Source organism: Lampetra fluviatilis, chromosome 33 (assembly GCF_964198595.1).
Source record: "Lampetra fluviatilis chromosome 33, kcLamFluv1.1, whole genome shotgun sequence".
In the NCBI taxonomy this organism is placed as follows: domain Eukaryota; kingdom Metazoa; phylum Chordata; class Hyperoartia; order Petromyzontiformes; family Petromyzontidae; genus Lampetra; species Lampetra fluviatilis.
The window spans coordinates 6,262,077-6,390,307 of record NC_136307.1 but is presented as its reverse complement, the minus strand read 5'-3'; the positions used below and the strand labels follow the sequence as shown (position 1 = coordinate 6,390,307).

The 128,231-nt window shown below is 50.2% G+C and overlaps 2 protein-coding genes across 3 annotated transcripts; one reads left to right on the top strand and one right to left on the bottom strand.

Annotated features, from left to right (window-relative positions):
- The first annotated feature begins 8,756 nt into the window (after positions 1 to 8,756).
- Positions 8,757 to 50,875, top strand: LOC144943992 (uncharacterized). The gene is made up of 7 exons (XM_078871940.1): positions 8,757 to 9,058; positions 10,167 to 10,297; positions 12,573 to 14,074; positions 39,596 to 39,715; positions 41,118 to 41,254; positions 41,824 to 41,891; positions 43,645 to 50,875. The coding sequence occupies exons 3-7, from the start codon at positions 12,629 to 12,631 to the stop codon at positions 43,698 to 43,700; spliced, it is 1,827 nt and encodes a 608-aa protein (XP_078728066.1). The 5' UTR covers positions 8,757 to 9,058; positions 10,167 to 10,297; positions 12,573 to 12,628; the 3' UTR covers positions 43,701 to 50,875.
- A 13,988-nt stretch (positions 50,876 to 64,863) lies between these two features.
- LOC144943990 (RNA-binding protein Nova-1-like) lies at positions 64,864 to 126,899 on the bottom strand. 2 transcript variants are annotated; one of them, XR_013639549.1, is made up of 6 exons: positions 125,655 to 126,899; positions 117,855 to 117,998; positions 95,907 to 96,163; positions 81,011 to 81,247; positions 78,369 to 79,599; positions 64,864 to 65,965 (listed from the first exon to the last, which is right to left on the bottom strand). XR_013639549.1 is itself a non-coding variant. In XM_078871937.1 (5 exons), exons 1-5 carry the CDS (start codon positions 125,887 to 125,889, stop codon positions 78,433 to 78,435), a joined length of 2,040 nt encoding a protein of 679 aa, XP_078728063.1. In that variant the 5' UTR covers positions 125,890 to 126,899; the 3' UTR covers positions 78,150 to 78,432. The 2 variants fall into 2 exon arrangements, 1 of the variants encoding a protein (XP_078728063.1); XM_078871937.1 differs by lacking the exon at positions 64,864 to 65,965 and having other exon boundaries at positions 78,150 to 79,599.
- Between the last annotated feature and the right edge of the window lie 1,332 nt (positions 126,900 to 128,231).

The following is a 128,231-nucleotide window of genomic DNA, read 5'->3' as shown; positions in this document are numbered from 1 at the left end:
TCCCAACAGCACAACCATGCTTGTTAAGTAAGTACCGGTTTTGACCTTCAGAATTTCATCAGCAGGGTCGGGCTTATTATTATATTTCACGTTACCAAATGATACCGCACGGCATCGCGCACACCGACTCGGCTGTACGGCGTTGACACATCTCCATTGGAAGCTGCGAGCTCTGTAAACATGGACGGTGACGTAGAATGGAAGTAATAAAATAATACAAATAAAACATAATAAATTAATTCTCACGACGTTTCGGCCACAACGCAAGCAGCCGTCCTCAGGTGAAGAGCAGGTCTGTCGAGAAGACAGAGTCTGTCTTCTCGACACCTGAGGACGGCTGCTTGCGTTGTGGCCGAAACGTCGTGAGAATTATTTTATTATGTTTTATTTTTATTATTTTATTATTTCCATTCTACGTGACATTACCGAAAGAACCAAGAAGATGAATCCCTGCAGTCACGAAAGCTTTAAATCAAAATTCATGGACGGTGACTTGAACTGAGCGGCATTGGAGCAGTGTGGCCGCCAGGTGGCGCTTTAAGCCGTGAAACCCAAATGGATTTAAACAAAGATTAGGACGATTCTTGCCATACCGATTGATTATGTCACGCTTTCCAACGTGCGGCTTTGTCTTTGCAAGTGTTTCATTGCTTAATTTTCAGGATGGAGGCCGAAGGATGTCTGGCAGGGTAACACGTGTGTTTGCATATTTGCAAATAGTCGTCGTCGCTGGTGTTGGTGATAGATTTGGCCGGTTTCCAATAGGGCACGCGTCCTTAAAAGCACCAAAATTTTACACTCGTGTTTAGTTACACATTAGCACATGTTTACGAGATGCAGAATTTCCTCCCGGTACATCGGAGGCAGACGGAGCTGATTCATAAACGCTTTCAGCTCGAGTGAATAAGCGTTGCCAATTCCCCGCGTTTGTTTATCTATGTTAGGGAGGTGTGTGGCTGATGTGTGTGCTGATAGCATTCATGCCTCATGGAATGGGCTCGGATTAAGATTTATTTTTACCTCGGAGATATGGTCCATTAAGTTAGATATGTCTGCACCGCACATTTACTGTTCGGCGTGGACAATTTAACACGGGCTGTTTTTGACTTCACGATGCATAAATATCATCACGGCGTGACCGGATCGAACCAATCTCGGAAATTGTTGCCGGGAGGTGGAATCTCCGCTGTTGCCCTCTCAAGCCTGGAACTCTTCCGCCACACAGATGTCCGTGCTGTCGACTTCCTGCCCCTGTTCCGTTGAAGACCTTCCTCGAGTCTGCCTATAAAATAATCATTGAGTGTTGTCGAGAAAATAATGGATAAACAAGTGAGACATGGTCAAGTTGTGTAACATATACGCAGGGTGATATATTTATAGATACCCCACTGATTTCGATTGAAAGCTTTCGTGACTGCAGGGATTCATGGTCTTGGTTTTTTTGATAAAGTCACGTAGAAGGGAAATAATAAAATAATAAAACTTTTTACATAAAAAAAATATTTTTTTAATTTTATTATTTCCCTTCTACGTGACTTTACCGAAAGAACAAAGAATATGAATAAAATAAAATATAAAAATAAAACAAAAAATATTTTTTTTTATTTTATGTTATTTCCCTTCTACGTGACTTTACCGAAAGAACCCCAAAAAAATGTATTATTTTATTATTTCCCTTCTACTGACTTTGCCGAAAGAACCAAGAATATGAATAAAATAAAAGAATAAAACATAATTTTTTTAAATTTCCCTTCGACGTGACTTTACCGAAAGAACCAAGAATATGTACCCCACTGATGTGTATTACATCTAGTCACCGTCGTCGGGCGATTGAGCAGGCAAGTGGGCCGTGGAAGAGAGTTCAAGCGTTACAGCCAGTGCATTGAGACCGGTGGGAGACGCCTTATCATCAAATGTTCGATTCCTCTGTGATTTATCCCGAACATTAAACGTAACTTCTCAGATAGTTTCGTGTAGCGTCTATTATAAAGGCCCGGCGTTCCGTTTGTTCGTCAACTAAATGATAGCCTTTTAGAAGGTCTCAATCTAAGTGGACCCCTACACACACACACAATCATGAGTAGTATCTACATATATACCTACATACAAAAGTAGTAGTATCTACATATATGCCTATATACAATAGTAGTAGTATCTACATATATGCCTACACATCCTACATACAATAGTCAGTAGTATCTACATATATGCCTACACACCCTACACACAATAGTAGTAGTATCTAGATATATGTGAACACACCCTAGTCATTATATTGCTCTTAAGGAACGTAAGTGGGCTTGGGTCAAGGTGTGGCGACGGCTTAAGGGAGGCCTTCATCCAGCAGTTGATTGACAGTGGCTGATGGCAATGTGATTATTATACCCCTTGTATTATACTCAAACGTGGCTATATATTCTGTGTTTTATTGAAAGTACAGTTTTTATATGTTTGAGTTCATCAGCCGTTTGGCCTTTCCAGGCCAATTGTATCATGGGTCACATCCACAAAGTCAGAGCTTGTCAAACATACTCCTTTGCTGGGAAGTATAATGATCAAACTCGTTGTGTTACGCAAGAGAGGGTTCGCGTGTTGATGTCTGGCCGTGATCTTTACACACACACAAACGGCGACAACAACAACAGACAAAAGATTTCACCCTACAGCCATCAACAAGAATTGTTGAGCAAGTGCTGTTAGCGAGCACCCATAAAGGCCGGCACGGCACACGCCCAGAGGCCTTTGTCTCCCCAGTGGCGATGTTCACACACCTTCAGTTTTCAGTTTCATTTATTTGGTATAGCCCTGTGAGCCATTCGGCTCTTCAATCGGGTGCAACAGCAACAAACAAAAACATGAACAAGTAAACCCGTAAAAACAAAGTTTTTCACTATAAATCCTTTATATGCGTGGCGGCTAGAGTCCTCTCGTCCTCTGGCTTGAGATGGCTGCCACCTATGGGTCAGATGATTGTCTGCCACCATTAAGCAATTGGTAATTAAATATTTAATTTGTTTTCCCTAAACAGTGTAAAATTTTGGAATTTTTTTTTCACGAAAATAAATTGTCACACACAACGAGTCTGTGTGGAAAATGTCAGCTCGATTGGATCACGGGAAGTGGGGTAAAACACGAGCGAAAGATTTGCACGGTCCTAAGCAAGCAAGCGAACTTAATATAAAGGATTTAAAAATATATTCGCCTGTGGAGGACGCGGGGATCGATCCCGCAACCTTTGGCATGGGAAGCGAGGGCGCTACCAACTGCGCTACTCCGCCACGGCCTGTGGAGGGGTTACGCTCTGGGCTCTTACACTGTGACGTTCAGCCAAAGCCATGAATGAGTTATATTTGAATATATGTAAAATAAAAAAATTTTGCCTAAAAAGTGTACAATTTTGGGAATTTTTTTTCACGAACATTAATTGTCTCGCACAACGAGACTGTGTGGAAAATGTCAGCTCGATTGGATCACGGGAAGTGGGTTAAAAAACGACCGAAAGATTTGCACGGTCGTAAGCAAGCAAGCAAGCACGCAAGCAAGCACGCAAGCAAGCAAGCACGCAAGCAAGCAAGCACGCAAGCAAGCAAGCAAGCGAACTTAATATAAAGGATTTAACAAGAAAACATCTTAAAGTGACTACGCGCAAACAGAAAAATCCAGGAAAAAACAGCAAAGACTTCCAGAAAAAGGACCGTATATCAACGCTGTGTGCAAAAATCCCAGTGGGATGCAAGTCAAACAATAACAACCATAAGACAATTTAGATTAAAGTTACCAGTCTAACTCTGTCATACAACAAACAAATATGGCTAAACCGAAACGTTTTCGAAATCACCAAAATTAAGCTATAAAAGCAATGTAACAGTGATCATAGGAACTGTGATTGAAATTTTACAATAAACAATATCCATAACATGTACTACCAAACGTTGCAGCCATATCTGGCTGCATGAGTCACTCCATAACAGCAGGAGTATCAGTAGGAGCATCAAAACCTAGGTAGGGGGGAGGTCCAGGACCGGTTCAAAGAATCGTCACTGGAATTGGCCACGAGCAGGAATCGAACTCGGGGTGCCAGGTTCGCAGTGCGATAAACACTACACTGCTAAACGTCTGTACCCGTGCAGCCTCAACAAACTGTTGGGGCAAGTGCTGTTAACGAGCACCTATGAAGGCCGGCACTGTGGCACACGAGGGGGTGGGTGGCCAGCGCCACGCCCGGCCGCCTTTGTCTCCCCGGTGGCGATGTTGACACACTGCACCGGGTACTCATTTAAGGCCGAGTCGACCTAGGGTAGGCCCAGAACCGGTTCAGACAATCGTCCGTGAGCGGGAATCGAACACGGGTCCCCCGGTTCGTAGCGCAGCGCGATAATCGCTAACACCACCGCTTCCCCTCCACACACACCACACGCACACTCACCACAAACACCACACTCGCCACAAACACTACACACACACACCACACGCACACTCACCACAAACACCACACTCGCCACAAACACTACACACACACACCACACGCACACTCACCACAAACACCACACGCACACACCACACGCATACTCACCACAAACACCACACTCGCCACAAACACTGCACACACACACCACACGCACACTCACCACAAACACCACACGCACACACCACACGCATACTCACCACAAACACCACACTCGCCACAAACACTACACACACACACCACACGCACACTCACCACAAACACCACACTCGCCACAAACACTACACACACACACCACACGCACACTCACCACAAACACCACACTCGCCACAAACACTACACACACACCACACGCACACTCACCACAAACACCACACGCACACACCACACGCATACTCACCACAAACACCACACTCGCCACAAACACTGCACACACACACCACACGCACACTCACCACAAACACCACACGCACACACCACACGCATACTCACCACAAACACCACACTCGCCACAAACACTACACACACACACCACACGCACACTCACCACAAACACCACACTCGCCACAAACACTACACACACACACCACACGCACACTCACCACAAACACCACACGCACACACCACACGCACACTCACCACAAACACCACACTCGCCACAAACACTACACACACACACCACACTCACCACAAACACCACACGCACACACCACACGCATACTCACCACAAACACCACACACACACCACACGCATACACCACACGCATACTCACCACAGACACCAAACACACACACCACACACCACACGCACACTCACCACAGACACCACACACACCACAGACACCACACACGCCACCGCTCCCCCCCACACACCACCGCTCCCCCTCCACAGACACCACACACACACTCACCACAAACACCACACCACACACACACCACACGCACACTCACCACAGACACCACCGCTCCCCACACGACCGTTCACCCCCCCACACACACCACACGCACACTCACCACACTCACCACAGACACCACACGCACACTCACCACACGCACCCTCACCACAAACACCACACACGCCACCGCTCCCCACCACACGCACACTCACCACACTCACCACAGACACCACACGCACACTCACCACAAACACCACACACGCCACCGCTTCCCACCACACACCACACGCACACTCACCACACGCAACACACGCACACTCACCACAGACACCACACGCACACTCACCACAAACACCACACGCACACACCACACACACACGATCGCACCCCCCCACACACACACCACACGCACACTCACAACCGCCCCCCACACACACCACACACACTCACCACACACACCACACCACACACACTCACCAGACACCACACCACACACACCACCGCCCCCCCCCCTCCCACACAGACACCACACACGCACACTCACCACAGACACCACACGCACACTCACCACAAACACCACACGCACACACCACACACACACGACCGCACCCCCCCCACACACACACCACACGCACACTCACAACCGCCCACCACACACACCACACACACTCACCACACACACCACACCACACACACTCACCACAGACACCACACCACACACACCACCGCCCCCCCCCCCCCCCCACACAGACACCACACACGCACACTGACCACAGACACCACACACGCACACTCACCACAGACACCACACACACCACACACACTCACCACACACACCACACACACTCACCACAGACACCACACCACACACACCACCGCCCCCCCCCCACCCACAGACACCACACACGCACACTCACCACAGACACAACACAGACACCACACACGGACACTCACCACAGACACCACACACACCACACACACCACCGTCCCCCCCCCCACACAGACACCACACACACACACTCACCACACACACCTCACACACTCACCACAGACACCACACACACACCACACGCACACACACCACCGCCCCCCCCCACACAGACACCACACACGCACACTCACCAGACACCATACACGCACACTCACCACAGACACCACACGCACACACACCACCGTCCCCCCCCCCCCCACACAGACACCACACACGCACACTCACCACACACCTCACACACACACTCACCACAGACACCACACGCACACACACCACCGCCCCCCCCACACACAGACACCACACACGCACACTCACCACAGACACAACACAGACACCACACACGCACACTCACCACAGACACCACACACACCACACACACCACCGCCCCCCCCCACACAGACACCACACACGGACTCACCACGCACACCTCACACACTCACCACAGACACCACACCCCCCCCCACACACAGACACCACACACCACACCCACACAGGTATGTGTGGGTGGTCTCACACCTGCATAACTCGGGTGTTCACACAGACACAGGCGGGGCGAGAGAGCCATTAGCACGGTGCTGAAGTCCACGTGCGCCCTCCCAGACGCACGTAGGCCATGGCATGACGCGGATGGTGATAATAGTAGCGACGATTTGCGTGTGCCCCCCCCCCACCTTTATTGTCGACACGCCTTTGTCTCTCTCTCTCTCTCGGTGTTGATGCTACACCACGTACACACAGGCACAGCGCGTTGTGTTTTCGACCGAGAATTAAGGGGATGGCCAAAGACGAAGTTCGATCATCACTAGAAACACCGATGTCATCCGTGGTCGGTGTTCGCAGCTTTTGTCTCTTTTTATGATCGATAAACAAGATAACGAGGCTTGTCACACAAACACACAACTTGCACACACACACGAGCGCACTGGCGTTGTTGTTATATCAGCATCGTCCTGGTGTGCATTCTGGGACGGTGATGATCCAGCATCGTTTGTTTAAAGCAGGCGATGCTGGAATGACAAATATCAAGGCAAAAGGGACCCCTCCCCACACCCCGGATTGTAGCCTTGAACAGACTGTAGAGGGGGCAATTGCACACACGAGGGGGCTGTGTGTGGCCAGCAACGCGCCCGGCCGCATTCGAAGACGAACCACGTGCACTGGCGCACAGTCGTTTTGTTAAATCCACTGCTGGATGAGTGCCCCTCCCGAGAGGGGGTCGCTATCTGACCGAACTTCAAGCCACGATGGACGGTGGTGCGAGTTGAAGGGCGGATAGGGGCCGTCCATAAATGACGTCACGCGATTTAGGACGATTTTTGACCCCCCCCCCACACCCCCTTCGTCACACGGCGTCACAAAAAGTCAGACCCCCCACTCTCTCTCAAATATGACGTCACAAAGCTCTGCCCCCCCCCCCCAAAATAAAACATGCTTCAAATCGCTTTGAACTATTGTCATTGTAGTGCGTGTTTAACGTGGCGCTGCACTCTGATGTTGTAGGAGAAAAATGTATTAGAAAGTCTATTTAATTAAGTATAACGTGCTGTCTATATTAATTTAAAGTTGCGCATTTTGATGTGACGTCATATTTATCAAACCCCCCTCCCCCTCGTCACACATCGTCACAAATGTCTGACCCCCCCCCCCCCCAGGTGCGTGGCGTCATATATGGACGGTCCCATAGTACGGCACGGCAATGGATGTTGTTGTTGTTGCAATGTGTAACCCTTGCTGACAACATAACCTATAACACCTGTTGGTGTGCGATGATCCCCAGCCATCCCGATCGTTGATCGACGAACAAAAATCCCTCGCTCAGCCGTCTTCGAACGCGATGACGTCACCGCGCAACGGACGCCGCGGCGTGCGTCGTGACGTCACCGCGCAACGGACTCCACGGCGTGCGTCGTGACGTTCCTCGCGCAACGGACGCCGCGACGTGCTTCGTGACGTCACCGCGCAACGGACTCTGCGGCGTGCGTCGTGACGTCCCCGCGCAACGGACTCCGCGGCGTGCGTCGTGACGTCATCGCGCAGCGGACTCCGCGGCGTGCGTCGTGACGTCACCGCGCAACGGACTCCGCGGCGTGCGTCGTGACGTCACCGCGCAGCGGACGCCGCGGCGTGCGTCGTGACGTCACCGCGCAGCGGACGCCGCGGCGTGCGTCGTGACGTCACCGCGCAACGGACTCCGCGGCGTGCGTCGTGACGTTCCCGCGCAGCGGACGCCGCGGCGTGCGTCGTGACGTCACCGCGCAGCGGACGCGCGGCGTGCGTCGTGACGTCGCCGCGCAACGGACGTCGCGGAGTGCGTCGTGACGTCACCGCGCAACGGGCGTCACACGGAAGCGCTCGGCGTTTCACCTCCCAGCGGGAGGAGGAGGAGGGGGGGGAGACGCGGGGAGGCTCGGGGAGACACGGGGTGGGGGGGGACACACGGAGACACGGGGACACGGACAGACACACACACAGGCAGGGAAGAGAGAGGGAGACGCATACGCACAAGGCAGAGCGAGAGTCGGGAGACGACAGAGAGACGCGTGGCGAGGCAGACGTTGAGACACGCGCAGACACGTGGAGACACGTGGACAGACGGAGACACTTTGGGAGACCCCCCGGGGGGGGGGGGTGAGACGCGGACAGTCGGGACGGATCACACAGCGGGCGGAGTGAGAGACGGGGCGACAGGGAGATCCTGCCCCGGAGGCAAGTGACACGTGGCGAGACACGGACTCGCGGGGACACACGTTACACTCGGAGATACTGGCAGGAGGCGGCTTGAGGGAGGGTGGTGGGGGAGGGTGGTGAGGGTGGTGGGGGAGGGTGGGGTGGGTGGTGAGGCTGGGGTGGGTGGTGTGGGTGGTGAGGGTGGTGTGGGTGGTGAGGGTGGTGAGGGTGGTGTGGGTGGAGAGGGTGGTGAGGGTGGTCAGGGTGTTGAGGGTGGTGTGGGTGGTGAGGGTGGTGTGGGTGGTGTGGGTGGTGAGGGTGGTGTGGGTGGTGAGGGTGGTGAGGGTGGTGTGGGTGGTGAGGGTGGTGTGGGTGGTGAGGGTGGTGAGGGTGGTGTGGGTGGTGAGGGTGGTGAGGGTGGTGTGGGTGGTGAGGGTGGTGAGGGTGGTGTGGGTGGTGAGGGTGGTGTGGGTGGCGAGGGTGGTGTGGGTGGCGAGGGTGGCGAGGGTGGCGTGGGTGGCGTGGGTGGCGAGGGTGGCGAGTGTGGTGTGGGTGGCGTGGGTGGTGAGGGTGGCGTGGGTGGCGTGGGTGGCGAGGGTGGCGTGGGTGGCGAGGGTGGCGTGGGTGGTGAGGGTGGCGTGGGTGGTGAGGGTGGTGAGGGTGGTGTGGGTGGTGAGGGTGGTGTGGGTGGTGAGGGTGGTGAGGGTGGTGTGGGTGGTGACGGACAGAGACGTGCGAGCACACGGGGTGGCGAGCAGGTCGGAGACCAGGCAGTGGGCAAGGCAGAGGGGCGGGTGGAAGGGCAGGTGGCAGGGCAGGAAGGGCAGGTGGAGGGGCAGACGAGCATAGCGGGTGACAGGAAGGGCTCGTTGGGCAATTTGGGGGGTTGGTATTTTTGCCCACTCACCCCCCCAAATTTTCGGCCCCTTCATTGCCGGCGGCCCAACGTCAATGGCAATCTCAAAGTAAACATCAGCGGTGTTTATCCCGAGTGGAGTAAGGCGTGGTGTGGGGGTGGTCAGGGCTGGCCACCACCACCACCTCCACCACCAACCAACCCAGCATCCCATTCCTCCCGTGTCGCGAGTTTATTTCGGTGTTTGGGGGTGGCTTGATTGCTGCTCTGTTTCGTCAACGGTGTTTTTAGAGTTCCATCGCCCCGGCATGGAATCGGATCGTCGGAGTGGGCCACCTCGGTGCGTGAAGAAGAAGACGATGACGACGATTGCTGGGCAAGAGAAGATGTGAACGTGCGGATAAAGCGTCTCAACGATTGTCGTGAGTTTCTGAACGTAATATGATGTGGATTAGAATAAGGTTGTTTTTTTTTGGGGTTAGATCGCGTACGTATAAATGTTGTGTTGTAACCCTCCACACCACCCGACACGGCCAGTAAGGTTTGTCACGTAAACGACACGTGCCAATTAGTTACACACTTCAGCGTTGGAGAGTTAAATCCGCAATATTTGTGATAATATGGTTATTGATAGCACGCAATGGTGTGCACATTGTTCATAATGACAAGTACAGTAAGTGTATACGTGTGTACATGATACCCGTGTGTGCCGCAGTTGCCACGCTCTAAATTTTGACTTAAAATAACACAACGCATTCGGCAATAACCTTTGCGTGCGGCCTTAAACGACGTTCCAGGCAGTCGCCCTTCTTCATAGCACACAAACGAGATGGTCCGTTGCGCGAAACGTCGCCCACCACGTATTGCCTTTCTCTTGATGCTAGTGTTACGGACGAATGTTTTGACGTTTTATGTTAATTGTGCACCACTGCCAACGCAGTTTCGCCAAATGATTTGTTTGATTTCTATTCGGTTGTGTTTTTTAAAACTCAAATTTCTATTTGCTTAGTTGTACTTTTGCGCAATTGATTTTTGTAATTTTTGTTGGCCTAGGTCACACTTGCAAATGAGACTATCCTCGTCGCTTTAATTTTTGAACCTGGTTATACAAAGTAAAATCGTGTACTACCATCCCGTTGCCTAGTAACATATCCTTGAAGCACAGAGTGTGTTCGGAGCGGGAGCTCAATTCCTGTGTGCTAGTTACACGTAAATACACGATGTCAATCATCATCATTGAGCCATTGCCTATCCGCTACTGGATGATAAAATTGCCACCGCCGTCGCCAGCCGTTAGGTCCTGCGATTCCACAATCCGCATTGCTCCTGCACGTGCGCTCATCTCATCGCTCCATCTCCGCGGCGGTCGTACTGCCAGGCGCGTTTTCTCCTCCGGCTGCCATTCTGTCAGCGGCCTCGTCCATATGTCATCTTCTTCCCTTGTCGCCGCGATGTGTTCGTTCATGCCCCAGGCCGTCTCCTTATTTAAGCTTGAACATTCAGTTTCTGACTTGTTCAAACCCAAAATAACAATACTAAGATGGTTAGACATTTTAGGTCATTGGTTTTTATTTTTAACTGGCTCAAATTGCATTGGTCCGCACGTAACTCATCGGGCGGTGCAACTGCGAGCTGGAGGGGACTTGTCCAGGAAACAAGTTTCACGATGTAAACTTTTGTATGGCCTTCCCTTTGAGTGACCACCGCGCCACCTTTAGAAGACGTTGTAAAGTGTGAGGCTAAGACTAACGCTGCCCTTCTCCCAAATGGTCTTATCAGCGGAGTAACTTAATCAGAACATCAACAATAGGCGCCACATCTCCTTCACGAATGGAAGATTAAAGACAACTTTAGTGCGATTGTGTCCATGCAACCCAAACTATGGTCCCAAATGGTATACCACTGGAGTCCGCGCTCCTTTAACTGGGGAGAGGAACAGCAAAACTGGACGAACCGCCCCTCCTGAAGCCCTCTCGTCGTAGCCAGCAGACTTCGACATTGCCAGTTAGTCCCCGAACGCATTTTTCTGCCTTTCGCAAAAAACACCATCGTGGAGTAGCGACCGAGTGTGCAGGCGGTGCAACTGCACCGGGGTTCACTAGGCCCAAGGTGGGGCCGGATGCTGGGCTACAAAGAGGGACACGGTGGGGGGGGTGAGGGGGGTGGAATGTGGGAAATTGTGCATGGGTGGGGGGGGAGGACCTTTTTTTCCTTGAGCCAGGGCCCATGTCAACCACATTTTTGCACAGTGGATTTATGAGTGAGCCCTTCTAGTCTCTGTGACCAACATTATTTACGTCACATGACTGGCAGACTTGACTCAGAGATGGGACAGGTGAAGTTTATTTATAATGCAGAGTGTGCGAGCCCAGGCTCAGAGTTGCAAACGCTGTATAATTCACAGCCCTTTGTCAATCCACTGCTGGATGGCTGGATGAGGGACTCCCCATGTCCTGTCTCTCGTGGGGGGTTGTGTTGACCATACTTCACCACACTGGTTAGTGTAGATTGGTGAAGGCTTGTGGGGTGAGGTAGCAGGACTGGTTCAGTTATCACCAATGTCAGCTGTGACTGGGAGTGGAACTCGTGCCACTGGGTTCGTAGAAAAGTTCGCTAACCGCTGCTCCCCATTACACACACACACATGTACGTACACACATGCCCACACACACATACACATGCATCCCGTACGCCCAGGGGGCGAGTGGCCTGGGCGAGTGGTGGAGCTGTCATCGTCAGCACCGGCGTGCTGAATGGAGGGCGGCCACCAGTGCGGGGCCGAGTTCCTGCACCTGGGCACCGCGCGGGACTTCTCGCTCGTCAGGAGGCCTCGTCCCAGGCAGATCCTCGTGGGGGCCTTGTGCCGGCGCGACGAGGCCATGCAGGGGCTGAGGAACATGGGGGTGGCCGATGAGGTGGTGGAGGAAGAGGCGGAGGAGATGGTGGAAGAGGAGGCGATGGAGGAGATGATGGCCAGCGGTGTTGGCAGTGGTGACGGTGCTACTCGTGAGGGTGATGATGATGGTGGCCGCGGTGACACCTCTTCCACTTCTACTGCTCCAGTCGTTGCCGGTACTGCTGCTGCTGCTGCAGCTACTACCGCTGCTACGGTGTCTCCTGCGGTTGCCGAGGATGCTGCCACTGCAGCTGCCTGCGCAATTCCACCGCCAGCCGTTGCTAGCGCAGGGGGGTGGTCGTGCGACGGCGGACTGTGCGACGGCGGACCGTGCGACGATGGATCGGCCGGAGGCGGCGGGAGGGTCGATCATTCGCAATTCGTCCCGCACGGCGCGAGCGGGATGACGAGAAACTTCTCCGACAACCGCCTGGACGGGGAGCTGTTCGCGGGCAACCTGGCCCTGCTTCACGCCAGCCGCCTAAAGCGCGTCGCCTCGGCCCCGCAGTGCGGCAGCCAGGGAATGATGCAGACGCTGGCCGGCATCGCGCCCAGCCTGCCTCCCTTCCCGGCCAGCCCCCAGCAACAACAACAACAACATCATCAGCAACAGCAGCAGGAACTCCTTGGCCAGAACCAACATCAGCAGCAGAAGCAGCAACAGTCGGTGTCTTCATGCGAACGTTCTGAATCTGACCTGGATTCAAACCTAGACCTTCATGGTCAGCCCCAAATTAGCAATCACCTCCTTCACACGCAGCAGCAGCAGAACACGGGGAGGAACGACACTGCAGACAATCAAGAGCCAGGTGTCGGAGTAGGAATTGGAGGTGGCAGATTGGGTGTAGGATTAGGAGGTGTAGGTATAGGAGTTGCAGTTGGACCTCCCAGAACCAACACCAGCACCAGCTGCAGCAGCAACAGCAACAACAGCAGCAACAGCAGCAACAGGCGCCAGCTGGGCCCCCTGCACCGGCGGCCGCCGCGCGAGCTGGCGCTGCATTACCTGTCACCCTGCATGGAGAAGCACGGCATCTGCGTGGTGGACCGCTTCCTGGGCGCCACGCTGGGCGACTCGGTGCTGGCGCAGGTGTGCTCCCTGCACGCCGGCGGGCGCTTCCGCGATGGCCAGCTGGTGAGCCCGCGCCGCGACTCGGCCGTCATCCGCGGGGACAAGATCGCGTGGGTGGAGGGCCGCGAGCCTGAATGCGACATGATCGGCGTGCTGCTGAGCCGCATGGACGAGCTCATCCTGCACTGCCAGGGCCGCCTGGGCCGCTACAACATCAACGGGCGCACCAAGGTAATGTGGCGGCGGCGGCGGTGGCGGTGGTGGCTCATGTCCGTGACTTGCTGCGCCGCCCACGATGTAGCGGGTTACGCGCGGAGAGAGCGGGGAGGGGAAGCGGAGAAAGGAAGCGATCTCAATATTGGACCACGGAGCTTGGGAAATTGTTGTTCGCGCCGGTTCCTGTCGCCTTCCCCGCTTGTCCGTGGTTTCCTATGCCTCTTAATCGATCTCTCTACTTCTCTCTACGTATGTTGAACTTCTTTTGCACCGTACGTAGCCAACCGCGCTAAAATATTCTAAAGGATAATTTTTTATTTATTGGTCGCTCTGGGTGGCACTGCCGACGTGTCGATTGGAATCGGTTTCTCGCGCTCGTGACGCATTCGCGCGTCGAATGCTGTGCACCGATTCGCCGGCTCGCAGCATTCGACGTATAGCTGTAGGCGTGGGGTACGCGTGAATCCTACAGCCACTCGGGGTGCAGCCGTTCACCACAACTTGAATCCCAATCACGATCTTGAATAGCGACATTTTATAGACACTCCTGGGGGGATGAGGTGGGGTCAATTATTACATCCCTAATAATCCCGCTGTACCAGGTAGCTTTTTATGGCTGAGTTTGACCTATGGGAGGCCCAGACTAGATTCAGAATCCACTTTACCCCTGATGTACATTATGGCCTGGGATCGAATCTGGGTCCTATAAAGAATGTAGCTCTTTGCCCAAACCGCCTATCACCAACGCTAGAAATACAAAGGTCGACAGGCATGCAAAGCGACCAGGCCCAGTTCCCCCTTGCTTGGCATGCCCTGCTTAAACCCGTGCCTTATCAAGACAGCTCAGTGGGAGGCAGGCCTTCATCCAGGAGGGGATTGACCATGGCTGGTAATGATGTAACGATCATGATGACGACGAGGACAATAATATCTTGAACTTGCGTCCTCGGGACAGCTCGGTGGAAGGCAGGACTGGCGGGCAAGTGGGCGAGCGTGCGCGGTATCTGCGCGTGCCATAGGGAGACCTTTGGCTGCCCGATATCACTATTACTCCTCTCCCACGCATGTAAAGGGCTCCATAAATACCCGGTAATGTGCATTCCGCAAGCGGTGAGGAGCGGCTCGTTGCGTCCGCGGGCGGAGAAATCCCCGCAACTGGTGCGGCGCACCCACCCTGACCCTGCCTCCTGAAAGCAGACAAAAAAAACCCGTAAGCCACGTCCCAGTGTGACACGGCCGATGATGCCGATGACATCACCGAGGCCTGTTGGTCACCTCCCGTCCAGCGGCACAAGTGCGAGACTTTTGCAGGGCCGAGCATTGTTAGCGAGCGCCTGTGAAAGCCAACGCCAGCACAACGTGCCCGGCCGCCTTTGTCTTCCCAGTGCTGATTGTCTGCACCCCGCACCAGGTGCTCGTGCAGGGAGGGGACCCATATATCACTCAGCCACCGATGTTAGCCATGACCAGGAATCGGAACGCGGGTGGCCAGGTTCGACAGCAGGCAGCGCGCTCGCCTCTGCGGTGACACTGCCACCCCCTTCCCCCATACGAAGACGAGCAGTGGCAATTTAATAATCGAAGCTACGTTTCTCGCACACACATACATACACACACATACACACACACGCATACACACGCTATTGACCTTGAGTCAGAAGCTCCACATGATGGCGTGTTGAAAAATGTCACATGGCAATTGATGGATAGGGAAACCCTTAACGTTTCAGAGCATGAGAATGGACAAAGTTAACCTCTTGGCTTATCGCAGTTCCACGATGGATGATTCGTTTAAGTTGATCTACAGTATGCGTCCACTTTGTTTACTTTTGTGTATTGGCAGCGATGGCAGAGTGCAGTGTACTAATTGCTGCGCCACCGCTCGATGCCCTTGTTATCCCGAATGTGATAAATATGCTGAAATGAAAGCACCAACTTTTTCGAATTTTGTGCCAATTTTTTTTTTACGAAAATGTTATCTCCAAACATCACCGCTGGTGAGACAAAGGGGGGTGGGGTGCTGGTCGCACCTTCCCCTCAAGCAGTCAAGTGCTGTTCCTAATAGGTGCTCGCTAATGGCGCTTGTCTCACTAGTCCGTATGGTTACATTGGGGATGATGTGTTTTGTGTGTGTGAGCGTGGTGTGTTTATACTGGGAGGGGGGGGGGCGGTGGTGCTGTGGTTAGTGTGCTGCGCTGTGAACCCGACGAACCGAGTTCGTTTTCGCTCGCGGCCCAAATCGGTGACGATTATCTGAACAGGTCCCTGGCCTATGCTAGGTCGACTCAGCCTTAAATGTGTACCGGGTGTGGTGCGTTAACTTCAGGACTGGGTGAAAAAGGGGATCGGGTGTGTTTGCCTGGCCATAACCACCACCTCGTGTCCCGTGCCGGCCTTCATCGGTGCTTGCTCACAGCACTCGCTCACAGCACTTGCCCCCACAGTCTATTGAAGGCCATATAGGGGGATCTTTGTTTTTGTGTGTGTATGGTGCGTACAAGTTTGAGGGATCTTTGGCAGTCTTGCATAAACGAGGCAGACATACTTTACCACCATCGTCGTTATTAATAACAAACATTGGTGCGTTAGAACTGAACAAATATATAAATATATGGCAGGGGTGCAGCGATTCATGTACCTACCCGTTTATGAATATCGATCTGATGATGCTGTTATGGGATCGTGTCACTCCTCCAGCTCGCCATCAGACAAAGACGGTCACCGCATCGCGCGTTTTCAGATGCGTTTCTGCGGCCGTCTGGAACGCTCTTCCCACCGATATTAGGAAGCCCCTGGATCTATGCTCTCTTAAATGCAGATTTAAAATTCATTTCTTTGGAACTGCTTTTTGTTTAGTTTGTTGTCCTACCCCCGCACCTCCGATTAGCACGGTTGCCTTCGTATGGTGCGAAAGAAGTTCAACATTCAGTACAGACGAACTACCGCTCCGGAACATCAAACCGGCAACCGCTGGATTCGCGGAGCATCTTAAATACGACCGCGTCTCCAGACACTGCACGACATGAATGTGCTTATTGAGATCGTTTTGACAAGTAATTTTCTTTAAAAAATATTATTGTTGTTACAAGTTAACGTTTCAGGCATTGTCCGATCATCCATCTGAACGGAGGATCGTTGTATAGAAGTTGGGGGGGGGGAGTGGGTGTGAATTTTCCTCCCCCCGCGTGCGCACGTGCGCGCGTACGTGTGTGCGCGCGTATTTTCCAAATTTGCAGCCGTGTTTGTTTAAAGCGTTTAACAAGGTAGTAATGGTGGGGGTCTGTGCGTAAGAGGACGGAAAGGGATGGGATGCAGAGCCAGCTTTGGGTGGCGGTGGGGGGGCCTGGCAGGGAGGAAAGAAGGAATGGGAGGAGGGGGAGGGAGCCCTGGTTTCTAGGGTCATTTGAGGATCCCCCAATATCTTCCGGCTTTCAAGTTGTTCCGTGTGTGTGGGACGTGGTGCGCGTGTTTTTTGTGCAGTTTTTTTTGTCGTCGCACAAGGCAAGCTACGAAGCAGACGGGAACGCGTTCGATCCCCTACCGTGACCAACATCATCGCCAAATATCAGAACTGAGCCTGGGGCCTCCCCTTAAATGAGTACCTGGCGCAGTGTGCAAAAACATCAGAGTGGGGGGGCGGGGGAGAAAAAGGTGGACGGGTGTGGCTCTGGCCACACTGCCCCCCTCGTGAGCCGTGCCAACCTTAATAGGTGCTGCTCACTCAACAGCGCTTGCACCAACAGTCTGCGTAGGCTACCCCGGGCTATGTTTGTGCTTTTCGTGTGCAGCTATGTTATGGAGCCACCTGTGTTGGTGTGTGTGTAGCTTCGCGGTGAGCGCGCTGCGCTACGAACGCGATTCCCGCTCACGGCCAAAACCAGTGACGATTTTCTGAACCGGTCCTGGGCCTCCCCTAGGTCGACTCAGCCTCAAATGAGTACCTGGTGCGGTGTGTAAACATCGCCACAAGGGAGCCAAAGGCGGTCGGGCGTGGTGCTGGCCACTCACCTCCTCGTGTACCGTTGCGGCCTTCATAGGTGCTCGCTAACAGCACTTGCCCCAAGAGTCTGTTGAGGCTATACTGGGGGGGGGATCTTTGTCTTTGTGTACAAATCGGATTGTCGCCATCTCTGGATTGTGACAAATCACGGGGGGGGAGGGGAATTGTTGCAAATTCGGAAGGTTTGGACGGCGCCCGTGTTGCGAGAGCGATGGGCGACGTCGATGCCTCCACTCACCCGGAAAGGTTTCACTTCATGCCCGGCACTCACGTTGACACGCTTGGCAAATTCCTTCCTCTGTTCTTTTCGCGAGGACGGCAACCGAAGTGTCCCAGAGAACACCCACGCGTTCGAGTGGCCGCCACTCAAGGATCCATGCGGACTGGCTCAAAGAGCTCAGTTGCTCCTCCGATTGGCACGGTTGGCTACGTACGGTGCAAACGAAGTTCAGCATGCGTTGCAGCTCTTCGCCGCAACTCCCCATCCCTGATACCAATTATTCGGAGCAAACACTCCGCGGCACGTTGATGAATTGCCGAAAATCTCTGTTCACGATTTGACTCGGGTTGATTTACGTTCTTTTATCGCATCGCGGTGAATTGTAGCGCCTCTAGTGGTGGCCAAAGGGTTGACATGAAACCGTTGCACGTAACGTGTGTGCGTGCAACGCTGCTGGATGAGGCCCTCTCCATGCCGTGTGGGTCATGGGAGTTGTTTGACCATACTTCACCACACCTGTCAGTGTGGGCTGGCGAAGAATAGGGGAGCATGGACGTTAGAGCAAGGTATGGTACAACATTGGATTTTGCTGCACTGCCCTAGGCAGCAGCAGCCTATAGCAACCTGTTTTATGCAAGGTAATCACCCATCCAAGTGCTTTCCAGGCTCAAGCCTGCTTAGCCTGTGAGAATTGACGAGACTGGGGTACGGGTGATTTCCCCTGGGGCACACATCGAAAAATATCACCTCTTTCACGCGCGGTTCGATGCATTTACCGTGAGCTTAGAAATCCATATCAATCGACGAATTCAATGCATCGTTTCGCTGCTGCCAGTGACTGGTTTAAGTCTGAGCTGATCTCAAGGTGGCCCAGGCCAATTGAGTTTTTTGTTTATTCAGAAGGCACTTGTGGCGGCTGGTGCCGTGTTTACGTCATGGCTAGCAATCGAACCCCGGTCGCCAGGTTCACTGTCGCGGTGCAATAACTGCTGTGACGCCAACAACTGCAACTCACTAACACACCCCTACCGCGGTAGACTGCCCTACTAAATACGGTGCCAGAGACCAGTAACCTGGCGACACCCAAGATCGATTCCCGGCCATGGCTAACGTCAGTCGTGAGTGGAATCTGAACGGGTCCCGTACACTTTTCCAGGTCACCAACCCGCACTGAATTGTGGTCAAACAACCTCCACAGCCAGCACTGCATGGGGAGGCCTTCATCCAGCAGTGGATTGACAAAGGGCTGTGAAACGTCACACCGTCATCCCATCATCCAGTTAACTCATCAACCAATGGCCCCATAATCCCATGGGCCCATCATTGCATCATCCCGTCACCCGATAAAACCCCACATCATCCCATAAACTGATCTCCACATGAAGCCATCATCCCCATTACTCCATCATCCCATCGTCTCATTATCCCATGATCCTATCAGCCCATCATCCGACCAACCAATCTCCTTCTGGGAAGGAGTTGGGGGTGGGTGGATTGTAAGGTCATGGGCGTACGGATGCTAACCTTTACCCTCGGGACTCCAGGGCGTAGGGCCCATCCTCCGCTATCTATTTATACCACAACAATGGGAAAACCTCGTGACAACAACACATGCATGCTCGCAAATCTGGGAGGGCACTGATGCGCATTCATCGTCAATACAGCCATTGGATTGTTGGCCGATTATGGGTGACTTTGTCCCTTGTCATAGAAATGTGTAATTTCAATAGCTATGTTTGGATCTGTCACAGTTAATCCACAGCACAGATTATATATCATTGTCTCTCGGATAAAGCGAGAGTTTACTGTATTGAGTCTGGAAAGTCTCCATCGATGTTCAAGACTCATTTTCAGCTGGCATTTGCTTTGGGATGTTTGGCCAGTTGAGTGTTTTTGTTGGAGATGAAACCAAAGTGCCCAAGAGAAAACCCACAGGTACAAGAGAAGCACGCTCAAGCGCAGCTACACACACAGCCTGTTGATATCCTACTTGCTGCGCTGTCCCCCATCTCATTGCACTGCAGGTATTCTTATCGGGGAGCGGTGGCGCAGTGGTTAGAGCACTTCGCTCTGAACCCGTATTTAATTACCGATCACCACCAATATATTGCAACCGGTCTTTGGCTTCCCCTAGGTCGACTTAAATGTGTACCTGGTGCAGTGTGTAAACAATATCAGCGCTCGGGAGGCAACGGCGGCCAGGCGTGGTGCTGGCCACCCACCCCCTTGTGTGCCTTGCCGGCCTTTAAAGGCGCTCGCTAACAGCACTTGCCCCCAAACGTATAGCCTCTGTTAAAGGCTATGTAGGGGGGTATTTGTCTTTGTCATTCTCATAAAGCATTTTCACCATGAGTTCAGCGCAAAACGATAGGTTGTTTACAAATGAAGGCCGATAAAGATTTCACGTTTCAGCGAACGTCGTGCGGATGCTATCGGTCGCCGTGGATTCAGACGCCGACATTCTGAAGCCAGACTCGGTCGCAGTTGAGCACGGTCATATAACGATCTGCCCCCCCCCCCGTGCGATTAAAGCGTCAATTCGTATTTGTTTGTCAACACGGTGGTGAATGTAGCGCTGTTATCCGTAATCTTTAGTCAGTTGGCTCCACGGCAATAGGTTCCGGCCTTTGTGGTGTAATGGTCAGCACGCTGAACTTGCAAGTCAGAGCCTCCGGTTGGATTCCATCTGCCCACTTTGCAGTTAAAATGATCATGAAAATTTCACAGATCCCTCGCTGCCTCTGTCCACCCAGCAGTATAAATGAGTAACAACCACAGTGGGGTTAAAGTATGGGTACTTCAACCTCTTGCAAGCTGTAATGGTTAAGGTTTAGTGGATTAAACATCGATTAATACCGTATTCTCTGGAAAATAAGCAAACATTCCAAGCAGAACCAGGGATGTAATTGCCGTGGGTGTAATGAGTATCACGCTGGGATTTCACAATCCACACAGAGGTCGCCTGGTTCGATTCCATCTCCAAGCGGCGCGGAATTTGAAACAACAGTGCACGTTTGTCAAGTCCCCTTTGCCCCCCCCCGTCTCTGTCCACCCAGTAGCAGTGGCAATGAGTTGGCTATGGTTAAGTCGAATACCACTCAAGTGCTCCCTCTAGTGGATGCCCTTCTGCCAGCAGTGGGGTGAGCGAGGCATTGCAGGGCTGCACCTTTACGTTTTACCACGGCTATTGCTTTGAACGCCGCAATAAAAGGCCGCAGTGCCCTGGAACCTCAAGCGCTGTGCATTTTTTCAGAAACTGGGCCTCGTCAAAGTTGTCACGTACATTTGAACATTTTCTTGTACGGCGGCCAGAATCGGCAGCTGTTCGCAAACGCTCTCAGCGGCCACGAGCACCGCGCATTAGTCATTCCGTGGCGAGAGCGGTGAGTAAGTGTTTCGCGAGTTTGAAGTCGGAAGGGACTTGAGGAAGTTGCGTGGGTGCTGTTTGCATGAAAGCATTCGTTGAACGTCGTCATTGTTGTCCTTGTCAGAAGCCGTGCTCAATCCACCGCTGGGTGAAGGCCCTCCCCAAACTGTTGCCATCGCTCACGGTCCCGCGATGTAGTAGTCTATCTAGCGGCTGCACTTCAAGATTATTTCATCGCTACCTCTCCACCCCACCCCCGACCCCGTGGACGCGTGACCTCAAGCGCATAACCTCTCAACTCTTGACCACCGTCCGTTGTCCTCTGGAGCGACGTGTCCACCCTAAGTCGTCATTCCATGGATATTACATGCGTGTGTCTTCTGATATCGGCGGGTATAGCAGCTTTACCCATGCTGAGTGATTGCTTGTTTAAGAGTTGATCCTTTTTAATTCATTATTTGTTGGCTTCGGGGAAAGACTTTTTGGCAATGGCTTGGGGAGGCCATCCAGTAGTCGATTGATCATATGACTGATAATGATATCTTATACGTTTTGGTTTCCCGTAACCGCTCCATGTACGTGTATGCGTGTACGGATAGATAATTGGACACGCAACTTTTTCTAATGGTTTCTGTTGAAAACATTTGCATATCTGAGTTCCACACAGACATAACATTTAAGGAAAAACAAGTAAATCGTTGTACTGCAGTTGTAAATGTTTGCAATTTTTTTTAATATCATCTAAATGCTATTCATAGCATCTTAAGATGCTGAACAGGCAGGGATTCACTTTAGCCGGGTTTGTCCGGGTCAGCGACCCAGAAAATAGCTCAACACCCAGTACAGCACATCCAGTAAGCCTGCAGCTATGGCCTGTGGCTACGACTACTACGAGTCCCGTGCCGTGAGGAATTAAACCCAGTGCACGGGGAAACCATAAAAACAAAGATAACGCTAACGGGCGTAAAACTGAAGCAATAAAACTAAAACACCAATCGAGACGCAGCTTCGTGACTCAAGCCTCTACCTCCGTCGCAACCCACGCAGATGCTTTTATAGTACTGTAATACAGTGAAAATAATGCCCCTGATTCAACGAGGAAAGCCTGGCTAAAGAGTCTACGGATCCTATTTTGACAATTATCTGTGCATTTTCCTGTTATCCGCACGAAGACCGTCGATAATAGGAACACGGCAATTATTTCGCCATTGGATCCATGGATAATAGATTCCTATAATTTATGTTTATTTCTCATACCCACAAAAAGCAGGGCTAATAGAAAGGTCCGAGGATCGATGTGGGGCATTACAGGAAGATCTATTTAGCTAAATAATAATCACAATAATACTGGCATTCCCTTTATTCACCCAGGATAAGCCTCACTGAGTCTCAACACATTTATGAGGGTCCTGCTACATTAGGATGTCCGGCCAATTCCATGTGTGAGACTTTGTCTTAATGTTGAAGGAAACCGGGAATCCTGGAGAAAACCCTCCACTCAAACGGCGAAGTGAGTTGACACGCGAATAGACGGGGCATGTCTCTGTAACGTACTTGATGTTATTGACAAGACTTGATGCAGTTGTGGTGAGAAGGTGCTGGTGAGGACAGGGCTTAGTTAGACCAGATGTGGGGTGATGCCCGGCAGCGGTGAGCAGGTATAGCAGAGGTCGCAACCGGGTACCCGATACCCGTACCCTACCCGATACCCGCCTACCCGTACCCGGCCGGGTACGGGTACGGGTAGCCGTTTGCGACCCTGGTGCGGCCGGGTACGGGTAGGACGTGAGTCACTGGTGAGTAACTGTTTGTCACTCATTTCGGGTAGGGTACGGGTAGGGAACGGCTACCCATTTGCGACCCTGGTGCGGCCGGGTACGGGTAAGGAATCAAAACCCGTTTGCGACCTCTGAGGTATAGTCATGAGAATGTCTGATGAGGATAATATGATGGTGAGGGATTAGGTTGCGAGGAGGTCTAACGAGGACATATTTTGTTGATGTAAAGAATGCTGGTGAGGTCTGGTGGTGAGGATTTGGAGCGCTGAGAACTTCTTGTGAGTCAGCAGAGCCTCGCGGTGAGGCCTCGTGCTGAAGGGATCTCGTGAGGACACATTGACCTCCCCAAGAGATGATTGCTTGGTGGTGTGGTGAGGAGGTACTGCTTTGTCAGAAGTTCTCGCCTCATGTTCACTCAAATAACACTGCCCTAAAACTGGAAATGTATATCAAAAATAGGTGATGTTTCAGGCGCTGGCCCGTTCTTCCTAGAAATGAAGTATTATTGACGAACGTATTTGACTTTTTCATATTAGTTGTCCTTCCCCCGCACCTCCGATGAGCACGGTTGGCTACGTACGGCTCGAAAGAAGTTCGGCGTACATACGCGCACGTACTGCCAACGCAGTACTATCACTACGATGGCGACTTAATGGGGGTCTGTTGGCGAGGGGGGTCTGGATCGTGCAGCCGAGCGGTCTGGTGATAAGAGCATCTCGACGGGCAGACGCATTTCACCAGAACCCCCCCCCCCCTCTTCGTAGCGCTTTCCTTCCCAAACCGGCAGACCGCCGATTTGACCGGGACGAGAGATAGATATGACCGGGGCGAAAAGAGACGCAAGCACACACACACGTGAAAAAAAAAACATTCTCCAGCCACGGGTGAGGAGGGATGCGAGGTCATTGATACGAGGGCGGGGGCAGAGGGGGCCCGGAGTTTGGGTGGTGAGGAGATTGGACGAGGGAGCTGGGTGGAGCGTGGGGGGGGGAGGTCATTGCCGGTGAACACGGAGAGTGCAGAAGCTCACGATCGTCACGTAGTCCCCTGTTATTGAAATAGCCGTGGGTTCCGGGTAAGGGCGTGCGGGTGTGCGTGGGGGGTTTGCTGCGTGTGTGGGGAGGGATGCGGTGGAAGGGGGGGGCGGTAGTGGTGTGGTAGAGGGGGGAGTGGTGGGGGGGGGAGTGGTGAGGGGGGGAGTGGTGTGGTAGGGGGAGGGAGTGGTGTGGCGGGGGGGGGAGTGGTGTGGCAGAGGGGGGAGTGGTGTGGTGGGGGGGGGGAGTGGTGGGGGGGGAGTGGTGGGGGGGGGAGTGGTGTGGTAGGGGGGGGAGTGGTGGGGGGGGGAGTGGTGGGGGGGGGAGTGGTGGGAGGGGGGGGAGTGGTGGGAGGGGGGGGAGTGGTGGGAGGGGGGGGAGTGGTGGGAGGGGGGGGAGTGGTGGGAGGGGGGGGGAGTGGTGGGAGGGGGGGGATTGGTGGGAGGGGGGGGAGTGGTGTGGGAGGGGGGGGAGTGGTGTGGGAGGGGGGGGAGTGGTGTGGCAGGGGGGGGAGTGGTGTGGCAGGGGGGGGAGTGGTGTGGCAGGGGGGGGAGTGGTGTGGCAGGGGGGGGAGTGGTGTGGCAGGGGGGGGAGTGGTGTGGCAGGGGGGGGAGTGGTGTGGCAGGGGGGGGAGTGGTGTGGCAGGGGGGGGAGTGGTGTGGCAGGGGGGGGAGTGGTGTGGCAGGGGGGGGAGTGGTGTGGCAGGGGGGGGAGTGGTGTGGCAGGGGGGGGAGTGGTGTGGCAGGGGGGGGAGTGGTGTGGCAGGGGGGGGAGTGGTGTGGCAGGGGGGGGGAGTGGTGTGGCAGGGGGGGGAGTGGTGTGGCAGGGGGGGGAGTGGTGTGGCAGGGGGGGGAGTGGTGTGGCAGGGGGGGGAGTGGTGTGGCAGGGGGGGGAGTGGTGTGGCAGGGGGGGGAGTGGTGTGGCAGGGGGGGGAGTGGTGTGGCAGGGGGGGGAGTGGTGTGGCAGGGGGGGGAGTGGTGTGGCAGGGGGGGGAGTGGTGTGGCAGGGGGGGGAGTGGTGTGGCAGGGGGGGGAGTGGTGTGGCAGGGGGGGGAGTGGTGTGGCAGGGGGGGGAGTGGTGTGGCAGGGGGGGGAGTGGTGTGGCAGGGGGGGGAGTGGTGTGGCAGGGGGGGGAGTGGTGTGGCAGGGGGGGGAGTGGTGTGGCAGGGGGGGGAGTGGTGTGGCAGGGGGGGGAGTGGTGTGGCAGGGGGGGGAGTGGTGTGGCAGGGGGGGGAGTGGTGTGGCAGGGGGGGGAGTGGTGTGGCAGGGGGGGGAGTGGTGTGGCAGGGGGGGGAGTGGTGTGGCAGGGGGGGGAGTGGTGTGGCAGGGGGGGGAGTGGTGTGGCAGGGGGGGGAGTGGTGTGGCAGGGGGGGGAGTGGTGTGGCAGGGGGGGGAGTGGTGTGGCAGGGGGGGGAGTGGTGTGGCAGGGGGGGGAGTGGTGTGGCAGGGGGGGGAGTGGTGTGGCAGGGGGGGGAGTGGTGTGGCAGGGGGGGGAGTGGTGTGGCAGGGGGGGGAGTGGTGTGGCAGGGGGGGGAGTGGTGTGGCAGGGGGGGGAGTGGTGTGGCAGGGGGGGGAGTGGTGTGGCAGGGGGGGGAGTGGTGTGGCAGGGGGGGGAGTGGTGTGGCAGGGGGGGGAGTGGTGTGGCAGGGGGGGGAGTGGTGTGGCAGGGGGGGGAGTGGTGTGGCAGGGGGGGGAGTGGTGTGGCAGGGGGGGGAGTGGTGTGGCAGGGGGGGGAGTGGTGTGGCAGGGGGGGGAGTGGTGTGGCAGGGGGGGGAGTGGTGTGGCAGGGGGGGGAGTGGTGTGGCAGGGGGGGGAGTGGTGTGGCAGGGGGGGGAGTGGTGTGGCAGGGGGGGGAGTGGTGTGGCAGGGGGGGGAGTGGTGTGGCAGGGGGGGGAGTGGTGTGGCAGGGGGGGGAGTGGTGTGGCAGGGGGGGGAGTGGTGTGGCAGGGGGGGGAGTGGTGTGGCAGGGGGGGGAGTGGTGTGGCAGGGGGGGGAGTGGTGTGGCAGGGGGGGGAGTGGTGTGGCAGGGGGGGGAGTGGTGTGGCAGGGGGGGGAGTGGTGTGGCAGGGGGGGGAGTGGTGTGGCAGGGGGGGGAGTGGTGTGGCAGGGGGGGGAGTGGTGTGGCAGGGGGGGGAGTGGTGTGGCAGGGGGGGGAGTGGTGTGGCAGGGGGGGGAGTGGTGTGGCAGGGGGGGGAGTGGTGTGGCAGGGGGGGGAGTGGTGTGGCAGGGGGGGGAGTGGTGTGGCAGGGGGGGGAGTGGTGTGGCAGGGGGGGGAGTGGTGTGGCAGGGGGGGGAGTGGTGTGGCAGGGGGGGGAGTGGTGTGGCAGGGGGGGGAGTGGTGTGGCAGGGGGGGGAGTGGTGTGGCAGGGGGGGGAGTGGTGTGGCAGGGGGGGGAGTGGTGTGGCAGGGGGGGGAGTGGTGTGGCAGGGGGGGGAGTGGTGTGGCAGGGGGGGGAGTGGTGTGGCAGGGGGGGGAGTGGTGTGGCAGGGGGGGGAGTGGTGTGGCAGGGGGGGGAGTGGTGTGGCAGGGGGGGGAGTGGTGTGGCAGGGGGGGGAGTGGTGTGGCAGGGGGGGGAGTGGTGTGGCAGGGGGGGGAGTGGTGTGGCAGGGGGGGGAGTGGTGTGGCAGGGGGGGGAGTGGTGTGGCAGGGGGGGGAGTGGTGTGGCAGGGGGGGGAGTGGTGTGGCAGGGGTGGGAGTGGTGTGGCAGGGGGGGGAGTGGTGTGGCAGGGGGGGGAGTGGTGTGGCAGGGGGGGGAGTGGTGTGGCAGGGGGGGGAGTGGTGTGGCAGGGGGGGGAGTGGTGTGGCAGGGGGGGGAGTGGTGTGGCAGGGGGGGGAGTGGTGTGGCAGGGGGGGGAGTGGTGTGGCAGGGGGGGGAGTGGTGTGGCAGGGGGGGGAGTGGTGTGGCAGGGGGGGGAGTGGTGTGGCAGGGGGGGGAGTGGTGTGGCAGGGGGGGGAGTGGTGTGGCAGGGGGGGGAGTGGTGTGGCAGGGGGGGGAGTGGTGTGGCAGGGGGGGGAGTGGTGTGGCAGGGGGGGGAGTGGTGTGGCAGGGGGGGGAGTGGTGTGGCAGGGGGGGGAGTGGTGTGGCAGGGGGGGGAGTGGTGTGGGAGGGGGGGGAGTGGTGTGGGAGGGGGGGGAGTAGTGTGGGGGGGGGGGGAGTGGTGTGGGAGGGGGGGGAGTGGTGTGGCAGGGGGGGGAGTGGTGTGGGAGGGGGGGGAGTGGTGTGGGAGGGGGGGAGTGGTGTGGGAGGGGGGGGAGTGGTGTGGAAGGGGGGGGAGTGGTGTGGAAGGGGGGGGAGTGGTGTGGCAGGGGGGGGAGTGGTGTGGCAGGGGGGGAGTGGTGTGGCAGGGGGGGGAGTGGTGTGGGAGGGGGGGGGAGTGGTGAGGGGGGGAGTGGTGTGGTGGGGGGGGGAGTGGTGTGGTAGGGGGGGGAGTGGTGGGGGGGGGGAGTGGTGTGGCAGGGGGGGAGTGGTGTGGCAGGGGGGGGAGTGGTGTGGGAGGGGGGGTGTGGCAGGGGGGGGGGGTGTGGCAGGGGGGGAGTGGTGTGGCAGGGGGGGGGGAGTGGTGTGGCAAGGGGGAGGGAGTGGTGTGGCAGGGGGGAGGGGTGGTGTGGCAGGGGGGGGAGTGGTGTGGCGGGGGAGGGGAATGGTGTGGCGGGGGGTAGCGGGGGGTGGCGGGGGGGCGGAGTGGTGTGGTAGGGGGGGAGTGGTGTGGCTGGGTGGGTGGGAGTGGTGTGGCGTGGCTGAGTGGGGGTGCAAATGGGACGCGCATTCCTGGTGTCCACGTACACGTACGGCATGTGTTAGTGGTGCGTGCGTGTACACACGCACGCACTACGACAATAACAGACTTTCAGGGCAAGTGTGGTGAGCGAGCACTTCTGTTAAAGCCGACGCGGCACACGAGAGGGGGTGGTGGGGTGGCCAACACCGCGCCTCGGGGGCCGCCTTTGTCTTCCCGGTGCTGATGCTGTTTACACATCGCACCAGGTACTCATTTAAGGCCGAGTCGACATAGGGGAGGCTAATATTCGCTGGCATTCGTCATTGGCCGTGAGCGGGAATCGAACTCGGCCCTTTGCTGAATTCGTAGGGCAGCTGCAGCGCTAACCACTGTGCCACCCACCGCTGGCCCCACGTGGTTAGCGCGTGTGCACGCGCACGAGCGCACTCATTTCCACGTCTCTAGTGTGTGCACGAGTACACGTGACCCCATGCACACAGACGCTGATCGTGCAGCTGTACACACTCATCCACGTATGTGCAGTGTATGTACACGCGTGTGCACTTGTACATAGACGCGCGCGCACGAGTGAATGACTGTACCGTGCACACACGTGCGTGCGTGTTTTCTATCGTTCCCCTATGGGGAGTAGTGGTGCAGTGGTTAGCGCACTGCGCTACGAACCCGGTGACCCGAGTTCGATTACCCGCTCGCGGCCAACATCGGTGACGAATATCTAAACCTGTGCTGTGCCTCCCCTAGGTCGACTCGGCCTTCAGTGAGTACCTGGTACAATGTGCAAACATCAGCACTGGGGAGACAAAGGCGGCCGGGCGTGGTGCTGGCCACCCACCCCCTCGCGTGCCATTCCGGCCTTCATAGATGACCCCCCAACAGTCTGTTATAGGCTATGCGGGAGATCTTTGTCTTGGTCTGTTTTCAATAGTTCACCTATTGAAACATTTCAAAATGCTTGTAATGTGGAATATTTGCGTAACTGCTGTCACAGGATATTGGATGTCAGGCAGTAAAACATAATGAGTCGTGTGTAGGGTCAAAAATTTATATCGGAAGGCGGTGAAGCATGTGTGAGTGTGTACGTGTATGCCTGCACGTGTTACTATGTGTGCACTTGTGTGTGTGTGGACGTCTGTGTAAACGTGTGTGTGTGTGCACGTGGGGAGCGGTAGTGTCGTGGTTAGCACGCTGCGCTACGAACCCGGCGACCCGGGTTCGATTCCCGATCACGGCCAACACCAGTGACGATTATTTGAACTGGTCATGGGACTCCCCTAGGTCGGCTCAGCCTCAAATGAGTATCTGGTGCGGTGTGTAAACATCGCTACTGGGGAGACAAAGGCAGTCGGAAGTGGTGCTGGCCACCCACCCCCTTGTGGACAGTTACGGCCTTCATAGGTGCTCGCTAACAGCACCTTACCCAACAGTCTGCTAAGGCTATACGGGGATCTTTGTCTTATACATGTGTACATCTGTGTAAGGGTATGTGTGTGTATTTTGTGTAGTGTATACATGTGTACGTATGTATGCACGTAAATACGTGTCCACATGTGTGGCCAAACATGTATGTGGATGCTGTGTATCGTTGTGTCTATATGTACTGTGTGTATGCTCACTGTCTTTGTGTAGGGGGGAAGATGGCACCGTGGTTAGTGCACTCACCCGATTTCGGTACAGAGAGAGACAACTGTGGAGCGGTTTCGCCATTTGTATAACTCATCAGCACTGTATCGTCACCAATGCCAACTGCTGTGTGAGCATTGCATCACTGCCGCTGTCAGTCGGTCACACAGGTCAAGAGGACCACAATTCAGTTCTTCAGGAAATGCTGATCATTTTTTACACGATATACAGAGGCTGTGTGCTCTTTACACATTTGTGTGTGTGTGTGCTTTATGTATTTGTGTACTATGTTTCCCAACCGTGTCAAACCACCTTTGCCAATTTCATAATTAAAATCTTACTCCACCATGCTGCAAGCCAGATATCTCATCAATCATGTATTGCCTTTTGTTTGTCTAATTACACACATACATCATTCGGCCTCTTCAAACCTTTGATGTGTGTCCCTGTGTGTGTGTGCGTGTGCTGTGGCAGCCTTCATAGGTGCTCGCGAACAGCACTTGCCCCAAAAGTCTGTTAAGGCTATACGGAGGATCGTTATATTTGTGTTGCAGTGGTCATCGCACTGCTCTACGAAAACCCGGTGACCCGAGATCGATTCCTGCTCATGGTCAACGTTAGTGGTGAATATTTGAATCGGTCCTGTGCCTCCCCTAAGTCAACTCAGTCTTAAATTAGTGCCTGGTGCAGTGTGTAGATTGTGTGTAAGTTGAGTATAATGAAGGATGTGCTGCATTGAAAGGGGGGGGGGGGGGGCGGGAAAGGGAAGAGAGAAGAGAACTAATAGAAGCGAGGAAACGGATGGGAAAGGAACAGAGAAATGGGATCAAATGGTCAGGACAGATGAGGATAGGGATGAAGAGGCTACATCAGGGCACTGATGCTGCTGCTGCACAGAGCAGAGTGTGTTTTCACAGGAGGTCGGGAGAGGGATTCAGAGTGGGAGTGGCCACACGGAAATCGCGGGGTTTACGGGAAGTTTGAGATGATATTCGGATATACTCCTAACCGTCCCCCCCTCTCCATGTGCACACTCCCGCTTATGCTCCCTTTCCCTACTTGCCCCCGTTCACTGGAACAAACTTCCCCTGCACATTCAGCAACAACCCTCCTTGTCTAGTTTCCACTGCTTCAACCAGGTAGGGTGTTGACTGTTATGTTATCCGACTCTGTTGTATTATATTCAATTTCTAAGTATACTAGATTTGTGTTTCTATTTCATTTATACCTGATGATGACGATTGCTTGTGTTGCAATCGAAACGTCGTATGCTAGTATTTAATTTATTATTTTCTCTTTATACGTGACTTTACCGAAAGAACCAAAGGGTAATTCCTGCAGTCACGAAAGCTCCAAATTAAGATTCCACTGCTTCCTCAAGACCCCCCACCTCTTCTCTCTGGCCTATCCTTCCCTCCATCCCGAGGCACCCCTGTAATTCCGGTACCCACTAACCGCCCTCCCTATTATACCCCAAACTTATTCACCACGTAAGTTTGTGTTACCCTAATTGTACCACGCGTAACCCTTGTACAGCACTTTGGATAAAAGCGCTCTATAAATATAAGATAAGATATTTACACGTGGTATCGTAATTTTCCTGCTTTATTTCATGACGGTACTGCAGCTCGTGTTTTTATTTCTTGTGTAACTGACAGCATTTGCGTTATAAGCGTTATACGTTGTAAAGTTACAATGATTGAAATGCTTATGGCAGGCTCATGTTGAGTGAACTGGAGTTCAGTAACTATTTAAGTAATCCCTATTCCCACTGGAATAATAGTACGGCGGTGTGGTGTATTCTGCAAATATGCCCGACTGTGAGGGCGGGCACAAGCCGGCGTGAGTAGGTTAAACGTTGAGTTTTATAAGGGCACCACGGGGTGACCAGCCCCTCCTCTCCCACCCCCCACCCAGCTCCACCCCTCCCACCCCCCACCCAGCCCCACCCTCTCCACCCAGCCCCTCCCCACCCCACCCTCCCCACCCAGCCCCACCCTCCCCACCCAGCCCCACCCTCCCCACCCAGCCCCTCCCCAACCTCCCCTCCCCACCCTCCCCTCCCTCCCCACCCAGCCCCACCCTCCCCACCCAGCCCCTCCCTCCCCACCCAGCCCCTCCCTGCACGACGGACGGACACAATAATCCCCTGTAGGCTGGTGTAACCAGGAGGTGTTCCTACCAGTATAAAATTGTGAAATACGATCGCAAAGTACGCTCATGTTCCCATTGTTCAGGTCTCATCAGCAGAATCGGGACTTGTTAAATGAATGCTGCCAGGTTACCACATTTTATTGGCAAGAGAAACGCCATTAAAACTCTTGGACTCTTCCATTCTATGCAAAAAAAACCCCTAAAATCCCAATAAACACGCAATCAAACGCTGGTTGACGTTGGCCCAAGGTTGGTTGACGTTTGGCCAAACGTTGGTTGACGTTTGGTCAAACGCTGGTTAATGTTGGCCCAAGGATGATTGACGTTTGGCCAAACGTTGCTTGACGTTTGGTCAAACGCTGGTTAATGTTGGCCCAAAGATGATTGACGTTTGGCCAAACGTTGGTTGACGTTTGGTCAAACGCTGGTTAACGTTGGCCAAAGGTTGGTTGACGTTTGGCCAAACGTTGGTTGACGTTTGGTCAAACGCTGGTTAACGTTGGCCAAAGGTTGGTTGACGTTTGGCCAAACGTTGGTTGACGTTTGGTCAAACGCTGGTTAATGTTGGCCCAAGGATGATTGACGTTTGGCCAAACGTTGGTTGACGTTTGGTCAAACGCTGGTTAACGTTGGCCCAAGGATGATTGACGTTTGGTCAAACGTTGCTTTACGTTGGCCCAACATTGGTTGAGGTTTGTCCCCAACGCTAACCAACGTTGACCCAACATGTTCACGTTTTACTGGGATCGTGCCTACAACACCGCATTCGCAAATATCCCGTGTCTCGTCTCCTCCACGTATATAGAGAAAGGTTCGTCGGCCGTGTGAGCTTTCCGGACAAATATTTATCTTGGGGGCAGCATGTTACCTGGTTAATAGACGACAACCAATGGCTGTGTGTGTACGTGCGTCCCGTGGCAGATTGTATCTGCCGCGCGCGTGCGCGTGTGCGCGTGCCCGTGCTGCGCTATGACCCGTCGGCTTTACATTCGTGTAAACAGAGAGCGGCAGCAGCAGAGGTGGCCCACGCACCCACACAGTTGTGCGGCGTGTACGTGTGGGGGCCAGGCGGGCCAATGGCGCTGGTTGATAGGCGTGTGTGTGTGTATGAGTGTGTGTGTGTATGAGTGTGTGTGTGTATGTGCGCGGATGAGTTGGTGCGTGTGTGTGTATGTGCAGATGAGTTTGTGTGTGTGTATGGATATGAGTTGGTGTGTGGATCTCAGTTGGTGTGTGTGTGTGTGGATATGAGTTGGTGTGTGTGTGCGCGCAGATGAGTTGGTGTGTGGATATGAGTTGGTGTGTGTGTATGTGCAGATGAGTTTCTGTGTGCGTGTGGATATGAGTTGGTGTGTGTGTATGCGCAGATGAGTTGATGTGTGCGTGTGGATATGAGTTGGTGTGTGTGTATGCGCAGATGAGTTGGTGTGTGGATATGAGTTAGTGCGTGTATGTGCAGATGAGTTGGTGTGTGGATATGAGTTGGTGTGTGTGTATGTGCAGATGAGTTGGTGTGTGGATATGAGTTGGTGTGTGTGTATGTGCAGATGAGTTGGTGTGTGGATATGAGTTGGTGTGTGTGTGTGTGCAGATGAGTTTGCGTGTGGATATGAGTTGGTGTGTGTGTGTGTGCAGATGAGTTTGCGTGTGGATATGAGTTGGTGTGTGTGTATGTGCAGATGAGTTGGTGTGTGGATATGAGTTGGTGTGTGTGTGTGTGCGCAGATGAGTTGGATGAGTCGATTCGTGTCTGTGTATGCACGGATGGGTTGGTGTGTGTGTGTGGATGAGGTGGTGTGTGTTTTTGTGTGCGTGATGAGTTGGTGTGTATCTTTGTCTCTGATGAGTTGGTGTGTGTGTTCTGATGAGTTGGTGTGTACGCGCGCGTGTGTGTACGTGCTGACTCACAGCACATGCCCCAACAATCTGCTAAGGCTATATATATGGGGGGTCTTTGTACGTATGTATGAGTTAGTGTGTGTGTGGATATGAGTTGGTGTCTGTGTACATAATGCGTGGTTCTGTGCAAGTGCGTGTGTGCAAATGAGTTGGTGTCTGTGTGATTTGGTGTGTTAGTGTGTGTGCATTATTTGGTGTGTACTCGTGTGTGTGTGTGTGCGAATGACTTTGTGTGTGTATATATATGTATGTGTACATGAGTTTGCGTGTGTATGTGTACACATGAGTTTGGTGCGGTAGTGCAGTGGTTAGTGCAGTGCTCTACGAACCCGGCACCTGAGTTTAATTCCTGCTGACGGCCACCACCAGTCACGATTATCTGAAGCAGTCGTGGGCCTCCCCTAGGTCGACTCAGCCTCAAATGCGTACCTGCTCCGGTGTGCAAACATCAGCACTGGGGAGACAAAGGCGGCCGGGTGTAGTGCAGGCCACCCATCCCCTGTGTGCATTGCCGACTTTCATAGGTGCTCGCTAACAGCACTTGCTGCAATAGTCTGTTAAACCCTCATGGAGGGTCTTTGTCTTTGCTTGTGTGTGCTGTGTGTGTGCGTATGGGTTGATCTGTATGTGCACAAGTTGGTGTGCGTGTGAGTTGGTGAGTAACATGGCGTGTTTGTGTTATGCTATGTTTGGTGAGCGGTAGTGCAGTGGCGAGCGATGGAATGCTGTACCGGAACTTCTCAGAACACTAAACATGTTTGCCGGTAATTTTCAGAAAGATTCCCATTCCTATACCGAGGAGGGGAAACGGCAGTGAACGTCGGATGCAGGTCAAATCTCCGTTCCGAAATGAGCTCATGCCCCCGTAAATCACGCGACCTCTGCGTGGCCACCCCTACTCGGAATCCATCTCGTCTTCTCGCCGCCCTCTGTGAAAACAAACACTGCTCCGTGCGGCAGCGTTCAGGCCCTCCTCCTGTCGCCTCTCCCTCCCCATCCTCATCTTTCCTGATCCTTTGCTCCCGTTTTTTCCGTTTCTTTAGCATCAGTTTCCTCGTATTTCTCATCATCTCTCTTCTCTTCCCTTTCCCGTTCATTTTCCAATTTCCATGCATTGTGTCCTTGACTCTACTCCCCTTTCCGTGATGTAGCCACAGGTAAAACGTTCCGTTCTGTGTTTTCTACTTTTCCATTTCAACCTCTGTGATTATACATTATGGTCTATGCATACCCTCTACTATGTGTCCTGTATGTATATATACAAAGACAAAGATCCCCCGTATAGCTTGTAACACACTGTTGGGGCAAGTGCTGTTTGCGAGCACCGATGAAGACCAGCACGGCACACAAAGGGGTGTGTGGCCAGCACCACACCCGATCGCCTTTATCTCCCCACTGCTGATGTTTACACACTGCACCAGGTACTCATTTGAGGCTGAGTTGACCTAGGGGAGGCCCAGGACAGGTTCAAATAATTGTCACCGGTGTTGGCCATGAGCGGGAATCGAACTCGGGTTGCCGGGTTCGTAAGCGCAGCGCGCTAACCGCTATCCTACCACTCTCCGCATATACACACACACCATACGCGTGTGTTTGCGTGTGTGTACACGTATGCGATACTGTATGTGTACGTGTGGCATTTAGGGCACTGCAATATGAACTGGGTGACCCGAGTTCGATCCCTTGCCGGGTTCAAGTGGCCACTCATGGGGATGAAACGTGAGCTGCCCAAACCATACCCCATTTAATTTCAGCTGCTTAGGATTCCAAATGCCATACTACACTGCAGTACGATATGATTTAGGTCCAGTCTAGGGTAAAAAAATAATGATGTCACTTTAAAGAAATTATCGGAAAAACCTCTCCATGCTTCAAGACTCTTTTTTTGTTTCAAGAGGCCCCTACAGCATGGTTATGTTTGGCCAATGTCGTCGTGAAAATAATGAAGGTTTTGCTTCGCGTGTGAGGTAATCGGAGTAGCTTGAAAAAAACCTACCATGGACACGTATGAGGGGATAGCCCTTGAATGTCCGTGCAGATGGGCTAGAACCACCTGCTGCATTGCCATCACTTGGCTGCTGAGAGCTGCACTGTCTCATCTTTGAAGTAATCCATTACGCTACTCATTAATCCATTTAATTACCCGACTAATCTGATCAGGACATTCAATGAAAAAAACTTGTGCAAATGAATCATATCCGTTCCCACGTGTGCCGCTAGATGGGAGGTGACGAGCGGGCCTTGGTTACGTCATCCAACGTCATCAGCTGCGTGATGCTGGGCGTGGCTTGTCAGGGAGGTTTCCAGCCTTCGCGAGGGAAAGATATTGTGGCGGCTGAAATTTTAAAGTGGCCTGAATATACGAACCACGAAAAAAGTCGTCGATTACAAATCTAAGCCAATTAATGGAGCAGTTTTCCCAGCTCGAATATCTTTTGTTTGGGAGTTTTGCAAATCTATGCGAGCTGCCAATCCTTGCCTCTAAAGTTCTTGATCGTAGCACTTTCCTTCTACCCTTGCTTGGCTGTTGTTAATATACAGCAGTCTCTTTTGACCTATTACCCCATTTCACGGATAAAAATGTGCCTTGCTGTAAATCTTATCTTCTATGGATGTATATTTATATAAATTAAGTTCTATATTCAATGTTGTTTACATTTTGATTTCTTGTTATTTATCGTTTGTTGTTTAGCCGTTCGTATTGATATAGGATGTATGATGTTGGCGTTTATATTCACTACGGGTCTCAAATTCACAGCAGTACGAGAATCGAAGTCACGTTGGTGGCACGGGAGTTGGACTCACTTTCACGCTGCGTTCGTGAATCCAGCGAGAGAGTTCGTGTTGGCGTGAAAGAAGCAAGGCTCGCGAGGCCAAAGCAAACAAAACTTAGTGCCCCTTCATCACAGCCATTTCATTTACTTCTTTTTAATCAAACACTTATTGTAACATCACGTTACCGTGAGTCGTTCAAAACCTTGACGGCACAATACCAAAGCTGTCAACCGTGCCAATTCTCTCGTACGTACGTCGTCCTCCATAGAGTGTTTACGTACGGATTACACACGTGCTCGCGAGCGCCTGTACACACACACACACGCGAGCTCGCAAACAACATCCAATGCGACACCCGGAGCCAGAGGAAACTCCCGACCGCCGCCAACTCTCGCCTGCTCGTCACCGTTAATTAGCCGCGCGGCCCCCGTGCCTGCGGCTGCAAGGGAGTGAAGAACAATGCGCAGCATTCCAAGGGGGGGGGGGGTCGCAGGTCAAACTTTCGGAAAAAAGCCGAGCAGGAAGGACTGCTCGTTTGACACGGAGGCCTCAGCCGCGTCCCGTGGGGAGCGAGGAGGGGCCCGTGGTGGTGGTGGGGAAACGGCGATGCTGGGATGCACGGGGGAAGTTGAGGCCACCGCCAGGATTATGGTTCGCAGAGAGAGAGACTGTAGCGGCATTGTTTTTATATTTTTTTGTGAACACTTTCCGTCTGTCTGTCATGACTCTCGGTGACGGGGCGGGGGTGAGCGGCACGATAAAGCTCTTAAAGATGAACGCAATTTGAATTGAATTTTTAGTGTAACGTTGTGCCGCTGTTAGGGACTTACTGACCAAATAGTTGCCCGCACCCTCCCTGGCGGAGCTGCTATCCGAGCCCCGCTGTCTGAGAGCAGCCGAGGGACATCCTACTCCCAGCGCGCCTGGCATGAGCGCTGCTGGTTGTTATTGCAAATGAAATACTTCCGAGGACAAACACATGTTGAAAAACGTGAAAGAGAATTAATGCGTACGCAAGCTTTTTCTTCGTCACCTAGATCTGGTCATGTACTAGCTCGATTCGTGGACAATTGTAAAATGTGATCGCGTTAATGACTTTATGCAGAAGTTAACAGCGGTTTTGATCATTCACCGCAGAAATTAATTTCCCCACGTCAGCGCCTATGTTAATGAAATGTCGACGCTGAAATGCTGAACGTAAGGCTCTGTCAGGGATTAATCTCAGATACACAGCATCGTGGTACAGGATGCCGGGCAACATTTACAACAGTTAGAGAGTGGAATCCCAGTAAACACGGGCACGTTGGGCAAGCGGTGGCCACACATCGCCATGTTTACTGGCAAGATGGTCAGCTGATATATTTTCATTTGTTGAACTCTATGTGTGAGCCTCCAATTTATTTTTGCTTTCAATTTTCTTGCAAATTTATTTTGACTCGATTTTCCTTATTTGCCGGTCACAGCTGCTTGCCAGAGACTTTAAACCTTGAACAGGAATTGCCCCTATCATTACAAGGCATTTGACGATTAATTTATTCATCGTTGAATATGGGTTTTTGGACCAAGATACTGAATGGAATCGTGCGTGTGAGAGTCAATTGTTTTTTTAATTCATCCAAATGGCGCGTTAATGTTGCGTTTTGACTATTGGAGTGAAATTTGTTACGAATGAGCGCTCTGGTTTGTCGTACCGCGTGCCGTTCCGCACGATGTCCGACGTTTTTCTCTACTTGCTGCTGGCAGCTTCTTCGGGAACCTAACAGTTTAAATTGAGTTCCGAACATGGTAGTTTCAGATCGGTTTCTCAATCCTCGAGAATCCAGTACATGGAGTCATTCACCATTCGAGGCTGCACGTTGTTAACGGTCAGAGATTCATTTATTACTGGGAGGTTGGTGGGGGTGGAGGAAGCGACCTAGGATGTGGGATGGACACCATGCAGGAGAAATTTCGAAGTGTCCGGGGAATGTCGCCGCCACGTTCCGGCGACAATACACGCTAAGGCACAACGCGATACTACTACAACAACAACAACAGATGCTTTACGAGTGCCGCATGAACGCGAGGCATGTACATTTGATGCCTCTGTGTATTGTGGCCTTAGGAATATGCGAGGTGCGGTGGTGGATAGGGCACAGGCACCAGTGGTTTTGAATGGGGGAGGGCCGCCTAACCAAAAAGATTGAGAGCTTCTGATTTGTGTGCCGCTCACAATAATTGGATTCAGAATTGGTCCTTGGCCTTTTGTTCAACAACGTTCAACGAGGAACTGAAGTCCTGCACCGAAAGGAGGAAGAGGCCTGAAGTGGGGGGCCCCTGCATGCCCCAGTTTTCCATCCTTATCTCACCCTCCCCCCCCCCGCGATCTCTAAACGCCCCCCCACCCACCCCCCACATCATCCGAGAGTTGCCTGTTGCTCACCCATCCGCTCGGTGTCATGGATTCAATCTCCCACTCGGCATTTTCCGGAACGCCGCTCGGCTGGCTTGGAGTAGTTGAAGGGATTATTTTGGCATACGGCGCTGTCACTCGAGTACTGGGTCTCGCCTGTCCATAATAATCCCATGTTATTGTTCCCCTGTATTCCTGCACACCGGCACAGTATCACAGGGAATGATACATGATGCATCATCACTGTCGGAATAATTTCCCAGACAGTATGAGAACCATTTATAACATTGAATATTATTTTTTTCAATGAGAATTGTTTTCGTATGTTCTTCATTTATTTTTAAACTGGACTTTCTTATATATAAATATTATTGTTGCTACGGCGATAAGTCAAGAAATATCTGAAGTCTGCGCTCTCCGGCGGTTGCCTGGCCCACAAAAGCGGCCAGTGCCGTCTCCTCGACCCAATCCCGGCCCAGCCCGGCTCAAACAGCTGAGGCCGCCGAGCTCACCCCGCCAATGTCCCCGTCCCGCGCTTGTGTTTCTGTGCCGACGCAGGCGATGGTGGCGTGCTACCCGGGCCGCGGGACCGGGTACGTGCGGCACGTGGACAACCCCAACGGGGACGGCCGCTGCATCACCTGCATCTACTACCTGAACAAGAACTGGAACACGGAGGTGCGTCTGCGGCGCGTCGGCCGACTTCTTGCAGAGGGTTCGCGATTCGGATCCGGCAGGCCGCCCCGGTCATTACTACTAAACTAAACTATTTTTTTTTTCAACAGATAAGGCCCACTGAGCTACTTAGCTCCTTTTCAGAACCCAACGAAAGAGGCTTATCGTGTGAAAAATTATAAGCAGCCAAATACTCTAAACGCACGTTTCTAAATGTGGAGGGAAAAACCGGAGGGCCCGAAGAAAAATCCACACGACCACAGGGAGAACCCATGACCTCCTGTATACCAGGCGAGGTAGTTAACATCTCGCCACCGTGGCGTGTTGACCGCACATATAAGCGACGTCTGCTTCACAGGGGGCATGAAAGTTATCTTGTGATTATAAAGCTTTTGTGTTATTTTCACTTGCAGTACGGTAAGTAGGCTGCTGATTCGTCTGTCATTTAAGACGTGTAAATTCCAGCACCAGCGGTGCCCATTGGAACCGAATTTAGTAAATTTAGGAATTTTGTAGTAAACGTTCAATTATGCAACTTCTTGATTAAAAAAGAATAGGCTTTACCCTTTCCGACAATACAGGCGTTAAGATGTTCAAACACCAAATAGCCACCGATTTGATACCTGGCAAAAAAGCATCCCATGAATACTCAACGTATTCAAAAACATGTTGATTCGAGCGAGGAGAGTTATTTCTGCCACTTCTCCATGGCAACACAGCCAGAGAGAGAGGCTTTCGTGGGGGCTAGCAACGCCGCGCTCGTGTCGAAGCCAAGTGCCCCTCAATCGGCCTGCCTTGCGGGGCTGCCCCTCTCACTATCGTCGTAACTCCTCTTCCGTCCCTCTCCCCTGACCTTCGGTTAGGTCTCTTACTCGCGCACAACATTCACAAACCGTTACAACTCGGGGACGTTCTGCACGAACGGGCCGGTGGCGTGCGGTGGCGTATACGAAGGCACTCGCGCGGCACTGTGCTGCGATGTTGACGCTCGCTGCCCTGGGCCGTCGCGTTCCTGTTCTTGACGCCGTGTGCTTCACATCTAACGAATCTTTCACCTCCGATTAGCGCGGTTGGCTACGTACTGTGCAAAAGAAGTTCAACGTAATGCATACTTGTACACACAGTGCAGTTGTAAATGCCTGTGTACGTACGTGTCATCACGTGTTTTAATATGAGAATTTCAAGTATTTTTTTTTCAAATAAATTTTTATTGTTACAAGAATGCAGGCCCGTTACAGCACGCTGGACAGCGTACACAACCAGCTCATATCGTTCGCGAGAAAACAATCCAAATGCGACAAAGCCATTTTAGAGACGGGGAACATTTAAAATATTTATTATAAGAAATTTAGCGTTTAATATTAAAATAAATAATGCCCCCCGCCCCTTCCCTCTCCGGCTGCAGGAGAAGGGCGGCCTTCTGCGTATTTTCCCCGAGGGCAAGACGCAGCACGCTGACGTTGCGCCCACGTTCGACCGCCTCCTTCTCTTCTGGTCCGACCGACGCAACCCCCATGAAGTGCAGCCGGCGTTCGACACCCGGTAAGGTTGGCGGGATGGTTCGATTTCGATTTATAGCTTTCGTGACTGCAGGGATTCATATTCTTGGTTCTTTCGGTAAAGTCACGTAGAAGGGAAATAATAAAATAATAAAAATGAAACATAATAAGATACAATTCTCACGACGTTTCGGCCACAAGGCAAGCAGCCGTCCTCAGGTGAAGAACAGGTCTGTCGGAAAGACAGCGTCATGGTTCACTTCATCGCACGCTTTGAGATACGCTTCCGGAGCAATGCACTGTTAAATATAGATTGAAAACTCATCCCCTTAGAACTGCTTGTTGTTGTGTTTAGTTTGTTGTCCTTTTCCCGCACCTCCAATTAGCACGGTTGGCTACGTACAGTGCGAAAGGAGTTCAACATACATACTACATCCATCTTTACAAGGATTTGGTGCCTCCCCCACCTCTGTTATGGACGGACGGACAATGCCGATGCTGTCGAACTTAGTTGGATGTAACTTGTGTGCGTACGTGCCTGTGTGCATTTAAGGGTTTAATCGCGGGCTCACACTTGCCTCGTTGTCGCCGCGCCATTTTTGTTTTTGCCAGATACGCGATCACCGTATGGTATTTTGATGCGGAGGAGCGAGCCCGTGCCAAAGAGAAATACCTCACTGGTAACCAGCCCATCGACAACAAACCACAACCATCGCTGGCATTACACCGACACACACACACACAGTCGCACCAATTGCACATCAAAAAATTAACGGCTATGGAGAAGGGGCCATTGCCCTGTAGACAAAACCCTTGGGCCGTGCTCACCTCCACTGGCAAACCCGAGGCAGTGCAATCAATTCCACAGGGAAATTGCACACTAAGTTTTACTGGCGTTAAAATATAATCCGACCTTCATTCCGTGTCCCCACGAGTAAATAAAGCATATGTTTAGTTCATCAGCCTCGTGGCTTTCCAGACAGATGCCCTCAAGCAGCATTTGCTCAAGCAAGCAAACCCTGGATTGGTGTTGAGCTTCTGGAACTAAACAACAGTCAGGCTTGTTAAACAAAAGTGGCTGGATTACCGGATATCATTGGCAAGGGTTCTCCACAAAAAGGCTCTATGCGACCCTCGTTCAAGGCAAAATCAAAACTGTAGAGTTTAGCAATGTGATGTACAGTCGTGTATCAATCCACTGCTGGATGAAGGCCTCTCCAAGCCGCTGCCATATCTCGCAATCCTCCAACGTAATAACAATCCACCAGCACAACGATTGTCATCCCTTTTGGACCGGCGGTCTCTCATCAGTTCCGATTTCATTGCTCCAACTCCTCTCTGAGCGTGGGCGTCCTGTCGGACGCATTGCATTACTTCCTCACATGAATCACGATATTTGTGACCTGCTTATAGTGCCATTGACAACGAGTGGTAGGCCGGGGGCTAACGTGCTGGGGTGCAGGTTGCAAAAAATACCACAAGCCACAGATTGACAGCGCTTTCGGTTCTGCAACAATCATCGTGTTTAACAACAGAGATTGCCACAGCCAATAAATATTCCTCGCGAGCGACAAAAAACACACCGACACGGAACTTTGAGACGTAGCTCTGTTAGCAAAGAGGTAAACATGGACTTTACCACTGCTATCGGCGTTCATCATGGGCATTGCTTCCCCCCTCCCCTCGCTGGATGGCACTACCGGCAATTAAAATACCATGGCAATGATTCGGGCCCACGCTCAGACGAGCAAGCATGAGCACGGTGTGTCGCACGTAGCGTGTGACACAGTGTAAACTAAATATTTGTTTTACAGCTGCCGTGACTACGACGGGAGCACTAAGTGATTAAAAGTAAAAAAAAAATCGAACTTTCAAAGACATTTTTGATATCTTGGTGATCCAGGTAACTCTTGCAATTGAGACTCATCCTGCTCACTTGTGTTCTTGCCTTGGTCAAAACAAAATGAACATGGAACTCAACTAGGGCCGAGACCATCAAATTCGCTGCACTCCAACACAGTTTAATCACGGACATGTGAAAATCCAGATCCAAACCCGGGACGTCAGCGGTAGAAGTTGTAACGATTTACCCACCAATGCCCCCACCACCCCCACCACCACCCCCCCCACCCTCCCATCATATTTGATGTAACATTGCGGTGGATAGTAGTGCCTTTTAGTGGCTGCATGGTGATTCCCATTATACATAATGTATACACTGATTTTGAAAAATCAGTTGTTGCTCATGCAATTCGATACCAATCAATGAATCGATGTGCCATTCCTACCCCGACTCAGCTGTGCTGTCTCATTGCTCCGACACAGTCATTGTGAGCTGCCTGACAGACGGGAGTGGAGCCCCCCCCCCCCCTCCCGCCCACTCTGCACCGGTCGTTTTTCCAACGTGTTTTTACCGCGCGATGTTGCCCACAGCTGCCGGAGAGAAGGGAGTCCGGGTCACGCTGAACGAGCCACAGCCACAGACGTAACGAGACGCTCGTCCTCGAGGGCGCCCCATCGCCCGCCCGACCGCCCGCCCGCCCGTACGCTCGGCCACCCTCCTACGCTGCACTCTGTGACTTCACCGTCCAGAAGCCTGATGACGCGTCATCGTTATCCCTGGCTTCGAAAAATGCGACAATCGGATGTTCATGAGCCAAACGCCTCTGATTTCTGTCGAGAGTGAGCAGGGCGCGATGGCCGATGCTCTGTGTTTGGCAGAGGCCCGAGAAGTGACGTGCGAGGACGTTATCGAGGGCTGCTGCTGCTGGGGGGGCACCGTGGCCTCACAGCAGACGATCAGACTGCTCGGCAGTCCGCGTCGTAGTTTATTTTTTAAACTCTCACCCAGTAGCCGTGAATATCTCAGCCTCAATGCAATGCCTCTGAACGCGGTCCCTGTGGTTCCCTCACTTGCGTTGACGCCCGCTGTGTTTACTGGAGTAGGGTGGCGGGACCGACTGTATTGACTGCGGGACCCGCGTGCGGTGACTGCGCTAAGCCCCTCGTGTGCGCCCTCATCTCCTGCATCTTGAATCTGCCGCCCCTCTTTGAGTCTTTCCCCCCAGTTCCCCCCAGCACTTTGCCCCCCCCCCCCCCACCCCCTCTGAGGAGTTGTGGATAATTCGGAAGATTTACCAACTCTTTGCCACACTAGGGCGAGGACTTGGGAGTGAGAAAGAAAAAAACAACTCGCGCTAACCGTGACCCCGATGCGTGGCGAGAAGCATGGGAAATTCCCCCGCGGGTCAGTGTTTGCTCGACTACCATTTTTTGTGCTGCTTCGAGCCAGTCGGCAGCAGCCTCAGTCTCGACCCCGGCCAATCGGCTGCGAGTTTCTAGCGTGGAGTGCGGGACGTGTTTTTTTTGTTGCTGCAGAAGCGTTCGCGTTTGGTGCGTCGGGGAGCGGTGACGTGTTTTCCGCGCCGTCTTCCTTTTGGTGCTGTGGCGTAGCGTGCCCCAGTGGAGGAAGGGGGTCATTAAAGGTCGGCGAAGGTGGCGGTGAAAACCGTGAACATTCACGGATTCGGTTGCAATAATTGCAAGGCGACGTGACGGACTGCCGTCAAGGAATTGATTCGCCATTTCACCTAATACTCTCAAAGAGACTGCCATTTGTAATCTTGTTTACCCAAAAGATATGAAACTTACAAAGGGTAATTTTGATAAAAGGGATATTAAAGATAGGCAAAGCCTCACACTTATTACTGTATGTACATTTAAATGAATTTCAAAAACGAGAGCCCTTACAATTGATGCACTTACTCCGTCGTGATTAGTGCTTAAACTTGAGCCTTCGTAATATGCCAAATGGTTTTTGGGTGGGCGAGTGTTTTGAGATGAACCTGGGATTGGTGGGATTACGCGCACGTGACGGCCATCGTGTCACGATGTGCGAGACCCACACGCAGCAACGAGGTAGTGTCAGTAGCCATACAGAGATGGGCAGTATCTAAAATACAAATTATATGAAATTTAGATATACGTAATTCGATAACTTTTGTAATTGATATCCAAATGAAAACCTCAAGTAATTGATAATTTGGATGTAAATGCGTGTAATTTAGCTGTGTTAATTTCATTATGTTAGTCATTTGTTATCTATATTACACATCCGAAAAAAATTAAAAGTAAATTGCGTCTATATTCCACAAGACGCTGTTAATTAGTAATTTGTATCCGAATTGCACTTCCTCCGATGTTACGTAATTTTAATTAATTTTACCCATCTCTACGAGGTTATGAGAGTCGTACAGCATAGTAGGGATTTATTTTGGCAGGTTCTGTATTGATGGGGGAGGGGGGGCAGTTATCTTTTATGCATCTGTATTCTGACCGCAATCCAATTTCTCCTTGCACATGAAACAAATATATATGTAACATAAAAAAAATCAGCCAAACATCTCAAATTCTCACCCTGGACCTGATGGAGGGTTGTTGTAAGCTTTCGCGTAATAATAATAATTATGACGTCGCTAATTGATTTTAGAACTGAATAAGTTTTCGATTTCACGTCGCCGTTTACAGTTTTATTTTCGAAGTTCGTCCGTCTTGTCACTTTTATATACGCGATGATTGTTTCATTTTTTTTCCTTTGCTAAAAAGCGACCGCGAAATTATACATTCAGGTTTTTTGTGCGTGTGTGTGTGTTGTTTAAGGGGCATAACGTACACGCGCTTCTGAGAATTACTGGGAATTTTGGAGCATGCAGAAAATCGCCTAAATGTAACACTCGGATCGTTTTGCCCAACTGCTCGTACAAGTTGTGGAATTGAGACGACCGGGATGGGTAAAAAAAATGAAGATAGCGCAAGCAACGAGTGCGCGGAGATGCGAAGCGTTTCTCAGTGCTCGTCTCGACGACTTGTGTTGTGTTTGACCCCACAACTGGAGTGATTTCAGGTCGTTTCCTTTCCCTGCGGGAGACTGCGATTTGTGACCGCGACGATTTTCGGCACCGATTGCATTTTACTTCGCCCGTTTTAAGTGTACAGCCTCTTGGTTCCCTGGCGTGTACATAGCACGCGTGTGTATGTGTGTGCGTGTGAGTGTGTCTGTGTGTGCGTGCGTCTGTGTGTGTGTGCGCGTCTGGGTGTGTGTGCGTGCATGGTGTTGGCAAACCCCCACCCCCTCGTGTGCCATTCCGGCATTCATAGTTGCTCGCTAACAGCACTTGCCCCAACAGTCTATTAAGGCTATACGGTCTGGGAGGTCTTGGTCTTTGTATATATATGTGGCGATTATCTGAACAGGCCCTGGGCCTCTCCTTGGTCGACTCAGTCTCAAATGAGTACCTGGTGGCGCTGCGTGTAAACATCGCCACTGGGGAGACAAAGACGGCAGGGCGTGGTGCTGGCCACGCAACACCCCCGTGTGTGCCACAGTGCCGGCCTTCATAAGTGCTCGCTAACAGCACTCGCTCCCAACAGTCTGTTCAGGCTACACGGGTGGGTGGGGTTGTCTTGTTTGTGTGTGTGTATATGCAGGTGTAAATGCAAACTTACGAATGCATGGATCTGCGTACGGTTGTGGTCGTACGCGTAAAGCTATGCGCCCAGTCGCTTCCACAACACCGCGTGGTGCGCGCGGACTTGGAGCAAATAGCTCGCAACGGCGCGCGCATGCACCCCCACGCGCGCGCACATCTACGCGCGTGCACCCCCACGCGCGCACCCCCACGCGTCTCGTCAACACACACGCTTGTGAAATGACCACAGCATCAGATCATCAGCATACCATAACATTTAATGGCAAGTATGTGTGGGCGAGCACGAGTTGTACAATCATTTGTGGACACGCAGACTTGTACACACCCGTCTGCATGTGTACACACGCGCCTCGACACTCACGGGCATTGATAGCTACGCACGGTACATGTACACACACACACACGTGCATACACACTAGTACCACACACATACACCTGTAGACTCGCACACGTAAATACTAGCGCTTGTACAGGACACACAAAGTTGCGCCACGTACTTGCACATGCAATATTACTGCGCTCAACAACAGCCACCAATTCGCCACGAAGTGGCGGTGATGTCCCCACAGCGCCCATCCCAGCCGAGGTGCACCTTGAGGCCACGGGAAGTGTCAAAAAGGCTAAAGCTCTTTAAAGGAGGTCACTGGACAAACCCAGGCGTTGGGGGTTAACCGATTGAGATGACTGGCATATACTCACCCACCGTACCAGCTTGCTGTGTTTTAGCAGCCGGCGCTGCGCTCGTTGTTGTGAGCATTGCTCCTCTGTCCTCCGTTGTTGTTGGAGGGCGATTGCCTCCAAACTGCCCAGTAACGTCCTTCACGAGCCTCCTCCATAGAGGCCGATTTCAACACCAGTGGTTAGCAGGAGTTGGCAAGTAACACTCAGCTCCAAGTCTTCCTAGACCACACCAGCCCATCTCTTCTCCCACGTCCGTTTAGCATCATCTGTCAGGCCAAACAGAAGCTTCCTGGGCATGTGGGCTACATGACATAGCCAACGCATCCTGGCCTGCGTCTCTAACTATTGCGTTCATTGATGTTACATCATCCCACCAGTGAGAACATAGGGCCTAGAACCCTTGCATGGCTGTACCAGTTGGGATTTCCACCTGGTACAGATACAATGGGAGAGTGATTGGATGCACGGGCGAGGTCTCGGGATGACTGCCGACTGGTCAACCATGTGACGTGTGTTGATCTGGTAATTGCTGCTCACTCCGAGTAGTTACGGAGCCAGCTGCTGAACCTGGAACCTGGAACCTGCCATTTAGAGATGGGGGCACTTACCATTAGCCCCACCGAAACAAAGCACTTGCCGGGATACATTGTGTCATTCAACATTGTACCCCTTGAGTTGCATTAGTGATGGGCAGTTGTGGATAGGGTGGAGGAGACCCCATACCTGGGCAGTGTGCTTATGAGCAGCTCCGATTTGGGCAGCGGAGGCCTATTTTCGAAACGGGCAAGTCGCGCGCTATCGTTTTATCAGTTGTGTAAACGCAGTGTGGAAGCTACCTGGCCGATCGCACCACACGAAGAAGCTCAAGGTCTTCTCGGCCACGGTTATGTCCTTTCTATTGTAAGCTTGCGAAACATGGACCCCCTTTAAAGAAGCACCTGCGATGGCTTGTAACATTCGGGCTGAACCGACTACGACCCATGGCGTGTTTCTTTTTTTAAACCAGATTGGATTGTGTGAGCAGCTCGCAGATCCTTGTACTGCAGCGACACATTTGTACACACACGCACGCACACTTGTACCTCGATAAACTTTCATGACATTGCACCGGGAGTTGTTTTGGAATGATGTCCTGCATTTCGCTCCACGTATGTACGTATGTTTGTACGCATGTATGTTGAACTTCTTTCGCACCACCGTACGTAGCCAACCGTGCTAATCAAGAGGTGCGATTAGCGCGGTTAGGTACGCACATGCTTCCAACGCCTGGAGCGAAGGAACATCGGACATCACGGGACAATCGGTGAGCACTTTTCCGGTCTGAATGAATCATGGGCGGCTGTGGACGTGGCAAGCAAAGACAGCGTTGAGGATCCAACTGCGGAAGTACCGAGCTTCGCTTGTTTCGCGACAACCGCGGACCTCGCTAAGCCGCGCTCGAACGCAACATGGGAGATGCGCGTCCACCTTCCGCAAAATTGATGGTCAAAGAAACGCTGAACTGCGGCTGCGGTGAAGTCAAAACCATGAAACGCATCATCGACGGATGTGCCAACAACGCCACATCCTGGCGGTGTCACTGCGATCCATACACCGCCCATACTGCCTTCTTGGATTTGTAAAAAAAAGTTCAACTATCATGCGTTTCACCGTTGTTTCTCTCCCCTGCTGCCGTACGAAAATGAGCACTTAGTTCGGGATGCAGGCGAGGATGCGTTGGCCAGACCATGTAGCGTGCGTGGCCATTCTGAATGGTTCAGTTCATGACGAAGCCATCCAGTTCGGGAAAGTAACAAAAAACTCAACACTTTCATCAATAACACAAATGAATGATGTGCGTTTGACCAATGTGTTGAGTTTTTTGTGCGAATTGTGCTTGTGCAGCACTGCTGCCAATGCAGCGTCACCATATCATGTTTTTGTTTGTTGCGGTTGCATCCGAGTCAAGAGCCGCATGGCTCACAGGGTTATTTATACCTAATAAATGAAACTGAAACTGATATCCAGGAATTTAAGAGTTTGGTTCCTAAAAACGCTCCAAGCATGTCGAGTGAAACGTCGGACATCGTGCCGGAACAGCACGTGGGATCAACCTCGAAGGCGGGTCGGAAGACCCACGCAGTCGTATCACACGTTCACCACGTGTTCTCACACGCAACTTCGTGTTACCTTCAAATGTTTCAGATTTTTTTTTTGTCAGGGCCTCAACTGAAAAGAGAGACCCTTCATCGTTACAGTGCACATATTTATTCCTGTGTTTGACGATCACCGAATGTAGTTTTGAGTTGTTCCGTGTTGGGAGTGGGGTAAAACAAAAAAGCTTAAGCAAGGACGTTATCCCAGCTGTTCGGCGCAGCAGCTGATTATTTTGCTGCCTTGAAAAAAAATCACCGAGTAGCTTTTTGGCAGCAGCTGAGCCCGCGCGCGCTGGGCCGTGTAGCGGCAACGCGCGCGCGTCGCGTTCCCAAAATCAGCAATTCACTCAGCCACTGCAAGCAAAGCTGCAACGTTCTTGGGGGAAACTGCCTGCACCATGCACGGATGCCAACCCGTCCAAGGTGACGCATTATGTGGTGACGCAGCTGCTGCTGCTGCGTTGGCAGTGGTGCGCAATTAACAATATCTACGCATGCATGGCACGGCGTTTGTGCTCCGAAAAAATTAACCCGTAAAAACAAAGTTTTTCACTATAAATCCTTTATATGCGTGTTCAATGGGCCACAACCCAGCCCACATTGGTATTTGAAACGGGCGGCTAGAGTCCTCTCGTCCTCTGGCTTGAGATGGCTGCCACCTATGGGTCAGATGATTGCCTGCCACCATTAAGCAATTGGTAATTAAATATTTAAAAAAATTACCTAAAAAGTGTACAATTTTGGAAAAAAAAATTCACGAAAAGAAATTGTCACGCACAACGAGTCTGTGTGGAAAATGTCAGCTCGATTGGATCACGGGAAGTGGGTTAAAAAACGACCGAAAGATTTGCACGGTCGTAAGCGCGCAAGCAAGCAAGTGAACTTAATATAAAGGATTTAAAAATGCCCGTGAGTGTTTGCTATCAAGGCCACAACGACGCAGTGACCACCGCTCAGGCGTGCGTGTGTGCTTGAAGTGACCGACGTGCCCGAAGCAGCCGTTGGGGGAAGAGTTCGCGGGCCCTTATCTGTCCCGCGATTTCATTTCACACCACCCCGTGGCCGCACGGGGTCAACCACTTTCGAAGCGGCCCGCGAACGACGTTTGTATCCGTCACTGCGATCAACTTTGGCGGCACTAATCGAGTACTCGAGGAGGGGGGGATGGGATACTGCCGTCTTGGCAACGGTGTATCTTTTTTTGTTGTTGTGCGTCTCGGCCACTACTGTCACCCAACGGGATCATCATTGCAAATCACAGAAGGGACTTTTTTATGTTATCGTTGGTCAATTATGGTTCGCGTGGTGTCATGCCGGTTTTCAGTTGTTTTTGTGTGTGTCTCTCCCCTGTTTAACTTGTTTCGCAAAAAATAAAACTGCACGCACTTGATTTGAATCGCTAATTAAAGAGAATGGTCAAATTTCTTAGTGTGTGTGCGCGCTTGAGTGTATGTAGGCATGTGTGTGTGTACCGTGCCGGTCTTCATAGATACTCGCTAACAGCACTTGCCCAACAGACTTTAGGGGCCGTCCATAAATGACGTCACGCACCTGGGGGGGGGGGGTCAGACATTTGTGACGATGTATGACGAGGGGGGGTTGAGAAACGTGACGTCACATAAAAATGCACAACTTTAAATAAATATAAACACGTTCTACTTAATTAAATAGACTTTTTAATAAATGTGTTCTCCTACAACATCAAAGTGCAGCGCCACATTTAATACGCACTACAATGACAATAGTTTAAAGCGATTTGAACCATGTTTTATATTTCGGGGGGGGGGGGGCAGAGCTTTGTGACGTCATATTTGAGGGGGGGGGGTCTGTCTTTTTGTGACGCCGTGTGACGAAGGGGGGGGGGGGATTAAAAATCGTCCAAAATCGCGTGACGTCATTTATGGACGCCCCCTTAGCCTATACGGGGGGGGGGGGGGGGTCTTTGTATTTATACGTAGAGTGGGGAGCGGTAGTGCAGTGGTGAGCGCGCTGCGCTCCAAACCCGGTGACCCGAGTTCAATTCCCGCTCACAACCAATATCGGGTAACATCTGAACCAAGCTTGGGCTTCCCCAAGGTCGACTCAGCCTCAAATGAGCACAACCGCATGGTGCTTTGCATAAACATTGAGGAGAGAAAAGTTGCCGGGAGTTGGTACCCGCCTCTTCATTTACCCGACCACCTCGTGTGCCGTGCCGACTTTAATCGGGTGCTCGCTGAACAGCACTTGCCCCAACAGTCTTGAAGCTTATACGGGGGGATCTTTGTTTTGTGTATGTAATACAAGAGCGTGTATCGTGTGTACATGCGCGTCTATAATTGTAACGCGGTGGACGATATCTCCAGTAACGTCGGAGGTGCCGGCGGATTGGGGAATTCTTCATCGAGCAGCGGATTGACCATGGCTGACCATGGCTGCCGACGACTGAAAAAGTAATCGAAGCAACTCGCCGCTCAAGTTTCGTGGCTCGCAGCGCTCTAACCACTGCGCCACCGCTCTGTGGCAAATGTGAACTGCAGCTCACCGCAGAGACGTGCAGACGCTGCCACCTGGTGACACCATCGGTATCTTTCCACACACACACCCGTCACTGGCAGTAAATCCTCATCGAAGTACCGATTAACATCTGTTAACTTTTTATATTTTTGGTTCTTTCGGTAAAGTCACGTAGAAGGGAAATAATAAAATAATATAAATATAAAACAATAATTCTCACGACGTTTCGACTGCAACACAAGCAATCATCATCAGGTGTGAAATCCACAGCAAATTTATTTTATTGTTTTATATTTATATTATTTCATTATTTTCTTTCTACGTGACTTTACCGAAAGAACCAACCAAAAATATGAATCCCTGCGGTCACGAAAGCTTTAAATCAAAATAAAATCTGTTAACTTTGATTATAAAACATGAATACATGCTGTGTGTTGTATAACCACATTATCAGCCATGGTCAATCCACTGCTTGATGAAGGCCTCTAAACATGTCTATTACACGCGCGTTCAAAGACAAAGGTCCCCGCCGTGTGACCTTAACAGACACCCGGGCAAGTTGTCATTAGAGAGGAGCACCTTTGAAAGGCCTCGCACGGCACACGAAAGGGGTGGGTGGCCAACACCACGCCCGGACGCCTTTGTCTTCCCCCACCCCATTTGTGCTGATTGTTAACACACCGCACCGGGGAATCGTTTGAGGCTAAGTCGACCCAGGGGAGGCCCAGAAGAGGTTTCAGTATTCGTCACTGTTAAATAAAATATTGCGTTTTAGACCATTACATTGGGGTCACAAGACAACTGAACAACCCTGTACAAATACGAAATAAGGACAAAGATCCCCCGTATAGCCCTAACAGACTTTTGGGGCAAGTGCTGCTCGCGAGTATCAAACAACAAAAGCACAGCAACACACAGCCCGTGTCTATGACCAAAGCAGAGAGTCCACGCGGCTCGATCTCGTGAGATCTCGGAGGCTAAGCAAAGGTTGAGCCGGGATAATGACTTTGATGGGAGGCGCTTGGGTTACGCGGTGTAGAACAGCAGAGGGCAGTGGATCAAAATCAACTGCTGCGTTGCAAACGCTCCCCTCCACACCGTCTATGCGCTACCACAGCCGCATTGACCAGCGTGGTGAAGTATGGTCAACTAACCCCCTGTGACCGAGGTGGTTGTGGAGTGGCCTTCATCCGGCAGTGGTCTAAAAGGGATTGCATGTATATACAAAGACAAAGATCTCCCGTATAACCTTAACAGACTGTTGGGGACAAGTGCTGTTAGCGAGCACCTATGAAGGCCAGCACGGCACACGAGGGGACGGGTGGCCAACACCACGCCCGGCCGCCTTCGTCTCCCCGGTGGCGATGCTTACACGTCGCGCCAGCTACTCATTTGAAGCCGAGTCGACCTAGGGGAGACCCAGGTACCGGTTCATATCATCGTCACCGGTGCCGGCAGTGAGCGGGAGTCGAACCCGGGTCGCCAGGTTCGTAGCGCAGCGCGCTGACCGCTACGCTACCGCTCCCCACTGTGCACATCCACGAACACAAACACCGCCCTCGAGCAGTGGTTCGTGTCCTGGGGGTGTACTAGGCACCACCTGGGGGTGCGAGATGCCCCTTTCTGGGGGTGCGAGACGTGGGCAGATGTTTTGTTTTGAAGGCAAATCATCGAAACACAAATTCAGTACGGGCACGTGAGTACAACTACTTCGTGTTGTTATTAACATTGCGCTTTTTTCACGATCGGCAACCGAAGGGGAGCAAGGTTGCAGTATAAAGGTTATGAGACCCAACTTGCCCCAGAGCTTACACAGGCTTGTTGAAGCAAGCAATGTTAGCGAGCACCTATTAAGGCCGGCACGACATACCACGTCGGGGTTCTGTGGTTTGTCGTTACGCACTGCACCGAGTATTCATTTTGTGCCGAGTCCACCCAAGGGAGGCGCATCAGTGCTGCTCTCCGTGGCCGGGAATAGAACTTGGATCACCGGGTTCGTATCGCAGTGCCCTGGTCACCGTCCCTCACTCCACCCCACTCACACGAATCGCAAAGTGCTAAACAAAAACCAGGCCTGTTAAACCGACAACCGGTAAACCGGTAACCGTTTTCGCATTCGATAACCGCTTACGAGAGTCAAGAACCGGTAATTGTTTTCAGTGGAATTTCGGTGGCGAGCGCTCGAATTGGCACGCGCCGTCGAACAAACGGCACGGCGGCCCAAGTCAGCGAGTGGTCACATTTTACCATCGGTTCGCTTAAGAGGTAAAGCCGCCAACCCTGCAGCTTGCTCGCTCACGTCACTGCTGGCGGAACGGCGTCCGCAAGAAGGGCGCGCTCGCGCGGTTTTCGGCCTACTCTTCCACGTCGATCAGGCGTGTTGGAAGAGGTTTGGCGTGCGTACCCACACTTTACCCCACACACCGTGACTCAGCTGCTGCTGTTGCTGGGTGGAATGAGACAGGGGGCGGGGGGTGGGTTTGACAAACGCAAATCCCAGCGTGATACCAATTATACCCACGGCAATGACATCCTCTCTGGTTCTGCTTGGAATATTTTCTCACGTCGGGGAGAATACGGTCATAACGGATGTTTAAACCACGACGTCACAATCATGTGTTGAATCAGCGGGTCACGCGTAGCTAGCAACAGCAGCGGTGGTGTGTTTGGGCAAGGGGAGGTCTCGGAGGAGTTGGGTTGAGGGTTTGACTCTCGGAGTGGGACGGAGGGTTTCAGGTATCACAAATCTAAATCTATAAGCGCCGCATGAGCCAATTAGCAAGACGCGGATTGACTCTGTGCAACAGCTGAGGTCGCTTTCGGGAGGCCCATCAACTTTACAACCAAACATTACGGGCTATAAAACAAACACAAACGCGTTAATCGAGCATAACAGTTTTGCTTTGTAAAGATCGAGGTTCGCTTATACGAGTGTAGTGCCTCTTGTGGGCGGTTGTGAGATCCTCCGACCTGGAGTTCGAATGGTGCCAGCGTCAAACATTGAATAGCTGCAGACAATACAAATATCCCAAGCTGTCCGGGGGCAATTTGACTGTTTGTGAGCACATCATCATTGGTGATATCACATCAACATTAGTGACATCACATCAACATTAGTGACATCACATCAACATTAGTGACATCACATCAACATTAGTGACATCACATCAACATTAGTGACATCACATCAACATTAGTGATATCACATCAACATTAGTGACATCACATCAACATCAGTGACATCACATCAACATTAGTGATATCACATCAACATCGGTGACATCACATCAACATTAGTGACATCACATCAACATTAGTGACATCACATCAACATTAGTGATATCACATCAACATTAGTGACATCACATCAACATCGGTGACATCACATCAACATTAGTGATATCACATCAACATTAGTGACATCACATCAACATCAGTGACATCACATCAACATTAGTGACATCACATCAACATCAGTGACATCACATCAACATTAGTGACATCACATCAACATTTCTGACATCACATCAACATCAGTGACATCACATCAACATTAGTGATATCACATCAACATTAGTGACATCACATCAACATTTCTGACATCACATCAACATCAGTGACATCACATCAACATTTCTGACATCACATCAACATTTCTGACATCACATCAACATCAGTGACATCACATCAACATTAGTGACATCACATCAACATTAGTGACATCACATCAACATCAGTGACATCACATCAACATCAGTGACATCACATCAACATTTCTGACATCACATCAACATCAGTGATATCACATCAACATGAGTGATCTCACATCAACATTGCTGATATCACATCAACATTAGTGACATCACATCAACATCAGTGACATCACATCAACATTAGTGACATCACATCAACATCAGTGACATCACATCAACATTAGTGACATCACATCAACATCAGTGACATCACATCAACATCAGTGACATCACATCAACATCAGTGACATCACATCAACATTTCTGACATCACATCAACATTTCTGACATCACATCAACATTTCTGACATCACATCAACATCAGTGACATCACATCAACATTTCTGACATCACATCAACATTTCTGACATCACATCAACATCAGTGACATCACATCAACATTAGTGACATCACATCAACATTAGTGACATCACATCAACATTTCTGACATCACATCAACATCAGTGACATCACATCAACATTTCTGACATCACATCAACATTTCTGACATCACATCAACATCAGTGACATCACATCAACATTAGTGACATCACATCAACATCAGTGACATCACATCAACATCAGTGACATCACATCAACATTTCTGACATCACATCAACATCAGTGACATCACATCAACATTTCTGACATCACATCAACATTTCTGACATCACATCAACATCAGTGACATCACATCAACATTAGTGACATCACATCAACATTAGTGACATCACATCAACATTTCTGACATCACATCAACATTTCTGACATCACATCAACATTTCTGACATCATATCAACATCAGTGACATCACATCAACATTTCTGACATCACATCAACATTTCTGACATCACATCAACATCAGTGACATCACATCAACATTAGTGACATCACATCAACATCAGTGACATCACATCAACATTAGTGATATCACATCAACATTAGTGACATCACATCAACATTAGTGACATCACATCAACATCAGTGACATCACATCAACATTTCTGACATCACATCAACATCAGTGACATCACATCAACATTTCTGACATCACATCAACATTTCTGACATCACATCAACATCAGTGATATCACATCAACATGAGTGATCTCACATCAACATTAGTGACATCACATCAACATTAGTGACATCACATCAACATTTCTGACATCACATCAACATCAGTGACATCACATCAACATTAGTGACATCACATCAACATCAGTGATATCACATCAACATGAGTGATCTCACATCAACATCAGTGATATCACATCAACATTTCTGACATCACATCAACATCAGTGATATCACATCAACATGAGTGATCTCACATCAACATTGCTGACATCACATCAACATTAGTGACATCACATCAACATCAGTGACATCACATCAACATTAGTGATAGCACCCACTCGCATGTACACGCCGAGGGATGCCGACATTGCTATAACAATGTTGGCACAATGGACTTTGCAATCCGGAGGTCGCCCTTGTTATTTGATCTCCCGTCGCGAAAGTTGAAAGCAATGGACGCGCGTCTTCATCCGACACCCTCTGTCAACCCCCTCCACCCACCTCTGTCCACCCAACAAGTACACAGGGACACACCACAGCGAGTTCATCCGCAGGGCGCGTGCGGTGGGGTGAAGTGTGGGGGGGAGGGAACTCCCGCCTCTCCCAAGGGGCCGTCCATAAATGACGTCACGCGATTTTGGACGAATTTTTGACCCCCTCGTCACACGGCGTCACAAAATGTCAGACCCACTCTCAAATATGACGTCACAAAGCTCTGCCCCCCCCCCTCCCCCCAAAACCATATTTCCATTTTGAAAATAAAACATGCTTCAAATCGCTTTAAACTATTGCCATTGTTTCTAGATTAGAAGCTTTCGTGACTGCAAGGATTCATACTGTTATTTTTTCGGTAAAGTCAGGTAGGTAAAAAATAAAATAAAAATTAATGCAAATAAAATACTAAAATAAGAAAATATCATTATTTTATTTTTATTAATTTTTATTTCATTTTTTACCTACGTGACTTTACCGAAAAAACTAAGAGTATTGTCATTGTAGTGCGTATTTAATGTGGCGCTGCACTCTGATGTTGAAGGAGTGTTGTTATAACAATTAGTGTTGTTATAAACATTCTAAATTTATTTAAAGTTGCACATTTTGATGTGACGTCACATTTCTCAAACCCCACCCCCCTCGTCACACATCGTCACAAATGTCTGACCCCCCCCCCAGGTGCGTGACGTCATTTATGGACGCCCCCAAGACGCTTGAGCAGCGTGGAAGAGGAGGCCCAATACAGCACCAAGACGAGGTCCTCTTGCTGGCAGTGAAGTCAGCGAAACAAGTTGCATGCACAGATTCAATATGAAGGGGCAACGATTCGTCTCTGCCTATTACGCAAACATACGGAGATACAGACACACAAGAACACCCCCCACATAGCTTTTAAATATCGTGAGGGCAGGTGTTGTTAGCGAGCACCTATTAAGGCATAACAGAACCGGTTCAAAGACTCGCTAACCACTGCGCCACACACACGCACAAGCGTACACACGCACACGCGCATGAACACACACGCACACACGCGCATGCACACACGCACACACACGCATGCACACACGCACACACACGCACATGCATGCACACACACGCACACACACACGCATGCACACGCACACACACATGCACATGCATGCACACACACGCACACACACACACGCATGCATGCACACGCACGCACACACAGGCACACACGCACGCACACACACACGCGCGCGCACACAGGCAAACACAGGCACACACGCACACACAGGCAAACACAGGCACACGCACGCACACACGCACACACACAGGCACACACAGGCAAACACAGGCACACGCACGCACACACGCGCACACACACAGGCACACGCACGCACACAGGCGTACAGAAACGTGGCGGACGCCTTGGAAACATTTTCCAGTGCCTTCATCCAGAAGTGGACCGAGCGTGACTGTTGCCGCTTGCTAAATCGGAGACAAACCCCGCGCACGATTCTCGTAAAACTAACCGGGCATAATTTACAGCCACCCCCCCCCCTTCACAACCCCGCCATCTCCACCACCACCACCCCCTTCCCCCGCGGTGCGAGTCGAGCGAAACATTCCCTGGCTATCAGGCCGAGTGGATGAGCCAGAGTCTTCAATCACGAACGCGGCGACACGGGGCAATGTCTGTGGGCACGCTCGTCTCGTCTCGCAGGCTGGGCGAATGTGGCGCTGACGAACCCGAGTTCGCTTCCCCGCGCTCACCTGGCCAAGAATCGGTGACGAATGTGGCGCGCCGGTCTTGAACGAGTCGCCTTGTGCGGCGTGTAAAACATCGGCACTGGGGGAGACAAAGGCGGGCGGGAGGGGCCGTGGGTGCGTGGTGCTAGGTACCCCAACCCCCTCGGGGTGCAATGTTTTGGTTGCTTGTCCCAACAGTCCGTTAAGGGGTCCCCTTTGGTGTGAAGGTTGGTGGGTGGGGAGCGGTAATGTAGTGGTTAGCGCGCTGCGCTACGAACCCGGCCAACACCAGCCCTGGGACATCCCCTAGGTCAGGGGTCGGCAACCAAAATAACAAGAAGAGCCATTTCTTTCCAATTCGGTACAAAATTCAGTATTTCAAGAGCCGCAATGCATCTGAGTACATACTGTACATACGTACATATCGTCAAGAAGCAGCCCGTAAAGAGCCGCATGCGGCTCCGGAGCCGTAGGTTGCCGACCCCTGCCCTAGGTCGACTTAAAAAAAAACATCTCCACAAGGGAGACAAAGGCGGACGGGCGCGGTGTTGGCAACCCACCCCCTCGTGTGCCGTGCCAGCCTTCATAGGTGCTCGCTAAGAGCACTTGTCCCAATAGTCTGTTAAAGGCTATCAGGAAGACCTTTGTCTTTGTACCAAATATAAAGACTCCAACACGAGGAGATCAGTAACGCATACATGGGAACACAGATCGCGCGCGCACACGCATGCACACGCATGGCGGCGCCCACGCATGCACACGCATGGCGGCGCACACAGACATTCCAACATCGCTGTCACATGCACAAAGACAAAGACATAAACCCCCCCTATAGCCCGTTATAGTCTGCTGGGGCAAAGGGCTGTTAGCGAGCACCCATGAAGGCCCACACGGCTTAAGAGGGGGTGGTGATGATGGCTAACACCGCGCCCGGCTGCGTTTGTCTCCCCAGTGGCGATGTTTAAACACCGCACCAGGTAATGTACTCATTTAAGTCTGAGTCGACCTAGGGGAGGCCCAGGAACCGGTTCAAATATTTCCACCATTATTGGTCGTCAGCAGCGGCAATCGAACCCGGTCGCTGGGTTCGTAGCGCAGCGCGCTAACCACTGCACCACCGCTCCCTACAACAAAACACTAAGACACACCACGCACTGCTCAAATTAGCCCCTTACCTCATGGACGCAAAGGCCCAGCCTCCTCTTCTAGGTGCAACCAGAGAAGATCAAGTCTTCCTGACAACAGCCTCGTATAACATATATTGGGGGGAACACATCCCCCCCCTCCCATATTCAAATATTCTCAAAATGTCCACCCCAATATATTGCTTTAAAATAGATTTATGTTTATATGATTGTGGTTATGGTTGTACTTTATTAATCCCTAATCTCTGCCATTACATACAATGAAACAAGAAAAGGTGAAAAAAGAAAAAAAGAAAGCAATGTGATAAATAAAATACACTATTAGACATTATTGTAAAAAATAAATAAAAAGTCCATCCCACGTGTTGGTGAATTTTTTTTAATATTTTAGGCAGGAAATGAGTTTTCAAATTTAGATTTTTTTTTCTGGGGGGGACCCCCAGACCCTCTGGAAGATTTGCCCCCCCCAATGTTGACTCCATGCCTACGGCCTTGCACCACACAAATCCGCACACCCATTCATCCAGCCTGTCCTGGGAAACTTGGAAGAACTGGGATCCACTCAGCGGTCGGGTCCCCTGGCGATTTCCGTTGTTCTTTCTCCGAGCCCATCGACAGCTTCAAGTTGCTTAAATCTCCCCGCCTCTGTCCACCCAGCAGTAGCATGTCACATTTATCAAATCAATGAATGATGGGGGGGGGGGAAAGCCCGTCATAACAGAATGACAATGCAAGCTGGAAAACGATGTTTAAAACAAGGCACAGACATGCGTACAAAGCACTCAGGCCCCCGTGCATTATGGGAACAAAAACCCCATTAACGTTTCCTGAAGGGCTGCGTGGTCCTCTTCTCAGAGGTCGCCGTCAAAATAAATTTGAGCAAAATGCGACCGACTGACAGCGGCAAGTGAATGTAGTGCTCGTGGCAGCGGGCATTGGTGACTGCACTGTGCTGATGAGTCCTAATAACAATGACACCCGATTTAAAGCTTTTGTGACTGCAGGGATTCATCTTCTTGGTTCTTTCGTTAAAGTCACGTAGAAGGAAAATAATAAAATAATAAAAATAAAACATCATTTAAAACAATATTTTATTATGTTTTATTATTTTAAAATAAAATATTTTATTATGTTTTTATTTTTTTATTTTATTAATTTCCTTCTACGTGACTTTACCGAAAGAACCAAGAAGAACAATGACACCGGTCCGCAGTTGCCTATCTCCGGCTCACTGCTGCCCGTAAGTCGCTCACATTCATGTTGATGATGACCGAAGGCAAGAAGGACCACAATGCAGTTCTTCAGTATGGTCACGTAGAAGGGAAATAATAAAATAATAAAAATAAACAATAAAATTCTTACGACGTTTCGATTGCAACACAAGCAATCATCATCAGGTTTGAAAACCACAGCAAGAATTTTTTTTAAAGGTGGCGGTTTTTCAAAAATGTTCTTGCTGTGGGTTTCACATATGATGATGATTGCTTGTGTTGCAATCGAAACGTCGTGAGAATTTTATTGTTAAAATGTTTACTTTAATATTTACCTTCTACGCGACTTTACCGAAAGAACCAAAAATATGAATCCCTGCAGTCACGAAAGCTTTAAATCGAAATTCACTTCTTCAGTTGTTTGCATAATACACAGGGGCTGTGTACTTTGTACATATGTAGGCTTCCCAGCGTGGATTATCATTATATTGTGATGGGTTCTATCGTCGTTTACAGATGATTATTGTTTTGTACGCTGTACATTTTTTGAGCTTTGGGAAGGCGATTTTATTTCACCCCATACCTTATTACCTTGTTACATACGTGGCACGATATATCATCCACCCACGTTATTTCCAGGACACACGAAACCTCCCACGCCTCGCCTCTCACCCCGAATCTCACCTCAAAAATTCCTCCACAAACGCAGTAATTCTCCATCGCAAAACAAGCTATCGCCTGATAACTTACCCATCATCATCATCAGCCATGGTCAATCCACTGCTGGATGAAGGCCTCCCCAAGCCTCGATCCTGTGATGCAACAAAACACGGAAATAAACTACCCACATATTAATAAAATAACTTTGACAATTTACGACTCTTTGTGGGTCCAGCGTTATTTGACCAAACTGCACCACCATTTTGGTCTGGGAGCATAGACGCTGATACATTGTACAGTACAACCGATGGACTTGTTTCTGCGCTGCGTTCTGCTGACAACGTAGCTTCGCAGCAGCAGCAGCAGCCGCATGTAGCCCCTGTTTTATGCATATTGGTGGTCGCCCATCCAGGCACTATTCAGGCTCAACCTGTTTCGCTTCCGAGATCTTATGAGACCGGGGCGGTCGTTGCCCGGTGATTCGATCAAAGGCGGTTCCATAAAGTGCACAATAGGCTGCTGACTGCAGGTGCCATGTGGTGGGCAACAGAGCGCAACTGCAGGACAATGAACTGTTGAATTGTACCTCCACGTTCCTCGCATTCGCCAACTCGCAGTGACCGATTTAAAGCTTTCGTGACTGCAGGGATTCATCTTCTTGGTTCTTTCGGTAAAGTCACGTAGAAGGGAAGACGCTGTCGCCTCGACAGACCTGGTTTTCACCTGAGGACGGCTGCTTGCGTTGTGGCCGAAACGTCGTGAGAATTATTTTATTATGTTTTATTTTTATTATTTTATTACTTCCCTTCTACGTGACTTTACCGAAAGAACCAAGAAGATCCCAGTGACCGGCGTGGTTGAAGCAGCGTCGAGTCGTGGAAGAGGCCTTCCATCCATCCATCCAGCAGTGGAGTGAATTGTAATCCGATACTGAGCTTTGTTGGCATTAATTTCTTTTGTTATTTTATGTTCGCGTCTATTGATTATTTTTGGCCAGACACACACGTGGAGCAATCGTGATTTAAAATTAAATTGCCTAAGTGCCTCCGTTTCGTTCGGCCAGCAAACTAAGTGACTCGTCCCGCTAACGCAATGAGTGCTCGTAAAGACCTCGCTGCTGCCACACGAGACTATTTTTTTAGGAGGAGGATTTGGCGGTTGAGCCTTTTAATTAGCAATGCCACTTTGAACAGTTAATTATAATTCCTACATATTTATTGTCCCTAAGCCAGCCTGCAGATACCAACTGCAGGTGCACGGAACACAGCAATGAACGCAATAATGAATGCAAATGAAACAAGGCAGATAAAAAAACTCTTATGCAAGGAGTACGTATGAACTCTATTCAACGTGCGTTTGTCCTCGGTGGTGTTTAATTGGTCTTAACACCGTAACATCACGGTGGTGTGTGAGGTGTGGTTGGTTTGCCGGAGATTTTGGTGATTTTTGAAAAGTTTTTCGGTTTGGCCATGTTTGTTTGTTGGAGTACAGAGTTAGACTGATGGCCTTAATTTAAGTTGTCTTGTGGTTGTTGTTGTTGTTGTTTGACTTGCATACCACTGGGATTTTTGCACACAGCGTTGGTGTACGGTGCTTTTTCTGCAATATTTTGCTGTCTTTTCTTGGATTTTCTGTTTGCACATAGTCACTTTAAGATGTTTTCTTGTTCATGTTTTTGTTTTTTTGTTTGTTGCGGTTGCACCCGATTCAAGAGCTTAATGGCTCACAGGGCTATACCTAATAAATGCAACTTGAAACTTAAGCTGTTGCAACTCCTCTCCCAGTGTTTGTGGATGGCGCTGGCCAACTTGAGGCCCATCTCCGTCTCGTCACAAACATAGAATCATGCAACGGTAGCGTTCGCACGAGGCGCGCAGAAAGCACTACCACAACAAAGGTTGTTTTGGGGGGGTTAGATCGCGTAGATATAAATGTGTGGTTAACCCACCACCACCCGACTCAGCCAATTAGTAAAGTTAGTTACGTAAACAAAACGTGCCAATTAGTTGATACTTACTCTCCAACACACCGGTGTGCTGGAGAGTAAACACGCAACATTTACGATAAGAGTACGAGGTTTCGCTGGTGATTACAACCAGCTTCATCAGGCGATTTGCCAGAATTGTGAAGAAATCTTCCTGTTTCCCTCTGAAATAGAGGTGATGTAATCACTGTGAGACCATCAAGCGCGAAGACCAGAGCGGAGTTAATGCGAAAGCCTACGTGTTAAACAGAAAGCACTACGTCCGTGGGCCGCATCATTATCAGCCATGGTCAATCCACTGTTGGACGAAGGCCCCCCCCCATAGCATGTCGAACTAAAGGCGGTTTTTTTTTTATCATTATTCGCCATGCTGAGCAGTGTGGGTTGGTGTCGTGTTCAGAAATCTACTCCCTGCACTGATGTCAGCCATGGCCGGGGAATCAACCCCAGGTAGCTGCTGGGTTCACTGCAAAGTGGGCCCACCACTCTCTAGCCACTGCACTCCCCTGGATAATAGTGGTCTGAAAAGGCTCCAAGGGTCACAGAAATATAAATGTTTGCGTACATGGAGTGGTGGTGAAGTGGTTCGCACAACTATGCTACTAACCCGGAGATCCGGGTTGGACTCCCAGCCACAGCTCACGTCAGGGGCAAAGTTCGATCTGAACCCTCACTGAGTAGCGGCGTGAAGTATTATGGGTCAAACATCACACCCATCCCCACCGTGACTGACGCAGCATGGGGAGACATTCATCCAGCAGTGCATTGAGCAGGGGCCACAATTTATACAAGTAAACAAATACACCATTTATTATGTGCATGAAGAGACGAACAAGAGGTCAATTTATTTTCTTGAACATGTCACCACATGAACATCGACGGCATGCCACATTTGTATCGTTCATTTTCAACATTGGTGTCTCGGTATAAAAATAAATGTTTTAAATATATATACATTTCATTTCGACAAAGCCACAGACAAGTCTATTCCCCGACAGCTGCCCTCCAACCACCTCCTCAACGGAGAAGGCACGCGCGATTGCTTAAAGTCACAAATTCAAGTCTCGCCATCTTCAGATTGGAGTGCCGGGTGCCGCTCGCCTCCGTGGAAAGATCTTGTAGAAACTCAGCGTTCCTGTGCCCGAGGACCAGTAATTTTTCCTTGACGAACAAACCAACAATCACCGGTTGACTTTTTGTCTTACCCATGTCTTACTTATTGCAGCGACCGCATAGTCACGAGACTGATTGATTGGTAGTTGCACATTGGCCCGCATAACAACAAAGAGATTGAAGGTAGCGTTGATATTTCTGGCGATCGCCCTGATTCATTGCAGGAGAGCCATTCCCAGAAACGTCAAACTCATATATGTCATACCAGAGGTGGGACAAAGTCATTGTTATGCAAGTCCAAGTCGAGTCGCAAGTCATCAAATTCATGACTCGAGTCTGACTCGAGTCCAAGTCACATGACTCGAGTCCACACCTCTGTGTCATACAACTTACGTTACAAGGCAGTGTTGTCGATGATGACTGCTTTTGTTTCTTTACTTATCAACGTTGAATAGCGCAGATTTTTCTCAAACTCCAGTCCGCGTGGCCCACCCCGCGGCATTCTTGTCCGCGTTTAAGCGTCTCGTCATGCGCGCGCTGCACGCGCCACATGATTGCTCAACTCCCCTCCCCCGGGGGGGGGTGGGGGGGGGAGTGCTTCTTGCTCTCTCCCATCACGCGAGGCTGCCAGAGGCGACGAGGGGGGTGGGCGGGTCGCTGCCGCGTCGCCACGCGTGTTCCGCTTGAGCCTCGCAGAAAGTGCGGTGGCCTTCACTGAGAAGCGATGGGTTTTCACAAATCCTCCAGAATACCACACGGGAAAGTTCGACGAGTAGTGGACGCTAGGAGTGCGTGTCCGCCTGTGTGTGTGTGTGCGTGCGAGCGCGTGCGTGCGTGTGCGGATGCAGTAATTGCACATTTTATTACATTTCACGCAAAAAAAAATAATATCACGAGCACGGCAAATTCATTACAAACGAAATGGGTCGGACATTGCTCGTGAACATCCATAGGCGTGCGCGCAGTTTGCAAAACATCTTCTGCGCTCTTCACAGCGATTGTTCCGTTTGAGAACATCAAGAGATTCCCAAATAAATCAAACTCGATTGGTGCTGTATTTAAAATAAACGACATTACTCCCAAAATGATGCTGAGTAACCGGTATTAATCACGTCTCTCGCGTTAATCAATGATATGCCCGCTATGATAACAATACCGTAGTAGTAGTAATGATACGCCTGTGACCAAATCACCCAAAATGCATTCGATTTCGATTTAAAGCTTTCGTGACTGCAGGAATTCATTTTCTTGGTTCTTTCGGTAAAGTCACGTAGAAGGGAAGTAATAAAATAAAAAAAAACATAATAAAATAATTCTCACGACGTTTCGGCCACAACGCAAGCAGCCGTCCTCAGGTGAAGAACAGGTCTGTCGGGGAGACAGCGACGAAGACCTGGTCGAAACGTCGTGGGAATTATTTTATTATGTTTTATTTTTATTATTTTATTACTTCCCTTCTACGTGACTTTACCGAAAGAACCAAGAAGATGCAATCGATTTAATAAGATATCGGAAGCTAAGCAGCCTTGAGCCTGGATAGTGCTTGGATAGGCGTAGCAACACGCACAAACAGGTTGTTTCAGGCTGTGCAGCTGTGGGAACGAGATAACGGTGCAGCAAATTCCCATGTTGCCATGTACTTCTATGCTCCCGTGTCCTATGCTGCCCGCCTTCACCATCCCACACTGAGCAGCGCGCGGTGGAGTATGGTCAAATAAACCCCCACGGCCCGGACAGGCGTGGAGAGGCCCTCATCCAGCAGTGGATCTGACAAATCGAATCGTACACAGGGCAGAGACTCCCAGCAGTTGCCAGGGTTCGAACCCAGCGGTTGATAGGTGCTGGCCTAGGGAACCAGAACGGTCAGAATGCCACCAGAGACGAAGAGAGACACGCGCCCAGGCCCAGCGATCAAACCCAGGGCCTCATAGGTGCAGGTCCAGTGTCTTGACACAAGCATCAATTCGCAGAGAGACAGCGAGGGAAACCGAGAGACAAACACACACCAGCCTCGGGAATCGAACCCTGGAACTCATCCGAGAAAGGGGTGGGGGGGGGGGTCAACACATCGGCGCCGATGCATTACACACCGCAGCCGTGCAGGCACCCGATTTTAAAAGGCTCAGTCGACCTAGGGGGAGGGCAGGGACAGGATCAGATATTCGCACACATATCACACCCGAAGTCCCAGGGATCGAACCCAGGTTTCCACTCGTCAGTGAGGTCTGTACGCGGCGGCGGCGGTCGGACAGGACACAGGGAGCGGTGGGTGGAGGTGGGGAGGGTGCCCGCGCGTGGCGGCACGGCGTGTTCCACACGATGCGAGATGATGCAGAAGTCGGTGTCGGGTCTGGAAGGTGGAATGTGAGCACGTGGAGGTGGCTGGAGGTGGACGCGCGCTGTGGTCTGTGACGTGGGGCAGACGAGCTTCACTCCACGGGCTCGCCGAGAGGAGGGGGTGGGTGCCCTTAGCTGTAGGGGGTCAACGGACACCCGGGTGACGCAGCCGCCAAATTTCATTTTCACGTCTCTCGTTTAGCCATCGTCGCATGTCCCGGGGGAGACCCCAATGTAAGGGAATGTTAACGTTGGTCAGACACATTGCAGGGTAAAATTCAATCGAGTGCTGCATATAGCCGGGTTTTTGTTGCTGTGGGACACAGGGTAACAGTTTGATGCAGAACTGTTGTAAGTTTCAAACAAGACACGAAAAATGACCTCAGGCAAGAGGATCACAATGCAGTTCTTCGGGAACTGCTGATGGGTGTTTTTTTGCACAGGCACAATGGACTGTGAGTTGTTTGAAACTTGTGATATTTCTAGGCTGCACTCTTATGCTGTTACGATGGTGCCTTCTCGTGATTTACAGATTTGTGAGAGCCGTGATAGTTACCGTGCTTGTACTATTCCTGACCAATTGCAGGTTTAACACTGACCACTTTGGGTTGTCACTAAACATCAAACTAGGACTTAATATGGTGTATAATAATAACTGTAATTAATAATATATCGTGATTAATAATATTGCACTTCATTTATCCAGGAAAGCCTCACTTGAGACTCAATAATCGTTTACATGAGGGTCCCTACTACATTGGGATGTTTTGCCAATTCCACTCATGGGATGAATGATTATTAATAGTATTATTACAAAAACATAGTTTTGGCTGAAATTAAATCCATTGTAGCGTTACATTTGTGGTGTTAATTTGAGTGGAAATTTTTACATATACGGGGAGATGATGTCACGTTGGTTTATAAGACTATGGGAGGGTTAAAAATCGTAAAAGTTAATTTAAACTTTAATGATTTATCTTCATATCTAGTTTATTTTTGGGGTTAGATCGTTCAGGTATAATGATCAAATGCAAAATAGACTAATTATGAATTGTATCGATCGTGAGAGTCTACATTTAAAATGAGATTATATTTAAATTGTAATTACTTTATATTCACACATGTGCATCTTGAATATTTCAGTGATAATTGCCGTTCAATTCCAAGCGATTTGCTCACAAGGAGATCATGATCAGAACGTTCAACAATGTTTAATTTCAAACCCTAATTAAGTATAAATGACACTTGAAACTGAGTAATTGTAGAATAAATCCTTAATTATTACAAATAAAATCGTAAAAAGTGCATGTTGGAATTTTGCTGTGAAATGAGATTGTTGATTTACGTACACACACTAATGGCCAAACATCCCAATATAGAACCCCAGAGCTTGGACGATTGTTGCAAGTGGTTCTGACCACCCTTCCCGAACAAAATTATAATAAGCTAACATTTATAAATATATGAAAAGAAGATGAAATTGTAAACATTTAAAAGTGACGTACATAGCTTCATATTTTAGACAAAATAGCTGACATAATTACCGTTGATCGAGACATCGGTACATTTTAACTCCACAAATCTGATTTTAAAAAATGACGTGTTAGCCAAGAAAACACCGTGAATTATGCCCACGCATGTTGACAGTGTTTTTAACTCGTTAAATAAATTACGAGTTAAAAACACATTCAACTAAACTTTAATCACGGATCCCGCGGATTGGCGGAAGAGAGACAATGTCGTGAATAAGTGGCGTTGGTCACTGCTGGTGTAGGGGCTGCGTTGAATTGAAAAAACCCCACAGCGTAATGCACGGACATGTTATATGCAGATGCGTATGTATATGCACATGTATGCATGTTCAAATGTAGATGCATCATACGTGGCTTGTGACGATGTACACATGGGCTGCTTGTGTTCTTCGTCATACGTGCCCTGTGGAAGGTAGCTGGCTCGCATTTCCTGCCCTTAGCCAACTCATCTCCATCGGTGGCCCTGAGCCAGTAGTGGAAATTCCACATTTCTGTGACGGGGTCGAGTATGTCCATAGGTCAATCGCTGTTTTGCTTCCCGCAGAGTGGGACTCATTTTATCCACCACAGGGAGATGATGATGATGGGTTGAACTTGGAGTGCCACCTGACCAGATCAACTTCAGGTAAAGGTGCAGCCCTGCAATTGCTTGCTCACGCCACTGCCGGCGGAAGAGCCTTCACTCGAGAGAAACGTGGCCTACTCTTTCGCGGTGCTCTAATTCCTTCACCTTTGACCTTACATTTCCTATCATTGTTGTTATTATTGTTCTCTCATCATCGATTTTGTTAATGAGGGTCGTGTTAATGATGAGGTTGGGGGGGGGGGTGCTTTGAGTCGGCGCTGGGCAAGCTGTTAGCACACTCATAATGAGAAGCTCGTGGCGACGGGGATTAGGGGTGTACATCGGCGCAATGTGTGCACATGCGCTGCCTCATCTTTGTCATCATCAGCAGCCACCGTTGCCCGGCTGGATAACTCCCAAGTGGCTGGGGTCACCTGAATTCCCAGCATGCACAGGGTAAAGGTGCAGCCCTTTAAATTGCTCGTCTGGGCCAACCGTTGGCAGGACGTCCTCTGCTCGGATGGAGCTCTGGAGAGGCCCCTGCTACGGGGTATTTTGGCCTTCTCTTCCACCACGGCCAGACGTCGTCTCGGAAGAGGTGAGAGTAACCACACTTTACCCCGCCACACACGGCCATCCGGTCGGCGCGACTGCGCCAGTGTGTAAATATCATTAATTTACGTTAATATTTTAACGCTAAATTCGTATCTTTGGCTTTCCTTAATTGCAGCTGAGCGAGCCGGCTTCAAGCCTTTTCGGTACACTCCGTGAGTCGCACGTGAGAACGAGTATCGCTTGGGTATCGGCTCTCGTGAACGGTTTGATTCGTTCTGCTCTCTCGTTAGGGTCGGGTGCGTGCATGGCTGGCACCTTGACACGAAACGTGGCTCCATCCATCATCGGTTATCCGCTCACGTTCTATCGCTAAAACCCACGTGCTCGCCTGAGATTCGCATCGGCATTCATTGACCAAATAATTGTTTGGTTATATATACCGGATCTATATTAATAGCCTCAGTGTCTAAGGCCAGGAGGGTGTTGGAGAGTTTAATTAGCCTCTTGATTTCCGTTAAAAAATAGAAATGAGTGGCATTTTTACAAGCGACGTTTAAAGATGAGATTTGAGAAGTCAGTCACTTGAGTTACAGCAGCCAGCAACAGCTACCAGACTCTGGGACAAGATGAGAGGTGACAAACACACAAACACACATACGCACACCAACAAAGGAAAATATCCTCCAATGTAGCCTTTGCAACTGTTAGGGCAAGTGCTGTTCGTGAGATCCTATTAAAACCGAAATGGTGCAACGAGAGAGAGAGAGTGGCGTCCACTTTGTCTTCCCAGTGCTGATAGTTTCACATACTGCGCCAGGTAGTATTTTTTGTGAAAGCTGATTCAACCTCGGCAAAGACCATGACCCGATTTGATATGACATGCCAGTGATGTTGATCGTAGCTGAGAATCAGGAGCCCAAGTTTGCCAAGATCATCACCTCCAGCGAGACTCAAACTCAAGTTTTGCTGGCTTCATTAGAGAGGTAACAAGTCACATCCTCGGTGATTTAGTGAATTGTCAGGACTCGAGGTCACAATGCGATCTACTTCTCGTTTGTTTTTCTCCCTGTGCTGACGGTGGCTGCACGATTTCCACGAACCAACCTTATGCAAGATACGACGCGAGTGGGAACTACTCTGGGGCTCACTCGTGCAATGCATGTACGTGGTGAGCCTAAGAATCGATGTTAATCACGTTGCTTAGAAGGGATGGCTGATGGTCAAGCATCGTGAGGTTCAAGAATAATCGAGTGGCAGACGAGGAATGCAATTCATTCAAAAGGATGTTAATTGCGCAAGACTGAGCGATGAAAATCAGCTTGTGCGCAGGATCAGTACATCACAGGACCGCAAAAGTTGGTGGCAGTTTGGAATGACCTTCACCCAGCGGTGGACCGAACATGGCTCGTGATCATGATGATTAATCGTTACATCCCTAATGCTCTCACATGCCGTATTAACAATCACATTCACGGACGGACACAAATGCATACAATGGACCAAGTGTCTGCTGATGCTGTTGCTGCTGCCGCTGCTGCCGCTGCTGCTGCTGATGATGATTATTATGATCGGTAACGTGGCTATCGAGTGCACAGGCGGTGCAACTGCACCAGAAGCCGTGGCTACGATGGTGCCGAGTCACCAGGCGACGACGTAGCGGAGGTTCAATTGGACAGGACTGGTGAGGGCCCCAATCCAATTCCCTGCACCAGGGCAATATGCCGCTAAGACCTGATGAGGACTGCACCGTTGCTGCTATTGCTGCTCACGATCATAATCGTACTGCTGCTGCCACTATCGCTGCTGCTGCTGCTGATGGAGCCACTGTCGCGTCGTCATCACCTGGGTTGTTACCGGGTGGCTATGGCACCGCACGCGCACACGCTCACTCGCTCGCTCACTCCGATGGACATGCGGGTTTGAAATAAATGAGACAGAGGCGTGGCGTGATGCGATGGTAAAAGCACATTTATACGACAACCGTGCGAGAACAGAACAAGGTGCGAGACGGCAAAGGGAGCAGCGCACTCTGTGGTCGATAGGTCCTCCGTTCTTATTTCCTTTAAAAACTAAAAAAAAAATGTATTCCAAAAAAAATGACAAGTCGATTTAAATAATAATAATAATCCCAGCAAGGGCTGACCCAGCCAGAGATGTTTGTCACCGCCAGCCCGAGAAACTCTCCGCAGGTTTTGTGCCTTCGTTTGGCTCTTACGAATCTTGCGAGCCTCCTCCACTCTTGAGTTGTAAAAATATTTAAGAATAGTCTTGCATTATGCCATGCAGAATTTCAGTGGTATAGATACCACGTATAACACTCGTGCATCAACACGTACACACACACACACGCTACATACACTCACATAACACACACAAAGATTCCCCGCATAGCCTTTAACAGGCTGTTGAGGCAAGTGCTCTTAGCGAGCACCTATGAAGGCCGGCACGGCACACGAGGGGGTGGGTGGCCAACACCATGGCCGGCCGCCTTTGCCGTTGTTTACACACCGCTCCAGGTACCCATTTAAGATTGAGTCTACCTATAGGAGGCCCGTGACTGGTTAAAATATTCGCGACAGTTATTGATCGTGAGCGGCAATCAAACTCAGGTGGCCAGGTTCGTAGCGCAGTGCTCTAACCACTTCACCACTGCTCACCACACAGACGGAGACCCACATGCGTACACACTCAGAAAAACTGGACAGTTAATCTAAAACCACACTTGTAGTTGTATACCTTGATGAGTCAAATGTGTTCAGTTTTCCTGCAAACAAATGATCACGTGGTCAGTTGAAAAAATAAACTGAAATCATAAAAAAACAAAACTCCAGTTATCATGTCAGGGGTCGGTGAATAATTCCTGGTTCCATAACTCCACGCTAGAGGCCCTAGGTCACGATGTAGTCAACGCGCGCACACACACACACACCGTAAACCTGATCACGACAGGACGAGTCAACCTGCAAAGATGACACTCAAAAGTACTTTAAAACTAACAAAGTCCAATAGTTTCTTCCTCTTCTTAAGTTCCATTTTTAATAAATAAACGACGACTAATCACTAACAGTACCGCTCGCAATCGATCGCAATTTTTCATTTGCAAATAACTTAACTCTCACGGACAGCGTCGGAGACGTGAGGGCAATAAGGGAGTGGTGCTGACAGCAAAATGAGAGCACAAGCTGCGAATGTTTCACTTTCTCGTCGGGGGCGCAGTTTTTTTTCGTCTTGTTTTTTGTTTCCCAAATCGAAGAGCGAAAACGCCGCCACGACACCGCCCACGTGGAGAACCCAGCGTGGGATTGTGAAGCGGTTTTGATCGATTGGCTTTGATCCCTCGCCCGAATTATTCGGGTCGCTGCCAGATGTCACACAACGCTGTAAGTGGTGGGCACGGCCAGAGTAAGAGAGGCCACAGTAAGAGAGCGGTGTGCCGGGTGCGGAAACAAATATTATTTGGGCCGCCGACAAGAACAGCTCAGAGCTGAGATTAAGCCCTGGATACGAGCAAGCAAGCCAAGCGAAGCTCTGGACGCAAAAGCTGCCAAAACAAAAAAACCCGCTTGCTTCGTCAGTCCTCGTCAAGCACAGGTTGCGCACAACGTGTTGACGGAGGCCTCTGTACGACGATGGGGAAGGGACGAATGGTGGAGGGTGGCACAGAAACATCCGCCGTGGCAGGAAGCATGGGTGGAAGGGACGAAGGGAGCGGAGGAGAGCCCGTCGGAGCGTGCCGTACGGATTGGAGACTCGTAAAGACGGATCGGCGCGGGATAACTCGGGTGTAGGCGGAGACGTGTTTGTCTGACGGACGAATACGCGGTAAGTAGCGCAATCTAGGCGCTTCCTATAGTCAGTGTGTGTGCGCGCAGGGCTGCTGCGGAATTTCTAATCAGTGATGATGTCGAACTGGCATCAATCACCGTTCACAACTCTTGTTCGTATTTGTCCGTAAATTTTGCTTGTGAAATTTTTCTTTAAATAATAAATTCCTTCAGCATGAAAACAACGAGCAAGCCAATCAGAGATTCATCTGCAGCTACGGGAAAAGTGTACGCAAAATAAAATAGGTAATCCGTGAAAAAAAATACATACCGATATTGTACCGTGAACAACTGGACGTCCATATAAATAGCATGAACATTACACGTACGGCTATCGAGTTTGTACAACTAACAAAAACAAGAAACCGAGTGAGCGTTCGGATTAAGGACTGCGGTTGGGAGGGAGGTGATATCATTTTGTAGTCGCACTCACCCAACGCGGTGGAGAGAGAGAATGACACGGGCTTCGCAACCCTCGCTCCACACGTCGTCGCCTCAGAGGTCAATATACGAACCGTACTTGGAAAAATAACACGGCGACTTTTACCATTTTTAAGGGTCATGAGCTACACATTTTATAGATATAAAAAGAAACTACCAGTGCCCTACTTGGCTAGATTTTTATATATTTTTAGAATTATATTTTGGGAGTGCGGCGCTAAAAATTGAAAAACGACACCAACAACGTTTGATATGATAGATCGGCGCCGTAACGCCATCGCACCACCACCCAGCGTCTTGCTCAACGCGCACACTTTACAGCCGAGATGAGTGGACGCTTCGAAACATAGCGGGATTCCGTCGCCTCGAATTATGCGAAGAGTTGCGTTGCTACTCTTGTTACGTGTGGGCTGGAGCCAATTTTGTTTGTCATTATTTCAGTAGTTTGCGAGTGAAGCAACAATAGTAGCGTTTAGCAAAATAAAACAAATATATTAATGTCCGTTGCAGTGTAGTCTTTTGGGCATTCAATAGTGCAATATTGAGGCAAGTGATGATTACTAAAAATGGGCGAACCCATTCCGAGTGCGCCTCGTACAAGCGGCCGAGAGAGGAACGCAGTGACACCCCCCCCCCTCCACCGTGAGGGCTGCCCCCACTCGTTGCGAAATGAAATCTAAAACAAATATTATATTTATGTGATCGTTGAATGCTTGAGTCTCGATAATTCATCAGCACGCGATGGCGAGATGGTGGGGTGGCGGCGGGGGGGAGATAATTCGTCCCACTCATACTTTTGACTCAAGACTGGAGTGATGTCATTCGAGTGCTATGGTGTTGGGGCCCAACACTGACTTCAAACGATAATGATTCGCATTTGCAGGGCCCTTAAAATTAATCGGCAAACTTATCACGTCTCGTGTCAGACGTTCCACTGCTCAGCTGTAGTTTTAGCGTCGGGGCCGTCTTTGATGGTCAGCTGTTCCTGTTTTTTTTATTGATGAACCTGCAGCCTTGTGGTCTGCAAGCCCAGGACGCAGCCTTGTGCGCGTGTGTGTCTGTGTATCTAGAGGGTAAGAGCCGTTTGTGTTGTGCCTCGAGTCGACCACTGAGGCAAAGCAAAACACTGCTCAGAAGAATACTAGAACCACGTATGCTACGGGCAGTACATAATCTCTTAAAGCCCCATCGCACGGCGTATGTTCACGGGAAAATCTACATCTCTTCGACGCTGTCTTGAGAGATCACTGTCGCTGTAGAAATATTCTCTATTGTTATCGAGCCAGAGTGTAGAGTGTACATAAAAGATATTCGAGCTGCTAGCAAAAAGCTTGGACACACACGACGTACGCACGGAATTCACAATTCCTCGGTATAGAAAATACTGACTTGTATATCTGGTAATTGCTGTAAATATTATTATTAGTTTTTATTACATTATCATGATTATTACTATTACGATCCTTATCCATTCATATTTTTTTTGCAAAGATATTCTTGGCACGTAAGCACATATTTGTTAAAATTTGTATTTATAATCATTAGTTTAAAGATTAAATTACACAATTAAACTGTAAACTGATTAGTCTTAATAACAGTATTTGGCAGGTCTTGGCATTTTACAAAATTAAATAACATCACTGTCTCAACGCTTAATTCGATCAACAATTGCTGAACGGAATCGAAACGTTGAAAATGAAAGTTTAGTGTTTTTGACGTTGACGAGATTTTTTCCATCAAACTAGTCTGGCTGTCTATCGCTCCATCCAAACTGGTTCATAGTGTGAAGTCACATGTCTCGATTGAAATTTTACTTTTTTTGTCAGGTAAATATTATTTAATGATCCTATTGCACTTTTGCGACTTGCCCAAGAAGGTCGTCTCGTGCTCCGCTATGCCTAACACAAGGGGTCCGCTATGCCTAACACAAGGGGGGGGCGGGGCGAGGGGGTCAGGGTTCAAGTCTGTCGACGAATGTCACGTGAGGACCTCGTCGATTTCACGAGGTACCTTCTCCCAGCAAACTTAGACGACCCTCATTTTTACCCCGGCCCAAAGAAAAAAAAAACCCATTGTGGTCATGTAACAAAACTAAAATTGCCCTCCCAAAAAAAACCATCCGTCACATAAATATGAATGTATTAATGTATAATACAGTGTATATAAAATGAAACAAATAAAAACATCCATTCTCGAGAAGACGTTTAAAAAAAAAAGTACAATAAGTTGAATGTAAAAACGCGTAATGTTAAATTACAAAATGAATGTTCTAACGAAATCCACGCGGGAAAATAAAAGTAATCGTTAAAAAACAAAACTTACAAACACACCGAGCATCTGGCCATGATCGTAATACTAACGTTCAAGTTAGTGGTCGTTTCACCGAGTAAAAACAAAAAGAAAACATGAGCACGTACCGCTACATACGTAATGTTAACGACTCATACGTAATGTGACCCGGTTACGAAAGGTTAACTTTGCAAAAACTGCGGCTGCAACGGAATCAATCCACAGACACAGCTGGGGACTGCCGTTGGTGGATGGCTGATGGCCGATGGCCGGGCTCATCTAGGATCAACGAGCACCTCAGCGCTCTTGGGTCGAGGATTTTCAAGCGAACGGTGACGACAGTGACAAGACCGCGCATCGTCAGCGTTCTTCTCCCAGCCGAACGTTAAAATGAGAAACCCCATGGTGTGGAAACGGAAAACGTTTTCACGAAATGTGAAATCACTGATTGAACACGGCCGCTACGGGATCGCGCACAGTTCACAACGACGGGGATCGAAACGTCGGCAGCAGTCGTATTCGCGGTTGTAGTCAGGGGGAGCACTTGTTCACGGTAGTCTAGACACTCACCACTGTCATGCTGAAAGAATAAAATGTAAAAGTCGGCTGAAATGTCCGGTATGCTAAAAAAAAAAGTGGCATGTTTTTTTTTCAATACGTACAATTTTTTCTATTTTTTTTTACATTTTTTTGTTGTTGCCATTCAAAGGAGAAACGAAAAGCATCACAAAAATAGAGGGGAAAATTTACTCAACGATAAACTACGGAAATGCCGCTACAGCGAGCCGCCCACTGTCACTCCACCTGTGGCGAGCAGAAAGGAACCGTGAGGAGCGAGCGAGGAGGAGGAGAGAGTAAAGTCTACGCACGAACCGAATCTAAAACGCGTTTTCCAGTTTTTATCGTAATCGATAAAGAGACCGCGAGCTTTAGACATCGACGGCGCGTTCGCGTTTGCGCCACCTCACGCGGGCGGCGCCATTGTTCGCTTTCGAACGTCGATGCTGTCGCTCTTCCACTACGCCTCTTGCCGACGACGCCTGCCCAGCCCGGCACACGCGCGGGCGGGCGGGCGGGCGGGCAGGCGAACTCTGGCGACGCAAGAAGCCAACTGGAAAACTAACACAAGGTAAACGAACCGGACTTTCCCGACAAGCGTAAAAACAAAAGTTAGTCACATTCAGCACAAACACAGGGAAAACAATTCGTCATCATAATCCGAGCATAATAACATCTACAAGCCTCGACCTCTGACCCCTGAGCCCTGGGACAATCAACGGCACCGAAGCCGCGTAGGCTGTTGTCATCTCCCCCCCCACCCCCCTGCCTCGCATCCCCCCCCCCCCCACTTCACACCCCACCCCCCCGCTTCACATCCCCCCCCCCTGCTTCACATCTCCCCCCCGCTTCACACCCCCCCCCCCCCCGCTTCACTTCCCCCCCCATCCTACCCGGGGCGAAAATTGCAACAGCAACGATGACGAAACCGTCGTCGCACAGCGTGCCCGTAAAGGTATCGCCCATTACTGCTCATGAATTGTGATTGGACAGCGGGTTGAACACGACTCAAACCACTGCGCAATAAAATTCAACAATGGGCGGTGCATTTACGGACACCCTGTATCATTTTCGTTGGTTCCGCTCATATCCGAGCCCCTACCTGTAAACCACCACCGCCTCCAGCACCATGGGCTGTGGGCCGCGGGCTGCACGCCAGCCCTCCGCTAGCCGACCTTCTGCGGGTTGACGGCCCGCAGGCCCTGCTCGTACTGCAGCCGCTGCGTGATGAGGTACTGCGCGGCGTGCGTGGACGCCGGCGGGCCTGTGATGGTCACCCTTCGGTTGCGCGTGCCCGGCACGAAGTCGCCCTTCTTGGAGATCTGTATGCGCGCGCCCGTCACCTCCTGGTACTCCACCAGCGTCTTCCCGCCCTTGCCCAGGATGGCGCCCACCAGCGTCTCCGGCACGTTAATCTCCACCGCCGTTCCGGACGCCACCGCCGCCGCCGCCGCTGCCGCCGCCGAATCCTTGTCGGGCTCGGCCGACGCCGGGGCTGCATGGCCGTGCTTGCTGCCACCGCCGCCACCGGTGGTTGCGGCGAGGAGTGCGCCGGCCATGAGCGGCGAGGAGCCGTACGGCCCCCCGCCTCCGCCGCCGCCGCCGCAGCCGCCTCCCCCGCCGGCCGCGCCGACGGGGGCGATGCCGGCGAGGGGGTATGGCGACCCGGCGCCCACCGGCGGCGCCGCGCCGGCCATGGCGGCGGGGTCGCCGTATCCGGCCAGGAGGTTGGCGGCCGCCAGGTTGGAGCCCAGCATGGCGGCAGCGGCCGCGGCCGCCGAGGGCATGGACGGCACCGAGAGCGGCACGGCGCCGGGAGCCCCGCCCCCGCCGCCGTGGTGATGGTGGTGAGCGGCGTGGTGAGCGTGGTGGTGGTGGTGGTGCGCGTGAGCCTGCGCCGCCGCCACCGCTGCGGCCGTGGCCGGGCTGGTGAGGCCCAGGGTCAGGCCCGGGTGTCCCGCGGCGGCGGCCGAGGACGGCAGGCCGTAGCCGTAGCCCGCCAGCGTGCTGAGCGCCGACGAGATGGCCACCAGGTGGTCCGTGCCGCCGAAGCACGTGGGGAGCACGGCGGTCTGGAAGGGCGAGACGCCGGCCGCCGCTGCCAGGCCCGAGTGGCCGAAGAGGCTGGCGGTGAGGGCCGCGGGCAGCACGTCCGCCTGGCCCACGCCGGGCGTGGGGCCCGCGTAGGGGGAGCCGGTGGGGTTGGCGTTGGCCACGGGCCCTGTGATGCCGGCGTAGCTCACGTTAAGGCAGCTGCCGCTCTGCGGGTCCTCCTGGATCTTCTGCACGATGAGCTGCACAGCGCGGCGCGCCTGCTCGCGCTCGCCGCTCACCTGAACCACGGTGTTGGGGGGGGGGGAGGGGGGGAGTGTGCGCATTTGTGTCCTTGTTATTGCCAGGGTCTGTCTGAGTCGACCACCTACTGCAGTTGACCAGGGACTGGTTTAATTGCTCAATCTCTAGGAACGTGAACAACTACGGTCCCTGGATGTACGACGCCCAACTCTGCACTTCAGCAGCTTCCTTCTCGACATCTCCGCTCTGCTCCACACCTCCCCCCCCCCCCCCCGATTCTCACTTCCCCAGCAGCCCACGCGTCGGCAACGTTGGGGGCATCGGCAGCGTCATTAGCCTGGCAGCCCCATCATGTTTCGGGGGAGGGGGGGGCCGTGGATGGTTGGAGGGGGTGGAGCCCCCCACCTCCCCCGAACTATATGCAGCTTGGCCTCCGTCTTAATGACTACAGTCAAGTCAACAAAGAAACTGTTACAAACATTCGGCAATGCGCGACGCGGCGCCCTTTCCTCGTGTACCGAGGAGGCGCGCGAGCCACGGCACCATAAACAAGTGACGATTGTGTTTAGCATCTTGCGTTCGTTTAAACAACAACGAAGACGACGATTAACAAACACTCGATAAGTTCGTCAGGGACACCAATATGCGACGTTTCGGGCAATGGCATTTCTTCCCAGCGGAGACATCTTTCTCTGCCTTATTGCTGACGAATGTGGCGAGTTTTATTACGCTAGATTAAAATCGGTGCTACACATTCTCGAGAAGCACATGCACCCCCCCTTACCCCAATTTCTTAAGCAAAGTCATGCTACAGAGTTGGGTGGTTGCAGAACTGTCAAACATAAAAAATAAAGTAATTTGCTCGAGCCAACTTTTGTGAATGCAATCGTTTTTATCCCCGATTTCTATTCACTTAATTGTGCTGTACGTCATCTCACGTTACCGCTTCTGCCATTTCACGGATTGCAAAAATCCACCCCTGAACCGGACCGGTGGCACTGGAACCAGCGGCATTATTTCGATTATTTTGCTACTATAAATGTCCGAATGATAAGCCACTTTGTCGAGGTATCATCTGTGGCCAGGTCACTTCTGAAAAATAAGTTAATACCTCGGTGGGCTTTGGCTGGTAGGATGGGTATGGTTTCGTTTTGTTGTATGTTTATGGCTCATGATGTTTCGGAGGCAACACAAGCTTCCGTCTTCAGGTGGAACCATCACAGCACGATTGCTGTATCAAGTCACAGCACGATTGCTGTATTACTGTGACGGTTCCACCTGAAGACGGAAGTTTGTGTTGCCTCCGAAACGTCGTGATTTTTTATTTAACTTTTATTAATTTTAATTTTCTTTTTTACCTACGTGACTTTACCGAAAAAACCTAAGAGTATGAATCCTTGCAGTCACGAAAGCTTTAAATCGAAAAATACTGATTTTGATCCTGCTCACCGTCACGACGCGCTCCTGCAGGCCACCAAGCGCCACGCCGGGCGGCCCACCGCCCGCGGCCGCGGCGGCCGCAGCGGCGGCAGCGGCCGCCACCACGCCGCCCGCCACCAGCATGCCGCCCTCCGGCTTCTGCGACAGCTGCACCCAGGCCCCCGACTGCTCCATGATCCACTTAACGGTGGCGCCGCCCTTGCCGATGAGAAGGCCCGCCGTCGTGTTGGGCACGATGACCTTGGCCTGCGCGGCGGCGAAACGGGGGGGGGGGCGGCAGAACGCGGGGGACAGGGAACGCGGGAAGGGAGACAAGGGGTTACGTTGGCATGCAGGATTATCTGTGTAAGGCACTACCACGAGAGTACAAGGTACCACCTATGCATAATAATGTTATTGTACCCTACATTCCTATAAACACGTTTATGGGATTTATGGGGCACGAAGAGCACAAAGAAGGTGGGGGGTGGATGTGGCGTGCCAAACGGCACAACTGGACTTTCCGGGATGAAATTTACGAACCGCCTGTGTCTAATCCATCAACACGCTCAACCCAGCTCGCCCACTCCGGGGGAATACCGCAAACCTTCCATTGTGCTAATCCATCAACACGCTCTTCTGCCAGCGTTGCTGTAAGCAAGCAATTGAAAGGCTGCACCTTTATCATTCTCAATAATAGTGATATATTTAATCAGGAGGGTCACGCAGCCTTTCTGGTCAATTCCTTATTGAGTATGCTTGCAGAAAGTGGAGCATCCATAGGAATACCCACATGTGAGGAGATAACACTCCGTGCAGACAATTTCACGAACCCTAAAGTCCACTGAGCTATTAACCGTTTTTCAGAAACGACCTGGCCATAAATGATAGCTCAAGGAAGTGGCTTATCTTGTGGAAATATATTGCAGCCACATAATTTAAACGCACGTTTCTAAATGTGGAGGGAAAAAACCGGAGGACACGGAGAAAAATCCACGTGGCCACGGGGAGAATATGCAAACTCCAAATATACAGCAGACGTCAGGGCCGGGACCAAACCCAGATGTCTACTGGACATCTCTGAAAAAGAGACTTCATAGCTAATCAGATTCCTTTTGTCTAAATACATACTCTGATTCTGACCTCCTGCATACCAGGCGAGGGAGATAACATCACACTGGTGTGGCCAGCACCACGCCTCCACCTCCGATTCTGAAAGATGTTCAACATACATACAATGGCTGCCTTCGTCTCCCCAGTGTCCCGAGAGACTGTTCACACACTGCTTCAGCCTACTCATTTACGGCTGAGTCGACCTTGGGGAGGCCCAGGACTGGTTCAGATAATCGTCACTGGTGTTGGCCGTGAACGGGAATCGAACTCGTTTCGCCAGGTCTGTAGTGCAGCGCGCGAACCACTGCACGACCGTGCGGACACACACACACACACGTGTGGATATGCGCATGTGGTGTGCATGTTAGCGTGTGTGTGCCTGCACCGCAATGGTTTGCGCACTGCGCTACAAACCCCTCGACCCGAGATTTTAATTCCGACGAATATTTCAAGCGGTCCTGGGCTTCCCCTAGGTTGACTCAGCCTCGAATGAGTACCTGATGCAGTGTGTAAACGCACTCTCTCAGGACACAAACATCATATCTGGGGAGACAAAGGCGGCCAGGCGTGGTCGTGACCACACCAGCCCTTTCGTGTCCCGGGGTCAGCCTTCACAGGTACTCAATTAGCGGAGGCGCAGGACCGGTACAGATATCCGTCACCCATGTTGGCTGCGAGCGGGCCACTGGATTCGTAACGCAGTGCGCTAACCACTGCGCCACCGCTCCGCGCGAGCACGCAACGCACGCTGCCATTTTTATGGACAGAATTCTTTTGTGAGCCACGCTATTCTGATACGCATAAAGGGAGGATTAAAATTCAGCCGGCTTTCCACACTGCAGACTGGGGGCATAGTGAATTGGTGGGGAGTGTGGGGGGGGGGGCGTTTAGGTGTAAGCTGCAGATCACGGAGAGGTGGTGGGGGAGATGGGAGGGAGGTTGCCGGTCGATCAAGAGACCAATGGCCACTGTTGCTTTGCCTCCAGGGATTAATCTCACAACGGCTCAGATTTACGATGCATTATGCTCTTATCTGGTCAAACCCATTCATCACATTGCGCCACCAACTCTGTTCATGCCTCTATCTGACCTACGTAATTATTGTCACTTATGATCAGTCCACTGCTGGATGAAGGCCTCCCCCCCCACCTCCCACACTGCCACTACTGCCGCCCCAAGCCGCGAAAGTCAGAGGGGTTTGTTTGACCATAAAGGGTACGCCACCACGGCTATCGCCGATCGGCAGAGTGTGGATACGTCGCCCGAGATGTCAGCCCAGCGTGGAAGAGTAGGCCAAAACATACACTCCCCCCCCCCGAGGTTGCCTCTATTGGAGGCCCTTCCGCCAGCGATGGCGTGAACAAGCGATTGCAGGGCTGCACCCTTTTGACTTTTCAATAATAACAGCAATGTAACGTCTTCAATAAGTAGGGTCACAACATTGTTTTTGGTCAATCCCTCATCGAGTAGTTCGCATGAAGTGGATCACCCAGAGGCGTACCCACACCGTATGAGGGGACAGCGCTCCGTGCGGACAGGTTCACGACACCCACTTGCTGTACCGCCACTCCTTGGCCTCCAAAGAGCCAGGTGGGTTTCTTTTGGGAGATTCATGCAAATCTCTGTGCGAACTACCGACACCTTGCAGGAAAGCACTGGATCAGTGGCCCAACTCAGTTCAGTTTCCTTGCGAGAGTTTTTTTTTTTTCCCACGTGGAGTAGGGCTTCATTTCAGCAAGTTCTATCGGGGTCGGTAACCCAACATAATTATAATTTTTTCTTGCCTGCACATCCAGTGTAGCTCTCACTGTGGCTGTGGCTACGAGTCACGTACCTATTTCAGTCTGTGAGAGAAGTCGACCGTGAGAATTTAAGCCCTGTACGGGAGGTGTGTGGGGGGAGCAGTGATGCATACCAGGAGCAATGGAGGATCCGAGCACTGGACTTAGGAAAAACGTTTATGGCAGTGGTTGTCAACATTTCTGGCATGGCGGGCCCCGTAGTCGAGACTCAACTTCGGCCACCGAAGCCACGGTGCACTGGAAGACCACGTATCCTCGCCTCGAATCACCGGCATTTGTTTCCATGCCATGTACCAGCGTGCCTGGTCGTCGCAACGTGGCGCCAAAGTTCCCCTATCAAATTCGAATCTTCTCCTGCACGGTATCCATGCCCTGGTCTACGGGACAAGAGACCAGGAACGTCATGACTGGCAGCAACTTGGCAACGGGTCGTTTGTTGTGGCATCGGCCAGATTAACCATACTGTCATTGCTTGAGTTCCAAAATAGAACGGGCAATGGCACAGGGTTACAGTGGGAGCGTAGGGGGCTGTTAGGTAATGAGTGAGAGTGGCCCGAGGTTTGATGTATGGTGAGAGGGGATCGAGGTGGGGGACTAGGGGCGATCGAGGCAGGGGGGCGCAAGGAGATTAGAGGAAGAAGAGAGCTGAATTGTGGTGGGAGGCAGGGAGACCGGCTCATTGGTGGTGGTGGTTGGGTGATGAAAGGCTACCACCATGGATGTTTCATCCCCTCCTTCTGTAACGGCCTTGAAAACAGCAGGAATCACGGTGCAGGGAGAGTTACCGTGAACGAGCGCAGTGACCTCTAACCCCATTCTCATTGTCACCGCACTGAACGACACGCCACCTCGCACTTTACCGACGTGCCGACTCATCGATTAAAACGGATTCCTTCCCCCCTTCGTCGGGCCCTGTCATGTCTCGGGCTGCTTTCGTTCCCTGCACCCCCTTAGTTCGGTGATCGGCACTTTGTATCGGGCTCGCATTGAGTTGTAATAAAAACCTTTTTTTTTATCCCATTTCTACGCCGCCACCGCTGGCTCTATCATTTTACCCCTTGATGAATTTGCTGATCGTGACTCTCTCTATTATTCTTCTCTTGTTTATATTTTTTAGATTTCGACTCAGCCCGGTACGTCGCACCGATCACAGACGTTATTCTTCTCTTCATTTTCTCCATTTTCTCTTTCCTGTCTTAGAACACAACGGAGTTTTACTTTGGACCCCTTCGTTTGTACCGAACACGGTGGACCGTTCTTGCGTACCGCATTTGCTTTGTTGTAGAAAATATGTGATTGACTTTTAAATTTATTCATATGCTCACAAGATATGAATATGTGTGGTACGACAAGTAATTATTAACGATTTATGCAAATGACATGCATATCATATGCAATATGGCTACATTGAGGAAATACAATGGACATAAATCTATACAAATTAGACAGAATACAATTATACAATACAAATAAAATGGTGTAAAAAAGAGAAAAATATACATGTAGGCTTTCATGACCAATATTCATAATCAATGTTTTTTTGGGTTATATTGTGAAAATAGAAATAAAGTAATCGATTTTTTTTAACCCCAAATTGTGATAACGCATAGAATTGCTGGTTGGGTGACTTTTTTAGATGCCGACTGTGACACACGTACCCCAGGCTGTTGGATAAAATATCTGTGAGAACGTTCGTCCATGCGTCGTCAATGCTTCAAATGCATGAAGCTAAAAAAAAACGAAGCCCGGGAACAAGGGGTTGATAAAAGTGGGCGAATGCCACTTACGTGGCAATCCTTATGAAGTGACTTCCCCCACCCACCCCATCCGGCCAAGCGCTCAAGGAATGTGGAATTTTAGACCGCAGTGGCTCAGATTCGCAAACAGACACGTTGCGCTGGCCCAGCGCTAATTTAAGCGACGAGACGCTTAGACTTTAATTTACAAATTCTGAATTCTCCCAAGGCGGCGTTAAGCCTGCCCTGCCGCCTGACCACCTGCCCATTTGAGCCTGGCAGAGAAGTTTGGACCATTCCCCCGTGGCTTCTCCCTCTCTCCTCGGCTTAAAGGCGGAGTTCGTCCCGTGGCTGCCGTCGCAGCTAAATTTACGTACGTCCCACGATATTCAAGTTATATTCGACCCAAGACGGCACAGTCCATTATTTGTGAGGAACGTGGCATGAGGGGGCTAAAGAAAGGGGTAGGCCAGGCGATGATGTTCTGTGCGACAAAGAAGGCATTTTGTCAGAGCGAGATGGAAGCAAAAATCTTATAAAAACGGCCGCTACACACGCATCTTTCATGAACAACAAACGAAAACAGTGGGCCTCGTTGTAAGAGACATGCACGCAGCTTAATTTGGCCTCTCGGGAATGAATATCCTTGATCTTGTGACAGAGTTAAATTAGAGATTAAATGTCTAAACATTTGTATCGGCGTAACTTAATCAACATCTCTGCCGCGGAAAGCCTCGGTGAGCCCTTGAGACCCCCCCCCTCCCCGGCGGCAGGGTCGTGATTGTTTGGAGGATTTTGGCCTTGGGAGTCCCCTCGGGTCGGACTGGTCAAGGCTCTGCGCCTCCTGCGTGGCCTTGAAACTGTGCAGCGCCATTTTACTGCAGAAACATTCACAACACGTGGCAATTCAGATGTTTCATTCTAAATATACACACGCACGCGCACGTATTGCCGTACGTAGATATACAGCGGTGCATGCCGCTGACGGGAGTGTTAAATTAAAGCGTTTACTCGTTCAATAATGTATTTCTCTTCACACCAAATTTAAATGATTCCCGCAGGGGCCCCGCGGTTGCCTTGGCGACGCGCGCGAGGAGGAGGAGGGGTGGCGAGTCGTAAGGCGGCCATTTTGTGTTTATTCCCTTGTTCTATTTTTTTTATTATTTTGCGTCCCCTTGGAGACGCACTTGACAACGCCGTTACCATAGCGACCGTCGGGGGCGGGGGGCGGGGGGCGGGGCGGGCACTTCGTTTTCACACTCGGAGCGAGTGGGAGAAAAGGCGAGGGAGCGAGAGGGATGAGAGGGATGGGGAGAGGCAAATGAGAGAGGGGGGGGGGGCACAGAAAGAGACAAGATAATTAATGTGTGACGAAATTGCGAAAAGAGCACAGTGAGAAAAACAAAGAATCGAGGTGATTTGGTAATTTCTTGTTCTCCCTGTGCTGATCCACAACCCCCACAATTCTGCTAATATATAATATTAATTTTCGCGCACCGTCACCCTGATAATATCTGAGTTCAGTGGGGAAATGTCGTGTAACTGTTCTTATTATGTGAATGAGGCGTTGCTAATTTATGTTGATACTCACGCGGGCTCGGTAGTTTAGAAAGAAATGATGAAGGTGACACAAACACGGAGAGAGGACGTGCCAAAAGAAGAGACGGATTGATACTAATACAGAGCGAGTGGGAAGGAGAGAGATTGATAGTGACAGGGGGTTAAGGGGCAAGCAGAAGTGACGAATTGATGATGGACACTTTATAAATTAAATTAGCTTTTTGTTGAACCGATTGATGAGAAGGGATGACACTGGGCTTCAAACAATTGCTATTTGAAAATGCGATTGGACGGAATTGCAAATGTATACATTCTTTACAAAAACACGTCTCAACTCAATCTCAGGAACAAATATTTACGCTGCATGTTTAATCACTCCTGGGGAGGGCAAGGCAAGGAGAACAAAGAAGAATCAGTCATGATTTGTCTGCAGCAGAGACGCAGTGTTAGCACAGAACTCCAAACCCGCTAACCCGAGTTTAATTCCTGGCCAGGATCAGTGCTGAGTGATATTTGAACCAGTCCTGCCCCCCCCCAGCACCCACCTTCACCAACCCACTGCCCAGCGTGGTGAAGTATGGTCAAACAACCCCCTTAACTGACATGGTGTGTATTCTAAGGTTTTCAGTAAAGTCACGTAGGTAAATAATTGTAATTAATAAAAGTAAAATAAAAATAAAATAAAAATCACGACGTTTCGGAGGCAACACAACCTTCCGTCTTCAGGTGGAACCGTCAAGTCTTTACTTGATACAGCAGTCGTGCTGTGACGGTTCCACCTGAATACGGAAGCTTGTGTTGCCTCCGAAACGTCGTGATTTTAAATTTATTTTTATTTTACTTTTAGTAATTTTAATTTTTTACCTACGTGACTTTACCGAAAACCTTAGAATATGAATCCTTGCAATCACGAAAGCTTCAAATCAAAAAAAAAATGACATGGTGTGGGCAGACCTTTGTCCAGCAGTGGATTGACAAAGGCATGACAATTATTGATCACGAATAATCATTATTCAATTTAATTATTAATATACATCTCGATTGTAATCAACAAGGATATTGTCCCACTTTTACTTTTGAAAACAGAGACAGACAGCCAAGTTTATATTAATCTATCATTATTTACTTAAATGAAAGTTGTTTGATGGATCAAACAAGACACAAATTTAAAGGTCGTTATATATTATGGAAAAGGTGCTTTTGGGGCACAGTGGATACAATTTAAGACGAAATAAGCTACGCGTGGCAAGTTCCATCCAATTCATAGACAGTTCTAATCAGGACCAGCTATAAAGTCACCGCAGCACGTGATGCCAACAGCAGCCGTTTAGCAGAGGAACCCAAATTAAAATTGGGAAAACAGTAATTTACCTCGGCTTATTCAAATACAATATTATTTGATTAAGTCAAGTTATTCTTCCTACATCTTATTGTAAATCCAGGGAGGGAGAGAGAGGGGGGCAGGCACAGTGCTGACATGGTGGGTGGGAGGGTGTGGACCCATACTGCATGGTTCAAAGCCTCCAATTTAAAATTTTCTATCTATTTCTGCGATTTCAACTTAGTTGCATTTTTGTTAAACCCTTGCTAATCGCGTCGCGTTCAGTTCTATATTTCCAGAGAGCATTTGCCAGGAGGCTTAGGGGTCAAGGGTCAAAGGTCGTAAGAGGTCAAAAGAAGAGGCCAAGAGAGGAAGTATAACTGGGGCTGTCGAGTGTGCAGGCGGTGCAACTGCACCGGAAACCCATCGCCTGGAGAGATTTGGACGGGGTTCCCCATTTAATTCCTTGCACCAGGGCCCATGTCCACCCAGTTACACCACTGAAGGAAGTGGTGATGATGCTGGTGGTGGTGATGATGATGCTGCTGATGATGATGATGCTGGTAGTGATGATGATGCTGATGATGATGCTGATGGTGAGGATGATAATCTTGATGATGACAAATAAACGTTAAGTATTTTTTTCAAGCCAAAGGAATTGAAAGACCACACAAAGGGCGCTTTCGGTTCATTTAAAAAAAGAACCCAGAAAAAATTGAGGGAAAAAATCGCAAATTGCAGAAGGAACGAGCAGTGGTTGCCGTGGTAATGGCCCGCCGTTGCCATGGTGACGCCTGCTGCACCGGTTAGAGCCAACCAATCAGGGAACTCTTCCCAGGGGGCCCTGCTGCCTCATCGAGGGGAAGGAGGGAATGTCAAGCAATCTGCCTGCACCCCATCCCCCATATTTACAACACTGAGCTTTCAGTTGTGTAAACGGAGGCGAAAAGGTTACATTTTCCCAGTCGTGTTGCGAAATGTCAGCAGAGAGCAGGAATAGCACACTTACTGATATCACTGTCAGTCTATACAGCATTGTATACACATATACAGAGCAATACCAGAATATGCGATTGCACGGTAAAATCACCAGGTATGCACCCGATCTCATCAGATCTCGGAAGCTAAGCAGGACATGCATTCATCCAGCAGAAGTGGATTGACCATGGCTCACGGTGGTGATGACGACGATGACTTAACGGCGCGCCGTATTGCGACGCGAAAGCAAAGGGGGACACCACAGACAACGAACGGGCAATGGAACGTGCTGAATTATCACGTGGTGAATTATGACGTGGTGAATTATAAAGTGGTGAATTATAACATACTGAATTATAACGTATTGAATGATCACGTACTGAATTATCACGTGCTGAATTATCACGTGGTGAATTATCACGTGCTGAATTATCACGTGCTGAATGATCACGTGCTGAATGATCACGTGGTGAATTATAACGTGGTGAATTATGACGTGCTGAATGATCACGTGGTGAATTATGACGTGCTGAATTATCACGTGCTGAATGATCACGTGGTGAATTATAACGTGGTGAATTATAACGTGGTGAATTATAATGTACTGAATTTTTACGTGCTGAATGATCACGTGTTGAATGATCACGTGGTGAATTATCACGTGCTGAATTATAACGTGTTGAATTATACTATGCTGAATTACATAACCGGTGATCTTGTTGCTTGGATCCACAAAACCCCCATCAACAAGGTTGTCTTGTCCGTGTGCAACCGCAAAAAAAAATGGTCATCGGAATGTTTGGCAGCCGTTGAATATTTCGTGCACGGAAATCCGCCAACGCGCGCGCGGAACGCGCAAGGCAACTGGCGAGCGGCGATTCGCAGCGCGCTCGTTTATTTGCGACCTTATTTACAGAGCAATACATTTACCGTGGGATCGATGCAAAGGCCTCGTTATTTATCCCGGCATTGCTTAAACCAAGGCGGCTGAATTATTAATACGAACGAACGCATCCCCCCCCCCACACCCACTGCGCAAAATTAAGTGGGTGGGTCAGCGAGACGACACCGGCGCCTGCGTATAATCACGCGCGCACAGATGGATTCGCTCACTCACACACACGTTCGGACACATTTGGCAGGTTTCTTCAATGTGTATGTCACAAAAATGTAAATCACAGGGTAGTCAGAGGAAGTGTCGGTGTTGATGGTGACGATGATGTGGGCTACAGATGTGTTTGTGTCACTGGCGCTGTATCTTTTAAAGTGGATTTTCATTTGCATTCAAAACAAGGTCTTGGGTGTCTCCAGCTTTCTTGATCTACGAAACCAATGTCATCTCTATAGATCAGACCCAGGGCTCATAATCCACCCTATAGGCCAGACCTACAACTTAGCACCCATCCTATAGCCCAGATTCAGAACTCATCACCCACTCTACAGCCCATATTTGGAAATCAACACCCATGCTTTCGCCCAGATACAGAAATCATCATCCACTCTACAGTCCACATTTGGGAATCAGTGGGTGATGGGTTCTAGGTGTGGTTCCGGGGTAATTAAGAGTGGGTGTTGTAGATCTGGGCTATAGAGTGAGCGAGCTTTGACCTTAGTTTGACCCAATCAGTGTTGAGAATGTATAAATATTTTAGATTTTCTTGGGAATAAAAAAAAATACTGACCCAAATCTCGAACCCAAACCATCCATCTCTAATTGCAACGAGATCGTACAACAAATACAAAGATCACTTTCATCCTAGAGAGGTATTTACGGCAACAACTGAGTCACCAGCATCGTAAGGGCAGTGTGCAAACGACTACACCACCAGTGACTAACTGACACTAAAAATCTGCCCAAGCATTTGTAAATATGACATGATGCTCGTCACATGGCAGATCAACATTGTAATTCTGAGAGCTGGTATTTTGCCTAATCAAGTGTAGAACCACATTTTTACGTAATGTTTTTGTTTGTTTGTTGGCAGTCATTGGTGACGTGGCTTAGGCCATCAACACGGTGTACTTGAGAACGCGGTTGAATCACAGGTGGTGGTTGTGACCTGGATTCGAACCCAGGTCGCAGCGGTGCCAGGCCAGTGCTCTGACCTCTGAGCCATCTGGCCACCTCAGGAATAATGATATAGTTATTTTATTTAAAATGTTGGGAAATGCAGCTTTTACGAAATTATCTCAAACATCAAAGAACAAAATTCCATGACAGCTTCAGTCATGTCCTTCTTTGCTTTCGAGTTTGATTGTAGGCCTCAAAACAAGGCCCCTTTAAGTAGGGAGTTTTGAAAACAAGCACGGGCATATGAAAAGAAAGTGTGGTGAAGGTGCCCAATTTCCACAGACAATTATCTGATAATTATCTGTGGAAATTGGGGACGGGAGTGTACTCAGGTAAAATAGAATCGCAGAGAATGGAAAAAAAACGCGTGTAGACTAGACTGTGTAAACACATTTGTAAACACACCGGCCCAAATTCGGGCTATGGGCAATTATTTATTTTTAAAAATGGGTTATGCGACGTACTGTATTGGCTAGATTTGCGATGTGACTTATTATAGTGATGTTGCCATCTGGGCTGGTCCAAAAAACAAATGGGCCCGCGAGGAAGCATCTTTGGGGCTGCCGAATATGGGATGTAATGGCAACTGAGCAAGTAAATAAGCAACGAAGCGTACACATTCGAAGCAATAAAACATTTTAATAAAAAAAATTACTCTGATCAGGTTTGCAATTTCCTCACACACACACACCGGCCCACCGGGCATTTGCCTTGTGGACTGCTGCCCTATGGCCACCACTGCTGTGCATGTGCACGTGCACACATCGGTCAACTCAGTCTTAACTGTCGCAGTGCGTAAACATAGAGCACGGGGGAGACAAAGAAGATTTGGTTGGATGTGATGCTGACTACGTCACGCACTCGTATGCCATGCCGCCCTTCACAGGTGCTCGCTAACAACACCACTCCCCCCCTCCCAGACAGTGGGACGGCTATACAGGGGATCTGTGTCTTTGGCTGTGTCTTGATGAGCGACCATGCGCGTGTGTGTGTGTGTGATTTCAGAACGCACTAACAAATATTTAGAAAATGGGAAACATGTGCGGTGCGATTAATCAAAACAGATTTGTATGGCCACCGCCACCACCTCCAACAGCGAAGGGACTGCCAAAAAAAATCGATAAACACGTGGCACCGCCACCACGGCCGCCCCCACACAACTCCGGTGTCACACCACGATGCCAACCCAATCACCAAACCACCCCCCCTCACCACCACCCCCCTTCCCAACGCTTTAAATACACGGATAATTTCCCAGCTTTCATTGCTCCGGGTATTCTTGGCCACCAAGAGGGAGATGAGTTGTGCAACGAGAGACGTCCCCAGCATTCGCTCAGTGGCCCCCTTTCCCCACGCGTTGGTTCAGCGCCGCGCTTGGAGGAGGTGCAGTCAGAGGGCAGCACTCGGGATCATGTGATCGCGAGGTCAAAAGGTCAGGAGGTCGGGAGGCTGGGAGCCCAGTTCCCACGCGGGGTCGGCTCAGGACCATCATCATCATCACCGTGATCGTCAAGTTCATCGTTGTCGGTGTGATAGTTCTCATCGGTGTCGTCAATATTATCATCGTCGTCGTCGTCATTGGTGTTATCAATGTCATAATAGCAGATGTCATCATCAGCATTGTAATGATTATCATCATAATCATTACCATGACCATCGATATCAACATCGTAATTATTTCAACAACATTATGAATACACGACCATTATCTACTTTGTAATAACGTCATCATCATCATCGTTATCATAACCATTGATATCAATGTTGTAACATCATTATTGGTAGCATCATTATCGTGGTTATCAATATCAAACTCACATTGTCATCATCCTCATTATCATAACCATTGATATCAACGTCGTAATAACGTCGTCGTCATCGTCACCATCATCATCATCCACCCTTCTCACATGGAGATGGGTTCCACATACATAGCACTTGAGCACAGATGGACAAACACTGTCACCTCAGACCGGGAAACCCGATGCAGAGTTTTCATAGCCTCCTCAACCCTGGCCCACAATCCCCCACTGCCCTTACCAATGGCACTGGTTTTTTGCAAGCTGCCAAGTGCACTTTGACAACCACGTGCTTCTCATTGTCATCGATCATCGGACGCGGGCAAACGTACAACGGCAAATCACGTTCGGGCTGATTTGTTGGTGACGACAGGAGGAATGCGCAAGAAACAAGACACATCCCTACAATTATTATGACTACTACTATTACCACGAGGAAATGGAAAACAGAAATGTCAAGAGGGGTGAAAGGAAAGCGTGGATGGCGTGGGAGCGGCAATGCATGCCTCCGCACTGCCATCATCCCAAATTCCAGTCGCTTCCCATGATCGCTCATCCAAATTGATCCCCCAAAGCGGCGGTCTGTTCTCCGCCGTCTTTGCGATGCGCTGTAATCCCTGCGAGGCCAGCTGCAGATGGACCGTTCATTTGTCACGCCGTCGTCATCGTCACATTCGCGCGCGGTGGTTTTGTACACGTTTCTCTCTTGCTAAAGTAACGTTGCTGAGAGAAACGTCTATTACCTAAGTCTGCCGTCTAACAATTCCAGTTGGTGAATTCAGTCAAATGGTTTCGTGTACACGTGCAGCGAATTGCCATGTTTGGTGTTGCTCAGTGCACCGCGATCGCTAATCACGTGACTACATTACCTTCGTCTGCGACATCTTTCAGACTCGTTGATTTAATCTCGTCACAGTCACTCGCATTTCGGCCTTTGGTAGGCAGTCACAGTTATCAGTTTAACACGTAGGCTTTCGCGACCAATATCATCCATAATAGAGATTTTTTGGGGGGGTTAGATCGCGTAAATATATAAATGTGTCGTTAAAACCCACCACTACCCGACACAGCCAACTAGTAAGGGTTGTCACGTAAACAGAACGTGCCAATTCTTCACTAGTACAGCACTAACCGGTGTGTTGAAGAGCCAAGCCACAACATTTACAATCTGAGTTCGACGTTTCGCCAGCAATTACACAGTCATCGTTACGCTTTTTAACTTTCGAGTACTAGCAGCCGTCGCGGACTAAAATAAAATTACAAACCAAGTTGTTGATTCATATTTTCGTCACCGATTTTTTTTTGCTCACGAAATTACCGGTCGCATAGGCGTGTACAGCAGACTATTGTGGCGAGTGCTGTTAGCGAACACTCATGAAGGCCGGCACGGCACACAAAGGGGTGGGTGGCCAGCACCACACCCAGTCGCCTCCGTTTTCCTAGTTTGCTATGTTTACGCACAGCACCGGGTACTCATTTTGAGGCTGAGCCGACCTAGGGGAGGCCCAGGACCGGTTTAAATATCCCTTCGCTGTCATTGCTCATGAGCGGGAATTGAACTCAGGTCGCCGGGTTTGTAGCGCAGCGCATTACCCACTGCGCCATCGCCCCCCCACAATAGAGTACCCTCGGCGCCACGTGTCACCAGAGCAGCAGGCGACGTGGGCCCCGCGATTCGAGCGCGTCCCTTCTCGCTCGTCGGAGTAAGAATCCCGACGTTAATAATGAAAAGGAAAGCTGGGCAAATCAGCGCCCGTATCCGATGGCGCGCGGCGACCGGGATAGAATGACGGCAGCTGAAGCAACAGCCAAGCGAGAGCGCCGTGGCCAGAGCCGAACAGAGCGGCAGCAGTGCCGGCGCATCGCAATCAACCTCTCGATTAACGAGTTTAATTTGAGCGTAATGAGATGCGTCGCGCAGCACCATCTGTGCGGCGCAGCTCGCGCCAGGGAAATTATTACATGTTTTTTTTCTGCCTGGGCCTCAATGCTGGCGGGGAGCCTGATTCACGGGACACATGGGGGAGAAGGCCGAGCGTTCATATCTCAGTTGGGGCTGACTCAACCGATGGTCATCGTCATTTTCCATCCACGGTCGATAAAATAGGTACCACTCAGTTGCGAGTCAGTAGCGGTTGTCCTATGAAGAGACTGATCCCAAGGGAATGAGGAATTTTCACCGCTAGCTCGATGATCAAGTGATCGATCAAGCTATAAAGAGTTGGCGCAAGCGATCGAGTAAAACGATTGAGAGATCGCGCGATGAAACGACTGATCCAATACAGAGGTCACGCGTGCGACTGAAATAGTTTTTAAGCGAGTGACTGAGTGAATGAGCTATTGAGCGAGTAACGAAGAAGGCAATCTCGTGACTGTGCAAGTGAGTGAGAGAGTGACCAAGGAAGTGATTGAGCGATGGAGTGAACAAGTGAGTTAGTGAACGATCGTGTGAATACCTTTGGAGAGAGAGCGAGTAATCGAGCGATCAATGGATGGAGTGACCGAGCGAGACACCGAGGAGTGAGCGAGCGATCTCGCCGACGCACCTGCTTCATGCGGTCGGAGCTGACGGCCGTCTGCGGAGGAAGGGGCCCCGCGGAGCCTTCGAATCTCCCCACGGCCCCGTCGCTCTCGCCGTGGGCTCCTCCGTTACCCAACATTCCTCCTCCGGAGCCGCCGCCACCTCCGCCGCCACGATCGCCAGGACTCGGGGGCATCTCCCGGATCTTCTCGGCGATGAAGTCATGCACAGAGTTGAGGGCATCGGGCGATCCCTGAATCAACGCCACCCGTTCCGTGGTGCCTGCAGAGTGGACCAAGGAGGGAGAAGGGAAGATGTGGGAGGGTGAAAAAATCATTCAGAGTTGAGGTGGAGAAGGAATCTAAATAATTATTCTCAAATTAATTCATGTTTTCCACAATTTAATCTTGACTGTGCTATCAGCGTCGCGGCATCTTTCAAATATCCGCAGAGCAGTGCAACCCTTGTCGTAAGAGAATGGCACGTGGAAGCGGACATCACAGACCCACCTCAGAGAACACTTCAAGTGTGACCGCTGCACAGAGTAGAGGGTAGCCCTTTCCTATCCGCTATGAATATGACAGGATGCTCATCACGTGGAAGATCATTCAGAGAGCTGGAATTTTGCCTAATCAAGTGTAGAAGCATATTTTTACATAATGTTTTTGGCTTGTTTGTTGGCAGCCATTGGTGACCAGGCTCATGCCATCAACATGGTGCACTTGAGAACCCGGATTAATCACTGGTGGTGTTTGTGACCTGGATTCGAACCCAGGTGTCAGCTGTGCCAGGCCAGTGCTCTGACCTCTGAGCCATCTGGCCACCTCAGGAATTATTATATATTTAATTTTTTTTTTTAAAATTTATGCAGCTTTTACGAAATTATCTCAAACGCCAAAGAACAAAATTCCATTACAGCCTCAGTCATGCCCTTCCCTGCCCTTATTTGCTTTCAAGTTCGAATTTAGGCCTCAAAATAAGGCCCCTTTAAGTCGATTTTCTGTAGAAATTGGGGAAGGGAGTGCACTCAGGTAAAACAGAAACGCAGAGAATGGAAAAACACGTGCAGACCAGACTGTGTAAACACACGTACTGTGTGGGGCTTCGAATCCGCTTTCTGTTTGTTGTTCTTGTTATTAAAGTCCTAAGATGTACTTGCCACAGTGTGTGCGGCGGTCACGGGGTCACCGATCGAGGCACTGACCCGTTGACAAGTGAGGAGCAGCTAATTATGTAAACCAGCGAGTGCGTGAAAACTAACAAAAAATAACCCCGGGGAAATCGGCGCACGAAAAACCGAGAGAGAGTGAGCTGTAAAGAAAAACCCCAAACATTATTCCTGTGATATTGACAAGAATGAGTCGAAAGTCAAAATGTTGCCTTGTGCGAGCCAGCGAACGAACGCTGGGGCAAATGATGCCCACGCATGTTCATCCACCTGGCACTCGGCACGAACGGCCCCACAATCGTTCACTCTCACCGGCTCCAGGAGACAAAAGCCGCCGGCTTAAACGAACAGAGCCGAGCGGAAACGGACAGCGATTTTAAAAGCTTTTCGACAAAAAAAACGTCTGCGGTCGTGCCATGCGCGTTAAATAAATAATTTACTCTCTCTCACACACACATTATTTAAACACACGGATGTTGTGCGTTTTGGCAGACGAATCTTGGGCAGCGTTGGCTGTGGGGGTGGTTTTGTTGTTGTTGTTGTTGAGGATTTTTTTTTTACCGAGTAAGCAGACAGACATCCCAACTTTAAGAGCTGGTGAAATGATGTGGCATGGATTTATGTACTGACACACACTGACACACACACAGAGACAAAGATCCCCCTTATAGCCTGTAACGGATTGTTGGGGCAAGTGCTGTTAGCGAGCGCCTGTGACGTTCTGGCACAGCACACGAGGGGGTGGGTGGCCAACACCACGCCCAGCCGCCTTTGTCTCCCTAGTGGTGATGTTGAAACAACGCCCCAGGTACTCATTTGAGGCTGAGCAGACCTAGGCAAAGCCCATGATCAGTTCGGATAATCGTCACTGGTGTTGACCGTGAGTGGGAATCAAACTCGTGTCGTCGGGTTTGCAGTGCAGTGCGCTAACCGCTACACTACCGCTCCCCAGCACACACTGGCATACACACACACACACCGGCACACACACACACTGGCACACACACTGGCACACACACACACTGGCACACACACACACACTGGCACACACACACACACTGGCACACACACACACTGGCACACTGGCACACACACACTGGCACACACACACTGGCATACACACACACACACCGGCACACACACACACTGGCACACACACACACACTGGCACACACACACATTGGCACACACACACATTGGCACACACACACACACACTGGCACACACACACACACTGGCACACACACACATTGGCACACACACACACACTGGCACACACACACACACTGGCACACACACACACTGGCACACTGGCACACACACACTGGCACACACATACACTGGCACACACACACACACTGGCACACACACACACACTGGCACACACACACACTGGCACACTGGCACACACACACTGGCACACACATACACTGGCACACACACACACACTGGCACACACACACACACTGGCACACACACACATTGGCACACACACACACACTGGCACACACACACACACTGGCACACACACACACTGGCACACTGGCACACACACACATTGGCACACACACACACACTGGCACACACACACACACCGGCACATGCACACGCCAGCAAACACTGGAACTCACCGGCACACACACACACACCAGCGCACAATCACACAAAGACCATAATGCACGGCGTAGAGTAATGTTTATGTTCTGGCTCTTGAGGCAAGTGCTATTAGGGAGCACCTACGGCATACACAGGCACACACTAATGCAGAGTAATGTATACACACGAATGCACACCGATGTATGTAAATTGTATTGATGCTGGCAGTGGTGATGGTGGCAGTGGTGTGTGAGTGGCGGATTGGCACCGTTGAATGTGAATGTAGTGGTCCGTGGTGGTGGTGGTTGGTGGTGGTGGTGCGCTCATTGAGTAAGTGGTGCGGTGTGTAAACATCGCCACTGGGGAGACAAAGGCGGCCGGGCGTGGTGTCGGCCACCTACCCCCTCGTGTGCCGTGCCGGCCTTCACAGGTGCTTGCTAACAGCACTTGCCCCAACAGTGTTACAGGCTACACGGGGGATCTTTGTTCTGTCTTCGTCTTTTGGTGTTGGTGTGTGGGTGATGTGTTGGCATGGTGAGGTATGGATGGTGGTGGTGTGTGTGTGATGTGTTGGCATGATGGGGGTATGGATGCTGGTAGTGGTGGCGTTATGTGAGTGGCGGGTTGGCACGGTTAAATACGAACTTAGTGGTTTGGGTGATGGGTTGGCATGGTGGGGTATGGTTGGTGGTGGTGTACAAGTAGTGGGTTGGCACAGTTGTCGATGAATGCCGTGGTGGTGGTGGGTGCAGGCTATGGAGTGGTGCGGTGGGGAGTCAGTGGAATTGGCCGAGAACCAACGTCACACAAATAACGCAGCCGTAATCACCCCTCGCGCAATCACACACACACTGGAGTACAGTGCATACGAATGTGGGTTTGTGGTCACGTCTGCGCAAGGTATGCATGTGTGTGTGTGTCTAGGTGTGTGTGTGTCTAGGTGTGTGTGTGTCTAGGTGTGTGTGTGTCTAGGTGTGTGTGTGTCTAGGTGTGTGTGTGTCTAGGTGTGTGTGTGTGTAGGTGTGTGTGTCTAGGTGTGTGTGTGTCTAGGTGTGTGTGTGTCTAGGTGTGTGTGTGTCTAGGTGTGTGTGTGTCTAGGTGTGTGTGTGTCTAGGTGTGTGTGTGTGTGTGTCTAGGTGTGTGTGTGTCTAGGTGTGTGTGTGTCTGTCTAGGTGTGTGTGTGTCTCTAGGTGTGTGTGTGTGTGTCTAGGTGTGTGTGTGTCTAGGTGTGTGTGTGTCTGTCTAGGTGTGTGTCTAGGTGTGTGTGTGTCTAGGTGTGTGTCTAGGTGTGTGTGTCTAGGTGTGTGTGTCTAGGTGTGTGTGTGTGTCTAGGTGTGTGTGTCTCTAGGTGTGTGTGTCTAGGTGTGTGTGTCTAGGTGTGTGTGTGTCTAGGTGTGTGTGTCTAGGTGTGTGTGTCTAGGTGTGTGTGTCTCTAGGTGTGTGTGTGTGGCTAGGTTTGTGTGTGTCTTGGTGTGTGTGTCTCTAGGTGTGTGTGTGTCTAGGTGTGTGTCTAGGTGTGTGTGTCTAGGTGTGCGAGTGGGGGGGGGCGCTGCGGTGGCCAGGTATGGGTTCGATTCCGACCCTGACGCCTGTGTAGTTAGAGTGTCCATGTCTCTCTCCCCGTGGTTGTGTGGATTTTCTCTCTGGGTCCTCCGGATTTTCCCTCCACATTTAGAAACATACGTTTAGAGTATTTAATGGCTGGGACAAACGTCCACGTGATAAGCCACTTCGTTGACGCTATCACTTGTGGCCAGGTCGCTTCTGAAAAAGAGCTACAGAGCTGAGTGAGCCTTACCTGGTGAAATAAAAGTTTAAATAGTTCAGTGTATCGCTGGCCACCAACCCCTCTTCTGGTGTGCGTGCCGTGATGGCCTTCGTAGGTGCTACTCGCTAACAGCACTTTGTCCCTACAGCTTGTTAAGGCGATAAGGGTGGTCTTTACCTTTGCGTGTCCGTGTGTGTGCCCCGGCACATGTATATGTGTCTGTGTGCGTGCATGTGTGCCAGTGTGTCTGTGTATGTGCGCACGTGTGTGTGTGTGTGTGTACACGTGTGTGTACATGCACGTGTCTTTATGCGTCTGCGTGTGAGTTCCTGTCCGTGTGTGTCTTGTGTGCGTGTCTCTGTATGTGTTCGCGTGTGCGCACTTGTGTGTGTGTGTCTGTGTTGGTCTCTGGTCTGTACAAGCCGGGCATAGTTTGGCACGCGTACAAATGTACATCTAAAACGCTTGGCTCTTCACTCCGTGCTGGGAAACTGGAGAAAGATTAATGTAGTCATCCACTGTAAATCAGTAATTCGTTTCCTTATTATCATTAGGGTGTTCAGGTTTTAAATCAAGAAATAAAATAATAATATCATGGGACCTCCTTTGCCAGTCCCAAAATATGAGAATAGATTTTCCCCTTTTTTCTGGCAACAAACCAGGTGTTAAGATGTTAAAACACCAAAAGAAAGCTGTCTCTGGTGTCGACCAATCCGTTTCAAAGACAATGCATATATTATCAAAGTATGTTATTGTTTGCATTCTGACCACAAGTATTGTGGTTAATGCAGACATGATTCCTTGTAAAAGGTTTCAGTTTGGTGTTTTAGCATCTCAACACCTGTTTTGTTGCCAGAAAGAAGTGGAAAACCTATTCTCAAAATAATAATAATTCCGAAATACCTTTTGTCAACATGAACAAAAAAAAGAAACGAAAGCATAACTGTAAACAGGTCGGTCTCTCGCCCATTAAGCGGAAATCATGATAACTCAATTTGGTGAGCATTAAACTAAACATTTCCCGTTCTGGTGTTATTTCAACAATAAACTGGCTTAATGGTGTCTAATGGAGTTTTTAGACAATAGACTGACAGACCAGTCTCTCAAATGGGCTCTCCAGACAATAGACCGACAGACCGGTCTCTGATGGGGCCGTTAGACAATAGACTGACAGACCAGTCTCTCATATGGAGTCTCTAGAAGACAATAGGCTGACATACACATCTCTGATGGGGCTGTTAGACAATAGACTGACAGACCAGTCTCTCATATGGAGTCTCTAGACAATAGACCGACAGACCGGTCTCTGATGGGGCCGTTAGATAATAGACTGACAGACCAATCTCTCATATGGAGTCTCTAGACAATAGACCGACAGACCGGTCTCTGATGGGGCTGTTAGACAATAGACTGACAGACCAGTCTCTCATGGAGTCTCTAGACAATAGACCGACAGACCGGTCTCTGATGGGGCCGTTAGACAATAGACTGACAGACCAGTCTCTCATATGGAGTCTCTAGACAATAGACCGACAGACCGGTCTCTGATGGGGCCGTTAGACAATAGACTGACAGACCAGTATCTCATATGGAGTCTCTAGAAGACAATAGGCTGACAGACACATCTCTGATGGGGCTGTTAGACAATAGACTGACAGACCAGTCTCTCATATGGAGTCTCTAGACAATAGACCGACAGACCGGTCTCTGATGGGGCTGTTAGACAATAGACTGACAGACCAGTATCTCATATGGAGTCTCTAGACAATAGACCGACAGACCGGTCTCTGATGGGGCTGTTAGACAATAGACTGACAGACCAGTATCTCATATGGAGTCTCTAGACAATAGGCTGACAGACCGGTCTCTGATGGGGGGTCTTTCTGAAAGTAGACTGGCTAGCAATGATTCTCATTGTACGCAACATATTTTTATAGTCATGTACCGACTCTTCGTCACGAGCATCGGACAAAGCCAGGGTGAAGCAGACAACGTAACGTGGGAGGAGGTGATCATGGAGCTGCTGCCTAGCATCGCCACGCGAGGCTCTCGTTATATTTTTTGATTTAAAGCTTTCGTGACTGCAGGGATTCATCTTCTTGGTTCTTTCGGTAAAGTCACGTAGAATGGAAATAATAAAATAATAAAAATAAAACATAATCAAATAATTCTCACGACGTTTCGGCCACAACGCAAACAGCCGTCATCAGGTGAAGAACAGGTCTGTCGAGAAGACAGAGTCTGAACATTCAGACTCTGTCTTCTCGACAGATCTGTTCTTCACCTGAGGACAGCTGCTTGCGTTGTGGCCGAAACGTCGTGAGAATTAATTGATTATGTTTTATTTTTATTATTTTATTATTTCCGCTCTCATTTTAGGTTGAGTTGACCCAGGAGGGTTCCAAAGCACACGGAGAGACAACAAATTCCACGTTTATTTTGTTTAGCCGGTTGCGAGGGTGACCTATGTCACCCAAATGACAAAAGCAAAAGAACTCAAATAAAGTCCAGCAACGAAGTGAAGAGAAATCAGCGCAAAAACAGCTGTCGTGTGAGAAATAAATAAAAAAGCACGAACATAAACCAATGTTAAACAATGCATTGCCTGTAGTTTAAGTCGGCCAGGACAGCTTTAGTTTTATACTGATCATAGGTCAATTACAGATAAGTTACAGATGCATTCTCTCACCGATAATATTGCTTGGATGGTGCTGGAATGTCGTCTCTCCCACTGTGGCCACGTGCACACGAAGGCGACCGAGTACACAGAGGCTGAGCCTTGGATTGAATTAGATTTTTGAGTTTGAAAGCGGAGTGATGGACATCTGTCAATACCAGCGTTGCCACCTTTCTAGGTTTGACCCAGAACAGTCTGCGGACTGGCATCTTTGTTTGGGTGGGCAGGAATCGATTCGCACACAGATCTGGTACCGGTTCACATCCACCACGACACAGCCAGTTAAGAAAGGTATCACGCGGACAAACTTGCCAATGTATTTAACAATTGCTCTCCAACACACCGGCGGTGCTGCTGAAGCGCCAATCAACTGGCAAGTTTGTCCACGAGACAACTTACATTTTTGGCCGTGTTGGGTGGAGGAGGGTGTACTACACACATTTCACTCTCGCGATCGGAGCCAAACGTCAATTATCAATCGTAATACTGGTCGCAAAAGCCTACGTGTTAGCTTCATCTGGTAGCGTGTATTGTGTTGAACTTTATTATAGTCTACTGCGCAGTTTTCATAAGAGACCTAGTGCTGACTGAGAAATATCTTTGGGTTTTGTATATTGACTAAAAGGTGGCAATTATAGTCAATACTTCAATATCAGCGTGACGGACGTGACGATGATGATGAAAACACAGACATTTAAATAAACCGAGACAAGTACGATGTTGATCTTTAAAACATATTGGAATTTGGTCATCTGTCAAAAGCTGTCTCTAGCGACCAATCACAAAGGACCAATTCCGCCATAAAACATTTTCCTCGCGCTCCAGGTCAGGTCACATCCTCAAAAAAAGAGTGAGCGTTTAATAAAAACAAGTATTTTCATTTTAATTTTTGTTTTAGCTGATTGGTGGTGATAATCCTCGAACCACTCTTAGCTCTCAAATTATAAACATAACCACGAACACATTTCAATAGACTCATAGTAGCATCGTCGTCCTTTGAGATGGTGAGATGAACACTCTCGCACGTTTACTCCTTCACACAGAGAATGCGGAGCCATGTAGCAGGGTACATGCGGCGTGGTTTATAATGCACGTTGGAGCCAAATTCTCAATGTGTCCTCCACTCGTCCAGGGTCGGGGTCAAATGGCCTTAAGGGGGATTGAGCCTGCAATTTCTATTTACACAATCGTCTCATCACGAATTTCAGACCCGCCAAAAAACCCAGCGGCCACCGCTTCCTAAGTCAAATTCCATAAAACATGATGCCCCCTCCCTGGTCTGTATGTCTCTTCCAAGGTCGTGCACATTCACACACACACACACACCGCACACCGCACACACGTACGTACGCACAACAAAGGCACTCATTGCGCACAAAGTGCTTGCACAAATGAACCACAATACCTTGCTGATCTCATCAAGGACCATATACCGTCGTGCGAAATCCGGTCATCCTCGCAGCGGCTTTTGGCGAGCCATCGAACACAAAAGGTCACTGCATCGCGCGCTTTCAGGTGCGCTTTTGCGGCCGTCAGGAATGCTCTTGCTTCTGATATTAGGAAGCCACTGGAGCTATGCACTTTGAAATCATCATCTAGATTCAAAACCAATTTTAGTAGAACTGCTTTTTACATTTCGTTTGTTGTCCTTCCCCCAAACCTCCGATTCGCACAGTTGGCTACGTACGGCATTAGAGAAGTTCAACATACATACAAAGATCCCCCATATAGCCTTAACAGACTGTTGGGGCAAGTGCTGTTAGCGAGCACCTATGAAGACCAGTGGGTGGCCAAAACCACGCCCGACCGCCTTTGTCTCCCACAGTGGCGATGTTTTTACACACCGCACCAGGTACTCATTTGAGGCTAAGTCGACCTAGGGGTAGGCCCAAGACCAGTTCAGATAATCGTCACCGATGTTGTCCATTAGTGGGAATCGAACTCGGGTCGCTGGGGTCATATCATAGCGCGCTAACCGCTACACCACCGCTCCACACACGCATCATACTCAGACCTTCTGGTGAGCAGTGCCTCAGATTGAAACACCCAGTGTGTACCTGCTCCCTGTAAACCATCACCGCCATCAGCATGGTCACCACTTTGAGAAAATATACTAAAATAATATTCATTCTTTTGGGGATTTTTTTGTTTCTGCGACGAGAAAGGAAGCAGATTCGAGTGTGGTCGCGAGTGTAACACTCATCCAGATGAGAAGTCACAGCAATGATATACGAGCCTCACATACAGCAACATGCAGCTTTTCGCTACGCACACCCTGGAAAGCGTTGATTGATCTCTCAATACTAGAGCCGGGACGATTAGTTAAGTCGATTAATTCACAAAAATAAATTCATCAACTACTTTCTTGTGGCCGATTACTCTGGCCCCTTTAAAGAAGACAATTGCCCGCCCCGCCCCCCCCCATGATGCTTCCCGAAGGCAGGAAACCCCCCCACAAGCCACAAGCCGATGACGTGTGACCAAGCCTTGCCTATCGCCTCCCGTCCAGCGGCACAAGTAGGAACAGAGGTGAGTTATTTTTTTAATCCTGCACCTATTTGCGTGTCATCTGATGAGTTGAGTGATTGACCGGATAATCCGTAGTCTGATAGCCCAGCTCTATTCACGACACATTTTCAGTAAAGTTCAACTTCAGACAGTTGGTCAATTCCCTGCTGATTATATATATTTTTACCAGTGAGACGAAATCAGATTTGCGTCGAGAAAACCTCACTCGTCCCTGCCATAGAAAGTGGAGTTTCCTACGACTGACTCAGGACTGCTCAATAAACACTTTCTCTTTGAAGCACGATGCTTTTTACTTGTGGGAAGAAAAAAAAGCCGGCACTGCCAAAAAAAACCCTCGTCGGGACGACCTCGTTACGACCTGGCGGCGAATCGTTCACCATCGTGCCGTTGCTCTGCACCTACGTCAGCCGTACGAAAGAAATCAGACAGATTCGACATCGTCCTTGCGGGATGACGATAAATCTCAAACTGTGCGCGCGCTTCCTCTCCCATCTGCGAACGGCCAAGTGGAGAACATTCGCTCCGCGCGTGCGTGGGGCACACGGAGTGACGAGGATGAAGGGAGACAGCGACATCTAAAAATATCTCCTTCCTGCCTCGACACGAGCCTGGCACAAGCCTGCCACACACAGAATGAGTAAAGCCGCCTCTTGAGCCTTTCAATTATTTAGAGGCAGGGGGGGGGGAAATTTTTCATTTTTTTATTCTTCAAAGCCATTGCGATGATTTCTTAGCGGTACGTTTTTTTTTCAGCTGCATCGCTTTTGCACAAGCAAGCGAACTGTGGTTGGAATAAATGCACTCTCAGAAGGCCGCGTGGCTGGTGGCGTGTGTAAATAAAGAATACGTGCATGTTAGTTGTGTCGAGGGACGGAGATGGGTAGGAGGCGTGTTGTCTGATTATCTATTTTAATCTTATAGATACTGCACTAAAACCAGAGGGAGACATTACTGTCTAGTACGGAGAAAAAATACCCTGAGCATTAAAAGTAGCCTGCTTCTCTACACATCTCCCACCAACCTCAATTCACTTTCCGAATTCTCCGCATTATAAGATGCTCCGGAAAGTAAGACCCATCCCAAAGTAATGCGCGGTGTCAATAAAGTTGTACAAATCAAGTCTCTCTCTCTCACACACAAGCTCTGACAACGTCCGTCCAGTCCTTGCTGAGCGCATTGGCTTCCGAATGAATACGTTATAAGGTCGCACTCATTACAGAATGCTTGCCACCAGAGGTGTGGACTCGAGTCATGTGACTTGGACTCGAGTCAGACTCGAGTCATGAATTTGATGACTTGCGACTCGACTTGGACTTGCATAACAATGACTTTGTCCCACCTATGAGATGTGGACTCGAGTCATGTGACTTGGACTCGAGTCAGACTCGAGTCATGAATTTGATGACTTGCGACTCGACTTGGACTTGCATAACAATGACTTTGTCCCACCTATGAGATGTGGACTCGAGTCATGTGACTTGGACTCGAGTCAGACTCGAGTCATGAATTTGATGACTTGCGACTCGACTTGGACTTGCATAACAATGACTTTGTCCCACCTATGAGATGTGGACTCGAGTCATGTGACTTGGACTCGAGTCAGACTCGAGTCATGAATTTGATGACTTGTGACTCGACTTGGACTTGCATAACAATGACTTTGTCCCACCTATGAGATGTGGACTCGAGTCATGTGACTTGGACTCGAGTCAGACTCGAGTCATGAATTTGATGACTTGCGACTCGACTTGGACTTGCATAACAATGACTTTGTCCCACCTATGAGATGTGGACTCGAGTCATGTGACTTGGACTCGAGTCAGACTCGAGTCATGAATTTGATGACTTGCGACTCGACTTGGACTTGCATAACAATGACTTTGTCCCACCTATGAGATGTGGACTCGAGTCATGTGACTTGGACTCGAGTCAGACTCGAGTCATGAATTTGATGACTTGCGACTCGACTTGGACTTGCATAACAATGACTTTGTCCCACCTATGAGATGTGGACTCGAGTCATGTGACTTGGACTCGAGTCAGACTCGAGTCATGAATTTGATGACTTGCGACTCGACTTGGACTTGCATAACAATGACTTTGTCCCACCTCTGCTTGCCACAAATGAACCACAACACCTTACTCATCTCGTCAAGGAGCACAGACCATCACGCGAACTCGGGGCATCCTCGCAGCAGCGGCTTTTGGCTCAGCCATCGAACAAAGTTGGTCACCGCATCTCACACTTTCAGATGCGCTTCTGCGGCCGTCTGGAACGCTCTTCCTTCTGATATTAGGAAACCACTGGAGCTAAGCACTTTTAAATCTCGATGGCAAACTCATTTCCTGAGAACTGCTTTGTGTGCTTAGTTTGGTGTCCTTCCCCCGCACCTCCGAGGAGCACGGTTGGCTACGTATGGCGCAAAAGAAGTTCAACATACAGTACATACACACACACACACATAGATCTCCCGTAAATCCTTAACAGACGGTTAGGGCAAGTGCTGTTCACGAGCACCTCAGAATCAGAATCTTTATTTATACTGGAGAAATCCGATGAGCTGTAAAGCTCTTTTTCAAAGCTGTCCAGCAGGAAGACTGGCACGGCACACGAGCGGATGGGTGGGTGGCCAGCCAACAGAAATGTCAGAGAGCGGCGCCGGCAGATGACAACACGTAACTAATTTGTGTGCATGTCTCCTAAGTGCCATGGAATTTGCTGCGCGTTATTTTTAGGAGAGGGGTTGGCGGTTGAGCCTTTTAATTATCTACGCCACGGCTGACAGTTTCACAGTCACTTTAATTCCTGTTTATTGTACACGAGCCAGCCTGCGGATAGCCCGCTGCGTGGAGATGGAACACAACAGTGGCCTCCACCAAAGTAAATTAAACCAGGAGTACAAATCATGCCGAAGGGGAAGCAGGACGTTCGTAGGCCACGATGAGACAGCCGGGGAGTGGAAAGCGCCGGCTATTTGATCGATTGTGGCCGGTCTTCTCAAGCGGATCGGGTTCCCTCGTAGCAACGCAAACGTTATTCGCTGAAGCCCTCGCTTTAACTCCGTGGTGATTCACACAGCCCGTTATAACGCGGTACGTGCGCCGTTATAACGTGGACTGCGTGCCGTTATAACGCGGTACGCGTGCCGTTATAACGTGGAACCATACAGTACACGGCGGCGTACCCTCATCTCAGTTCTTCATCCCACCATGAGATTACTGGAGGCTGATTTTAAAGTGCGAATGTGATTTAAAATTTGCATTGTTTTTTTCACTCACGTATGCCCCGTAATGTACGTGCGGTACTAAAGTGGAATTCGTATAAGATAATCTCTACAGAAGTTAGTGTGCGCCCCCTTCCCCCACGTTGCAGACAGACCAGAGCGAACGTATTAACGCGCTCCTGAATCTCGCAATGATCCCCCAACCACCACTGCCACCAACATCACCAACCGCAAAACGCCGCCACCACTCGCGCATCGTGTTGTGCGGTTCACCCCGCAGGGCTTTCATGGCGCTGTCTCGCTGCAGGTGTCGAGTCAGCAAAAAGACGAAAAGCCCACGGTGGAGCGAGCATTTTCTGGCATCGCTGCTGCAAATCGTCGCTTCAGCCAAATGTGTTGCATGGGCAGAGCTGATGTCGCACAATGTAGTGCGCAAAGAGGCGCGGAGAGGCACACGTTTGCGAGTTACGCTGCGACAGAAGCAATCTGCACACACGAATGAGGACACAATAAGCACGTGAGAGGCATCGTTTCGACTTCACAAGTCAATATGGGCCCGGAGCATGACACGTCGCAGGGAGGCATGGTGGCCAATAGTCACGTGGTGGCCAATAGACGTTATCTCATTCTAATCTAGTACATACGTACGTGCATCCAATTTATATTTAGAGAGTGCCTTCACTCTCATCAAGGCCCTCGACACAGCTGACAAAACGGTGACACAGAATGGAATGATTTAGTTGGCAGGGGATGTGCTACAAGGATTGAGGAATGGGTGCCCGCGATTGAGCGGTTACTTAGGGGTCACGAAAGAGTAGGGGAGGGAGTGACGGGAAGGAGTGGAGGGGCGAGGGGAGGGAAGAGGATGAGAATGGGCAATAGAGAAGAGGTGAGGCTTTAAGAGAGGAACAGGAGGTTATGGAGGGGTTGGGTTGCTTAATGTACAGGGGAGGTTTATTCCAGTGGAGGGTTGCAAGGAGGTAAAAGGATCGACAACAGGATTGGGCACAGGGAGAAGGAGGGACAGAGAGAAACAGAAGATTCGGAACAAAGAGGACGGCCAAATGAGAAAACACGTCCAAGGAGGAGGTTCCACCATGGAGACGGAGCGATGAAATCGGATCTACGTGCAAGAGCGAGACTTACTGCTGCATCGCAAGGAGATTGAAATGGCTTGGAGAGGCCTTCCAGCAGTTTGGAAGATCGTGGCTAAAGATGATAATGATGATGCGTATCACAGCCAGGAATCAAACCCAAATACAAGTCGCCATGGATCAAAGTGCAGTGGGCAGACAAAGAGACACCCACGGACCCATTCAATTCAGAACCAAAACAAAATATCGACCACGTGGCCTTTTACAGAGCGTTGGGGCCATTACATTATCCACGCTTTAATCACATCCTGAATCAACATTTGCAATTCTCCCCTCTACAGCTTCTGCCAAATCCCTCATCCCCAAACTCCACATGATCCAAAATTCCACTGCCAAACTTCTCACCCGCATTTATAAACTAAAACAATCGACACAATCGTCAACGCGTCCGTATGTCGCTGCCCCCAGCGTGACCCCAATAATCTAGTTGCTCCACAGAGCCCCAAAATCAATCCTGGATCAATTTCAAGATCGTACTCACTGTCTTCAAGATCAACTGTGGGCTCGCCCCTAACTACTTCTGCCCTCTCATATCACTCAGTTACCCTTCAAGTTACCCTCCTACTGTTGTTCCCCTCTCATGTCACTCAATGCCACTCCGCGCACTCCCCTACCCCTCATCTCAATCGACTCCAATCCATGCACTCTGCTACCTGTCCCCTCTCATCTCACTCTCCTCCGCTCCACGGACGCTCTTGCTTCAGCAACCGAGGCTTTCTGTCGAAGCCCCCAGTCAACCTTCGCTCAATGGCAAGTGACTCCTTCTGCTGTACTGCCCTCAAAGTCTGGAACCTTCTTCCCTCCCCCCCCAAACATCTGTGCTGCCGACTTCCTGTTCACATCACGGCTCCAGCTTTTCCCTTTTTTCCTCTGTCTGTGGACGACGACTCCCTCTGTACAATAAATGAGCCCACTGTCCTTTGCTGTGTCTTAAAAGGAAGCAATTGTACGTAGATGCTCTTAGAACCAAAAACAATCCACTTTGCACTGTGGCTTTACGAGACCGTGAGTGATGGCGATCGCTCGGGGAGGCATTCATCCAGCAGTGGACAGAGCGTGGCTGCTGATGATGATGATGGTGCTGCTGCTGATGCTGATGATGATGGAGAAGAAGATGATGAGGACAGAGGATGGCTGTGGGCCGCGGAGAGGGTTCTGGTTTGAGGGTCTAGGAATGTCTCCTAATCGCCACGCAGTAGCAGTGGCTACGGATAGAGATGCCCATTGTGGTGAACACTGAGCCATTGTCTTGCCAGTGCCAAGCGGAGCCATTGCTCGGGGGAGAGGGGCCAAATGGTTTGGCCCACTCCCCCTACGCCCCCCACTCCTCTTTTCACCGCCCCCCTCCCCCCTTTCCAGCCACATGCCCATGTGATTCAATGAATTGTCAGCACATGAACTGAGTATCATTTTGTTTTACAGCCATGATCGATCCACTGCTGGATGAAGACTTTCCCCCCCCCCAAACCGTCGTGGTTTGATGCATTGTCAGGATTTGAATCGATAACAGATTAAAACGACTTGTTGACATGAGTGGTGAATGCTCACCGAGTGGATCCACGACAGGCGAGCGCGCAGGACTCACTGCAGTCGAGGGCTGGACCAACAAAGGGGAGAAGGAGCGATTGGAATCTGCGAAAGTGTGGGTGAGGAATTTGGGTGCGGCCACGTTCAATCGAACTGTGATGGAGATGCCAGTGGGGAGAAGAGTTTGATTCGGCCAGCAGTGGATGGAAATTAGATGACGATGATGATAATGGTGGTGGTGGTGGTGGTGAAGAGGAGGTGGGATGCTAATGAGGAAGGAAGATAAGGATATGATAATACTAATTTTACCCAGGAAAGCCACATTGGAGTCCAAAGGCTGTTCCAAGAACGTCCTGTTTTGGGATGTTTTTGGCCGACAGTGATTTGTGCAATATCAGCGACGGGAGGAAAGCGGAGAACCCGGAGGAAAGCCGCGCGGGACAGGGGGGAGAACATTCAAGGTCCACGCAGGAAGGTACCCGAGTTGGGAATCAAACTCGGGTCCCAGTTTCTGAGGCACAACTGTTACCCCTGTGCCACTCTGCCGCCCGTGATCATGATCATGACATCAATCGATTGCACAGTCGACTCTCGATCATCCGGGGCGATGGGGTTGAGGGGGGTGGCCCGGTATAAAACAAAAACACGGATGATGCAAAACTGGCGTCAGCGCGTGTTTATAGCGGGACCGCGGTGAAGGCAGAGAATACGCCGTCTGTTTTGAATCTTTATTCAAGTAATCGGTCACCGGGGTCGCGAGCGAGGAACAGCTTCATCGTAGAATCAGCGTGCGCGTGAGGAGGTGCAAATGAGCGTGGATTTGGCAGCACTTTTTCTACATGCCCCTCCCCCCCTTATTGGAGCTGCCTCCAGTGGGGGGGCCTTTCGCCAGCAGTGGCGTGAAAAAAGTACGTATGTATGTTGAACTTCTTCTTCTGTACGTAGCCAACCGCGCTAATCGGAGGTGCGGGGGGGGGCAATAAACTAAACACAAAAAAGCAGTTCTCAAGAAAAATACATTTCAGGGTTGCCGTGCATTTGCCTTTTACCATTTGTTTTTTTTTCCAAGCTTCGTGGCGGGTAGTGTCGGATGCTTGTACATTTTTAATTACCATGATTAATTGTCAACGGACCGATGCGCAACATCTCCTACGAAAATGGGACAATTTTTTTTTAAAAGGCAACAGGAGAGCGATTGTGGCCATACAACCCAAACTATGGACCCGCATAGTGAATCCCTGTCGTCTGCGCTCCTTCAACAGAGGAGGAAGAGCAAAACTACACAGCCTGTCTCAAGAAGCCCTCTTCGTCGTGGCCAGCAGACCTCGACATTGGCATTAAGCTCATGAACATAATGCCAAACGCAAGAATAGTGTTCTAATAATAATGCGTCGTGCTTAATCTTTTCCACTTGAAAGGTTTTGTGCTGTGGAATGTGTTTATACGTTTGATTGTTTACATGACGTAATGCTGCCTCGATAAATAATTGAAAGGTTCTTTTGTACCATTCTTGTACCCACCCCCACAAGCCCCCCCCATCCACCCGGGAGTCGCCCTTGAATGAAAGCGAGGAGGAGGTTCGCCCAATGGGCCTTCCACCCGCCGGGGATACCAAAAACAATTGAAGATCTACAATAAAACCATCTACAATAAATTGTAAATCTTGTGGGTTTACTCTACAACACACCGGTGTGCTGAACTAGGAACGAATTGGCATGCTTTGTTTAAGTGACAAACCTTACTAATTGGCTGTGTCGGATGGTGGTGGCGGTTTTAACGATACATTTATATATACACGACCTAAACCAAAAACCTCGATTATCAACTATAAAACATTACAATTTTTCCATATTTCTTCACTTTTTCACCGGCCCGGTTAATCTGCAACCCGCGTAACCTGCCCACGGATAATCGGGCGTCATCTGTGCATCGATGGTTTGCGTAAGAAGTAACGATGATTATGATGATGATGGTGGTGGTGGTGACGGTGGTGAGGATGACAACCCATTTCCAATTCAATTTACGAAAATAAAGTCACGTGGGTTCCAAAAGTGCAACTGTATTCAACTGAGTTGTTTTGCCAGTAAATATATTTATTTAGAACCCAAAATGAATCGTAAAAATTCGCATTCCCATTTCCTGAGTGTTTAGCACGAAATAAATCATTAGCGTCCTCCTCCAGAATAAAACTACTTCACTAAATGAGCAGTCAAGGCCGTGCAGCTAATGGAATGTGTAGTAGTAATAATAATTATACTTTTATTTTTCATGCGGAGGGAGAGATAAACAGGAGGCATAATTTCTGCTAATTTATCTATCTTAATATTAGCCACACTAAGAGACATCCCATGAATTTTAATATACAGTATAATTTATATACTGTGTAAATGTATTTTTTTTATTGTAATCAATAACATAAAAAACATTTACAGCCTTTTGTCCAGCCACTGCTGGATGAGGGCCTCCACCCGAGGCCTTGTCGGCCATGAAGGGCCCTTTGACCATACTTTCACCACGCCAGTCAGTGCGGGTGGGCGAAGAGCTGCGGATTTGGGGGGTAAAGTGGCAGTGCCGACTGAGTTGTTTCACTCACCGCCGGCAACATCGGTGGCTGGGAATCGAACTCGGCTTCGCTGGTTGCTTTCGATGCGACACTGCAAGCTCACCACTGCCGCCGCCGCCGCTCCAGGCAAAAAACAAAACACTGGCGCCCAGTTGACGCTCGCGTGCGTACAGCTCTCCCTTCGCTTCATGCGGGGAGTAGCAGTGGATGCGTTCCAAAAAAGGTGCACGAAGCGAAAACGGCATGAGGAGACAGCTGCCCGCCGAGTAGCGCGGACGGTACACACGGAGTACACACACGGAGTACACACACGGAGCACACACACACAATGTAGCGCCACGTCCAACCGCATCACAGCACGCGAGGGAATTCAAGCCCGCATGATAGAGCGAATATTTTGTTAGAAATGGGTTCGCCGCAGAGAGACGCGAAAACCGCACAAAACCCAACAGGCGCCGAGCGAGGGGCAACCTGGACTCTGATTTGTGCGTGCTTCGTGGTGATTGAGGAGCTCGGTGGTAAGCGAACGTTGTTGTGCGCACGGAAACTTTTGAAGGTGCGGACACAATGACCTCTTGCCCCCCACCCCACTTAAACCTTAATGGGCCAATAGCCCCAGCAAATGAGCGAACGGACGCACCTCTCCTCGTGTTTGACAATTCTTCTCCATTTAAATGTAAACTAAGCCCCCCCCCCCCACCGCCATCGAGTACTGGCTAAGCGTTCATATTCTGCTGATATTGGCAAAAATATTAAGCTATAAACAGGGCCGACGTCTCATCTAAGGTTACAAAATAACCGGGACACTTCGTGGGGAAAAGGAGAATATCTCACCAAAACCAAACGAGGGGAGAACTCCGCGTGAGGTTTTTTGCCTCTCTGCGTTGACCGAGGTCCAATATTTCATACGGAGTGCTCTCGGCAATAAACATCCGGTTAAGCGGCCAGCATTTTGCTGAACGACGCCGACTCTTCTTGATGAGAAGCAGAAGGTCAAAACCGGCCCGCAGTTGGCTTGCTTTCACGAACGTTGCGTGATTATATTGGTGTGTCGAGGCAATAGGCTGATGGACTCACACTTATTGTTATTTATATATGTGGAGAGACAGAACGGGATTCTGCAAATACTCACGCATTGCAAGGTATAAGTGTGCGTGCATGTGACTGAGTATTTGGCTGGAGTACATTTCCACGTGATGATAAGCCACTTCGTTGAGCTATCATTTGTGATTTTTATTTTATTTTTATTTTACTTTTATTAATTGAAATGTTTTACCTACGTGACTTTACCGAAAAAAATCAAAGAATACTATCATTTGTGGCCAGGTCCCTTCTGTAAAAATTGCTCTATAGCTCAGTGGGCCTTACTTGGTAAAATAAAAAAATGGTTTAGTTTAGACCAGTGTTCTTCATTGCAAGGACTCTGGTGGCCTTTAGTGTGGCCCCTGACATGCGGCCTCCAACAAAGCGCAAATGATGACTTCACCCCTTGCAGGCGGTGTGGTGGCTCTCAACACTGACGTCGTCTTATGGGCTACTTCCACCGAGAAAATGAGTGAAGGAACATTGCTTTTAGGCAAATAACACTGGTCAACAAAAAAAACACTTTTTTTCTGGCCTGGACTTTTGCAGCTGTTTCCAAATCTGATCTCAGATTTGCTCTATCACATCATTTTTATGCTATTGGCATACCCCATTTTCATTGATTTTACCCGAAATTAACTCTGTCACTTATGATTGCAAGTTGTTGCGAGTCAGTGACTGCTTTAGTGTTAAAATATGGTGCTGTATTTTTAGGATAGTGTGTTTATAATATCATTTTATGTAGATATCCACATTTATTTAATATTTTTCTTCTGCAGTTTTTATTGAAAATGCAATATTTTACATCTCTAAAACCTGATGTGATAGACAAAAACTGATGCCAGATTTGGAATCAGCACCCCAAAATTACATTAAAACCGTTGGAATACCTTATGCCAAAAAAAGTGTGTTGACCAGTGTTATTGAGCAACTGACACAACACCAGGGCTATTGGCTGTTCTGGGAAGACTTGACACATTTCCCAACACAGCAGCTACCTCCTGGCAAAAACGGGGACAGGTGGCAACCCAGCCGCCGTCTCCGCTAATCCAGCGGTGACTCGGACTCAGCCGCAAGTCGCCCGGGCTCCGTCTCGGCCGTTCGTGGGAGACGCGAAATTGGCTCGACTCTAAAACCAGGCGGTGGGGCTTGTGTCCCAAAATTAGAATACCTGGCAAAAACTCCTTTGAGGATTTTTTCCACTTTAATGTGACGCGCGGCGGGGTGATTAAACCCCGTTGCCGGTTGGAATGCGGAGGTATCTGTTGTTTTTTTTGTGTGCGTGTGCCGTCGGGGGCGCTGGGACATTGCGGACAGACCGGTTCCTCTGGGAAGCGCACGGATTCCGCGGGGCTGGAAAACCCCACGGCGGCGTTTTTCCTCGTGCCCACAAACAGTCACTGAGCAAAGTACTCCACCCCCTTTGGGAAGCGCCGGAGGAGGGGTCACAGGTATAGGGTCAGCGTGAGGGCTCGTACTAGCGGCTGGTTGTCTAGCAACAGTGGCTTTCCGCTGAGCCTTACGTGACAATGGCTCAGTAGTAACAGTGGCGTGTGGCTAGTTGGCTTGCGTTAGGGCTATTCATCGTGAGTGACTAGATGGGTATATGGTTACAGCGAGGGTGATAGTATTTGTGACGGCCTACCTAGTCATGGTTAGGGGTACGGCGAGTACAAGTGGCCGGGTGGCTGGTTGGGTAGGGTTCGGATCATTGCTCGTACTCGCGGCTGGTGACAATTGACAGAGCATTTCATTGCGCGTTGGTGAGTGTTCGGGGTAGGGGCAGGACAGGCGCGTGATTGGCTAATGCGCTCCGCACCAAACTGCTCTCGACCCTCTCTCCCCATCGCGACGCTCGGCCATTTCAGTTTGGGGCGAATTTTAATTTCAATGACTGCGCCGACCCCTCGACTCCCGCACCATGGGAGTGGTGGATCCGGGTCGGGTGCGGGGTGCAGTTACAATGGGAGAAATCCTCCCTCTCCCCCCCATCCTTTGAGATGACAAACTATATATTGTATCAGTGGCAGCTCCTGCAAAATCTCTCAGGGGGGGCAAATGTCTGGATGATTTATAAGGATAAGGTCCACCCATGCAAAGGATAAATTAACAGCTTAAGCATGTAAAGGCAACTTCACTTCTTTAATATTAATGAAAAATAAAGTGACTCTTACAATACATCTTGTTTGTTTCTATACTCACTATTAATACAATCCACTCAAATTTCTTTTATTAAAGATTCCACTAGGTGGCGACAGATAATATTGTTGGATGCAACGTGCTTACGTATGATGACGTAAGCACGTTAGTGCGAGCCCTCCCGGAAGCCATAGAGAATGCATTGCAGCGCCCGCCCTTCGAAAAAAAACATCTTTGAATGTAAGTCTATGGGGCCACTCTGGGCGATTCTCAGCCGGAGTGAAATCGCCCAAAAAGAGGCGGTACTCCACAGAACGTGACATGACGCTGATTGGACTATATCCAGAGGCACAGTGACGGCTAGCGTGACTCTGTGGTTGAATGACATTGGTGGTGCGTCGCCCCAATCGCCCTAATGAAGAAACCACCCCTGTATTGTATTGACATTTAGCAGAGAAATTATTGTTTTGTGTCTCTTGATGTAGGGCCCTATTTCCTTCCCCAGGAGGTTTTTAGATCCTCCTGAGCACCATCGCGCGCCTCACCCGGGTAGAAGTCCTTGGACTTTGAGAGCTTGATGGTGGCTCCAGTCTCCTTCTGCAGCTGCACGATCGTCTGGCCGCCCTTGCCGATGATGGAGCCGGCGGCGTAGCTGGGGATGAGCACCTTCATGTAGAACTGCCCCTCGTCTGCTCCAGCGGGAGTGGTGGTGGTGGTCGTCGAGGCGGCAGCGGTGGTGGTGGTAGTGGCGGTGGTGGTAGTGATAGTGATGGTGGAGTCGGTGGTGGAGTTGGCAGTGGTGGAGGTAGTGGTGGTGGTGGGGGTAGTAGTGGTGAAGGTGGTGGTGGGAGTAGCGATAAAAGTAATGATTGAGGTGGTAGTGAAGGTGGTAGTGGTGATGGGGGCGGTGGTAAAGGCAGTGGTGGTAGTGATAATAATTGTGGTGGAGGTCGTGATGGTCGCGGTTGTGTAGGTGGCAGCGATGAATGTAATAATTGAGGTGGTGATGGTGGTGGTGGTCGTAACGGTCATGAAGATAAAGGTTGAGGTGATGGTGAGGAAGGTGGTGGAGGTGATGGTTGAAGTGGAAGTGGTGGTAATGGAGATGTAGATGATGGAAGTGGAGGTGGCGGTCGTGATGGTGGTAATGTTTGATGTTGTGGTGGTGGTGGTGAGGGAGGTGGTGGAGAAAGTGGTGGCGTTTGTGGTGGTGTTAGTGGTGGAGTTGTGATGGAGGTGGTTATGAAGATGGTGGTGGTGCAGTAGCAAAGGAGGTGGTTGTGGTGGTGAGGGAGGTGGAGATGGTGGTGGTGATAGTGGCAGGGGTGTTTTATACCAACAGTGGTGGCGGTGGTGATTGTAATGATGGTGATGGAGGTAGGGATAGGGTTGAGAGGCATTGGTATAACACATGAATGACAGACACCCTATAACAAATACTCAACTCAAATCTGCTGACCTAACAAGCCAAGCAAGTCACAGCTTGATGATAGAAATAAGAACATTAACTCATTCTGCATTGTCTTACACATCCCTTTTTCGTACAGCTCTCCCTTCGAGATGAGAACGGTAATTCGAAGTCAAATAATTCCAGTAGGAAAAAAATCAATTAAAACGACAAAATATAATCAGCCAACAAATTGCAACAATTCGATGAAGTTAAGTACGTGCACAAGGGTTGGAGCAGTGGCACAGTGGTTAGCGCAGAAAACACCAATAAAGGTATCCGTGTAGCCTCATGGTCCGCAGGGACAAGTGCTGTTAGCCAACACCTGTTCGGGCCCGAATGGCACCAAACGTGTGGAGTTACCATCACCGTGCCCGGCTGCCTTTACCTTCCTCGTGCTGATTTTGTTTTTTATGTACACACTATGCCAGGTGCTCATTTAACACTGAGTTGACCTAGAGGAGACCCAGGATGGTTTGTTTAACCAGGTGAGAACGCAAGAGACCAGGATAGCCTCGTCTGCAAAAGGCGGCCTGTGTCAACAAAATGACAGGCGGTTGGATGTGAACCCGGGGCCCGTGGCTCCCAGCTCCAGGCTCAATGGACTCGGCTACGATGCGGTGGTTGGGGGTTAAGATTACGGTGCGGTGGGTGGTGGGGGGTGAAGATTCCTCTGTGCACGGAGGTTGTGCGTGGCCAGATATTGTACCCAGCTTTCCAGGATCTAGCAAAGTGAACAAAAAAACCCCACTGCACAATCACTCCAAAGACAAATCACCATGTGTAGCCCTAACAGACTGTTGGGGCAAGTGCTGTTAGCGAGCAATTATTCAGGCCCGCGACAGCACACGATGGGGTGGTGTCACTGGTGTGGCCAGGAACACGCCCCGCCGCCTTTGTATCCCCAGTGGCGATGTTTACACACACCGCTACAACAGGCACTCATTTGAGGCTGAGTCGAGCAAGGGGAGGCCCAGCACCGGTTCAGTTAATCGTCACCGGCGTTGGCCATGAGCGGCAATCGAACTCGGGTCGCCGGGTTCGTAGCGCAACGTAGCGCTAACCACCGCGCCACCGCTCCGCACTCACGCGCACACACTCGCGCGCGCTCCAAACCCCGCCGTGTTCAATGTCGCTGCGCCATTGCTCACACAAGGCGAGGTTGGAACGGGAGCGCACCGGCGGTGCCACGGCTGAGTGCATTCAGCTGCGCTCACTGTAGCCGCCGTCGCGCTGCTATTCCCAACGGAGTCGAGGCAACACAAAACGCGAACGCAGTGACCCCCCCCCCAACGTTTCGCAAGGGACCTCGCCCGCCCGGTTGACCCGACTACGAACATCCCCTGTTAACCCCCGGGCAGCACTGAAGAACGACGGATGCGAAGACGACGCTTTGGGGTTTCCACCGCCTCTTAATTCTGCTCGTTACCATGTACTTCTGGAGAAGAAATGGTTGGATTTTTTCGATTTAAAGCTTTCGTGACTGCAGGGATTCATCTTCTTGGTTCTTTCGGTAAAGTCACGTAGAAGGGAAAATTTTTTATTTTATAGTTTTCTTTTTATTATTTTATTATTTCCCTTCTACGTGACTTTACCGAAAGAACCAAGAAGATGAAATGGTTGGATGTTTTAGATATCGCAAGTGTTCTGTATTTCATTTAATTTTAGCCATTTTATTGTATTTGCATTGAGACCTGCACTGATGATGTATCATCATCGTCGTCGTCGTCGATGATGATGATGATGATGCTTGAATTAATTTGATGATGAAGATGATGATGGTGGCAATGAGGATGATGGCCCACAGTGAGTTTGATGAAGGTGATGATGATGATGATCATGACAATGCATTAATGTGTCTGAGCCTCTTGGCTTTGCATCATCACCATTTCATTACAGTGTGAGTGACGTTCATTGCCGACGAGCAATCAATTAGACCGCTCTCTTTCCTAATTCTCCCTCCCCGCTACACACAATGCTGCCACTGTGCACGCGAAACACATACGAGTAATGATTCACGTAAATAGTCGGAGTTACGTTTTTAATTCACAACGTTTGTAATATCGCTTTGTTTGCGCGCGTGTGTGTAGGCGCTAACAGAACTTGCCCTAAAAGTCCGTCAAGGCTATACGGGGGATCTTTGTCGGTAACTAAAACTGTCGAGGTCACAATCCAGGCGAGTTTTTCCGTTTTACACAAATGATTTAGTAATGCCGCTGCCACTGCTGCTGCGGCATCAACAATGGGTGCACAAGCACAATTAACGACAACAACAAAAAACCTCAACACCTTCTACCTTCATAACACCGTGGCATTAAAAGAAAACAATCGGCAATGTTGCAGACGACGGCCCTCTCCAGATCACCTTGTATAAAGTATTATATTGTTAAAATTTGTAAAAATATTTTTAAGGCCAGTGTTATTGCCAAATGTGTAGAGTTGTTTTTGTGGTTAATTGTGCTTGTTCGACCGCTGCCAATGTGGCAGCAGCACCAAATAATTTGTCAAACGTTGGAATATTCTTAGGATGGTTGAGCCAGGTTAGTGCTTGTATGTGTGATTAGCAATGCTTGCCCGCTGTTGTAGGTATCAACATCTTTATTTGTCCTAGAGGAATCCGACCAGCTATGAAGCTTTTTTCACATATGTCCAGTCGGGACGCGTCAGCGAGTTACATCCGAATGGGGAATTCTTGCATGTATCTGTGCGGAGCTGAGTTGGGAGGTGGCCAGGAGATGGCATTGCTGAGTGTCACCTTTCTCCGTACGTGGCGGGTTTTCTCCGGTTTCCTCCCACACGAAGCTAAACTTGCATTCATGCAATTTACCCAAACATTCCCAATGCAAGAGGGCCCCTTCCTGAAAAAGGAATACTGAGACTTAGTGAGGCTTTCCCGGATACACAAAAGGCACACGTGTGAAAGTCTCAAGGATTACCCGTCACACACTCGTGGTTTTTCACAAATGTCGAGGGCTCTCCAGGGGCCGGTGCAATGGATTCTTCACGTTCGATGCCGTGTACCTGGGACGACCACACCCGGCCCTCTGTATCGGAGAGTCTCACCGTCAGCTTGCCGATGGTTCACGTCTCGATGTGCAAGGGTCAGCTCCCTCCAAAAGCGTTGGCTCTAGTCACATCCTTTACTTGAGAAACAAGCCAGAAACTAATAACATCCATACAAGGTGATAATTGGTTTTTTACCCTTTTATCTGGAAACAAAACTGACACCTTTTTTTTTACAAGGAGTCATGTTTGCATAGACCACAATACCTGCGGTCATAATGCAAACAAAAAACACAACTCTGATAATGTATGCACTGTCCTTGAAGTTGATTGGTCCACACCCGAGACAGCTTTCCTTAGAGCCTAGTCTCACATGGGTTGGACCAGATGATGCTAAAAGGCACACGGACAGTGCATACATTATCAGAGTTATGGTTTTTTTTGCATTATGACTGCAGGTATTGTGGTCTATGCAAACATGACTCCTTGTAAAAAAACAAGGTGTCAGTGTTGTTGGCAGAAAAAAGGGTAAAAAACCAATTATCATATTTTTACTGGCAAATGAGGTTCCAATGGTGCAAATCCATACAAGGTATTATCGTTTAATTTACTAGGCGGCGGTGGACATTAGCATAGTGCTGCTACGTAAACTCATTTATTAACGTCATCCCCCACCCACTCAAAATGTTTCTGTGACTCAGTTTCTTTGGATACCGTCTCGGTTTATTTGGTTTATTTCTCGGTTCCTTGGGTTTTCTGGCTCCGTTTCTTGGGGGGGTCCCCCCCCCCTCGGGTTTTCACTGGGGGGTGGGGGTCTCACTGATTTGAACCCGTTGGCATTAACATGTAAGCATTGTTTCAAATATATATTAAAATCATAGCATTTCACCCATGCGGTAGACAGGTGATCCCCACGGGCTCCTGACCTGCTCTACTAAATATATAACTGATTGCCAAACTAATCGTCGATAGAATTTGGCCAAATTCTACACAATGCAATGGGACCCACGCGAGAGAGAAAAAAACAAGCATCTTGTGACTCAAGCGACGCTTGTCTTGGGTCATATAAAGCACCGGGACGTCGTGCAGAACATGTTTTTTTTTAAAGATGTAATTATCGTAACCCGGTGAGTTACCGACCGCGTACGTTGGGTGCAAAAGCTGTAGGATATCGGGACAAGAGCCCTAAAATGTGTACCTTCAATAGGACACCACATACATTTAATTGCATGTAGATCCTTGCCAGCAGCAGGAGTAGAACTGCTCTGCAGTGCATGCAGCCTTGCACAATCGGCCCGAATAATTGGCTCATCTCTCTCTCCTCTCTCTCATTAAATAATTCGTCCAATTAATTAAACCTGCGACGTCATTGCCGAAGAGTCCAATCAGGTCCAGGCAAGTGAGTAACAGCAGGGAAAGATGCGTTGATCCACACCAGATGTAATAGCGTGTATTGATACACATAGAGTACAAGTATACGTATCAAAGTATACATATTAGGGTGTGTGTATATGAGTCGACATATCGGAGCATGTTAGAATATATATTGCTGTGTATCTCAGTCTAAAGAAGAACGGGGCTGCCAATTGTGATGGAAACAGTCGAAATCTTGGCCAGGAGCTACACGGTATCGTCATCATCAATGCCATCATCGTTATCAGCATCATCATCATAAACCCAAGATAAGGATGACCCTCAAGACTCGTTGGCAGAGAGGGCCCTACATGTGGGACATTTGGTCAATTCCGTTTTAAATCAATGCGTGTCTGGATTTCGTGTTGGCAGAAAACTGGAGGACCCAGAAAAACCCCATTACACACACGAGGGGGTAGCACACTCAAGAGAGTTGCACAGACAGATTCAGGAATCCATTGCTCGATGTACTTCCATCCCCTGGCCACCTCGCAGCCCCAGCCTACGAAGTCTCCTATTCAAGATATAACCAGGCTCAAGTCTGCCAAGCATCTGAGATCGGGGAGATGTGTTAATATACCTTTAACTAGGTCCCAAATCTTAACAGAGAGGACCTCGGCCTAAATCGATTGCCCATTCACCAGTAATGATTCAAGCAAGCCTGACCCTGCTGATGAGACATCTCACGTCAAAACCGGTCCAGAGTGTTGCGCGTACTAAATCAATGCTGCTGAAATTGCTCACCCAGCCACAAAGCCGTGGTGCCGATGGGTTGCATAAAGAATTATTTATTTTTTGTGGAGAGCCTTATTTGTCCTCTGCTGATTAATATTGTTAAATGTCAGTCGTATAGGGCAATAATTACAAACGCTGTAAGAGGTTCGTGGAGTCTGACTAAAGCACCATCACCATGCAAGGGATTCATTGCCGAGACACACGCGCATACATGTTAATTACATACGTACACACAACATATATCCATGACAGTATAACAAGGCGAAAGATATCCCTTCTAGCCTTGAACTGACTGTCGGGGCAAGTGCTGTTAGCGAGCATAGATTATGCCCGACACGCCACACGAGCGTGGTAAGTGGCCAGTACACCCCACGCCCGGCCGTCTTTGTCTCCCCACTGCTGATGTTTAAACACACTGCCCCAGGCACGCATTTAAGGCTGAGTCGACCTAGGGGAGGCCCAGAACCGGCGGCGTGGTGTGCCAACCGCCACGCCACGGCTCCCGAAAATACATTGCTGTATTCACATCTACATAAAACACAAATATATACACACATTACGTGCGCGCACACACACACATATCAAACAAAGATACGCACACACACGATACGCGTACACATGCTCGCATTTGTGTGATCATGGTGACGATGGTGCCAATTATCTAGCCAGGAAAACCTCAGCGAGTCTCAAGACTTGCTGAGGGAGGGTCCTGCCACACTGGAATGATGCCCCCCCCCCCCACCTGGGACCCTCCCCCCCTCACCTGAGCCCCCCCCACCAGCCCCCCCATCTGTATCCCCCCCATCCGCCCGTTCCATTCGTCAAAGCACCACGCCGCTGTCCACCAAGGAGGTAACCCCCAACACCGCCATCTCCCGGCCACACCTCGCAGCCCCACGCCTACAGCACCTGGCAAGCCCTGGATGGTGCTCACCCATCCATATACTGACCAGGCTAACAAAAAAAATGTCCCTGCTTAGCTTCCAAGGTCCGACGCGCTAGGCCTCGTTGTATTGCGATCATCATTCTGATTGAAGGCAACGACAAATGATGTTGATGCCGATGATGTTGATGATAATGTTCATAATGATTTTGATGATGATAATGACAATATTTATGATTTTGATGATGATGTTTAGAAGAGACGTTGATGACAATGTTAATGATGTTGACGATGATGGTGTTGATGATAATGTGATGATGACAATGTCCATGATGATCATGTCGACGCTGTTAATAAATTATGACGATGACGACGTTCATGATGGTGATCACAATGTCTGGATTCTCCAGTCGTTTCGACGGATAATGTGATGATGACAATGTCCATGATGATCATGTCGACGCTGTTAATAAATTATGACGATGACAACGTTCATGATGGTGATCACAATGTCTGGATTCTCCAGTCGTTTCGACGGATAAGTAATACAAATGGCACCGTTTATGGTGTTGATAGTGACAGTGTTGATGATGATTTAGTTGATGATGTTGATAATGATAATAATAATAATGATGATGTTGATAATCTCTTTGATAATAATGTTAATAATGGCAATGTTGATGATGTTGAAAATGGAAATGTCGATGATGACGATGCATTTCATGATGATAATGGAAATTTCGACGATGTTGAGTATGACAATGGCGACGTTGACAAGATGATGACAATGTTGATGTTGATGATGATTATGATGATGATGATGCCATGTAATGGGGAAGCCAGCCGAGCAGCTGAACACCTCACCGGTGTGAATCCTCTTGCTAGTCACCCCTTGATCCGTCGCGTCTTCCAGAGGCCGCTTGCGGGACTCATAATGGATGTCCACCTCCACAGCACCCACGTCTCCTCCATCCTGCTGCTGCTGGTGGTAGTGCTGGTGAAGCTGCTGACTGGACGCCATGGCGCTGGTGCTGTCCGGAACGCGGTGCTCACAGTGCGGATTGGATGCACGCGATATGCGCTCGCAGTCTCTCATCATTCCATGTCCGTCATTGTATGGAAATCGCTCCTCGCTCTGCGTCTGTCACCCCCTCCCGCGTGTCTCCGTGTGCGTGCGTTTGTGCCTTCCTCTCGGTGTCCCTCTATCTCCCCCCGTCTCCCCCTCGCTGCGTCTGTGCGTCGCCTTCCTCTGTCGAGTCTCCTCGTGTGAGCTTCCTCTTTCGTGTATTCGTCTCGATGCGCCCGCGTGCGTGCGCGCGCGTGTGCGCGTGCGTGTGTTCCTTTGTGCGTCTCTACGTCTCCGTCTCCCTGTGTCCCGCTCTGGGGGTTTTTGTCTCCGTTTGTGAGTCCCTCTGCCTCTGCCTGTATCTCCCTCTCCCTCGTTTGAGTCTCCGTGTGTGGCTCACTCCGTGTTTGTGCCTGCGTGTCCGTCTGGTCTGCTGTGCGCTGTACGTGTGTCCCAGTGCGTATGTCTATCCCGTCTGCGTGTGTGTGCGCCCGAGTTTGTCGTTCATCCGCTCAGCGTGATCTCCGTCGCTCTCTGCCTCCCTCCCGTCGATACCTCCGTCTGCAGAGTCTGTATCTCTCCCGCGTGACCCACGTGTGTCTGCAATCCGCTTGCTCTGCGCAAACAGGCGCAGCGAACTGTGATAGCACGCGCGCCACTCTCCCCCCCACACTCTCCCCTACCCCAGCTCCCCTTTTGTCGCAAGATCCCCTCTCTCTCTCCCTTCTCGCTCTCTCTCTCCGACGCAGACTCGGCGGTAAGAGTTGTATAGAGCTGGAGAGAATGCACGCACAATCAGTTCGCTCTATTCCCTCTCTCTCGCTCACCCCTATTCGCTCTCTCCCTCGCTCTTGTCTCACTCCAAGCCTCTCTCTCAAATGCGGACGCAACCTTTAATAGAACGCAGCAACAGCAAAGATAAACCACGCATAATCAATGAGCTATCTCCCCCTATCTCCCCCTATCTCCTCCTTCTCCTCTTAGTATCTCTCGCTCTACCATGCCTCACCGGCTCTCTTTCTCTCTCCTCCCCCACGTTTTCCACACTCTCTCTCACCCCCTCCCCCTCCTCTCCGTTCTCTCGCCTCTCTACCCCCCCCCATCTCATTCACTCTCTCCTCCCACTCGCCTCTCTATTCTATACTCCCACCCCCACCCCTTCTCTCTCCACTCTCTCTCCAACTCTCCCCCCTCTCCTGCCTCTATCAGCACCCCTCCTCCCTCTACACCCCCTCTCTCTCCTGGCTCTCCCTCGCCACTCCTCCCTCCCTCTTTCTGCTCCCCCCTGTGTTGATCTCTCTCCCCCCTCTCCGCTCTCCGCTCGTTCGCTCATGAATTCACCAATCTCCCTCCAACACAGCGCCCTCTGCACCCACACGAGAACACACATAATACAAACAAAGACAACGTTCCCCCGTGTAGCCTTAACAAACTGTTGGGGCAAGTGCTGTTGGCGAGCACCTATGAAGGCCGGTACGGCACACGAGGGGGTGGGTGGCCAACAACACGCCCGGCCGCCTTTGTCTCCCCAGTGCTGATGTTTACACCCCGCAGCAGGTACTCGTGGAAGGCCACGGTTATCGGACGTGAGTGGGAGGTCGCTGTGTTTGTAGCGCGGTGCGCTAACCACTGCGCCACCACTCCGCGCACAAAGCAACCGCGCGCGCGCGCACACAGCGTGCGCAATGAGATGCGAGGCACGTGCAGGCGTGATGACGCGTGATGACGCGTCTGCAGGGACGATCACACACATTCGCAGCGGCTCTGTGGTGATGTTGATCCCGTTGTTGTTGTTTTTGTTGATCTGCAATGCTAGATTGGATAAATAAAGTACGTGGAGTCGAGGGCGGTGTGTGTATGTGTGCTCTGCCGGCCTTCATAGGTCCTCGCGAACAGCACTTGTCCCAACAGTTTCTAAGTCTATACTTTCCCGGAGAACCTTTGTCTTTGTGTATCAATACTCAGAGCCACACAGACGTCTCTGGGTGGCCCGGGGCTCATTCCCCGGGCGGGTGTGGGGGGGTATGCCACGTGCCCCCCTGATCTACGAGTAGTGACGACAACAAGGTCCATCTGCGAGGCCCTCTTCTGTTTGAGACCCCGGGGCAAATTGTTGGCGGAGGTTGGGGGGCGGGTGGGCAGCGCATGTGGCATGGGGGGGGGTGTGATGGGGAAAATATTCCACGAGAAACGAAAGCTCTGGATATATCCACGTACAGACAAACACACACACACACGTGAGCTAATCTGGTTGTAACCAATATCCGCGGTGGTGGTCCTTCTCGGGCGAGTTTTCCTCTTCGGCATCCAATCCGTCAGCAGTCCCAGCCCCGAAGTCAACGCGAGGCCGGTCTCGGCCCTTGGATGCAGCATTA

What these genes read in the sequence shown, in the direction of transcription:
- LOC144943990 (XM_078871937.1), bottom strand. Translation starts at nt 125,889, where the DNA reads ATGATGAGAGACTGCGAGCGCATATCGCGTGCATCCAATCCGCACTGT. An exon ending in GTCCAAGGACTTCTACCCGG is followed by an intron (nt 96,164 to 117,854) that starts GTGAGGCGCGCG and finishes TCCACTCTGCAG; the next exon opens with GCACCACGGAACGGGTGGCG. An exon ending in GCTCCGACCGCATGAAGCAG is followed by an intron (nt 81,248 to 95,906) that starts GTGCGTCGGCGA and finishes GCCGCCGCGCAG; the next exon opens with GCCAAGGTCATCGTGCCCAA.
- LOC144943992 (XM_078871940.1), top strand. Translation starts at nt 12,629, where the DNA reads ATGGAGGGCGGCCACCAGTGCGGGGCCGAGTTCCTGCACCTGGGCACC. An exon ending in ACATCAACGGGCGCACCAAG is followed by an intron (nt 14,075 to 39,595) that starts GTAATGTGGCGG and finishes GTGCCGACGCAG; the next exon opens with GCGATGGTGGCGTGCTACCC. An exon ending in CAAAGAGAAATACCTCACTG is followed by an intron (nt 41,892 to 43,644) that starts GTAACCAGCCCA and finishes TGTTGCCCACAG; the next exon opens with CTGCCGGAGAGAAGGGAGTC.